We start from the raw sequence: 144179 nt of genomic DNA, 5'->3' as shown, positions 1-144179 counted from the left end.
AGATCCAATATTTCATTAGAACAATACTATTTACTTTTAAAAGTAACTATTGCCTACTTCCCTAACTAACATTCCTTGCATACCGCATTAGTAGGATTTACCAACTTAGGAAGATCTCTTACTTCTTGAGTAGAACTTATCTCATGCAATCAAAATTAACATGACACATCCTCTTATGCCATAACCAACTTTCATCAATCTAAGCAATCAAAAGGCTTTTACCACCAGCATTCAAGTGAAAGATATTACCTTTGGTCTTTGTCCCTGATGCAATCTCAATTCTAGAACCACTTAAGATTATACACTTTCCATTATTGAATTGTAAGTCATATCCATTGTCAACCATCTATCCAACACTCAAAATATTATGCTTTAGATCTTCTACATACAAGACATCATTAGTATTGTGGTTACCATCATTGTTAAGTTCTGATACTAAATGTAAAGAGTTGATGCCAATAGCTAACAAGATGAGAGAGGGGGGTGAATCAAACAAACTTAATCTTCCAATAAATCAACATATTCAACCTCGATAACCTATGCTTCAACAATATAACCAAAAACTGCTAAACATGCAAACTCATAAACACATAATCATCATAACACATATAAAACCAGATTTAATGTGGAAACCCAAATAGGGAAAAACCACTGTGGTATTCCGGACCCACTAAGAAATATACTCTTCTAGAAAATGCTCGGTTAAAAGCAAATCCTGTTAAAGATTAAAAACACATTGCTAGATGTGACCCGGTTAAGGGATTTCCCTCAGATCTATTAGGATCTTCACTTTGTTAGAAGTGACCTTGTCAAAGGGTTTCAAACACTCATTTAGAATGTTACCTTGCTAGAGGGTTTACAAATAAGACTGTTAAGTCCACTCGGTTAAGAGATTTCCTATCACTTACAAAATAAATAACAGTAATATATATCTACAACTTTACATCTAAAATACTAAATCAAATTCCTATTTGCTCAAAACAATCTTGTCATAGGACTTATCTTGTCCCTTTGTTGGGCTCTCTACTCTGTCAATCAAATAGGTCTTCAAGCTTCTATGCTTGGTAATCACTATGTAGCATCCTTGTGCTTACACTTGCCCGCATACATTGTTTATTAACAATTCCTTATTTATAAACAATTGCTAACCGCTAAATCTCCTTGATCACATTTCCCATGATCAATCTTAGCTGTTAGATCTTCAAACTTGACTAGGTTCAATGTATCCTTCGATTTGAAAACATTTTACCTTGCCTAGGGACTTGCATTCCTTTCTTGGAACTTGCACAAGGTTATTGTGGTTCAATCTACGCTATAGATCTTCCTGCCAATTTTATTTTGCCATAGATCCTTAACAAACTTCATGCACGACATACCAATCATTTATACATCTCCAGCTAATCATTATCCTTCATTAAATAATGCTTTTATCCATCCAATGCACACTGTTATAACTTGGTTTCAACTCGCTAAATACTAAACTTTACTCGGTAGACATTTCGCCTTCATTAACCGATATCGATAACCTTAAGGTTCATCGACTAGGTTCTTTGCTCGGTGACATAGTATAGTATTAACCTTACAATCAACAACATATGTAGGATATCAAAACAATCTAAACATCATGATCTCATCATTGTCTAACTTGGTAATAGTTGCCCATTGAATAACTTATTCCTCCTCTTTTTCATCACATTCTTTCTGTGTCTTTTACCGACATCTTAATTCTCTTCAAATCAATATTCTCAAGATATGGCAACATCATACTGATTCAGATAATCAATTTCTTGACATCAATGACAAAATCATGTTATAAAAATAGTTATAATCCTTCTTCAGTTATATCAATAATCTTCAACAACCTTCTCAATATCCTTATTGAATATCAACAATCTTTCTTTCTACTAAAATGCCAATAATCTCCCCCTTTGGCATTGATGGCAAAACCAACAATTAAATGGTAATACCAACAAGATATTCAAATTGATTCGGATTCAGATTGCTGTTAGACTTTTGCTGTTATGCTTGAGCTGTTAAAATCTTCTGAAGTCTTCTCCCTTTGTTATTAGGCTTCTAAGTTGTTGTCTTGCATTTAGTCTTCTCCCTGTTGCAGTAATCTCCCCCTATCATTAGTCTTCTGTTATTTTCATCATTCAGGGCTTTACTACTCAGTCAACCATTTAGTCTTCCAACCATTTAGTCTTCTCCCCCTTTGACAACAATGCCAAAAAGTAAAAGAACTAAATAATGATTGCTTCCTCTATGAAGTGATTTGCCTTGCTGTGTATCATCTCAGTCTCGATCAGAGCAACTTGTCTCTATTCACTATTTTTAGCACACCTTTAGAAAACCTTCTAAAGTGCATTAATCAGCATCAATCCACACATAATATTTTGTAGATTGATCGAATTGATGCTTTCACAAAACTCTGTCAGTGAGTAGAAGATAGGGGTATGACCCCTAACTTTCTTCTGAGATACTCAAAAGTGTCGCTTGGCAGTGGCTTTCTGAAGATGTCTGCTAATTGCTCCTTTGAACCGATATATTCCAGCACAACTTTCTTCTCTTGAACTTCTTCTCTAAGATAATGATACTTTATAGATATATGCTTTGTCTTAGAGTGCATTACCGAATTCTTTGAAATGTTAATGGCACTAGTATTATCATAGAATATAGTTACTGGCTCGGTAACTTTCTCATTTATACCTTCCAACAGTTGTTTGATCCATGCTATATTGGTACAATTCAATGCTGCTGCAACATATTCAGCTTCTGCTGTTGACTGTGAGATACATCCTTGTTTCTTGCTAAGCCAACTCACTAGTCTTTCTCCTAAAAAGAAAGCTCCACCACTTGTGCTTTTCCTATCATCTATGTTGCCTGTCCAATCAGCATCAGTATAAACTTTTAAATCAAAATTATTCCTCTTTTCATATACTAAGCCATAATCTTTAGTGCCTCTTAGGTATCTAAAAATTCTCTTGATTTCTGTCATATAGGTTTCTTTGGGATCTACAGGAAATCTTGCAACAATACCTACTACATGTGCTATATCCGGTCTACTATGCACAACATATTGCAACTTCCCAATCATAGATTGGTAAAGTGTCTCATCAATAGATGCAAATTAATCATTCTTTGATAGTTTATAGTTAGTAGTCATAGGAGTACTTACTGGTTTAGAATCCTCCATTCTAAATTTCTTCAAGATTTCCTTTATGTACTTGGATTGAGTAATGAAAATCTCATCTTTCATTTGCAGTATCTGTAAACCTATAAAATACTTTATCTCACCAATTAGTGACATCTCAAATTCTTTGCACATTTCATCTCCAAAGTTTTTGCATAAGGAGTCATTTCCACAAAATATAATGTCATCAACAAATATGGATGAGATCAGTATTCCATTGTCCTCATCATTCTTCATGTACATGTTGCTGTTTTCACTTGTCCTTATAAAACCAATCTTTATTAAGTAAGAGTGCAGTCTCTCATACCATGCTCTAGGTGCTTGTGCCAGACCATATAAAGCTTTATTCAGTTTGCATACCTAATCTTTACTCCTGTCTTCAACAAATCCTTTAGGTTGTTCAATGTAAACTTCTTCTTCTGGTATACCACTCAAAAAAGTAGATTTAATATCCATTTGATATACCTTGAAATTTTTGAAAGTAGCATATGCCAACAATGTTCTTACTCCCTCAAGTCTAGCCATAGGTGCAAAGGTCTCACCATAATCTATTCCTTCTTCTTGAGCATAACCTTTGCAAACTAGTCTTTCTTTGTTCCGAATGACCTCACCTTTTTCATTTAGCTTGTTTCTAAAAATCCACTTTGTACTGATTACATTTTTGTCCTTTGGTCTCGGGATCAATGTCCATGTGTCATTCTTCTTGATTTGATCAATCTCTTATGTCATAGAATTTACCCAATCTTCACTGTTAAATGCCTCTTTCACTATTCTCGGTTCAAATTTAGATATCAGACATGTGTTCTGTCTCAATTTGTTCCTTGTCATCACTGAATTATCCTTATCTCCTATAATTTGACTTGATGCATGATGTCTTTTGACATATTTGGCTAATATAGGCTGGCTAGGTTTTGTATGATCTTCTTCATCACTCGGTAACTGGACATTATCTTCATTTCCTTCAGTAGCTTTCTCGGTAGGACTTCTTGGTTGAACATAAACAAATTCTTCATAATCTTTTGGTTCTTTGGAATTTCCTTCATCATTTCTTTCTACAAATTCATCAATTTTCACATTTGCACTTTCCATTGTTTTGTTAGATGATTTGATCAGACATTTAAATGCTTTACTTCTAGAAGAATAACCAAGAAATATTCCTTCTTCACTTTTCTGATCAAACTTTCCATTTCTGTCATCTTTGTGAACATAGCATCTACTTCCAAAGATTTTAAAATAACTTACATTAGGTTTCTTGTCATACCAGATCTCATATGGTGTCTTCATAGTTCCTTTCTTCAGTTGAACTCGGTTCAGGGTGTAAACTGTAGTGCTAATTGCTTCTCTCCAAAATGTTTGAGGTACCCTCTTTTCTATCATCAGGGTTCTTGCACAATCCATAATTGATTTGTTTCTTCTCTCGGCTATCCCATTTTACTGAGGTGTTCTCGGTGCAGATACTTGCCTCTTTATACCATGATCATTGCAGAATAAGTTAAATTCATCAGAAGTGAAGTCCCCTCCTCTATCAGATCTAAGACATTTCAGCTGTCTTCCTATTTCATTTTCAACTCTTGCTTTGTACCATTTAAACATTTGAAAAACTTCTGATTTTTCTTTTAAAAACATAACTAACATCATCCTTGAGTAATCATCCATAAATAATATGAAATACTTATCACTGATGCCCTCCTAAATGACACAAGGTTAGTAAATGATAAACAAGACAAGAAACTAGAAAATCGTTAGTGTTAGTCAATCAAAAACTAATCTAAAAAGACATACCAAGAGAGACACTAAAAACATGCAAGCATATTTAACTATCAAAGCAAACATGATGAGGCATCTCCAAATACCTCCTAACATGCTCTTAGTTTCTTTCTCCCTTGTTCCTCTCCTCTCCAAGTTCCAAAATAGTGTAGCTCTCAGCGGCTTTTTGCACTATGGATGCTTATGGAGGATTGAGATTATAGTATAGCTCTAAAAGTAAATAAAGAAGCTAATACTATGCTATTGATGCTAAAAATGATTGATTTTATCTAAAATAACAAGATATTAGTTATGCTATGCTAAATGCTCTCTAAAAATGCCTAAAGCTTAAATGCATACAAGTTTTCAGGATCTGGATTATGAAGGAATGGGCTCTATTTATAAGAAAAATGGAGCAATGGATGGCCAGGATTGAAAGGTTTAATCAAGGGCCAAGTTTGAAAGTTGGGGATCCATGTGCACAATTTGCACCAATAAAATGGTGACAAGTGTCAACATAAGGTTGGGTTCAGAGAAGGGGTTGGAGGCATTGAATGCCTGAGAAGACTTCATGGTTATCTAGAAGGTAAGGGTTAAGTCTAAATTAGGATTACCCACTGGATTAAGAGTTAATCCAAGGATAAACCTTTGTGCAAATGATTAAGAGATAATCATGGTCAAAGCATTAAAATCTTGATGAGACCCTTGGGTTGGATGAAGGTTGAGTCAAAACAAATGTTTTAACCATGTAGGAGGGTTTGGGTTAACCATTAATGGTTATTGGAGACTTTGGGGATTAAGTGGTTGAAAGTTGGAAGCCTTCAATAGTTATCAAAGACTTTGAGGAATTAAGTGGTTGAAGGTTGAAAGCCTTTAATGGTTATCAAAGACTTTGGAGTCTTTGAGAAGTGACTCCATTTTGCTTAGGAATGTGACAATAATTAGGGGATGGATTAGGTTAATTAGGAAGGGGTTAGAAGAATCTAGAAGGGGATTAGATTTTGCAAGTGGATTTGGTGGGTGAGGGAAAATAGGATTTTATTAAAAATAAAAATTTATTTATTTCAATAAATGTGTGCAAATTGCATTTGTAGGAAAATGCAAGTGGGGGGATAATGATTTAAATAAATGTTTGATTTAATTTATTTAAAAGAGGAAAAAGGGATTTTAATTAAATAAATAGATTTTATTTATTTAATTAATTGAAATTTGATTTTAATGAATTAATTAAAATAAATTCAATAATTTATTTAATTAATAGAAGAATGTTTGGAGATGAATTAATTAAATATTAATTTAATTAATTGATGGCTAGTGTATTTTTAACCAAATAAATACAAAATATTCATTTAATAAAAATGGACAGATTTGTGTGACTACATTTGCCCCTCTTTGAGACGGTACGGTTTATCGCGTCGTTTCAAAGAAAGAAAAACTGGTATGAAGAAATGCCCCATAAAATGTAAATTTAATGGGTGGGATGCCTCTCAAGAGATGGGCCGAAATTTTTTGAAAAACCGGGCGATCTCTCGAAAAAGAATGAAAATTGGCAGGGTGTTAGAAGAGAAGAAGTGAGGCATATGGGTGAAAAATAGAAGAAGTCGGAGGAAAAATGGAGAAATGGGGGGCCCAGAAAGTTCACGGGGACCACGGCGATGAGCGGGGAGAAGTTATGGTGACGGTGAAGGGTATAAATGGAGTGAAAGGGGTGAAAACAGGATCATTTGTGACTACAACCATTTGAAAACCAGAGCTCTGATAGTGACATTTGGAGGAGCAGAGAGCAGCTACGATGCCGATTCCGACCACCGAGCATAGATTCGAGCGAGTGCGACGGTTCCAGCGCCTAGAGGACTACGGACCAGCGGTACGCAAATTCAAAAACTTAATTTTCATGCATTTTTGATAGGTTTTTAGCCGAGTCCAAGTCAAGTCAGAGTAAGAGCGCTGGAACTCTGGTTTTGGCGCTTTTGCTCCATAAACTAGCGCTATTGTGCCACAATAGCGCTATTGTTCCTTTGTTTGAGCGTTGTTGTTTTTAATTAGCACTATTGTATGCAAGTTCTAGCGCTATTGCACTTCCAGCGCTATGGAGGGCTTAATTGAGTGCTATTGATTTAAAGTAGCGCTATTGTATAGCTGTTTTAGCGTGTTTGTAGTTGTAGCGCTTTTGTATAGCTGATTGAGCACTTTTGTTAGGGTTGTAGCACTATTGTTTGGAAACTAGCGCTTTTGTTGGTATAATAGCGCTTTTGCCTTAGGATAAAGAGATGCCTCAGTTTGAATGAAGAAAATCTCCCGATGCCAATGATTGATGGATGGCGAGGTGAAGTGGGAGTTGTTTTGAACCTGATGAGACTTAGGTCATTTGTTAGGATAAATGCCTGTTGAAATCGAGGTGGCCATGATTGCTTACCTGTTGAGACCCGAAGATACTTGATTAAAGTATCTGATGATAGTCTAGGTTTAAACTTAAGAAAGTTTGAAAACAAAACAACTGATGGTGATTGATGAATGTCTATGTGCAGGAGGATTTGCGCGTGTTATAGTTACGTGAGCATCATCCGGCAACACAGGGGTTGCGAGACCGATTGACTCAGGCGGAGATAGATTGTATTCCAGCGACTGGGCTTTATGAGGTGATGCACATGCCCGTGATTCGGATGAATCATGGATTGATCACAGTATTGACAGAGCGGTGCCATAGTGAGACGTGGACCTTTCATTTGGCACAGGGGGAGATGATCGTGACCTTGGAGGACGTGTGGCGCATCCTTCGGATTCTGATTCGAGGGGAGTTGGTCACATATGATAGATCCTGGGGGACTCTTTTATGTCAGAGGATTTTTGATGATGATGTATATATTGACGATGACTCGATTGCATGGGAGGATATAGCGGCACTATATGAGCCTCTTCCAACAGTTTTGTTAGGGATTGTGGGAGGTCTTTTGTGTCCAGATAGGTGGTCACATGGTTTGGCGGTGGGATGGGGATAGGTTATTGAGATGATGATGACCGAGGGGACCCGATTTGCATGGGGGCCGTGCGTGCTGGCACACATGTATCAAGAGCTTCATGAGGTAGTGTACCGAGGGAGGGGTTCCTTAGCAGTGGGCATGACGCTGCTACACATTTGGGCATGGGAGCACCTACCAGTGACCCGACCGGTGAGCCTTAGATTCCGTGCGGTGGATCAGTCGTACATGTTTATGTACAGTGGTATGATGAGTCAGCCCCACTTGGGGAAGTTAGAGTGGTGGCAGCGGGCATTGGATGATCTGGATGCAGTGATATGGCGGCCATACTTGGAGTGTGAGCCATGGGATGATGATGCAGAGGCACTACCTTATGTGTTCATGACCCGATTCCTCATTGGGAGGACCTCATACCATGTGGAGAGACAGGTGCCTGGATGAGTGATGAGGGAGTTCGAACGGTAGCAGGGACTGCTTAGTGGATCTGGAGAGTATGCTCGAGTTATTCAGGAGTGGTATGCATGGGGTCCAGTGCTACCATATGATCAGGCACTGGTAGAGTTTCAGACACTGCAGGCGAGGCCATGGGACCTACGACCAAGGGTTGTTGATGCAGGTGTGTCAGATGAGTACACATAGTACCGAGCGGTGCACCTGATCCCATGGATATCGGATCCAGTAGAGCCGATCCCAGCGTTTGAGGATGAGAGGGGATGGGGACGAGGACGGAGGAGGGTAGGAGGTCAAGGTGATGGAGGAGGAGGAGGAGGAGATGGAGGTGATGGAGGAGGAGGAGGAGGAGGAGATGGAGGTGGCAGAGGAGGAGGTGGAGGAGGTGGAGGAGGAGGTGGGTTGGGGTTGCAGAGGTAGTGGAGAGGGAGAGGTGGACTACCTCTACAGATATCATAGGGACCATTGGTACAGAGGAGAGTTTAGCTGAGTGGGAGAGGGATGGAGAGAGAGATCCCGATGGATAGAGGAGAGAGGACTACTGGAGAGAGTGGTGCAGGGGAGGCAGCGATGGACACTAGGGAGGGAGCCACTAGAGATCTGCGGGATCACATGTTAGCTCATTTGCAAACTCAGATGGAGAGTTTAGAGGAGGAGGTAGCAGCTAGGGATGTGCAGCTATTTGCACGAGAGTCAGAGCTGACGGTGGTGCTGCGGGAGAGGGATAGTGCAGTGGAGAGATTGGCCGAGCTGCAGGAGAGGGTTCGGATCAGGGTAGGAGCACAGGTTCCTATAGGGGAGGTGATGAGGGAGATGCGGCAAGCATAGACAGAGATAGAGTACTGGTGGGGCTTATATGAGCAGGTTGTACCAGTTAGCCAGCGAGCTCTCAACTATTCGCAGATGCGGCAGGCCAGATCCGAGTGATCACAAAGGGTGCAGAGTAGTGGGGGTGTGATGGGTCCTCTATGGCAGGAGAGATCAGGGGATGCAGGAGGGAGTGGGGGTTCGATGAGGCCTCCATGGAGAGATGGATCAGGTGGTGCAGGCACCAGTGGGAGAGCAGGTGGCGCTGGTGGTGGTGATACAACATCTGGCCAGAGAGGCATTTGAGAGAGCTTTTTTGCATACATGTATTGTATCATTGTTTATGTATGGACTGTATCTTGGATGGCTCTTGGTAGCCGATTTTGTAAACTTCATTGTACTCTGATATATGAGATGATATATATGAGGAGATCCCATATTGTGATGATATGCATTTGATTATGTATGGATGTTTATGCAGGGTGATGAGTGATTGCTTAGATGGATATGTGTACATGTATGCATTTGATGAGATGTTTCTTTTATGCATGTTTTTATGATGATTTATGATGTTGGATACTAACATATGAATGCAGGTTTATATGTGTATGATATATTTGATTTTTGATGTAATGCTTTATGTATGTAATGCCATGATGATGATATATGCTTATGCTTGATGCATGAACAAGATTTTGGTGTTTCCTATTGTGATGTAATGATGAGATAACGTTAATGCAATGGTGGAATGAATGATGTTATGTATGAGTATGTATCTAGATGTGTGTATATGAATGTAATGTGGATAAACAAAATGTAAAGTACAAATGTTTATATGATAATGTTTAAATGAATGCATATGTAAAATGGATATATGAAATGGTATGAACCAATGTTTTGTAAACAAATGGATTTATGATTCTAAATGTTTAAATATGTTTTAAGTAAAAATGATAATATGAGGATACTATAACTTATGTTTTTAATAACTGCACCTTAATGCAATTAAAAACGGATAATGAAACGTAATGTGAAATGACTCCTAAAATGTGCTAATAAGATATGTTAATAAATGGATGAATGAATGCACCTTTTAACTATAAATGAATGGATGCAATGATAAAGGATAATGAAAGGATGATGGATAATTGATATGAAATGAATGCTTATTAAATGATTTTAAAACAATCAAAGACAATTTGATCTTATGAATTAATCTAATTATTGATGATTGATGCAATGATGCAAATGATTAATGAAAACTAATGTCAAACATGAACTATATGCAATATTAAGTTAAAAAAAATGACATGAATGGGCTTAATGCAAGATGCACCTAAATGCGATGATGATATGATCATGAGGAATGCAAGGTTTTTAAGACTTTGTATGATGCATTGAGGATGTATCAGAGTACTCGGTCATGATTGTATCCAAGACTAGCTTTTATGGTCACTTTTGCATGTAAAGCCTACATATGAATGAATGAATGGATGGGTGATATGCAACGGAACGCAATATATAAACAAATGAGATGAAATGACGATCCATAGTGCTCTATTTTCATCATTGAGCTTTAAAATGTTGGAAGAGAATACAAGCATCTTGACATAATGATTCAAGATGACCTGAGTATTCCTTACATGGATTTTATATAGCAAGTTAATATAAACGACTTGATATAAGGGTCAAGTCGACCAGAGTATTGCTTACGGAACAGACAAGGATTATCTCCTTTCATGCATGACTTGGATCATCCTCCTTGATCTTAGGCTGATCAGATCCTAAGACAAGTGCATACCGTACTAAGAAATAAAACCTTTATCCAATTTGGATGGGGAGGAACCAAAGAATGAGCATTGTACCTGCAAACAAACAGTATATACATAAAGAATAAGGATCCTTGGTAATGGTTCATGTCCATATGGTCGAGGTATACGTTGTAGTCAGCAAGCCGTAATGATCTATGACTACATTTGGCATAAGATCACGTAGCTTGGTGAAATTCCCTCGTAGACACCATTAGTACATGCCCCAGAACTTCATCAGAAAGAATGTGCAAATGATATAAAATAAATGCTAAAAAGATCCCGATATAGATAAACAAAGGATTGTACTCATAAATCAACCAAGTATTTGATAGCTTAACATAATTTTCTTGTCAAAGAAAACGTCATTTTGTCTTTGTTTTTGGTAAGGAAGGATGCATCCTTGTTTAAAGATAGCTTGATTATTGATGTCAATTGTTTGGTCAATTGATAAGTGGTCATTTTGTGGAGTATATCACAATGTTTGTTTTGGTGTCTTCTTGGATGAGTATGTACAAGGTGTTGCCATGTTATTGTTTTGATTTTCGATGGTTTTTTCAATGTTTTTGGACTTTTGTGGAATAGTTTTGAATGTTTTTGGATTTTGTGAGACATTTTTGAATGTTTGTTGGTATTTTGTGAGACATTTTCGAATGTTTTTGGTATTTTGATGATTTCTTGAATGAAGAACATAATGACGCATAAGATAATGTAGAATCCACTTCCATCAATAGGTTAAGAGCATTGCCCCCAGTTTTAGACCTGACTATGAAAAAGCGGGATGCAAGATGCATGGAGTACTTTCTTAATTGTAGATCAAATAACAAGCCATGGTTGGATGGATGGATGTGTGTATGTATGAATGTGATCGCAACAAGCCTGAAAGATACTGGAGCCATTGTCTTTACGAGTGGCGCCTGTTTGCCAAGTTTTCACCATCGCACTTACCCAAGGTGCCACCGGAGTGGTTGTTCACCGTTTGGATACATGATTTTTCTTTACTTTTTTTTTTTTTTGAATGTTTTTGTATTTCTTCAGAACATTTTTCTGAATTTTTTTGGTATTTTCTGGTATGTAGGGGAGCCTAATGCTCTATACACCTTAGGTATAAAACCATTTTAGGTGCATGCTGTTGATTGGATCTACAAGCGGTTCTCCTTTGGATGTAGCCAACTGATATGCCCCGGACCCGAATACAGAAGTGACAACATATGGGCCTAGCCAGTTTGATTCAAACTTGCCCTGATGTTCTCTGTTTGGTTGGTTGCGAGGATTCTCTCATAGAACAAGATCACCTATCTCAAATGTACAAGATCTAACACGGTGATTGTAGCTTTTTCTCATGCAGTGCTGATAGGCTTTGAGATGGTTGTATGCAGCTTGTCGCTTCTCATCTAGTAACTCTAAGTCCTGCAGATGGGATACTCTGTATGCTTCATCATTGATGAGATTATGCAATGAAACCCGTAAGGATGGTATCTCAACCTCAATAGGTAAGATAGCTTCAGCACCATAGACCAATGAATAAGGAGTTGCACCTGTAGGGGTTCGAATGCTAGTTCGATATGCCCATAGTGCTGGATTTAATTGAACATGCCAATCACGGCCGGCATCATTTACCGTCTTCTTTAGGATTCTTAATATGTTTTTATTGGATGCTTCGGCCTGACCATTGCCTTGTGGGTAATAGGGGGTGGAAAAGCGATGTTGAATATGAAATTTCTCACAAAGTTCGCAGACATCCTGATTTTTGAAAGGAAGACCGTTATCTGTGATGATGGACATGGGCACACCATACCGACAGATGATGTAGTTGAGGATGAATGAGGCGATCTGCTTGCCAGTGACTTGGGTAAGTGGAACAGCTTTGATCCACTTTGTGAAATATTCAGTGGCGGTAATAATGAATTTATGGCCATTGGATGAAGATGGATGAATCTTACCCACAAGGTCAAGGCCCCATTGACAAAAAGGCCATGGTGTTGTGATTGGTTGCAGTTCCTGTGCTAGTGCATGTATCAGGTCACCATGGGCTTGGCATTTCTTGCACTTTCTAACAAAGTAGTAGGAGTCTTTTTCCATAGATGACCAATAGTATCCAGCTCGCATGATCTTCTTGGCTAGTGATGGACCGCTTGCATGAGTCCCAAAAATTCCTTCATGTACCTCTTCCAAAGCCTTTGTTATCTCACCTTGTTCCAGACATCGAAGGAGAGTACCATCAAGACTACGTCGGTATAGGGTTTCGACAATAATGGTATATCGAGCAGTTTGGCGAATGAAGGTTTTACGTTGGTTATTTGATTGGTTGGGAGGAAGGGTGTGGTCGCGAAGATAGGTGTAGAACTCACCGTACCATGGGGATTCAGAACTGACAAGGCGACATATCATTTCGTATTCAGGGATATCATAAGCGGGAATCCAAAGCTGTTCTACCAAGAACTCATAGCGTGTTGAATTCTGTGGAAGATCTAGGAGAGATGTGATAGTAGCCATAGCATCAGCAGCTCGATTCTGATCTCTTGGTATCTGCTCAAAGGTGATAGTACTAAATGATGTCTTTAGATTGTCCACCATTTGCTTGTATGGCATGAGTTTATCATCTTTGGTCTGATACTCATCTGTTGCTTGTCGAATGACCAGTTGTGAGTCGCCATATACTTGCAGTTGTTGTAATTTCCATTGTATGGCTAGCCTGAGTCCTGTGATCAAGGCCTCATACTCTGCTAGGTTGTTGGTGCATGGAAATGTGAGCTTGTAAGACTTCGGGATGCTGTCACCTTGAGGCATGATAAACAGAATGCCTGCCCCCGAGCCGTGCCTAGTGTATGAACCATCAAAATATAGTTTCCATGGTTGTGCCTCTGTGATCATGAATATCTCTTCATCTGGAAAATTGGAAATGAGGGGATGATCACCTATGAGTGGTGCATCGGCCAACTGATCTGCAATAACTTGACCTTTGATTGCTTTACGGTCTACATACTCGATGTCAAATTCACTTAGAATCATCACCCATTTGGCCAAGCGACCTGTCAGTGCTGCTTTGCTGAGTAAATATTTGAGTGGATCGATCTTTGCAATGAGTTGCACCTTGTGTGTTAACAGATAGTGCCTCAGTTTAGTGGCTGCCAGGATTACTACTAGGCAAGCGCACTCAACAGGTGTGTAATTGAGTTCATAGCCCACCAGTGTACGAGAGATGTAGTAAACGACACACTCTTTTCCTTCTGCATTATGTTGTGCCAGTAGTACACCCAATGCTATACTTGTTGCTGAGATATAAAGTAACAATGGTCTACTTGGATCTGGTGGCATCAACAATGGTGGATTCATGAGATAGTCTTTAAGCATTTGAAATGCTTGCTAGCATCTGACATCCCACTGAAAGTGGATGTTCTTGTGTAGCAGGTTTGTGAAGGGGTGACACTTATCAGCCAATTATGCAATGAATCTTTGGATGGATTGAAGCCATCCTTGTAATGTCCTTAGTTGACTGATATTCTTTGGTGGCGGCATGTCCATGATTGCCTTAACCTTTGCTGGGTCAACCTCAATACCTTTGCTTGAGACAATGTATCCTAGAAGCTTCTTAGAGGTCACTCCAAAGACACATTTCTTTGGGTTGAGTCGAACATGGTATTGTTCCAATCTATCAAAGATTTTATCTAAGATGTGGAGATGTCCTTCTCTGGTGAGTGATTTTGCTAGTAAGTCATCTACATAATCTTCCATCATGGTATGCATCATGTCATGGAAGATGGTGGTCATTGCTCTTTGATAGGTTGCTCCTACATTCTTTAGACCGAAAGGCATTACATTCTAGCAATATGTGCCCCATAGACATGTGAAGGCTGTCTTATTTTGATCTTCTAGTGTGATCTTTATCTGATTGTATCCTGAAAAGCCATCCATGAGTGAAAGCATGGCATGTCCTGCTGTCAGATCCACTATGATGTCGATATTTGGTAGGGGGAAGTCATCCTTAGGACATGCCTTATTCAGATCTCTGAAGTTTGTACAAATATGGATGCCCCCTTTTGGTTTTCTGACAGGCACAATATTGGAGATCCATTTTGCATAATCAATTGGTCTAATGAAACCAACATCCAGGAGTTTCTTGAGTTCTGTTTTGACTAGCACTGCAATCTAGGGATGCATCTTTCAAAGTTTCTACTTGATAGGTTTGGCTCCTTCTACTACGGTGAGGTGATGCATGACTAAATCCGGATCAAGACCAGGCATGTCTGCATATGACCATGCAAAGTTGATCTGACGCTTTTGGAAGAACTCTAAAAACTTAGGTTGTTCCCCTGGAGTGAGAAGAGATGCCAAATGTATGATATGAGGATTTTCAGGAGTCCCCACATTGTATTCTTTGGTTTCCTCGATGAGAATCGTTGATCATTCCTATTGTGCATTAGCAGGGAGAATGTCAAACCCTTCATCCTCAGGCGCCTCAGAGAGGTTTTCATTGTTGGATACGCTCTTTCTTTTTTCTTTTGTTGGATCAAACAGTGCCACAGTGTGGTTTTCACTGGAAGACCCATGTTTTATTGTTATATTTTTGCAGCTGAAAGGTTTGGCATCCACCCCGAAGTATGCCGCGCTATTAAGTTCAATGGCAAATCCAGCTTTGTGATCCTCGCTTGGTAGATTATCCCATAATTCCAAAAAGTCAATGATAGCCTCATCATTTTGGAAGAGGTCAAGAAATGGAGGATTTGATTGGTTCCATTCGATGAGTTCAGGGTGGATAATGGGCATTACATCATCGATCAGGTTAAGTTCATTAGAGGTATCAGTGAGGGTTAAGATAGTGGGGTGAAGGTTGTTGATGGTACTCTCCCTATCAGAATCAGGCGTAGGATGAGATGGAGGGTCTGTGGAAGATGTTTCTAGCTTAGGAACCCAAGTGGTCTTTATCTATGCTTCTCCGTAAACAAGGATGTCTTTGCGTGGTGGAGGTGGTGATGTGTCTTCCTCATCTGAAGTGTTAAGCTATACAGAATCAAATTCCCATTCATGTGAGTCGGTCTTTGAGTCACTTTCTAGCATCCGATTACTATACCACACTGGGATGTCTTTTGAGTTAAATACTGCAGGTGTGATTGGTTTATGTACCTTTGTAGTGATCGATGCGGCAGGAAGTTTGATAGGGATCATGGAATCTGATATGGGATGTATCGGCAGTGGTGACTCAGTGGCTTCTGCTAGAACTGCTGGTGCCATAGATGTTGCTGCGGGTTCTGATACAATTGTTGCTGTTAATGGTATTATTGATGGTATTACTGATTCGCTTGGTGGGATGATTGGCATTGTAGATGGTGGTGTTGGGTTTGTGAGCCTCGATGGGGCAGTGGGGATAGTGCTTGATGCTGCTTTAATGATGAAAGGTGTCCTTTTTGCCGTAGGTTGACATAGTAGTTTGTTGGGTTGTCCTTTGAATTTGAGTTTAAGAAATATTTCTTTCTCAAAGCCTAGGCCTGTATTACCTTTGGGCTTGAATTCTGGTAGCAGAGGTTCATGTCGTCCTTGTTTGCAATATCCTAAAGCACTCTGACCATCATACCCCATTCTTTGCATAATTTGGAGACCTTTGCCATACTGATCTGTAGGAAGTTTAACTTGTGGTAGATTAGTGGTGATGGGATCTTTATAGATCCATTTGGCTAGGTCCTCATCTTGTGTTTCTTCCTCTTGACTCTTTCCAAGGATGAAAGGCGTCAAAGCACATGCTGGCGTGATCAGTGGTTGCTAGAGTAACTGTGGTGGTTTACCATATGTTCTAGGGGAAATGGGCATCTGTCCCACACAAAAGAGTTGACTCAAGTTGTATTCCCCGGGACCTTCCTCTGCGACTTTCATCTTAAGCTTTTCTTGCTTGGGTATAGTGGTGTTTGAACTGGCAAGAGAGGTTGGGCTTATATATGATGTAGAGGAAATGGCTTCTCTATTATTAGGAACGGTAATCTCTGGTTGATGGCTAATATTATGGCAAAAAGCAAAGGGATTTGCATCGCCTGGGATTGTGATCTCTGCACCGTTATGTGGGAACTTGATACATTGATAGTAAGTAGATGGAACATCTTGCATGACATGTATCCAAGGTCTTCCTAATAATAGATTGTATGGAAGAGGAAGGTCCAGAACCTGGCAGATGATGTGCTTTACCACAGGGCCCACTCGGATTGGTAGTACCACAGCTCCTTTGGATGAACGCTCTGCATCGTCATAGGCTTTGATTGTGATCTTCTTGCGAGGATCCACTGATTCTATTGCATATCACAATGCTATGACCAACTGTAGTGTACAAATGTTTAGGCCTGCTCCATTATCTATCAAGACTCGCTTGATCCTGTGTTGGTTGATAAAGCCTTCAATGTGTAGCGAAGCATTATGAGGTTGTTGGAAGGAAGAGTTGTCACTTTCGGAAAAAGTGAGACAAGGTGATGACTTTAGATTTCCAACCATGGCTTGAAATTGGTCTGTATTCAGGTTTGCAGGGACTGACGCCTCTTGGAGTGTTTGATCCAAGATAGTTTTATGAGATGGCGATAGATGCAAAAGCTCTAAAATAGATATAAGCGCAGGGGTTTTGTCTAATTGTTCCACAAGATTGTACTGCTTTGGGATGGAGGTGGTGCCTTGTGGAGCTGCCTTGATGGTGACCTTGCCACGATGCGTAACAACATTGCAATTTGAGTTGGGATTTTTGAAGGTTATAGTTGCAACTTGTTCATTGGCATCATATAGGTGATTTATAGTGTATTTATACATAGCCTGCATATAATCAGTGGTATTAGTGCCTCACCGGGAAGTGGAAGGACCCCTTTGATCTTGTGATGGAAGTAGATTTTTGGACATCAGATGATCATTATTTGTTGTTTTTGGGTCATGTCCTTCAATTTCAATTTCTCCTTGGTCAATAAGATCCTGAATAAGATCTTTCAATTGGTGACAATTACTTGTCTTGTGTCCTCTTCCTTGATGGAATTCACAGTGTTCAGTATATCTCCACCATGCCGGTTTGACTTGAGGCTCATAGTTTGATAGCTTAGGTAGAGTGATCAAATTCTGAGAAATGAGTTGTCGCAATACTGTTTCAATGGGTTCCCCTAAGGGAGTGTATGTTCATTTTTGTTTTTGCTGACGAGGTCTTGGTTCATCGTGAGATGTGATGCGACCTTGATTGGAAGGAACATTTGTGTTATTCTAAGGTGGAGGATTTTATCCTACAAATCGAACCACAGGTTTTGCATTTTGGATAGTCCGAGCATCCACAACTCCATCGTTGACGATATTCTTGTTCTTGTTCCAGAAGTTTGGTTTATCACTATTGAAGCGCAGGCGAGGACCATCTTTTGGTTCATTAAATATTTTGATGAGTCCTTTCTTGATGAGTTCCCGTTCACACTTCAAACCTTTGGTGATCATATCGTTAAAAGAGTCTATGTCTTTGACATCCAGGTGAAATTCCATTTCTTTGTTTAAGTTGGAAATGAATATTTCCACTAGTTCTCGTTCAGGTAACTGAAGAGAACGTCTGCTAGACATTTGGCGCCATCATTGTAGGAATACTGAGAAGAGTTCACCTAGTTTTTGTTTGGTATTGCACAGATCAGCCATGGTGATGTCGCGTTCAATGTTATGAGAGTAATGAGCTAGGAACTTCAGGATGAGTTCCTCAAATGTTCTTATGCCACCTGATAGTCGAGAAAACCATGATGTGGTTGCTCCTCCCAAGCTTTGGGGAAAAAGGCGCATGAGGTATGTGTCTTCATATGCCACTTCAAGACAAGCGGAATGAAATTCTCGGACATGATCATGAGGGTCTCCCTTTCCTCAATATTTTTTGAATTTTGGTGTTTTGAACCCACGTGGAAAGGGTGGCATATAAAGATTCCTATCAAAAGGATAGGGATAGATGTCGTTAAGTGAAAATTGATTGGTCTTAACACCACTATGAAGTTGTTGGGCGAGATTTTCAACTTGTTGCCGCAACATCTCCATTTCATTTGGAGGAGGAGGTGGTGGGTTACCTCAAGGAATGTTATATCTGATGGGATCTCTACCTCTGTCCTCTTCATGGCAACTTTGTCTTTCTGATGCTTGTCTTAATTAGGAAAGATCAAAGTCAGAGGGGAGTTTTTCTCCTTCTTGAGTGAGTCTTAAGAAGTGAGCATCCGCATTGCTCCTAAGTATTTCATCAAATAATCTGTTAAAGAGAGGGTTATGCTATGCCCTTTCAATTGTTGCAGGAGTAGGAGTACTTGGGTTTTCGTCATCTGCATTTCCTCCAAGTGCTTCTTGAAATTCATTGAGATTGTCCTCTTCTTCTGCTTCCCTTTCTATTTCACGTTGCCTTGATTGGGATCGGGTTTGAGCCATTTTGTTTGCAAGTTTGTGTTGAAGTTGATTGAAGATGATGATGAGTTGTTGATGAAAGATTGATGATTAGTGGATTGGTGGTATGTAGATCTCTAGCACTCTAAAGTAGATGTAACTGAAAATTCCTTCTTTGAATTGCTTGCTTGTTTGATAAGTTTGGATGTGATAAGGTGTAGAGAAATCTAAGATGTGTTACAGATTTTGACTACCTAGCAATGAGAGGATTCACTCATGAACTAGTTTTAACCTGCGTAGATGTGTCTCTTAGGATGAGTTTATCCTAGATGTAGAAACAATCTAAAAAGTGATGTGATGCATTTGATTCAAGCAATATCTAAAAAGGGATCTTGGGACAAGAACCTCTTAATGTGTTGAGAGTTGGAACGGATTGATGATGAAGTGATGATGTATGAGTAAGATGATGGATGTTTTGTTTTCAACTTTCAATAAAAACTTTGTGTTACAAATGGAACAAATTCTACCTCTTCCCTTTCAGGCGTTGGTGACACTTCTCAAGTTGTGTTGTAGGTAATACAGACGTTTGGGAAAAAGTTGGGATTAATCTTTCCTCCTTGATTTTTGTGATAAGTTAGAGCTCTATATTGCATAAAAACTCTACGGTTCAATGATTCTGAATCAAATTCGTTTGTTTTGCCTTGAAGGTAAAGACGCATGCGATGCAGAAAGACTCTATGTGAGACAAAGATTTGTCTATTGATATAGAAGAATTTCCTCTTTTTGATCAAAGCCTTTGAACTTAATGGTCTTCTTTTCAAGTTGATATTCTGATGACGCTTCTTCTTTCGCAAAATATGAAGAATGGTCATAAAATTTGACTCTTTGTTGTTTGCACTTTGTTTTTGGTATTTTTTTTGGTTATTTTTGAGAAATGTTGGATGAATACTTTGTTTTTGGGATTGATTTTCTGATTTTTTCTTTGACAAGAAAACAAAGCAAGCACACAAACACAAAAATGTTTCCCCTAAAGGCACAAATGAGTATGGGTCTAGATCAACCCAATCCTTGGACTTGCATATGACCCTTCCTTTAGATTTATTTTAAGGTGAATTTTCAAAGCCTGAAGTCGGCTCAATTTGCACTAGGTCTTTAAAACAAACACACTTCAAACACTTTTTATCCCTAAGGTCAAATGGTCAGTTGTGATAAATTTAGCCCACATCTTTATATTTCTTCGATTTTGGTACTACATACCTTATGAATCCCGCTGTGGCAGGTAAGGATGTGATATACTAAGTCTTGCACGAGCATAAAAAATAGATGATCCCTATGATGGGGGAGTCACCACTTTTATCAAGCCACAAGTGACTTTTCAAAAAGCTATGTTTCTACTCAAGGAAATATGTATGGTGAGTATCTTGGGAGCAAAACCATCTATGCTCTTGCACTAAATTATATCGCAAATATCCTCAATCAATAGAACGGGTGGGCTACTACTTAAAGGTGTTTAGTCATGTTTGATGTTTTTGGACATAAGTTCATTCTGCAGTGACTCACTTAAGAGCCTTGTAATTGGTGGTGGGGCCCATTTGTCCTTTCGGCTAGTTACACTGTAGGAACAGCTATACCCAAGGCTACAGCTTTCGCTCTCACCTAATTTCTATAGCGGCTTGAAGGATTTACCGCTTGAGGTCATTCCCAAGAGTATCGATCCCTTGGCAGACCTCTCTTAAAAAGATAAAATTTGAGTGTTACTAACACTTTTCTCTTGCACCTAGGACCATGAAAGCCAAGGGAGAGGATAGTGTGTGTTAGAAGTAGGACCACTCGACTGACCTTTTGCACAAGTGTGCCAAGCATGAAAGACACTTGTTCTTTTTAATCCATCATTTCAAAATGTGGTCTAACTATTTGGAGATGTTGCTCCAATAGCCATGGTGTTCTTTTTAACTTCAAAGGCAATGTGTTTTGTAATCTAGAATTTGGAAATCCTGGTCAACTTAATGAAAAACACGTTTTGTTATTTGAAGTAAAATTTGTTTGCAAAAAGCAAAAACAAGTGGTTTGTTCTTTTTACTTGCCCAAAATTGAAGTGTGGCTTGTGATTTTTAAGTTTGATGCAAGGAAAGAAACTTTGTTTGTTGATTTTAAGCACCAAAAGGACAAATGACCCTAATTAGAAAGCAATATAATTTTGTGGTTGTCAAGTTTTTAAGCACCAAAAGACAAGTTTGTGATTTTTATGGTGAGTTGTTAACCTACACAAACAAAAACATGTTAGTAAAATCAATGTTGAAGGGGGGCTTCCACAAGCCTAAGAATTTCCATTTTTGTGATTACAAAGTGATTTTTACAACATTCTATTGCAATAGCGCTAGTCTGCATTTAAACAGAAGCGCTAGTTTACACAGAAGCGCTAAAAGAAGGGTAAAACTAGAGCATCAAAAGTGCTAAAACATCCTCAACAATGCCAGAATAAGAACCAAAGTGCTAAAATAGAGTTAAAAGTGCTGAAACTTTTACAATAGCGCTAAAAGAAAAAGTGTCGATAGCACTAAAACGGGTTCAATAGCGCCGAAGTGCGACCTGTGTGACAAATTCAATAATCAGACATGTAAGTTAAAAAAAAATGATATGTTTTTGGTGCTTGCATTCATGTCGGGTTCACCAAATGATGCCCTCCTAAATGACACAAGGTTAGTAAATGTTAAACAACACAAGAAAAAAAGAAATCGTTAGTGTTAGTCAATCAAAAACTAATCTAAAAAGGCATACCAAGAGAGACACTAAAAACATGCAAGCATATTTAACTATCAAAGCAAACATGATTAGGCATCTCCAAATACCTCCTAACATGCTCTTAGTTTCTTTCTCCCTTGTTCCTCTCCTCTCCAAGTTCCAAAATAGTGTAGCTCTCAGCAGCTTTTTGCACTATGGATGCTTATGGAGGATTGAGATTATAGTATAGCTCTAAATGTAAATAAAGAAGCTCATACTATGCTATTGATGCTAAAAATGATTGATTTTATCTAAAATAACAAGATATTAGTTATGCTATGCTAAATGCTCTCTAAAAATGCATATAGCTTAAATGCATACAAGTTTTCAGGATCTGGATTATGAAGGAATGGGCTCTATTTATAGGAAAAATGGAGCAATGGATGGCCAGGATTGAAATGTTTAATCAAGGGCCAAGTTTGAAAGTTGGGGATCCATGTGCACAATTTGCACCAATAAAATGGTGACAAGTGTCAACATAAGGTTGGGTTGAGAGAAGGGGTTGGAGGCATTGAATGCCTAAGAAGACTTCATGGTTATCTAGAAGGTAAGGGTCAAGTCCAAATTAGGATTACCCACTGGATTAAGAGTTAATCCAAGGATAAACCTTTGTGCAAATGATTAAGAGATAATCATGGTCAAAGCATTAAAGGCTTGATGAGACCCTTGGGTTGGATGAAGGTTGAGTCAAAACAAATGTTTTAACCATGTAGGAGGGTTTGGGTTAACCATTAATGGTTATTGGAGACTTTGGGGATTAAGTGGTTGAAAGTTGGAAGCCTTCAATAGTTATCAAAGACTTTGAGGAATTAAGTGGTTGAAGGTTGAAAGCCTTTAATGGTTATCAAAGACTTTGGAGTCTTTGAGAAGTGACTCCATTTTGCTTAGGAATGTGACAATAATTAGGGAATGGATTAGGTTAATTAGGAAGGGGTTAGAAGAATCTAGAAGGGGATTAGATTTTGCAAGTGGATTTGGTGGGTGAGGGAAAATAGGATTTTATTAAAAATAAAAATTCATTTATTTCAATAAATGTGTGCAAATTGCATTTGTAGGAAAATACAAGTGGGGGGATAATGATTTAAATAAATGTTTGATTTAATTTATTTAAAAGAGGAAAAAGGGATTTTAATTAAATAAATAGATTTTATTTATTTAATTAATTGGAATTTGATTTTAATGAATTAATTAAAATAAATTGAATAATTTATTTAATTAATAGAAGAATGTTTGGAGATGAATTAATTAAATATTAATTTAATTAACTGATGGCTAGTGTATTTTTAACCAAATAAATACAAAATATTCATTTAATAAAAATGGACAGATTTGTGTGACTACAATCACCATAATAACTTTGAACTTTCATGGGACCACAAAGATCAGTGTGTACTAGATCTAAAATTCCTTTAGAAGTGTAGGACTTACTTGTAAAGCTTGATCTTGTCATCTTACCCATCTGGCATGCTCGACACATAGCATTCTCAGGTTTTTCCAGACTTGATAAACCTCTTACTCAGTGCTTCTTACTTATTTTGATCAGATTATCAAAATTTACATGAAAAAACCTTTTATACCATAGCCAGGTATCATCTATCTTTGCATAAGGACACTTGTTCCAAGTTGAGTCAAGATGAAATGTATTACCTTTTGTTTGTGTCCTGGTAGTAGCTAACTTTCCGTGCTTGTCATGAACTTTGACAATTCCTTTCTGAAATTCTCTTCGGTATCATGTATTGTTTAGCTATGCTACACTCAACAAATTGTATTTCAATCCTTCAACCTAGTATACGTCATCACATTTAGCATTGTCAAGAAGTGTTATAGATCCTTTACCTTTCACCAGACATGGTGCATCATTACCAAATCTTACATAGCCTCCATCATAGTCTTCTAATTTAACAAACTTTTGTTTATCATCTGTCATGTGATGTGATCATCCACTATCTACGATCCAAGAATCATTGATATTTATGTGAGATATTAGGACTTTTTCTTCATACCTTTCTTCATTTGATCCATATTTAATAGCCACACAAACAACTTCCTCAGTATCAGTTTCATCTGATTTGTCATCATTGGATTCCTCATTAGCTACTAGACATGTCTTTCTATGTCTCCTTCTAAAGTCTCGGTGTCCTCTGTATTGGTTGTCTTTCTGCCTATTATCTCGGTATTCTCTCTTTTCACTAGATTCTTTGTCAGGGCAGTTAGAAGCCATATGTCCTATTTTATCACAATTGAAACATTTTAAAGGTAGCTTTCCTTTATACTTACCTTTTCCTCTCAGTAACCTTCTAGCTAATAATGCTTCAAACTCTTCTTGCTTCTTGATTTCCTCATACAGTTTGTGCACTTTTTCCATGTTCTTGAAAAATCTTTCACTTGCTCCATTATGATCCCCTTCAAAGTACTTACTCATTCTATCATTGTAATCATCAGATTCACCAATATGAAAAGAACTAAATGCAGATTCTACTTTATTTACCGAAGACCCACTATTATCAAAATTACTTAACTCAAATGCATGTAGCTTACCAATAGTAGCATCCAAAGAAACTAAAATTTTAGGTATAGACCTCAATTCATTGATTGCAGAGACCCGAATAGCATAAGCTAGTAGAAGGGTTCTCAACAACTTACTTGTTATATCCTTTTCTTCAATAGTTCCACCTGCTCCTTTAATTTGATTGACACATAATTATCATAACACATATAACACCAATTTTAACGTGGAAACCCAAATAGGGAAAAACCACTATGGGATTTTGGACCCACTAAGAAATATATTCTTCTAGAGTATGCTTGGTTAAAAGCAAATCGTGTTAAAGATTACAAACACATTGCTAGATGTGACCCGATTAAGGGATTTCCCTCAAATCTGTTAGGATCTTCACTTTGTTAGAAGTGACCTTGTCAAAGGGTTTCAAACACTTATTTAGAATGTTACCTTGCTAGAGGGTTTACAAATAAGACTGCTAAGTCCACTCGGTTAAGAGATTTCCTATCACTTACAAAATAAACAACAGTAATATATATCTGCAACTCTACATCTAAAATACTAAAGTAGATTCCTATTTTCTCAAAACAATCTTGTCATAGGACTTATCTTGTCTCTTTGCTAGGCTCTCTACTCTATTAATCAAACAGGTCTTCAAGCTTTTGTGCTTGGTAATCACTACGTAGCATCCCTATGCTTACACTTGCCTGCATACATTGTTTATTAACAATTCCTTATTTATAAACAATTGCTAACCGCTAAATCTCCTTGATCACATTTCCCATGATCAATCTTAGCTGTCAAATCTTCAAACTTGACCAGGTTCAATGTATCCTTCAATCTGAAAACATTTTAACTTGCCTAGGGACTTGCATTCCTTTCTTGGAACTTGCACAAGCTTATTGCGGTTCAATCTATGTTGTAGATCTTCCTACCGATTTTCCTTTGCCATAGATCCTTAACAAACTTCATGCATGACATACCAATCATTTATACATCTCTAGCTAATCATTGTCCTTCATTAAATAATGTTTTTATCCATCCAATGCACACTATTATAACTCGGTTGCAACTCGGTAAATACTAAACTTTACTTGGTAGACATTTTGCCTTCATTAACCGATATCGATAACCTTAGGGTTTACCAACTAGGTTCCTTAGGGTTTATCGACTATGTTCTTTGCTCAGTGACATAGTATAGTATTAACCTTACAATCAACAACATATGTAGGATATCAAAACAATCTAAGCATCATGATCTCATCATTGTCTAACTCGGTAATAGTTGCCCATTGAATAACCTATTCCTCCTCTTATTCATCACATTCTTTTTGTGTCTTTTACCGACATCTTAATTCTCTTCAAATCAATATTCTCAAGATATGGCAATATCATACTGAATCAGATAATCAATTTCTTGATATCAATGACAAAATAATGTTATAAAGATAGTTATCATCCTTCTTCAGTTATATCAATAATCTTCAACAACCTTCTCAATATCCTTATTGAATATCAACAATCTTTCTTTCTACTGAAATGCCAATAATATCCATTGTCAACCATCTATCCAACACTCAAAATATTATGCTTTAGATCTTCTACCAACAAGACATCATTAGTATTGTGCTTACCATCAAGAGAAATGGAACCTCTACCACGGATTATACCAGCTTTGTCATCACCAAATCTTACTACACCACCATCATATTTTTCCATAGTCATAAACTTACTCTTATTAGTTGTCATATTATGAGAGTAGCCACTATCAATAACCCATTAATATTTCTCTTCAACTTTAGCAACCAAAGATTTATCCTCATTAATGTAGTTAGCAAAATCAGTAGGCATTGGATCATCTTCTTTGATAGAAATAAATACCCATTCATCATCAATTGAATTTCCTTTCTTAGATTCATCATCTATCACACCTTCATCAACATCATAATAATATTTCTTTTGATATTTATGCTTGCGCTACTTCCTAGGAATTTTTTGTAGACACCTTGAAGCAAAATGTCCTATTTTATTACATGAAAAGCATTTAAGAGGAAAATTTCCTTCATACTTAGCATCTCCTTTAGGAAATCTCCTAACAATAAGGGCTTTAAGCTCCTCAAGTTCTCTTTCTTCTTCTTCCATCTGCTTCATCTCCTTCTCATATCTAGATACCCTTCTTGAAGAACTTTCTCCCAGATCATCTCTCTGCTTTCTCGAAATAGTAGCTTTGAATGTAGATTAAATCTTAGGAAGAGAGTCACCAAACTCACTCAATTGAAAGGTAGCAAGCTTTCCAATTATCATTTCTCTAATCACCTTAGTCGTGGTCTGAATCTCCTCAATAGCAATAGCTTTGTGCTTGTAAGTAGGAGGCAAGGATCTCAACACTTTAGCAGCAATCTATGATTCTTCCAATACTCCACTGGCACATTTGATATTGCACACAATCTCATTCACTTTATGCATAAAATATTTAATGTTCTCATCTTCACCCATCTTTAACAATTCATACTTTCCCTTCAATATCTGCAACTTGGTAATCTTCACATGATTGTCACCTTCATACAAATTTTCCAACTTCTTCCATTTCTCATGAGTAGTCTGCAAATCCACCACATTTGTAATTTTAGAGTCAATCAAGGCACTCAACAATGCTTCCTTAGCTCTAATATTGTATTTAGTTTCCTTTATCTCATCCGAAGTGGTAAGACCATTCCGAGGAATGTTATACACAATTTTAGCAAATTTCTAGTAATCTTCACCATTGCATCTCAAGTGGCACTCTATCCATCGTTTCCAAAGAGTGTAGTTTGATCCATAAAATTTCAGACTATCCTTCTAATAATTTTCCATCATGGATCACCTCAAGCGATCAAGCTTCTCCAAAGGAACCTTCTTTGATACCAATTTTTGGCAAAAAGGCAAAAAACTGAGAGTGGGGGTGGGGGGTGAATCAGTTTTCTCAAAATCTTTTCTTAAACCCAAACACAATTTCAGATCTAATAATTAATAGTGAAAGCATAAATCAACACCACATCAATAACACACATAACACCAATATTTTTAACATGGGAAGCTTAGTCAAGGAAAAACCTATAGAGGGAACCTACCCACAATATGATGATACCCTATTAGAAGTATATAAAATATTATAGTGGGGAATGCACATGCATTAGGAACTCTTCTTGGAGCTCACTACTCAAAAACAACAAAGGGAAACAACCCAAGGAAGACTCATTGTCTTACAAACACATTCAGATTACATCTGGAAGATCGTGAACTGATAGAATAACATCTCCTCATGCCTGGTTATAGTTATGGTTAAGCACATAACACATATTCTTCTCTTTCACACTTCTTCACACTTCTTTACTACTTCTGAAAGATAAAAGTATTATTCACACACACAGATACCTCTTTCACATGATTATTACATTTATTTATACATATCATCAACCTATCTTTGAAGGTTGGGTCAACAACATAACAAATTACAAAGATATAACCACACATGATACAATATTATATGCAAACCAAAACAATGTCAGCTAAGACATAGTATGGACCTAAATCAACACCTCGAACATGAAACACCACCAAGAATTATGCCTCAAAGATCTGCAACACATGACAATCATCATGTCGGCCAAGAACATAAAGAACACCACTGAACCAAGAAAGATCATCAATAATGCACACAACGATCGATGTAGACTACCAAAACAAATAGCACATGATCTAGATATATCCACAAGCATCATTAATTACTACAAAAACAATCACACCAACATAAATTACTAGAATATGCATCATCTTTATATCAAACTTCAAGAAAACTAACTGTAATGATTGTAAAATTGAAAGATTCACTTGTGAACCTCAAAATCATGAACCATCTGAATTGAGGACACACTTAAATGACCCAAACACTTTTCCAAATTTTCACACCAAGATATTGCAACATGGAGGAATGTGAAGAAAAATCCAAAACATTGATCGACACCGAACAACTAAAAAACCAACCGCAATACCGGATCACATAACTCAATCAAATCTTCATACAAACTACTAAAACTTGAGTTGAATAAACTAGACATACTTATCTCAAAACCCTTTAAACTACAACAACTCATCTGCAACACAATGGCCAAACCAACTCACTTCATCTATGTAATATTGTAACACACAGAGGAATATGTTGACATCAATGATAACACCAATGACAACACATCACTCAGTCAATCCAAACACATATTTTCACATTATCTCAAAAATTATAACATGTGTGGCTCCTTTGGACACCATATGACCAATTTTAACATACTAGTACATGACATGACCCCTTGGGACACCATATTACCCCTCAAGACACAATATGACCCCTTAGGACACCATATGACCCCTTTTAGCATCCTAGTACATGATATGACCACTTATAACACCATATGACAACTTAGGACAATATGATGTCCTAATGGGTCATATGGTGTCCTAAGGGGTCATATGGTGTTCTAACACATGTGTGGCCCCTTGGGACCCCATATGACCCTTGACAACACCCTATGACTCCTTAGGACACCATATGACCCCTCACGACACCATATCTCCACTTACCCATGTGATGTCCATATAGTGTCCTAAGGGGTCATATGGTGATCTAACATATGCGTGACCCCTTAAGGCCACATATGGCACCTTAGGACACCATATGACCCCTTAGGACAATATCATGTCCTAATGGGTCATATGGTGTCTTAAGGGGTCATATGGTGTTCACAAACATGAGTGGTCCCTTAGGACACCATATGACCTCTTTTGAAACTATATGAACCCTTAGGACATAATAAGATCCTCAGGACACCTTACGACCCCTTTAACATACTAGTACATGACATGACCCCTTATGATACCATATGACCCCTTAGGACAATATGATGTCCTAAGGGGTGATATGGCGTCCTTTGGGGTGATATGGTCTTAACACATGTGTGGCCTATTAGGACCCCATATGACCCCTAACGACACCATATGACCTCTTAAGACACCATATGCACCTTCAAGACACCATATGACCCCTTAGGGCAATTTGATATCCTAATGGGTCATATCGTGTCCTAAGGGGTCATATGGTGTCCGAAGGGCTCATATGGTCTTCTACCATATGTATGGCCCCTTAGGACCCCATATGAACCCTAATGACACCATATCTCCCCTTAGGACACCATATGACCCCTCACAACACCATATGACCCCTTAGGACCATATGATGTCCATATGGTGTCCTAAGGGGTCATATGGTGTTCTAACATATGTGTGACCTCTTAGGACCCCATATGACCCCTTAGGACACCATATGACCTCTTATGACAATATGAGGTCCTATTAGGTCATACAATGTCCTTATGGGTCATATGGTGTTCTAAGGGGTCATATGGTGTTGTGACTCATATGTGGCACCTTAGGACATCAAGATGTCCTAATGGATCATATAGTGTTCTGATTCATTTGTGGCTCCTTAGGACCACATGTGACCCCTAATGACACCATATGATCCCTTAGGATACAATATGACCCCTCAGGACACCATATGACCCCTAAAGACACCATGATGTCAATATTGTGTCCTAACAGATCATACTAACACATGTATGGTCCCATAGGACACCATATGACTACTTAGGACAATATGATGTCCTAATGGGTCAAATGGTTTCCTAAGGGGTCATATGATGGAAGAGAGATTAGAGAAAGAGAGGGTTATTTGGTGAGGGAGAGAGAGAGAGAGAGAGGGGGGGGAGAATGAGAGAGAGAGAGTTGGGGAAATAAGGGGGTAGGAGGAGAGGGGGAGAGGGAAAGTATCAACAGAGGGAGAGAAGGAGATGGAGAGAGAAGTGAAGAGAGAGATAGAGAGAGGGTAATTATGGGGAGGGGGAGAGGGAAGTATCAAGAGAGAGGGAGATTGGGGGTAATTAAGGGGGGGGGAAGAGGGGGATAATGGGAGATTGAAGCATAAACAAAGGGCTCAATTTTGGGAGAAGAGAGAATGAGAGATATTTGGGGTAAAGTTAGAGGGGGATATAGGTGTGAGATAGAGATATTAATTGGGGAAGAGAGTATTAGAGAGAGGTTTGGGTGTAATTAGGGGGTAGGAGGAGAGGGGGGATAGGAAAGTATCAACAAAGGGAGAGAGGGAGAGATGGGGTGAGAGGTTCAAAGAGGGAAGTCTAGAGAGAAAGTAATTAAGGGGAGGGGTGAGGGGGGAGAGGGAAGTATCAAGAGAGAGAGAGAGAGAGGGGGGGGAGTATCAACAAAGTAAGAGGGGGGAAAGATGGGGAGAGATCCCCCTAATTACCCTCTCTCTATATCTCTTTGCTAATACTTCCCTCTCCCCCTCCCCCTCCCCCTAATTATCCTCTATGTATCGCTCTCTTCACCTCTCTCCACATCTCTCCTTTTCTCCTTTTATTGATACTTACCCCTCTCCCTCTCTTCTTAACCACTAATTACACCCAACTCTCTCTCTCTCTCTCATTATTTCTTCCCCTCAATTACCCTCTCTCTCTTACCTCTCTCCTCCTATTCCTTTATAGATACTTCCCTCTACCCCTCTCCCCACCCCCTAATTACTCCCTCTATACCTTCCCTCACCTCTCTCCCCATCTCTCTTCTCTCTTTGTTGATACTTTACCCTCTCCCCCTCTCCTCCTACCTCCTAGTAATCCCAAACTCTCCTTCTCATTCACTCTTTGACCCAATTAGGTCCCCCCCTCTCTCTCTATTTGTCTCTTCTCATACCTCCTAATTACCTCTATCTCTTTCTCTCATACACACTTTCTCTTCCCCTGAATTACCCTCTCTTTCTCACCTCTCTCCCCCTATCTTTTTTTTGATACTTCCCTCTACACCTCTCCTCATCCCATCTGAATTTTGTTTCTAGAGATTGGAAGGAAATGTAGAGAGACTAGTCTAGATCTTAGGGAAGAGAGAGTGACATAAAGGAGGAAGTGATGAAGAGGAAGAAATATAAGTGTAGAGGTTGATAGAAGGAATGAGGGATTCAATGAGAGTTAGAGCGATAGGTCTAGAGAGAGATGTATAAATATGGACAAAAGAGAGGGAGGAAGAAACAAATAGGTGGAGTGATAGGTTTACATCTTGGGAGAGAGAGGTAGAGAAAGAAACAAAGAGAGATAACATGGTTTATAAAAATTTAATAAACTCGATAAAATTCCTAAATTTTCTATTATTAATTACTTATTTAGTATTTCAAATATTTTGAGATAATTGTTACGAAAAATTCATGAAAGAGGGAATTCATATGAAAAGTCATGAGCTTTTGATGTTTTCAAAATGAAGGATGAATTTAAATTAATCATGTATGCAGGAAAAGTAGGTCAATGAAACTCAATAAGTGAAATATTCAAAGGGCTTGTCCACACACCCATGGGACTCTTGGTGCAAGTTATGGAGCTATGAAGGATAGCTCAACTTCCCAAGGTGGGTTCCATAGTTCTCTATCTCACAAGTGTTGGCATATGTGTAGAGTATGTTGACATGATGATATTGTGTTGTCATTGATGTCAATATGCTAAAGAGAGAACCAATAATATGTTGAAGAGTGAACCGGTAATATGTTGAAGAGAACCGGTTTATTGAAGCTAAGCAACTGGCAAAGTGAACCAGTATAATGTTGTGAACCGATATATGTACAAAAGGTGAAGTGGTACGCTTATCCAAGTGAACCCGTATATGGAATGTTTTCTATCAAGGTTTAATATGGTATGACTACCGATTGGTAGTCCCAGCCTCAGGGTTTCTGGTTGAAGTGTTTCGAGGCTGTGTGATTCAATTGATGGCATTGTGTGATGAGTTAGCATTGTAATGGAGATTAGATCATGTTGCCACATCAACCTCATGCACGTGAAGGATCTTGCATGAAGGGGATTGATCCTATCTACCTCAGGAATGTGCAAAGTCCCTACAAAAGGTGAAGAACGCGTGATGGGTTGTCGCCTCTAAGAAGCGGTGAAGAACGAACGATGGAGAATGTCTTGAGATCTACTCAAGACCATTGTATTCAAATGCAAAGTGTTCAATGGTCAAGATTGAACCGACTGAATTGCTCAACCTAAATGTTTAGGGTTTAGGGTTTATGCTACCGACCTATCTATTTCCTATAAGGTCGATGTTGTGTTTCATGTTGTTGTTGGCAAATGTTGTGTGTGTATCCAAGTATAGAGACATGTGATTCTTGCCAGACCAAATAAGAGAATTGATACCTACAAAGTGTGTGTGCAGAAGGAAGGAACTAAAATGGATCTGCATTGGCCTTGAGTGCTATTACCAGATTAGTGTAATACCTATTGATCTCTAATAACTTCAACAGTTAGAAAATCCATTAACAGGGTAGCTTTAACCAGCTTGCTATAAATCCTTTAACAGGGTGACTCAAATCCATTGAGTTCATTAAATCCTCTAACATGGTAACCTTTAACAGGGTTTAACCCTTAACCAGGTATTCTAGCCATCTCTTAACCGGGTCATCCCTAACAAAATTGGTTCCTAATAGAACCTGTTGTAATAGTCTTTAACCGGACTAGGCTCCTAATAGAGTGGACTTCTAAAGAGTTCAAAAATAGCTTGTGGGTATTCATCCCCATCGTGGTTTTTCCTAGTTGGGTTTCCATGTGAAAAATATGTGTGTCATGTGTGATGCCTCTTTCATGTGATGTTTTGTTATTTCCTGTTTAGTGGTGAATCATGTTGTTCTAATAAATTATTGTATCTCTAATGATAGATTATTTGTTTATGCATAAGGATGAAGTGGAAATGAGGGAGTAGATTGTATGGAAAACTAAGTGTTGTCAGTTTATGTCTTTCACAATCTCATTATGTTTAACTGGTAGTAATCTGGTTTAGACCAGTTTAGAGTTTGTTTGTCAAGTGCACTGTTTGTAGTCAAACTGGTTCAGGAAAAGTTTTTATGTCTATACTGATTCACCCCCCCTCTCAATTATGGTTTGGTACTCACTTTTCATCATTGAGTTATCAATTGGTATCAGAGCGTCCTCTAGGTCCTCTATGTTGTAAGCTTAACCGCTTGAGGAAAAGATCCTATTGTAATGATGAAGAGGGAAGGTCCAATGTTCAATAGAGATAACTTTAAAATATGGAAGGACAAAATGAAGATATACATCAGAAGCATGGGTGCTCAACATTGGAGCTATGTTGAGAATGCTTATGTTATCCCTACTGGTAATCTCATCGATGACCAAAAGAGAGATATTCAGGAGAATGGGCAAGTCATGGAAGCCCTAATTAGTAGTTTATCTGACATTGAGTTTATTGATGTTCAGGACAAAGAGAATCCCAAAGAAGTATGGGATGCCCTTGAGAATATCTATGGCAGTGATGAGCATGTGAAATAAGCTAAGGAAGAAAACCTTAGGGGAAAGTTTGAAGACATGCAGATGGTTGAAGGAGAGACCATTCAAAAATATGGAATAAGAATCAAAACTATTTTTGGAGACATCAAGAGTGCAGGTGGTAAAATGGAAGATTCCATTGTTGTTAGCAAAGTTTTGAGATCCTTATTACCGGTCTATGCAATAAGGGTTGCAGCTATTCAGGAGTTGAGGTCTGTAGACAAGACAAAGGTATCCCTGGAATCCATCATTGCAAAGCTAACAACTTATGAGCTAAATAATTATGATGGAAGTATTCAGAAGACTAAATCAGCCTTCAGAGCATCTGCTACACCATCCAGAAAAGGCAAAGAAGCTAGTACCAGTGGTGAACCAAGATATAATAGAGAAATGGATGATAAGGAGATCTTGATGGAATTTGAATCTCTTCTGGCCAAGAGACTTCCTAAGGGAACTGATAAATACATAGGTAAGCTCCCTTTGAAATGCTTTTCTTGTAACCGGATAGGACACATTGCTGTAAACTATCCTAATGGTGATAGAAAGGACAAACTGAAAAAGACCAGGAAGTTCAATGGAGGAAACTGGAGAAACTTTTTTGTAGCAGTTGATGAAGGTGTCACTGATGAGGAATCAGAAGATGAAGAAAATGAAGATAGCGTGTTTGTAGCAGTCAAGGAAGATGTGTCAGACAAGAAGGCTCTTGTCTCCTACTTTGATAATTCCAATGAGTGGATTATTGACAGTGGCTTTTCTCACCATATGACTGGTGACCGTAGTAAGTTTCTAGCTCTGGAAGATTATGATGGTGGTGTGGTTAGTTTTGGTAATGATGGACCATGTATGGTAAAAGGTAGAGGGTCCATCTCTTTGAATGGAAAGAGCAGTGCTGACAATGTGTATTGGGTAGAAGGTCTCAGACACAACCTATTGAGTGTTGCCTAGCTGAATAAAAGTGGACTCACTCTGGAATTTAAAAATGGAGTGTGCAAATTCAAAGGAAAGAATGGTGAACTGATGGCTACTAGTATGCAGACCAATGGTAACCTATTTTAGCTAAATGCAAATGTCAGTACATCTCTTATGGATAAGTTTGATGATAGCTAGATATGGCATAAGAGACTCTACCATGTTAACTTTGATAACATTGTGAAGGCCAGTAAGATCAATGTAGTTAGAGGATTGTTGGTGCTGAGAAAACCAGAAAATCCTTTGTGCAAAGAGTGTCAACTAGGGAAAATGTCTTCCTCAACTTTCAAAAGTAAATATTTCACTGCAGACAATTTACTTGATCTTGTGCATACTGATTTGTGTGGTCTTATGAAAACTAGGAGTGTGTAGGGAGATAGGTATTTTATGGTTCTTACTGATGATTGCTCAAGAATGATGTGGGTCACATTCTTGAAGGACAAATCTAAAGCTTTTGGAAAGTTCAAAGCCTTCAGAGCACTTGTAGAAAAAGAAAGCGGTAAGAGGATTAAGTGCTTAAGAACTGATCAAGGAGGAGAATTCACTTCTGGTGAATTTAACAAATATTGTGAGGAGAATGGAATCAAGAGGCAATTGTTTGCCCCCCAGACTCCACTGCAGAATGGCCTAGCAGAAAGAAATAACTGGACTGTGGTTGAAGGGGCTAGAACTATGTTGATCCAAGGAAAGGTTGCTCACACCGTTTTGAGAGAAGCTATGAGCACTGTAGTCTACATAATGAACCAGGTACTCATCAAGAAAGGAAAGGATAATACTCCTTATGAGTACTGGACCGGTAAGAAACCAGCAGTAAGCTACTTCAGAGTGTTTGGTAGAAAATGTTATATCAAGAGTGAACATCAAAGCAAATTTGAGGCAAAATGTGATGAGGGAATAATCTTAGGATATTCCACCAAGAGTAAAGCCCTCAAATGTTTCAACAATAGGACTCAGAGAATTGTTGAAAGCATCAATGTTAGGGTTGATGAAAACTCTAAGAAACTTGATGAAACTGGCAGAGATCATGTAAGAGATGAACCAATAGTAACCTTCTCGGAACTGGTTGCAAATCAGTCGAGTACTAGTAATTGTGCTTGTACACAGGTGGATGCTGATGCTGATGAAGATGAGGATGACGAAGAAAAGAAAGAGGAATCTGTCAAGAATATACCTAGGTATGTAAAACTCAATCATGAACCAAAGTAGATCATAGGAGACAAAGATGCAGGAATTCTTACAAGAAGAAAGGTCAAATAAAACTCATGTATGATCTCTGAATTTGAGCCTAAATCATTCAAAGAGGCACATAAAGATGAAGACTGGATCAAGGCAATGGAAGAGGAACTTGATCAGATAGAAAAGAATGGTACATGGTCTTTGGTACCCAGACTGGAGCATAAGCATGTCACTGGAACCAAATGGGTCTTCAGAAATAAATTGAATGAGGATGGCACCATGGTAAGGAACAAAGCCAGACTAGTATGTAAAGGATATTCCCAAGAAGAAGGAGAAGACTATGGATAAACCTTTTCTCTAGTAGCAAGATTGGAAGGAGTTCATATGCTTCTTGCATATGCAGCTTTTAAAGGATTCAAGGTATACCTAATGGATGTAAAATCTACATTTCTAAATGGAATACTTGAAGAGGAGGTGTATATAGAGAAACCAGATGGGTTTTCCCTATCAGAAGATAGTGACATGGTGTGTATGCTACATAAAGCCTTGTATGGATTGAAGAAAGCACCTAGAGCATGGTATGAACAATTGCACTCCCATCTTGTGAAGACTAGATTTGAAAGAATAAGTGAAGATAGCAATATCTACTTGAAATCAGAAGGAGATCAGATTATGATCTATGAAGTATTTGTTGATGACATAATCTTTGGTGGAGATGACAAGATGATTCATGACTTTGTCGATGAGATGAAGAAGGAATTTGAGATGTCACTCATAGGGGAGATTAAGTTCTTCATTGGATTGCAGATTCAACAAATGAAAGATGGAATCTTTATTACTCAGTCCAAGTATGTCAAAGAGGTGTTGAAGACCTTTGGCATGGAAGACAGCAAACCGATTGGTACACCAATGGTGACCAGTTGTAAACTATCAAAAGAGGATGACTCAACATTGGTAAATGAGAAGGAATATCAATCAATGATTGGGAAGTTGCATTATGTAGTGCATAGTAGACTGGACATTGCACATCCAGTGGGTATTACCGCTCGATTTTAGAAAATCCCAAGAGAATCCCACTTGGTAGCAGTGAAGCAGATTCTTAGATATCTGAAGGGAACTATTGACTATGAATTATGGTATCCATACAATGATGATTTCAACCTAAAAGTGTTCACAGATGCTGACTGGGCTGGTAATGTGGATGACCGGAAGAGCACAACTATTGGTGCATTCTTTCTCTGTGGTAGACTGGTCTCATGGATGAGTAAAAAGAAGAGTTGTATCTCTTAGTCTATAGCAGAAGCCAAGTATGTTGTGTAATAACCCACTTAACTTAATCCAAAAACTCAACTAATTTTTTTTTAATATAAAAAATAATTGATTTCTTATTCTTAATTATTTTTCATTCAATCACATACTCAGGTACATCAATTCAAATGAGATAGGCATCCATCCAACTGGGATGGGCATCTCACCATACGGGTTAGGCATCTATCCATACAGGACTAAGCATCTAACCATACGGGTTAGGAATCTATCTATACGGGATAGGAGGTTTCATCTATCCAATCCGGAATAGGCATCTACCCAAACGGGGTAGGCATCTATTCATAAGAACAGGATATGCTCTGGCTAGAGACTTTAGACTCATCAGGACCATCCAGGTCCTAAGCCACTCTCTAAAGACTACACCCTCCTACTAGGAGTGCACCGAGGTCATTGTCCTTAGGAGTATTAAAATAATTACATAAACAAGCTTGAGTTCTGCTTCATAATTTAGCCTAAAACCTCGGGAAGTCAAGTGAATCCATACGAGATTCCTTCTAAGTATGCATTGAATTAATTTTAACCTTTCAATTATTATTTGCACCATTTGATTAAAATACCAAGGAGCTTCAAGAACAAACTACTCACCCATAACTAAATCCTAATCCCCATCCCCGAACGCTTGAGTACAAGGGACAACTCCATCCCTAGATTGCCTACATACTCATTTCGACACGAGATCAAGGCATATAGTATGTAGTTCTAGTTTCTAAACTATGGTTTAATGTAAACTGTATGGTGGGTACACAACCCTTTCTACGGTCAATGTCCCAAACAGTTTCTCTGCATTTGCTACCCACGATGGTAGCTCTATAGAAAAAAGACTCAAGATGGCCTTTTTCTTGTGGCCTAAAACAAAAAAGTCTTATTTCCTATTAAATACATCACCCTTAATCTGTTATCATCCATTGAAATCATCAAGATAAAATTAAATTTTCAAGATCTTCACACACATCTAAACCCGAATGGGGTTATCTAAAGTTTAACTGATTGGATGTAAATTCATTTAAAAATTAATCTTTTTAGATTATCGATCCAAGGGGGATTACCCACCCCTTGGATTTTAACTTCCATATGACCCTTATTACTCCCCGACGATTTATAGGGACAATGCCATAGATGTCATTGTTGCAGCTTTATTAGGCGTTAAGTGCAGTATTTCAACATGATGACATTACCCGTAAATGTGACCTAGAGGCACCATAGATACCGAACGCTTCTAGTTTTTGGTTTCAAATCCACTTATTTAGTTATCTAACTAGGAATTAACCATAAGTTCACGAAAGCTTGAATACACATTACACTTATCAATAAAAAAAACTATTACATGAAAAAAAAAAAATTTATTGCTTGAAATTGAAACTAAGATATAATTAAAAGGAAAATTTGACAAGAACGAAAAAAATAAACAAATAAACTACTTTGGGGTAACGTTCTCATGAAAAAAACTATGATAAAAGAAAAAAAAATTCTATTCTTGAACTACATACACGAAAGTTCAAATTTCTTGAAAGCTAGGATTCTCGTAGGAAACAACTTACAAAATGACTTGAATTACTAACTATTACATATTAAATATTAACTCAATACATCAAAGATACTGAATTGCTTACAAGAAGGCTAACAACCAATTTAGTACTTACTTATTCGAAGGGGGAATGATCTTGATAACCACATTACTTATGTTTGAAAAAAAAAGGGTTGGGAGAAAGACAAATTTCATGCTAATTAACCAACATGAATATGTCTCTCAAATAATGCCAATCAATCAACTTTTAATTAACAAATATGAATATGGTTCCTAAATAATTCCAATTAACCAATATACAAAAAGTTCCTAAATAATTCCAATTAACCAATATACCAAAAGTTCCCAAATAATTCCAATTAATCAATATACAAAAAAGTTCCTAAATAATTCCAATTAACCCATAAACAAAAAGTTCCTAAATAATTCTAATTAACCAATATACAAAAAGTTCCTAAATAATTCTAATTTACCAATAGAAGTTTCTAAATAATTGTAATCTCTTTTTTTTCTAGTTGTTCCTAAACCAATGCCAAATCTTTGGCAGATTATAAGGAGATAACTAACTAACCCTTTCACTTGAAGCAATTTAACCCTTGCAAATTTTTTTTCACAAATAATAACTTTCTCAATCTCAAATTATTACATGGGGGCTAAGGTTTTCTCCTAGATCTTCCTCAATTAAAATTATTGTTTAATCTTCTAAGTGATCATGGAATAGGTTTCTCAAAATCCACATTAAGGCAAGAATCCAACAATAACAATTTTTAACTCATTCCATCTTCGAAGCTAAGTTTCATTAAATGTTTACAACAAAAGATGAATACTTGATTTGAGGTTCACGAGCTAAGTCAAGTCTCATGGTAAAATGATTTCAGATTTGATAACTATCCTTGTTTTTATATAAAGTTTATGCACTTCCCAATTAATATCAATGCTTGAGATTATAACATGTAGATTATATGAAGCTTTACTATGAGATTCGCCCCTACATTTAAATGCGCCTTTTCCCTTTTACTATTCTTATGCTTCCTTAAAGTTAGAAGAAAAATTTGACTATTATTAGGTTTGACTATATTAAATCCCTTGTTTATTCTGCATCTTGGAATCCATTAAAGAACAATCCAATATCCAACCTACTACTACTCCTAAAAGATTTATATTAAAAATGAGAAGGACTATTATTTCTAGCTTCTAGCAACTTGCATGATAACATCAATTGTGTAACTTGCATGATAATCATAAATATGTACCTGGTATGATGACAATAATGTGTAACTTGCATGGAAGGAATAATTAACTTACATGATGTAACTTGCATGATAACAATAATAATGTAACTCATAGGAAGATTAAAAATGTTCATTGTCTTAAATGAGGATTAGTTAAATTAAATTTGAATCATTTGCTTGAAATAAGCAATTGACTAAGGTGCCTATCGACAAAAATAACTCTCCAAATTTATCCCCTTTAATGGTAAAAACAAAATTACAAATTTTTATATTAATAAAATTTTATTCATGAACTAGCCAACTCAATTTGCAATTAGATTTTATTTATAAATCACCCCATACAAATCAAGTTTTTGTATTACAAAACAAAATTTTATATTAATAATTCTTATTTTCACTAATAAATATGAAGTAGGATTAATGCATTGATTAGTCTTTAAAATAATAATAAATAAATAAATAAAATCAAATATATATATATATATATATATATATATATATATATATATATAATGCACTCTTTAATTATTTCTTCTTTTGAATAAAAGAAAAGTGGGGGGTTGAGGGCCCACGGGCCCTGCCACCCTTGCAACATCTGAACACAATAAAAATGCTCTAACACCATTGATTACAATTTTGATTTAAAATAAGGATTGAAGAGATGTTTATAAGTTTATTATTATTGCATATATATTTTGTATATATGATTATTTGTATATTTTTATCTGAGTTTTATTAAATTTTACATAGAGACTAAATAGACTTAAAAATAAAAATAAAAAAATAAATAACATAGATAAACAAATATATATTCACAGAGACATAAAACCCGTTTCTTGGTGTATTCTGGAAGATAAAATTATTGGCAGGGAGAGATTATTTGTTTTCTAGAGATGGTTTTTCTTTTCTTTTTCTTTTCTTTCTTTCTTTTTTTTTCCATAGGAAATAAATTTACAATAAATTTGAGGCAGATATGAATCTGTAGCAAGTTTTCTTAGAGATTATTAAAATTTCTCAATGTATTCTTGGATTAAGTTTCCAAAATAAATTGCTTCACAGAGAAGAATTCCAGAGAAAAATTAACCTATATTTTTGTGCATGTTTTGGGGAGAGAATAGTCTCAAAGGAAATCAACCACAGAGAAAAGAAAGGGTTTCAGAGAGAGGTAATTTATAATAAATAAATATTTTGTGGTAATGTTTTGAATTAAGTAAGAAAAATACATAAACAATTTCCCAGAGGTAGATTTGAAGAGAGATGAAAATGAACATTTACAAATTTCACAGAGAGATGAACTTGGATCTCCATAGATTTCAAGAGAATGGCTCTACATCATATTGAAAATAACAAGAAGGTTTGAATTAACACAAAGAAGGGATTTCTCCACAACACACACACACATAAAAAAATAGTTGTTCAATATATATTTTTTGTTCTATGCACATTTTGAGGAAAAGGAGAAGAAAATTACTCACAGAGAAAATCAAATACAAAGATTTCTCATAGATCTTTTTCCTAGATTTTTTTTAAATTGAGAAAAGAAAAAGTAAAAAGAAATCTGATTGTCTTTCTTTTCTCTAAAACATATTAAATAAATAAAAAAGAACCTGCATATGCATATTTGGAAGGAATTTTTATCAATGCAAAAAAAAAAAGATTTTTCCTTTTGATTAATCTTTCTAAATAATTAAGAGATGATTTTTCTTTGAAGCAAAATTTTCATACAATAAAATAAAGTAAAAAAAAATTAAAAAAATCTAAGAGAGATAAAATATATTTCCTTTTGAAAATACAAATTTCACACATGCAAATAAGTGAATGCAAAGAAGGGAACCTGGATTGATGAAGCTTTTTGATGTTGAAATTATCTAGCCTTCTTAGATCCTTCCTTGTAGCTTGGTGATAATTATTCAAGAGAAAACTTAATAATTCTACAATGAAATGTGACTACAAACAAAATCCTATTACCATTAACAAGAACTTCATAAATTATTTCACACCAAAATCCATGAACTCCCCTATCAAAAGTTTGACATACAATATATAGAAAGAGTGCACCATATTCCAATTTTGAGAGAATTAATTGAAATGGAGATTCTTTTCTAAAATTGGTTTTCATGCAACATTTATTGTAGACATAGTGGGAGTTACATGCAACAACATAAATTTGAAAAAAATATCTTCTAGAAACTTCCCAAATTCTCCTACGACATGTGCTAGAATAAATAATTTATAAATAAATCTTATGACCTCATATATGTATTCACTTATTAATTCTTTATTATTTAAAATTTCAATCATATTCAATTTATCTTGTCTATCTAACATTACTCATAGAATCAATAGTATCAAAAATAATAGTAGTTGTAATAATAATAATAATAATAATAATAATAATAATAATAATAATAGTAAAAATAATAATAATAATAATAATAATAATAATAATAACAAGTTAGGAAAAGACCTTGAAGTTGTGCATCATCCCGATGCACAACCTTAGAAAGAGTTTATCTATAAAGAAAGTGAAACATATTGTTGCATCTGGTTTTGTCTTCTTATGAAGCATTCTATTCGTCATAGTGATTCCATTGTAATTTGCATTAATCAACCTCATTGTTGCGCATTTGATACCCATGCTTCTTTAAATCTTTGAATGGTCCTATCATTATTTTTTGATTCCTAGGAGGATTATTTATTTGTTTATCGAACCTTGGTAGATAAGTTATCCTCCTTGTTGATCATTTCCATTATAATTTCCCTTGTTATTAATGTATCCATCCCTTCGATTTTGATTAGGAGGTGGCACCCTTCCAAATTTCTTAAACTCTCGATAATTATTTGAGTTTGCCTTGAATTCATGCTTTCTTTTTATTGAATGATTCTTATTAAAATTCTATCTTGTTGCTGCTAGGGTTTGAATCTTTCTTTCCTACTTTAGAGACTTCTCAATTATTGCATTCATTCTTATGAGTTCATGCACATGAATTTCAAATTTTATTTTGGTATTTATCCCCAAAACGAACCTCTCACTTTAACCCTCCTCATCTTTTGGTACATAGGTGCATAATTTAACAATTTGGTGAACTTATTTGAATATTGTTGAATTGTCAAGCCCCTTGTCAGAGATTATTTCACCTACCCATCTATTAATAATTGTGGTAACCTCCTTCTATGAAAAAGATCTTGTGTAATTATATCCTTGCTATACCCATTTTATTCTTTCGTTAATCCACCAACTAGCTTCTTCCTTGTTAAGTTTATAGGCACCCCCATATTTCCTTAGTTGTTTCACAAATAGTTCCTTAGTTTAAGGTACCTTTCTATTTCAGTCATTCAATCTTCAAATCCTTCACCAATTCACTTTCCTTCAAACTTAGGTTGGGTAATTTCCTTCACATCTTTAGATAGCTCCAACATATTATTTTCCCTCTTATCATCCATCTCTTTTCCTTATCATTGCCAAGATCCTCATTTTAATTAAGTCCCACTTCTCTTTTACAATGTCATTACCGATCTCATCCCTTTTCTCATTTAATACGTTGATTATAGCTTCAACTCTCATTGTTGATTCAATCCTTGTTCTTGTTGATTTCCATCATTGCTGACTTATCTTTGACTCCTTATGGTGGTATGCTTTTCTATTTCACTTTCCTTACCATCTAGGTTTTTCTTAAAATTCAAATTTATTATTCAATCAATTTATCTCTACTACTTCCAACTACTTCCAAGATACGCTCCAAGATTTCATAAGTTGAGGTGAGCTCAAGGCCTAGACTTGAACCTTCACTCGGATACCACATCTAATAACCCACTTAACTTAATCCAAAAACTCAACTGATTTTTTTCTTTAATATAAAAAAAATATTGATTTCTATTCTTACTTATTCTTATTTATTTTTTAATCAATCACATACTCAGGTACATCTATCCAAATGAGATAGGCATCCATCGAACTGTGATGGGCATCTAACCATATGGGTTAGGCATCTATCCATACAGGACTAGGGATCTAACCATATGGGTTAGGCATCTGTCTATACAGGATAGGAGGTTTCACCTATCCAATCCAGAATAGGCATCTACCCAAACAGGGTAGGCATCTATTCATAAGAATAGGATTGCTCTGGCCAGAGACTTTAGACTCATCAAGACCATCCGGGTCCTAAGCCACTCTCTAAAGACTACACCCCTACTAGGAGTGCACCGAGGTCGTCGTCCTTAGGAGTATTAAAACAATTAAATAAACAAGCTTGAAAACTACCTTGAAATTTAGCCTAAAGCCTTGCGAAGTCAAGCGAATCCATACGTGATTCCTTTTGAGTATGCATTGAATTAATTTTAACCTTTCAATTATTATTTGCACCATTTGATTAAAATACCAAGGAGCTTCAAGAACCAACTACTCACCCATAACCAAATCCTAATCCCCATCCCTGAACGCCTGAGTACAAGGGACAACTCCGTCCCTAGACTGCCTACATACTCATTTCAACATGGGATCAAGGTGTATAGTATGTAGTTATGGTTTCTAAACTATGGTTTAATGTAAATTGTATGCTGGGTACGCAACCCTTTCTAGGGTCAATGTCCTAGATAGTTTCTCTGGAGTTGCTACCCACAATGGTAGCTTTATAGCAAAAAGACTCAAGATGGCCTTTTTCTTGTGGCCTAAAACAATTAAGTCCTATTTCCTATTAAATACATCACCCTTAATCTATTATCATCCATTGAAATCATCAAGATAAAATTGAATTTTTCAGGATCTTCACACATCCAAACCCTAATGGGGTTATCTAAAGTTTAACTGATCGGATGTAAATTCATTTAAAAATTAATCTTTTTAGATTATCGATCCAAGGGAGATTACCCACGCCTTGGATTTTAACTTCCATATGACCCTTATTACTCCTCGACGATTTATAGGGATGATGCCACAGACATCATTGTTGCAGCTTTATTAGGTGTTAAGTACAGTATTTCAACATGATGACATTACTCGTAAACATGACCTAGAGGCACCATAGAACCCGAACGCTACTAGTTTTTAGTTTCAAATCCACTTATTTAGTTATCTAACTAGGAATGAACCATAAGTTCATGAAAGCTTGAATACACATTACACTTATCAATAAAAAAACTATTACATGAAAAAAAACAATTTATTGCTTGAAATTGAAACTAAGATATAATTAAAAGGAACATTTGACAAGAATGAAAAAAAAAAACAAATAAACTACTTTGGGGTAACGTTCTCATGAAAAACACTATGATAAAAGAAAAAAAAAATTCTATTCTTGAACTAAATACACGAAAGTTCAAATTTCTTGAAAGCTAGGATTCTCGTAGGAAACAACTTACAAAATGACTTGAATTACTAACTATTACATATTAAATAAGAACTCAATACATCAAAGATATTGAATTGCTTACAAGAAGGCTAACAACCAATTTAGTGCTTACTTACTCGAAGGGGGAATGATCTTGATAACCACATTACTCATGTTTTAACAAAAAAGGGTTGGGAGAGAGATGAATTTCATGCTAATTAACCAATATGAATATGTCTCTCCAATAATCCCAATCAATCAACTTTTAATTAACAAATATGAATATGGTTCCTAAATAATTCCAATTAACCAATATACAAAAAGTTCCTAAATAATTCCAATTAACCAATATACCAAAAATTCCCAAATAATTCCAATTAATCAATATACAAAAAAGTTCCTAAATAATTCCAATCAACCCATAAACAAAAAGTTCCTAAATAATTCTAATTAACCAATATACAAAAAGTTCCTAAATAATTCCAATTTACCAACAAAAGTTTCTAAATAATTGTAATCTCTTTTTTTTTTCTAGTTGTTCTTGAACCAATGCCAAATCTTTGGCAGATTATAAGGAGATAACTAACTAACCCTTTCACTTGAAGCAATTTAACCCTTGCAATTTTTTTTACAAATAATATATTTATCAATCTCAAATTATTACATGGGTGCTAATGTTTTCTCCTAGATCTTCCTCAATTAAAATTATTGTTTAATCTTCTAAGTGATCGTGGAATAGGTTTCTCAAAATCCACATTAAGGCAAGAATACAACAATAACAATTTTTAACTCATTCCATCTTTGAAGCTAAGTTTCATTAAACATTTACAACAAAAGATGAATACTTGATTTGAGGTTCACGAGCTAAGTCAAGTCTCATGGTAAAATGATTCCAGATTTGATAACTATCCTTGTTTTTATATAGATTATATGAAGCTTTACTATGAGATTTTCCCCTACATTTAAATGCAACTTCTCTCTTTTACTATTATTATGCTTCCTTAAAGTTAGAAGATAAATTTGACTATTATTAGGTTTGGCTATATTAAATCCCTTGTTTTTTCTGCATCTTGGAAGCCAATAAAGAACAATCCAATATCCAACCTACTACTACTCCTAAGAGATTTATATTAAAAATGAGGACTATTATTTCTAGCTTCTAGCAACTTGCATGATAACATCAATTGTGTAACTTGCATAATAATCATTAATATGTACCTGGTATGATGATAAGAATGTGTAACTTGCATGGAAGCAATAATTAACTTACATGATGTAACTTGCATGATAACAATAATAATGTAACTCATAGGAAGATTAAAAATCTAAGAGAGAGATAAAATATATTTCCTTTTGAAAATACAAATTTCACACATGCGAATAAGTAAATGCAAAGAAGGGAACTTGGATTGATGAAGTTTTTTGATGTTGAATCCTCTCTAGCCTTCTTAGGTCCTTCCTTGTAGCTTGGTGATAATTCTTCAATAGAAAACTTAATAATTCCACAATGAAATGTGACTGCATAAAAAATCATATTACCATTAACAAGAATTTCATAAATTATTTCACACCAAAATCTATGAACTGCCCTATCAAAAGTTTGACATACAATATATAGAACGAGTGCACCATATTCCAATTTCGAGAGAATTAATTGAAATGGAGATTCTTTTCTAAAATTGGTTTTCATGCAACATTTATTGTAGACATAGTGGGAGTTACATGCAAGAACATAAATTTAAAAAGAACTCTTCTAGAAACTTCCCAAATTCTGCTACGACATGTGCTAGAATAAATAATTTATAAATAAATCTTATGACCTCATATATGTCTTCACTTATTAATTATTTATTATTTAAAATTTCAATCATATTCAATTTATCTTGTCTATCTAACATTACTCATAGAATCAATAATATCAAAAATAATAGTAGTTGTAATAATAATAATAATAATAATAATAGTAATAATAATAATAATAATAATAGTAATAATAATAATAATAATAACAAGTTAGGAAAAGAGGGTTATGACATGTTGCAACTTTTATGAATTGCACCCAGACTATTTGGATGAAGCATGTATTGAATGGCTTCAAAGTTCCTGTATCTGAACTGGTAAGTATGTTTTGTGATAATACAAGTGCAACTAACATCTCCAAGAATCCGGTTTTACATGCTAGAACCAAGCACTTTGAAATCAAGTATCATTTCTTGAGGGAAAAGGTTTAGAACAAAGAGGTGGTATCAGAACATGTTTCCAGTAAGGAGCAGTTAGCAGACATATTCACCAAGCCTCTACCAAAGGATACTTTTACCTATTTGCGAGCTGAATTAGGGGTGTTGCCCCTTCAAGAGGTAAACTAAAGGTTTGTGCTCCACATTAGTCATATCTTACTTTGCTATATCTTTTCAGGATTGATGTGTTGAAGGATGCTGCTCCTCACGGGGAGAAGCATAGTGGAATAGGGAAGCTCATGCCTCCACTTTGGCATTGTTGTCAAAGGGGGAGAAGATGTGAAGCGGAGAAGATATCTGTGGTATTAAGGAGAAGATGTGATGCAGAAAGAGAGTTGTCTTTGTATATTTCCATCAATGCCAAAGGGGGAGATTGTTGGCATATGTGCAGAGTATATTGACATGATGATATTATGTTGTCATTGATGTCCATGTGCTAAAGAGAGAACCGATAATATGCTCAAGAGTGAACCAGTAATATGTTGAAGAGAACCGGTTTATTGAAGTTAAGCAACTAGCAAAGTGAACGGGTATAATGTTGTGAACCTATATATGTGCAAAAGGTGAAGTGATACGTTTGTCTAAGTGAACCGGTATATGAAATATTTTCTATCAAGGTTTAATATGGTATGACTACTGGTTGGTAGTCCTAGCCTCAGGGTTTCTGGTTGAAGTGTTTCGAGCCTATGTGATTCAACCAATGGTATTGTGTGATGAGTTAGCATTGTAATGGAGATCAGATCATGTTGCCATGTCAGCCTCGTGCGCATGAAGGATCTTGCATGAAGGGGATTTATCCTCTCTACCTAGGGTATGTACGAAGTCCTTGCAAATGGTGAAGAATGCATGATGGGTTATCGCCTCCAAGAAGCGGTGAAGAATGAACGATGGAGAATGTCTCGAGGTCTGTTCAAGACCATTGTATTCAAATGCGAAGTGTTCAATGGTCAAGATTGAACCAACTGAATTGCTCAACCTAAATGTTTAGGGTTTAGGGTTTATGCTACCGACCTATCTGTTTCCTATAAGGTCAATGTTGTATTTCATGTTGTTGTTGGCAAATGTTGTGTGTGTATCCTAGTGCAAAGATACATGATTCTTTCTAGACCAAATAAGAGAATTGATACCTGCAAAGTGTGTGTGCAGAAGGAAGGCACTAAAATGGATCTACATTGGCATTGAGTGTTATTACCAGATCAGTGTAATACCTGTTGATCTCTAATCACTTCAACAGTTGGAAAATCCCTTAACAGGGTAGCTTTAACTAGCTTGTTGTAAATCCTTTAACAGGGTCACTCAAAGCTATTGAGTTCATAAAATCCTCTAACAAGGTTTAACCCTTAACCGGGTATTCTAGCCATCCCTTAATCAGGTGATCCCTAACAGGATCGGTTCCTAATAGAACTTGTTGTAACAGTCTTTAACCGGACTAGGCTCCTAATAGAGCAGACTTCTAAATAGTTCAAAAATAGCTTGTGGGTATTCATCCCCACCATGGGTTTTCCCAGTTGGGTTGCCACATGAAAAATATGTGTGTCATGTGTGATGCCTCTTTCATGTGATGTTTTGTTATTTCCTGTTTAGTGGTGAATCATATTGTTCTTGTAAATTTTTGTATCTCTGATGATAGATTATCTATTTATGCATAAGGATGAAGTGGAAATGAGGGAGTAGATTGTATGGAAAGCTAAACATTGTCAGTTTATGTCTTTCATAGTCTCATTATGTTTAACCGGTAGTAATCTGGTTTAGACCAGTATTAGTGTTTGTCTGTCAAGTGCACTGTTTGCAATCAAACCGGTTCATGAAAGGTTTTTGTCTCTGTAATGATTCACCCCACCCTCTCAATACTGGTTTGGTACTCAATGTTGATCATTGAGTTATCAACAAGGTCCCTCAAGCCAATGCCTTTTCTCTCAGATCACTGAGCAAAGTGACTTAGGGATGGTGAATGCAAGAATGAGGGATGCTTTAGATTGATTTTAACATGAATGTATCCTATTTATGCATGATTCTATCAAATGAGTTAAACTAGATTATAAGATGACAAGATTAGTAACAATACTATCCCAACATGATATACTAGTTATATGATTTAAGCTAATGATAATAGAAATGCTCTAAAATGCTTATTAGATTAATTCCTATTACAAAGAGAAGCTAGATGTATGCTAAAAATGAGTGTAAGTGTGATACTAAAAGATTGAAACTATCAAAATAGAGAAATGAGGGCTCTATTTATAGGAAAAATAGGGCAATGGATGGTCAAGATTGGAGGAGTTTATCAAGGGTTAGGATTGAAAGTTATCAATCCATGTTTACAATTTCCACCAATGAAATGGTGACAATTGTCAACATAAGATTGCTTGAGAGGAGAGGTAAAAAGAATTAAATGCTTCAGATGACCTCATGGTTACCTTAGAAGGTAAGGGTTAAGGTTAGTTTAGAGTTATCCAATGGATAAAGCTTTTACCCAAGGGGTAAACTCTTGTGCAAAGGTTAAAGGAATAACCATGCTCAAAGCAATGAATGCTTGAAGAGACCCTTGGGTTAGATGAGGGTTAAGTTAGGCAAAAACTCTCTAACCATGTCACTAAGGGTTAGTTAACCATTAATGGTTTGAAGACTTTGGGGATGAATTTGTAAGAGTCCTTCCAAATTTAGGGGTATTCAACAAGTTAGCTTGTTGAAGGCATAATGACTTTAATGTTTTTTGGAAGACTTCACTCCAAATTTGAGAAGTGACCACCTCAAATTTAGGGAAAGGAGATAATTGATGGGTTTAGTTTAATTGATTAGGATTAGATAGGTTCTAGAAGAATTTAGGAAGAGGATTAGGATGCAAGTGGGAGATGTAGGAAAATGCAAGTGGATGAGGGATAATAGGATTTAATTAGAATAAATTGCTTTATTTCAATTTGGTTGCAAATTGGGGATTTAAATAAATTAGATTTATTTAATTGGGGTGAACTATTTAATTAAATGTAAATTTAATTAAAAAGTAGAGAGAAGGGATTTAATTAAATAAAATGATTTATTCAATTAAATGATATAAAGGACTTAAGTGAATTTAAATAAATAAATTGAATAATTTATTTAATTAAATAGAAGAGTGTGGATGATTTAATTAAATTAGATTTAACTAAATAGAGGAATGATAATAAAATGAACATTAAATATTCATTTAGGAATATGGTCATTTTTATACGTCTACATTTTGCCCCTCTTTGAAGTGACGTGTGTGCACATGTTGATTCAAAGAAAAATGATGCGTCGTCATGATTTGGCTATGATCAGTGTGATGTCGTGTCTAGATGTTCATGTCGTGCCCCAGATTTGATAAATGATGTTGACAATGCCCCCTTGGGAGATGAATCAAAAATTTGAAAATTTGGTTTGAGTTTTTAATTTTGACTGCATTGTTAATTTTTATCTATGTTGAATGCGATAAGTTGATTCATCTCCCGATAATGATGTTTACTAGGGTTAGAAATGAGACCACGAGTAATTTATGCAACCCTAATTTTCATTTACCCTATAAAAAGGTAAAATGTGATTTATTTTGTCTCATTTGTGCTTGTTGACTTTGGAGAAAGTGACACTTGGAGCAAAAGTCAAAATGTCGATTCCCTTTGCTTCTCATCGATTCTAGCACATTCAGAGGTATCGGAGGCCTGCCACATATGGACCACCGGTAAGTCATCATTTTTGACCCCTTTTTAATTTTTATTTTGTCATTTTTAGGCATGTTTTTGAAATTTTCCATGCAGATTTAACGGTTTAGCGCGCCGAGTAAAAATCATAGCATATATGATAAGAAGTTTAGCACATGGGGTTTGATAAACTAGGGTAGCATCCGGGTAGGTTAGGATAGCGCAGGGGTGGGTTAGGCTAGCACATTGAAATAGGGTAGCACTTTAATGCCTTTGGAAGACTTTACTCCAAACTTGAGAAGTGACCTCCTCAAATTTAGGGAAAGGAGATAATTGATGGGTTTAGGTTAATTGATTAGGATTAGATAGGTTCTAGAAGAAATTAGGAAGAGGGTTAGGATGCAAGTGGGAGATGTATGAAAATGCAAGTGGATGAGGGATAGTAGGATTTAATTAAATTAAATTGTTTTATTTCAATTTTGTTGCAAATTGGAGATTTAAATAAATTAGATTTATTTAATTGGGGTGAACTGTTTAATTAAATGTAAATTTAATTAAAAAGTAGAGAGAAGGGATTTAATTAAATAAAATGATTTATTCAATTAAATGATATAAAGGACTTAAGTGAATTTAAATAAATAAATTGAATAATTTATTTAATTAAATAGAAGAATGTGGATGATTTAATTAAATTAGATTTAACTAAATAGAGGAATGATAATAAAATGAACATTAAATATTCATTTAGGAATATGGTCATTTTTATACATCTACAAATCATAATTACTTTTTAAAACAAAATATAGAAACACTACATATTACATTTCATAGAGCTCTGAATCACGTTTCCAACTATAAAAAATCAAAATTTTGATATGAAACACAAAAGTTATGCCCAATTTACTAAAATATATATATATATATTTTTTTTTCATAACGGATATCCGATTTAAACAGATATTCGATTTAGATATACAATTTTTTTAAATGTAATTTTTCCCTCCATTTTTCACTTGGGATTGCTTTGGGATTTGTTTAGGACATGCTAAGCATAGAAAGTCAACAAAAAAATATGTTTTTGAGTTTTCCTTGGTTTTCCAGACTTCACCCTTATGGCTGATGACTTTTTTTTTTAGCCGAAATTGATAAAAATAAAAGGGTTTTTAAGGGCATTCTTAGCTTTCGTACAATATAAATTTTCCCTTATTTTGATTTTAGTAAAGAATTATTATTCATTTTCTAGTTGAATTCTGACTAAAGTCCTGATTGATAGGCTAATTGAAAAATATTTATTACTTTCAAATGGTATCACATTTTTTGAATCTAAAAGATGTGTCACATTCTATGATTCACATACTATAGGATTAAAAAAATATTGAATTTCATAGAGTTTTGACCAAGTTAAGGTGGTTAGACATGCGATTTTTTTATATTTCTGAAAAGTTGTAGTAAAAAAATTAATAATTAACTATTTACTTTAAAAAAATTATAAAAAAATGTGTCACATCCGTACATGAGTCTACTACTTATATTAAAATCTTATAAAAAAATATTATGATTTGATTGTGGTTAGGGTGGTCACACATACACCTACTTCTTATCTTTTTCCTAAAATTTCAGTACTACTGCATTGAAATTTCAAATTTTCATCAAATATATTTTTTATTTTTTTCAGAAAATAACTAGTATCTTAGAAACTACATTCAATTTTCTATACAAATCATGTTCTTACATATTTTTGAAACAATGTTCATAAGATATTCAAATTTTCACATTAAGTTGCAAAACTCTGTTTTTCTAAAATTTCATTGCCACTTAAGGGCCTATTTTGGACCACCATGATCTTGCACATACCCAGGGAGGACTTGTCATGTCCCCTATCCAAAAGAGCTCTTACTATTTATAGTAAGTCCGATTATCCAGAAATAGACAATCAAAACCTATGGATTAATTAGTAAAAATTATCCTTTATGGTTAAATAATAAAATAAGATTTAATGTTGGATTAATAAATAATATTTGAAATATTTTGGAGGAAAAGTATAGAGTGAGGAATTGGAAAGTACCATTTAGAATGTTAAGTGGCAATTGGCAGTTTTTCACAACATGGGCAAGTGGCAAATTATAACCAAGAAAGTTGGGAGGTGGAAGAAAAGTGGAGGGGATGTTACATTCTTGAAAATGAAAGAAATATTCCCTCTTGGTCATGACTTTTGAGTATGGAGGTTATTTATAAGGTTTTTTTACCATTTCACACATTATTAACTTGACATTTTCTCATTGTTTTGTTGTTATTAAGAGGTTGCCAAACCTGTGGAGAAGGAGACTGGATAATGGGAGTTTGAATATTTCGAGGAAGGCTAAGAATGGGAGTTTGAGGATTTTCCAAGTGTAATCTCATACAAAGTTTGTCATTGTGCAGATTGGTACCTATTTCATAGTTAATTTCAGAAATTTGTAATTGTTGGCATGATTGACATAAGTAATGATGCAGATGGAGAATGTTAACTGATGATGTAGATGGAGAATGTTGATTGAACTGGTAAAGTACTGTTGGTGATGACATTGTGATGAAGAGATTGAGACTGCATGATTGGATGACTTTGATCAGTTATTTATGTTGTCATTGATGCCAACTCATGTTTATTCATGACAAATGATGTTTACTTGTGTTGTATTTTGTCATCTAAGTCTTTTTGGTCTACCGAAAAGAGCTTATCGGTAATGAAAAAGGAAACTAGGAATTAGGACCTTAACCAGTAAATGAGAAAATGTTTTGATTGGATTTGGCGTTTGGTGATGATTGAGGTGTTTCAGTTTAGAATGTGAGTTTGTATCAATGTAATATGTATCTGACCGGAACCACATTATGTTTTGGCAACCAGAAGTCATGTTTATTATTTATGTTGAATTTTTGCTAGGGTTTAAGAAGGGTTTAAGGACTAGTAAAGAATTCTCTTAACTGGTAATGATTTTTGGTTTGGCAGTGATCTACATCAAGTTCAACTATTGGAGGTGATGTTGCACAACCTATGTAGAAAATTGAATTGTTGTTTTGGTGCATTTGGAGATGGAATCTCTTGGGAAACAACAAAACAGTTAGAAGAGTGTTCAAAGAGTTTGACTTTGTATTAGATCGAGTTGTTGTGATGAGTTACAATCACTCAATGCTTGATATTGTCTTGTAAAATGTTGTAATGATTTTTATGATGATCTGATATTATCCTTGATGATCTGTATTGTAAAATCTTGATGTATCTAGGGTTTTAGCTACTGACCTAGTTGTAAAAGTTATTTATGTTGGTATAGATGATGTTTTCTATGTCGATAGTTTTTGAGAAAAGTGTGAAGTCGAACCAAAGTATAAGATATCTCCCAGAGTGTTGCAGATTTGGAGCATAATTGGATCTGATCAAGCAAGCAGTTGAGTGCTATACCCAGATCATTCACTGTTGTTCCCTAACAGTTGCAGCAAACAAAATCCCTTACTGGGTAGGTCCTAACAGGACCTACATTGTAAATCCCCTAACAGGGTGACTCAAAATCTATGTTCAAAATCCTCTTGTGAGGCTGATCCTAATAGGTCAAAGCTCCTAACAGGGTTCAAAATCTAAATCCCTTAACCAAGTGACTCCTAACAGTGCATCTTTGTAATCCCCTAACAAGGCTAGGCTCGTAACAGGGCACCTTCTAAAAGAGTGCACAATTCTTGTGGGTACCAATTCCCACCATGGTTTTTCCTTATTTGGGTTTCCATGTGAAAATCCTGGTGTTCATATGGTGAATGTTTTCATGTGTTGTTATGATTTACTTTCAGTTTATGCATGGTTATTGAACACTTAATGAGAAGCATTGATATATCAATTTAGTAGATGATTATCAGTAGATACTGGTACTGACAAATGACTCTAATGTTGGTTTATGTTTGATTAGATGAATGTTTGATAAGTTTAAGTTTCAGTATTTTAAGTGGTTTTAATATTGATTCAACCCCCCTCTCACTATTAACCAGATCCTCTAAGATTAACAATTGGTATCAAAGAATTGGTCCTCTATGTGCAGAAAGCCTAACAACTTGAGGGAAAGATCCTGAAGTAAGATGATGAAGAAGGAGGGTCCTAAGTTTACCAAGGAAAACTACCAGATATGGAGTGATTGGATGAAGATCTGCATTAAAGGAATGGGTTCTCAATATTGGATTCATCTAGTAACCAGGTATGTTTCTCCTACTACCATCCTGTTGACACCAGATGAACTTAAAGAACAAGAAGAAAACATTCAGGCCTTGGAAGAAATTGTAAGTACTTTGTCTGACTTAGAATATATTGATGCTCATAGATTAGAGACTGCAAATGAAGTGTGGGAGAAATTAAAATTAATTTGTGAGGAGATGAACATGTACAAAGGGAAAAGGATGAAAGTTTAAGAGGCAAATTTGATGATATGAAAATGGTTGAAGGTGAGAACATAGCACAATATGGACCAAAAATTAAGGAATTTGTAGGTGGTATTAAGAGTGTTGGAGGTAAAATTGAAGAAGTTATTGTTGCTAGTAAGATGCTTAGAACTCTCTTACCTCAGTAATCTATTATAGTTTCTTCAATTCAAGAACTGAGATCTATTTCTAAAGATAAAGTCGCTGTTGATTCTCTTGTTGGAAAGTTGACTCCATTTGAGTTAAACAGTTTTGATAATAGTGTTTCTAAACCTTTTGAATTTGCTTTTAAGGCTTATGTAACCGATACATCTATGAGGAAAGGAAAGGACATTTGTCATAAGCATGACTGCAGGTCTAGTTATGGTGGTAGTAGAGGTGATGGTGATGAAGAAGATCATCTGATGGAACTTGAGGCATTATTGGCTAAAATATTCCCTAGAGGTAGTGACAAGTATAAATGTAAAATACCCTTGAAGTGTTTCTCTTGTAGTAAAATTAGACACATAGTTGCTAATTGTCCTTACACTGATAAGAAAGAGAAGTTCAAGAAATTAAAAGGAAAAGGCAAAAAACTTTGCTATGCTATAGTGGAAGAAGGTGTGACAGATGAAGAATCAGAAGAAGATGATAATGAGGACATAGTGTTTGTTGCTATGAAAGAAGATCTAATTGATGAAAAGGCATTGGTGTCTCGCATGGATAGAAATGATGAATGTATAATAGATAGTGGTTACTCACACCACATGACCGATGAAAAAAGTAAGTTCTTATCCCTTGAAGAGTTTGATGGAGGTGTTATAAGGTTTGGTAATAACTCTCCCTGGATGGTAAAAGGAAAAGGATCAATTTCATTAAATGAGAAGAATAATTCAGATGATGTCTTTTGGGTTGATAGATTAAAACATAATCTTTTAAGTGTTGGTCAATTAAATGATAAGGGATATCTACTTGAATTCAAAAGTGGAGTGTGTAGGATTCTTGGAAACAATGGTGAACTAATTGCTACTAGAAAGAAGACAAGAAGTAATCTTTTTCATCTAAATACTAATGTGAATAAATGTTTGGTGGCAAATATTGAAGACAGCTGGTTATGGAACAAGAGATTTTGCCATGTGAATTTTGACAATTTGATAAAGGTTAGTAAATCAAGTATTGTGAGAGGTATGCCCCAACTTTTTAAACTAGACAATATGTTATGCAAGGACTATCAGATGGGTAAGATGGCTTATGTATCTTTTCAGAGTAAGTATTTCTCCTTAGAGAATATCCTTGATTTGGTTCATACTAATCTTTGTGGTCTTATGAGGACTAAGAGCTATTATGGTGATAAGTATTTTATGATCTTTATTGATGATTTTTCCAAGATGATGTGGGTAACTTTTATGAGAGAAATGTCTGAGGCATTCAGTGAATTAAAATCATTTAAAGCTCTTGTTGAGAAAGATACCAGGAAGAATTTGAAATGTTTGAGATCTGATAGGGGAGGTGAATTTACTTCTGATGAATTTGTGAAGTTCTATGATGAAGAGGGAATTAAAAGGTAGATGTCAGCTCCTAGAACTCCATAGCATAATGGGATAGCAGAGAGAATGAATAGAACAATTTTTGAAGCTTCTAGAACCATGTTGATTGAAGGTGAAGTAACGAAAATGTTTTGGAGAGAAGCAGTTAGCACTATTGTATATACTTTGAACTGGGTACTTGTCAAGAGAGGTAATAACAAAACACCTTATGAATTTTGGCATGGAAAGACTCCTAATGTAAGTTATTTCAAAAAAATTGGGAGTAAATGTTTCATTAAACGTGATGATTTCACTAGAAAATTTGATGCAAATTGTGATGAAGGTATTTTGCTTGGTTACTCTACAAAGAGTAAAGAAATTAAATGTTATAACAAGAGAACTAAGATCATTGAGAGTGTAAATGTGAAGGTAGATGAACTCTCTGAGCAATCTGATGAGACTAGCAAATCTGAATATGAGAATGATGAAGAGAAACTTGTGTTTATAGAACTAGAAGTGCAAAAGAATGTTGAGTAGGAAAATGTAAAAATAGGTGGTCAACCGATAAATGAAGAAAGCGATGAAGAACATAAAGAACAAGACACAACACTAGAACTGATAATACCAAGATATGTCAGACTGAATCATTCTGAAGACCAAATAATTGGATATAAAATGCTAGTGTACAAACAAGAAGGAAAATTAGAGAAAATTCTTGTCTGATTTCAACTATTGAGCCTAAAACAGCGAAAGATGCATTGAAGGATGATGATTGGATTAATGCAATGAATGAAAAATTAGATCAGATAGAGAAAACCAAGACTTGGACACTTGTTCCTAGACCAACAGACAAGAATGTTTTGGCCATTTGAAGGAATTGATTATGTGTTGCATTGATGTTCTATCATTGATGTCAACACTAATTATTTTGGATGCTTTACTGGCACTCTTTTGGTCCCACTAAGTTGTGTGGTTTCTAGTTGGATTGCATTTGGCATGATCCAGTATGCTCCGGTATGATAAGGTAATGGAATTGGCCTATTCATGTTCATATTTAGTTAGTTGGTTTTGATTTGGTGATCGGATACTATCCTATTCGCTTGGAAGCTTGGTTTGTGGTTTTGGTGAGGGTTTCACCAACAGAGATTTGATGAAGATCTTTGATTATATGCATAAGTGGTGTTGGTGCAACTTTTGGTATGGATTCAAGATGCTGATGGTGATCATGTTCGAGACTTGAAGGATTGGAATTATTGCTTTAGCATGTGGACCTATATTGCATCCCAGTTGATCTAGGTTATGGACCGACTTAATGTAACATGTGGATTGGACCTCTCAATATGTTTCTAGGATGTCTTATGGGTTGGATATTATTTGTTTGGTCTAAAGATGACATGTTTCATAATTATTTAATTAGTTTATTTTCTAGTAGTTGACCTGATTGTTTATGGTTGAGGGTTTGTATATATATGATGTAAGATCTCATTGTAGATCTTATGTGAGGATTTATTGAGCAAATAATGTAATAAACATCCAGGTAGAGGATGTTGGCTTGATGATGATTGTAATGAATTCATTGCTTGTTGTCATTAATGAAACACTCTCACACACATATATGATTATATCGACTATGGGTGTAACTTCAATTGTTTACACTGCTAACTAGTATGTTAGAGGTTTATCTCTAACCGGTAATTTGTGTCAACCGGTATGTGCATAAGAGACAACCTATGGTTATACTAAGTTGGCATCAAGATGAAGATCCAGATGAAGATCAAGTGAAGATTCATGGACAACGATTCATATGTTTTATTCAAAATGGTATTTGGTTATTTCTGTGATGAGTTACCTGCACCGACTACTTGGCAGTAATTTTTGTGATGAGTTATGATCACATGTCTAGATACACTGCATCTAGGAAATTGTTTTTTGATTTCTTTGGACCCACATAAGATTTGAATGTCTATTTAAAGACTTCTTAGTGAATCATTTAAAATTAAGGGAGATATTATGAAATTGATGGTATGCATTTTTTGTTGAAGAGTGATAAGTGTTAAGATGAAGAGTGTGTTGAAGAGCAGTGTTGAATGTACTTAGAAGGATCTGATCAAGCAAGTATTGTGCTACTCAGAATAGATCAAACCTTTCTTGTTATTTTCTAACCATTACAACATAATCAAATCCCTTAATCGGGTAAGCTCTAACAAGCTTCAATGTACAAATCCTCTAACAAGGTGATCCATTAGTTTGGATTCTTAAATCCTCCAATGAGGTTACTCCTTACATGGTACTACTTTTAATAGGGTACAAGCTTCTAATCAAGATTTTGGATCTGTAACAAGATTCGCTCCTAGCAAAGCACTTTGTAGATGTTAACTGGTCAATTATCTATTACTACAGATAGTTAACTTGTGAGTTCCATCTCACCATGCTTTTTACCTATTTGGGTTTTCCATGTATAAAAACTTGTGTTATGGTGGATGATTTACTTTTTGTGAATGTTGTTATATCATTTTGGATTGCATGCATTATGTTTAAAAGCTTTTTTAAGTTCATCTACCGATTAGTGTACTAGCATTTTATTTGGTGTCATTGATTCACCCCCTGCTCTTAGTTCTTTTAAAGTCCATCAATTGGTATCAGATCCAAACTTCTTTGAAGCCTAACCACTTAGAAGGGAGCCTTGAAACTACCATGGGGGACATGAGCTACCATGAGATGGCTAGAGAGCTAGAAGCTAGCAGAAATGAACTTGAATCCCTTAGGGTCAAACTAAAAGCTTCTCAAATCAAGAGGAGAGTGATAAATGAACAACTATAAGAGATATCTGATAATAGTTCTTCAGATGAAGCCAATTATTGATGCTTTAGTAGAGGAAGTTGAAAAGTTGAATGGTGAGAAACTAAATCTAAGAAGATAGCTAGAAGGTCTCACTATCTGCATGAGTCAAGAACTGGAAGCCAGAAGAGCTGCTGAAGATCTTATTAAGGAAAGAGATCAAGAGATCACAAAGATCAAATGGGAAAAGGACACTATGCATGAGAATTTGATTGCTGAAAGAGAAGAAAAGGAGAACCTACAGCTAGATCTTGAGCTTGCATCATCTCTGAAAGAGAACCTATCTAAGCATAATGAAGATCTCATCAAACAACTTACTGAAGCCAATGAGAAATTGGATAAGTTCATCAAAAGTTCTACCATGCTGGAAGAACAAATTCAATCACAAAGAATGAAGGGTGATATCTCTGGAATTGGTTTTCACACAACTAAAAAAGGTGAATCCTCTGGTACTAAGAACAAATCTGCTCTTAAGATAAAAAAGCCTACATGTAAGAAGGTCTTTAAACTTGTCTTCTTTGTTTGCCATAAACCTGGTCACACTGCAAATGTTTGTAGAAACAAACCAAATAGAAATGTAAGTTATAATACTAATGCTAGGTATGTGTCCAAGAAATTTGAAGGTCATTGCTTCACATGTGGAATATATGGACATAGATCTGTTGAGTACAGATATGGAGAAAAGAACCCTGTGCCACACATACATCCAAGACCAAATGGTGATCAGATGAGGAACTTTGATAACTGGGTAAACCTGAATTGGAAAAGATCATACGGCAACTAATTCAGTCCATTCGTGATGGAAAAGGTAACAAATGTCATTTGGACCTTCTATAATAACTTGGGTCATGTGGCTATGAACTGTAGAAGAAGAACATGACGAAGAAATGCAGGACCTTGGAGATCATCTGGTATGGCCTGTTATCACTATATCAAACCAGGGCACTTAGCAAAATTTTGTAGATCCAGAAATAGCAAACCGGTCAACTCTTACAAGGATTAGAAAGGAAAGAAAAAAGTTGATATTGAAGAAACCAAAGAGGATATGAATTAGATTTGGAAGAAGAAAAGTGATGACTCACCTGAAGAATAAACTGTTCCTTCACCTAGTGAAGAGAACCCTACACCGGTGACTTAAGCCTTTTTAATATGGCTAAGGGGAGCTTAACAACAAAACATCTCCGGACCCCTTGTGAAAAATGAGTGGGAAAGAATTTTGAAACATTAAATTTTGGTAAATTTTTGTTAACATGTTATCAACTGGTTTTCCACTTGAGCAGTGAAATTAGGGTTTGTTACCCTAACAGGTGAGCATTTATTACAATAGGTAAAAAGGATAAAAGAAAATTTTACTTTGTCATTTTTACCTCAACTCATTTAAGAAAGAAATTTGAAGCGATTACAGAGCTGAGTAAGACTGTCTTGTTGTTAATTATCAAATTGTTTTGTGATTTGGGAAATTAAGTTGAATTGAAGGTTGCAGAAAGTTGAACTGGTGTGCACTTAGGCATTTCAACTTGTAAATGGGGCAACGTGTGCAAAACAAGGTATTTCTTTGAACATACTGTTTTGAATCTTGTATGTCTATAATGGCATCTTCTTCAAAGTCTGTAGAGAGGTTGATGATCACTTTAGAGCCTATGGAAGCTCTAAAGGTAGATAAAATTGTGTCATATAATGCATTATCGCAAGTTTTGAATGGAGTTGTCGTAAATAATGATTTGTCCAGTTATATAGACTACAAGTTACAAAATTTAGGATCTCTATACATTTACACATAGCTGAAAGCACTTTGTGATGGGAACAGTAAAATTAAGATAGTATGCTAGGGTTTTTGAAAAGGGTTTTCATAATGCCTCTTATTTTCTTGAAGATTTCAAAGAAGCACATATCAAAATAATTTTGAGTAGATTTCATGGAGAGAAAATGTACTTTTAAAGGACTCACACAATTACCAAGGAAGTCATTCATGCTACTTTGCAACTGATGAAGTACTTGAGCTAAGGAAAATTTCTAAGGATATTGTCTTTGATTTAACTGGTTCTACATCTGATAGGTGTTCTTTTTCTGTCAACAACATTAGGGACCCTGCAGTGAAATTAGCAGCAATGGTGATAGGCTACTGAGTATTTTACTCCAATAGACTTAACAATGTTCCATCTGCAGCAATCCACATAGCTCATAGAATGATTGTGGATAATGATAACTATGATATATGTGAAGCTATTAGAAGACAACTATTTTTGAATTTGAAATCTATCAAGAAGGATAGTAGTCAGAAATTCAAGTTTGGTCAGCTTTTAGTCGACCTATTCTCTTACTTTCAGAATTTTCTACCGGGGATAGGAGACATTGAGTGGTAAAGGGACTCATCAGTCTCAGTACAAATCAAGAATAGCATCAAGGTGATAAAAAATACTTTCCATGCTGCCCTAAACAAGTATTTCAGCAAGTTCCAAAAGAAAATGAGTATGAGAATAAGAATACCAGAAGACGTGGTAAAGAACTTTGAGAAGGACATAATCTTCACCGTTACCACTAACTTTTGCTTAATGCAAGCTATTGAGCCAAGAGAGGAAGAAATGGAAGATATGAGTTATGAAGTAAACTATGATCTTCTAGTTGGCTATGCTAACAGCCTATTGGCATCACCGATAGCCAAAGAGAAAAGAAAATTGGACATTGTGGTAGTCCAAAATGAAGTTGCACAAGCTGATACTGCACCTGTGAAAAGTGCAAATGGAAAGAGTAAAAAATCTAGTGAAGCATCTCCAGAAACAAAGAGTACTAGGGTTACCAGGAGTATCCTAACCAAAAAGGAACCAGAAACCAATGTATATATTAAGGAAGAGATAAAGAAGAGAGGCAGAAAATTAATTTTGCAACTAGAATCTGAGGGAACAGATTCTGATGAAGAACCAAAGAAGGTAAAGGTAGTGTCAAAGGCAACTACACCTATTGATATAGCTTCTTACAAATTGGATACCCATTTTGAGAGAACAATGAAGACACTACGGAGGAATAGGTTTGACAATGTCAAAGAACATTTTCATTCCTTCACTGAAGATGAGAAAGAGCAAGTGATTCAATAGGTAATCACTCATTTGTGTCATTACAGTAGATTTCCACATGATTTGGAAAAGGTTATTTCAATCTCTTTGTATAATATTCTTTTAGATAAATGGGAGGATGCTATAAAATTAGAAAAATAAATTATTGATGAAATATTTGTACAATATTTTCCCAATTTATCTACGGATGAAATTAGTGCTTTAATTGACCAGTACAAAGCACATTTTTCTTTTAAAGAAAGAAGATTGAAGATTCTTAATGATAAAAGGGCAATTGTTGAAACTAAGACACATCAGATAGCCTGTGGAATCAAAAGATGGAAGAACTCATCCATTCTTCTAAGAATAAGGATATAAAAGAGATAGTTGATGATGTTAATAGACTAGAAATGAATGAAGAGGAGATCATTCAACCTGATGAGGTATATCCACTCAAGAAGAAGGATGATTCCATTATTCTTGTTGATGATAATGTTTAGAACATAGTGGACCTATTTGGAGACAACACTGTACTAGATATGGAGCCCCCAACAATCATTGATGTACAAGTTACACTAGTTGAGAAACCGGCTACTCAACTAAAAGTGGACAATCCACTAGAAACAAAACAACTGGAGAAACCCCAATCTCCACTAGTCATTCAAGAAATTCAGAAGGAGAGTACTGAAAATGTTGCCAAGCAGTCACCTGAAAAGACAACAAAGAAGAATATAGAGAAAGCTATCATTAAGGTTGTATCCCCTAAATCGGCAAAGTAGAAACAACTTGAAGATGATGATGATGATTCTTTAAGTATTTCAGGACCTATTGATATGAATGCCTTGAGCACATCAGAAATGATGAAGATTTCTAATGCTATGCAATCTAGAGCACATAAGAAGAGATTGAAAGAGAAAAGGGTTGAAGCAGAGACAATTCAGAATGTAGTAGAAATTTTGTCTAGTCTACTACTAGAAACATCTATAACACATCTTTCTAGACCCATTAGCAAACTTGGTCAGTTAGTTGCAAATGCATCTGATCAAATCAAGTCACTAGAAGATGTTGCTCAATTGTATGCTGGAAAGAGCCACAAGAATAAATATGGAAACAAACTGGCAAAAAATATTGAAAGTGGAAAAACGGCTCTATCTCACAATAAAAGTCTATTGAGAAAATCTATTGAAACAGGAGGAAAGTATCTTGCCTCCACCTCCAATGTTACTTTCTTTTATTCTAACATTTCAAAATGTCAAATTGAAATAGAGAAAGAAATGGAAAGGACATGAAAGGCCTATGTCCTACTCCAGGACTCCATACATGCCTTTAACAAGTTTGTAGATGATTTTCATAATAGACTGGACAACTATGATAATGAGGAGGCAAATAGACTTCGATCTCTAAAAGAACTCAAGAGTCTACTCACATCACAAGTAGACATATTACAGAGAGCCTACTCCAATGCAGAAGCTATCCTTGCATCCCCTGAAACCTGCACATTGGAATCAATGGAAGAATTCCATTCTCAGCAAATGTCTACATTCGAGTATACTACACACATATTGGAATCATGGGAAAATTCTTTGTCACAGATGAAGAAGATCTTCAATGCTATTTTTATGAGATTAGCTAATACATGAACTTTTTAAAAAGTTATTATTATATATGTTGAACACTTTGATACAAATTTTCTATATTTATGTATATATTTTACTTTTTCAATTTGGCATTGTTGTCAAAGGGGGAGAAGAAAATGTATGTGTGTTTCTGAAAATTTTGTATTTATGCATGCATTAAGGGGGAGTATGAGTATATGTGTAAATTTGTTGTGTATGCACACTTAGCGGTATTACTATAAAAATTTCTAAGTGTTACCATCAATGGCAAATGGGGATATTGTTGGCTTGATGATGATTGTAATGAATTCATCACTTGTTGTCATTGATGAAACACTCTCACACACATATATGATTATATTGACTATCAGTGTAACTTCAATTGCTTACATTGCTAACCGACATGTTAAAGGTTTATCTCTAACCGGTACTTTGTGTTAGCCGATATGTGCATAAGAGACAACCTATGGTTATACTAAGTTGGCATCAAAATGAAGATCTAGATGGAGATCAAGCAAAGATTCATGGACAATGGTTCATATGTTTTATTCAAACTGGTATTAATTGTTCCAACCGGTATTTGGTTAAATATTTCAAACCAGGGCACTTAGCAAAATTTTGTAGATCCAACCGGTATTTGGTTAAATATTTCTGTGATGCATTACCTGCATCAACTACTTGGCAGTAATTTTTGTGATGAGTTATGATCACATGTCTAGATACACTGCATCTAGGAAATTGTGTTTTGATTTCCTTGGACCGACATAAGATTTGAATGTCTATTTAAAGACATCTTAGTGAATCATTTAAAATTAAGGGAGATATTATGAAACTGATGGTATGCATGAAGTGCGAAAGTTTTTTATGAAGAGCGATAAGTGTTAAGATGAAGAGTGTGTTGAAGAGTAGTGTTGAATGTACTTAGAAGGATCTGATTAAGCAAGTATTGTGATACTCAGAATAGATCAAACCTTTCTTGTTGTTTTATAACCATTACAACAAAATCAAATCCCTTAACCGGATAAGCTCTAACAAGCTTTAATGTACAAATCCTATAACAAGGTGATCCATTAGTTTGGATTCTTAAATCCTCCAACAAGGTTACTCCTAATAGGGTACTACCTTTAACAGGGTACAAGCTTCTAATCAAGCTTTGGGATCTCTAACAAGATTTGCTCCTAGTAGAGCACTTTGTAGACCTTAACTGGTCATTTATCTATTACTGCAGTTAGTTAACTTGTGAGTTCCATCTCACCATGGTTTTTACCTATTTGGGTTTTTCACATATAAAAACTTGTGTTATGGTGGATACTTTACTTTTTGTGAATGTTGTTATATCATTTTGGATTGCATGCATTGTTTTTAAAAGCTTTGTTAAGTTCATCTACTGGTTAGTGTTTGAAGTATCATTTTATTTGGTGTCACTGATTCACCCCCCCCCCCCCCCCCCCCCGATCTCAGTGTTTTTCAAGTCCATTAGAGGATTTGGTCAATCATTGGTGATCGAGTTGAGTTTATGTAAGAGGTTTTAGTCCTCCAGTATTGAGCTTAACCGGAACTATATTCAGGCATAGGAGATGTTATCTTTGCAGTTCATTCATTTCTATGGATTGTAGTCTATATTTCTATGTAGTCAGTGAGACTCCTTTTGTGATGAGCAGTGTGCTCTAGGGTGTTGGCCTTCTTGTAAGTGCAGGCCCATCAATTGTAATTCACATACTTACTGCTGAAGTATTATTTGACTGTGAGTAGGCTTCCCATTGTGGTTTTCCCCTTTACCGGGTTTTCCACATATAAATCTTGGTGTCATGTGGATGGTATTTATTCTCTGATTGTTGTTTATGCTTAATTGGTTTATCTGTTATTTCGATATTTCGTTTAAGCATTTTGGTATTAATGTTTTGGGTTTCGGTATTAAAGTTTTAATTACTAATGGTTCTGTTAATCCATGACAACTAATTTACCCCCCCTCTCAGTTGTCTTCTGGTTATTTGAAGTGTCTAATAGAATGTGATTGGCACTAAATGGGTCTTTAGAAATTAGTTAAATGAAGAAGGCAAGGCTATGAGGAATAAAGAAAGGTTGGTATGCAAAGGATATGCACAAGAAGAAGGAGATTATTATGGTGAAAGCTTTGCATTGGTAGTGAGATTGGAAGGAGTAAGAATGTTACTTTCTTATGCAACATTTAAAGGATTTAAGGTCTACCAGATGGATGTTAAATCAGATTTTGTTAATGGAATCCTTGAGGAAAAAGTGTACATAGAACAACTAGATGGATTTTCTTTATCTGATGATAAAGATATGGTTTTTGAGCTACATAAGGAACTATATGGATTGAAGCAGGCATCGAGAGCATGGTATGAAAGATTGCATGCACACCTGATCAAGGTAGGATTTCAACATACTAGTGAGGATAGTAACATATATCTTAAGACTGATGGAGACAAAATGATGATAGCTAAAGTATTTGAGATGATATAATCTTTGGTGGTAATGATGATTTATGTATGGCTTTTTCTCAGGAGATGAAGAAAGAATTTGAGATGTCTCTTATTGGTGAGATTAAATTTTTCATTAGGTTGCAGGTCCAACAATTGGATGGTGGAATATTTATCTGTCAGAGTAAGTATGTAAAAGAAGTGTTGAAATTTTTTGGCATGGAGGATTGTAAACTGGTTGGTACTCTAATGTTGATAGGCTACAAATTGTCTAAACAAGATGATTCACCATCTGTTGACGAGAAGGAATGCAGGTTAGTGATTGGTAAATTGCATTATGTTGTTCATAGTAGGCCTTATATTACACATGTTGTTGGACTAGTTGCTAGATTTCAAAAGGATCCCAAGGAGACTCACTTGGTAGCAGTGAAAAGGATATTCTGGTACCTAAAAGGCACAATAGATTATGGTTTATGGTATCCTTATAAAGGTGATTTTTCTTTGAATGTATTTACTGATACAGATTGGGTAGACAATGTTGATGACCAGAAAAGCACTAACGATGGAGATTTTCTTCTTGGAGGTAGATTGGTTGCTTGGACAAGTAAGAAGAAAACTTGTGTTTCACAGTCAACATCAGAGGCAGAGTATGTTGTAGCATCAATGAATTGCACGCCAGCAATCTAGATGAGACATGTGTTAAAAGGCTTTAAATTTGGTATGTCTAAACCAGTAACTATTTATTGTGACAATACTAGTGCAATTAATATTTCTAAAATTCCTATGTTACATGTAAGAACTAAGCACATAGAATTGAAATATCATTTTCTAAGGGAAAGAGTACAGGAGAATCTAGTTAGAATGGAGTATGTGACAAGAAAAGAGTAGCTAGCAGACATTTTCACTAAACCATTGCTGAAGACAACCTTTGAGTAGCTCAGAGGTAAATTAGGGGTTAAACCCCTACACAAGAAGATATAGGATGTAGGAGATGCATCAATCCAATGGACATAATGACTATTCTTCACTGTGGATTCATGAGATGTAGGCTACTCCTTAGGGGGGCTAGCTTAGATGACATATGGAGAGATGTCAAAGACAACAACAATATATTTGATGATCGATGATACATATGCACCTTTGGCATTGTTGTCAAATGGGGAGAATAAAACTATCATGGAGAAGAAAACTATTAGAAAGGGGAGAAGACATGAAGAGTCAGAACTAGCATATGAGGTGCAGCAGAGAAGAGTTGGAGAAAAGTTCGAGTTGCAGAGAAGTTCTAGAACAAAGAAGAGTAGTATGAGTTGAGTATGTTGGTAATTATGTTGGTGTTTCCATAAATTCCATAGGGGGATAATGTTGGCATGTTTGGCATAACTGATGATGCAGATGGAGAATGTTGACTAAATCAGTAAAGGACTATTGGTGATGACATTGTGATGAAGAGATTGAGATTGCATAATTGGATGACTTTGACTAGTTATTTATGTTGTTATTGATAGCAATTGATTCTTATTCAAGACAACTGATGTTTACTTGTGTTGTATTTTGTCATCTAAGTCTTTTTGGTCTGCCAGAAAGAGCTTACTGGTAATGAAATAGGAAACTGGGAATTAGGAACTTAATTGGTAAATGAAGAAATTCTTTGATTGGATCTGGCGTTTAGTGATGATTGAGTTGTTGTGATTTGGAATGTGAGTTTGTATCAATGTAATATGTATCGAATCAGAACCACATTATGTTTTTGCTAGAGAAAGTCATGTTTATGATTTTTGTTGAGTTTTTGCTAGGATTTAAGAAGGGTTTAAGAACTAGTAAAGAATTCTCTCAATCGGTAATGATTTTTGGTTTGGCGGTGATCTACATCTAGTTAAAATATTGGTGGTGACATTGCACAACCCATGTAGAAAATTGAATTGTTTTTTTGGAATGTTTGGAGATAGAATCTCTTGGGAAACAACGAAACACTTAGAAGAGTGTTCTAAGGGTTTGACTTTGTATTAGATCGAGTTGTTGTGATGAGTTACAATCACTCAATGATTGATATTGTGTAATGATTTGTATGATTATCTAATATAATCCTTGATGATCTGTAATTTAAAATCTTAATGTATCTAGGGTTTTAGTTGTCGACCTACTTGTAAAAGTTATTTATGTCGATATAGATGATGTTTGTTGTGTTGATGGTTTTTGAGAAGAGTGTGAAACTAAAAAAAAGTATGAGAGATCTGCCAGAGTTTTGTAGTTTTGGAGTATAATTGGATCTGATCAAGCAAGAAGTTAAGTGTTATACCTAGATCATTCACTATTGTTCCCTAATAGTTGCAATAGACAAAATCCTTTAAACAGGTAGGTCCTAACATGCATTAAATTGTAAATCCCCTAACAAGGTGACTCAATGTCTGAGTTCAAAATCCTCTGACAAGGTTGATCCTAACAGGTCAAAGCTCCTAACAGGGCTCATCATCTAAATCCCTTAACCAGGTGACTCCTAATAGGGTTTTCTCCTAACAGGGCATCTGATAGTTTTGGTACTTAATATAAGTACAAATCCAATAGCCAATAAGATGAGAGGGGGGGGTGAATCATACAAACTTAATCATCCATAAAAACATCAGATTCAACCTCGGTAACATATATATCAGCAATATAACCAGAAATTTTAAACATGCAAACTCAAAAGCATATGAACAATATAAACCTCATAACACCAGATTTAATGTGGAAACCCAAATAGGGAAAAACCACTATGGGATTTTGGACCCACTAAGAAATATACTCTTCTAGAGTATGCTTGGTTAAAAGAAAATCTTGTTAAAGATTACAAACACATTGCTAGATGTGACCCAGTTAAGAGATTTCCCTTAGATCTGTTAGGATCTTCACTTTGTTAGAAGTGACCTTGTTAAAGAATTTCAAACACTCAATCAGAATGTCACCTTGCTAGAGGGTTTACATATAAGACTGTTAAGTCCACTCGATTAAGAGATTTTTTGTCACTTTCACAAAATAACAGTAATAAAAATCTATCTGCAACTTCACATCTAAAATGCTAAAGCAGATTCTTATTTGTTCAATACAATCCAGACATAGAACTAATCTTGTCTATCTGCTGGGCTTCTATACTCTATTATTCTAACAGGTCTTCAAGCTTCTGTTCTCGGTAATCACTATGTAGCATCCCTATGCATACACTTGCTCGTATACATTGTTTATCAACAGTTCCCTATTTATAAACAATTAGATAACTGCTTAATCTCCTTGATCACATTTCCCATGATCAATCATAGCCATCAGATCTTCAATCTTGTCGAGGTTCAATGCATCTTTTGATCTGAAAATGTTTTACCCCACCTTGGAACTTGCATACGAGTCTTGGAACTTGTGCCAGGGTATTGTGGTTCAATCTGAGCTGTAGATCTTCATGTTGACTTTTCATTGCCTTAGATTCGTTAACAAAGTTCTTCCATGGCTTACCAATCATTTAATCTACTCCAGCTCATCAGCGTCCTTCATTAAATATCGCATGTAAAAATTTAATGCATTTTGTTATAGCTCGGTTACAACTCAGTAACAACTCGATGAATACTAAACTTCACTTGGTAGATATTCTGCCTTCATTAACCGATAGCGATAACCTTAGGGTTTACCGACAAGGTTCTTTGGTTGATAACATAGTATAGTATTAACCTTTACAATTTACAACATATGTATGATGTTAAAACAATCTAAAAAATCATGATCTCATCATTGTTTGACTCGGTAGTAGTTGCCCATTGAATACCTTATTCATCCCCTTATTCATCATATTCTTTCCTATTTCTTTTACTGACATCTTTATAATCTTCATATCATACTTCTCAAGATATGGCAACATCATACTGAATTAGAAAATCAATTTCTTGACATCAATGACAAAATAATAATATCAAGACAGTAAAACATCTTTAATCAGTTATATCCATAATCATTAACAACCTTCTCAATATCCTTATGAAATGCCAACAATCTTTCATTGTCTATTATAATCCAATATTGCCAACAACATCTTTGTAAGCTCCTAACTGGGATAGGCTCCTAACAGGGCACATTCCAAAAGAGAAGACAATTCTTATGGGTACCAATTCCCACCATGGTTTTTCCCTATTTGGGTTTCCACATGAAAATAATGGTGTTCATATGGTGAATTTTTTGATGTGATGTAATGATTTACTTTCAGTTTATGCATGGTTATTGAACACTTAATGAGAAACATTGATATATTAGTTTAGCAAATGATTATCAATAGATTCCTAGTACTAGTAAATGACTCTAATGTTGGTTTATGTTTGATTAGGTGAATGTTTGATAAGTTTAAGTTTAATTTTTCCAAGTGTTGTTAATACTTATTCACCCCCCCTCTCATTATTAACTGGATCCCCTAGGATTAACAGTAAGGGTTTTTGGTTGAGGGTTTGTGTGAGTTGTGTGGATTTGTATTTCTTAATTTTGGTGCATGCTCAAAAACATCAATGGGTTAATTTTATTTTGTTATTTCATGTTGAGATTAAACATTATATGTTGTAGATCTTTGGTTGTGAGTTGGGTTGTGTTTCCAAGCATTCTATGTTGTCAAGTAGCTCATGGATTGAGAATATTTGTGTGATTTGAACTTTTGAGTGTGTTTAAACCCTTTGCAACATTGAGACCCTGGGTATTACTATTATTTGAGCATTATATCACACATCTTGTTATTAAGAATATTTATTAATAAATAGGGGAGTTTATTTGGTAGTCGCAATAATTTATCTCAATGTTTGAGCTTTTGGATTTGGGGTTCTATTTGATGTAATTTGCAACACAAATATACTATTGATATTTGTTGTATTTAGTACAAAATGTGATGTTGTAATCCTCACCAAAATACCCTAGAGAAATAATCTAAAATCTACTAACCATTAAAATAATTTTTTTAAAAAACAAAACATTCATTACACTATATTATCATTAACATTCATCAACATAACATTAACTAATTTCATGATCACATAAAAGCACATTTATTAAACCATAAATCTATTATACACAATAAGAATAATTCTTTCTAAACATCAACATATCTCCAAATGTATTCTTGCAAACATATCCATTCCCTAGGGTATCTTAACGTTACTACTTGACATCTTGACACTTATCTATCTAGATGATCATATTCTATTATCCTCTAACCATTAATTTTTATGCATGTAGAACAACTTTAACACATATGCGTAATTCACTTGCATGATGATCTTTAATAAAAGCATCTTGGAATTCATTTAACCATTTAATCCCATAAATCTCCTAATTATTCAAATAAGAATCAATACAACTATTCTAATCTTTCCATCATTACTCTAAAGCATGCCATAATACAAATCCATCTTATACAATGCAAATACAACTCAAATACATATGACTATTCCATTTCATTTTCACATAGATCTCATAAACACCTATTACATACTGAAAATTTATTGATGGTATGATGAAAGAATAAGTATCTGGTAGAATACTAAGAGGGGGGGGTCGAATCAGTATATTGAAAAACTGATACAAAATTCCCAAATTCAAACGTAGTCACACAAAGTAAACATATCTTAGTCAAGATCAATATTCATAAGAATACTCGACATCAATCGGTTTAACTGTTATGACAAATTAACAGTAAACAACTTCAATCTTGTAAACATCAACAATGCTTAATCATAACTCAGCATATTCATCTCTCAATGCTTCTAGTTATCATGCCTTATTAAAAATTAATCAAATCAACAAATAAGATCATAACCACAAAAACAATCACCATTTGACACAAATGTTTATACGTGGAAAACCCAAATAGGTAAAAACCATGATGAGATGAGACTCACAAGGATAGCTATCTGAACTCTTCTAAAGTTCACCCTGTTAGGAGCCAAGCCTGTTAAAGCTTTACAATAAGTCCTGTTACGAACTAATTCTAGTTAGGAATCACCCGGTTAAGGGATTTACAAATATGCCTTAATGAAAAGCACAATAGCTTGTTAGGATTAACCTCACTGGAGGATTTAAGAATACAAGCTAATGGACCACCTTGTTAGAGGATTTAATGAGTAACCAAGCTTGTTAGAACTTACCCAATTAAGGGATTTCACTTATGCTGTAATTGTTAGAAAATAATAGGTTTTCTTGATCTGTATGAGTAGCACTACATTTGCTTGATTAGATCCTTTTAAGCTTCAATCGGCCTTCACTCAAAGTGTAGATCCATTCACTGGTTAGGCAACTACATACTCAATAGGTTTTTGCCAATCTTGCCAACAAACTTTACAAACAACTTCATCGACCTTAAATACAAATTAATTAGGTTGGTAACACAACAAAAACCTAATTCTCATCATCAAGATTACAAACAAGTTGGTACAATCTTGATCGTTAGAAATCATGGCAATCTCTTCACATTCTTTAAGAACATTCCAACCACTCCATAATCACCACTTCATCAGACTTTGTAACTCATCGCGCGTTGTGCATTAGATGCAATCCACTTTGCTCCTTCCCTAGACAATAACCATACATGCCAAAACAATTTGAACTTATCCACATACAATGATCACATGTGTCTCCATCATTACCACTCATCAAATAATAAACCAAGAAAGTTGATCGGTTAGGGTTTAATAACTGATAGGATTTATCAGTTAAATTGCATAGAAAGGTTTATCCCTTTACATTGGTTTACTGGTTCAACTCGCAAACTTTACATACCAATTTACATTATTTTCCACAAAGCTATTCTTACCGGTTACTAGCTAATATCAAAAACAACAATATCAACAATAACATGAATACCATTACCGGTTCAATTTACATCAATGACAACATATCATTAATGCAATCTCTATGCAAAATGCCAATAATATCCCCCTTTGGTATTGATGGCAATACAAATATCAACGCTTCTGACTGTTGCTGAGATTGGTGAATAGGAATCTTGGCTTACATTACCAAGTATTCACCTTGCTCTATCTGTCTTCAGCCTGCTATTGGTTCACCTAATCAAACACATAATTCTTCTCCTCAATCACATAATTCTTCTCCCACTTTGACAGTAATGCCAAAGTGAAATTAGAAACATTTAATTCTGCTCTCACTATGCATCAACATCATTCTACAGCTTGATTGTTAGGTCCTGGAGACAATTGAGAGGGGGGGGGTGAATCAATTGTTTAACAAATTCAAACCAAAAACAACTTAACCAACTTAATGCTTAATACCAGTAAACTAGTCTAATATGTTGGTAGACAGTTTTAATAGTTAATTTCCATACCGGTAAGGATTAATGCATGAAACAAAAAGACAAAGTCATCCACAACATATAACACCAATATTTGTAAGTGGAAACCCTATAAGGGGAAAAACCACGGTGGGAAACCTTACCCACAATCACATAATACTACTGCAGATAGTAAGTGTATACAAATGGGGTCTACACATGCAGAAAGGCGAAGCACCTAGAGCTCACTGCTCAATCACAAATAGGAGTCACACTGACTACAATTTGATGGTTAAATCCAATAAGAATGTACAACTCAAAATAGCATCTTCATATGCTGGATTCATTATCGGTGTAGTTATGATTGTCTTCACAAAAACCCTCCTTCACCTTCAAATGATGTCTGCGTGTATAGCTCTACCTATTCTCACATATATCTTCACATAATCCTTTTTCGTATTCCACATCCGATCTTACAAATAAGATCTTACATTTATACCATACCCTAAGACCAATTTTAGTAGGTCGGCCCTAAGGGATAATATAATAAAATTAATTTACAAATCAATTAATACCCGATGCAATAACTGATTCAACATGTCGGCTTAATACATTTACAACAATAATAAGTCATCTTCATAGTGTGCCATGCTGATCTGGAAAAGATAAACCTATTGGTGTAACCTGGACCTATTTGCCAGTAATAACAAATATGTAAATATGAATATGCCAATTAACAAACCTTAAAGACAAAGTGTCCAAATGATGTCTTCGAGATAATCATGTATTTTCCATATCATTCCAAGTGTTGGTGATCATTATATCCTGCCGGTGTACCAGATACTGGTGACTGTTCATAAGTCATTTGCTTGCTGGTGAATGTTGCTGATTTTCCAAAGTGCCAGAGTTGATAAGTGTTTAGTAGGTGTTGACATCAATGACAAAACCATACCAAAATACCAACAATCTCCCCCTTTGGCATTGATGGTAACACAAGATGGACAAACCATCAAAGTGCCATAACATAAATGCCAAATGCCAAAAACCAACAATCTCCAAAAAGAGATCATAACCAGAAATCAAAATACAGATATAGAGAGTAATAATCTCTCTCAAATAACAATCTCTCCCCCTAGGAGCAACATGTGTTTTCCTTGTGTTTTTCCATACCAATCTCTCCCCATTTGACATCAAATGCCAAAGTAAAAAAAATACCAACCAATTCAGTATACCAACTACTCCCCCTGAGAAGTAGCTTCCTCATCATAGCCGGAATAAGAGATTTCTCTATTAATTCTGTCGGTTGATGACAATCATCAACTTCATAAGTCTCTATCGGTGGGGGTATGACCCCAAGCTAGTCTCTAAGATATTCAAAAGTCTCTTTACGCAGAGGTTTAGTGAAGATATATGCAATCTGCTCTTTAGTATTCAAATAAACCAATTTTATTTCCTTTGCTTTAACATTTTTGCTTAGAAAATTCAGTTTGATAGAAACATGTTTGGTTTTAGAATGTAATACTAGATTCTTAGATATATCAATTTCTACAGTGTTATCACAATAGATAGTAATAGGTTCCTTTCATTTTACCTTTATGTCCTTCAACATATTTTGATTCTGTTGTTGATAAAGATGTACAACTTTGTTTCTTACTCAACCAAGAAATCAATCTGTTTCCAAGAAAAAATGCTCTACCGGTGGTGCTTTTTCTATCATCCAAATCTCCTACCCAATTTGCATCTGTAGATGCACATAATTCAAAGTTTTCATCTCTAGGATACCATAATCCAAGATCTATAGTGCCTTGTAAGTATAAGAAAATCCTTTTTACAGCCAATTCATGATTTTCTCTAGGATTACTCTGAAATCTTGAAACAATACATACTGCATTCATAATATCAGGGTTGGTTTGTGTTAAATACAGTAAACCTCCTATCATAGATTTGTATCTAGTCGGATTAACAGGTGTAGATTCATCCCTTAGTGATAATTTGTCATTTGTAGTCATTGGTGTGCTTACCGGTTTAGAGTTATCCATCCCAAATTTCTTTAGTAACTCTTTTAAGTACTTGGATTGACTAAAGAATATACCTTTATCAGTCTGAGAAATTTCCAATCCTAAAAAAAAATTTATTTCTCCAATCATAGACATTTCAAATTCTTGCTGCATTTTAATAGAAAATTCTATACATAATCCATCTTCTCCTCCAAAGATTATATCATCAACAAAAACTTCTATAACCAATATGTCATCATTAATCACTTTATAATATAAACTCTTGTCAGCATTACCTTTAGAAAAATTGATTTTCAAAAGATACTTATCCAATCTTGCATACCAAGCTCTTGGAGCTTGCTTCAATCCATACAAAGCTTTTCTTAACTTGCAAACCATATCTTTGTTATCTATCAAATAAAATCCATCAGGTTGTTCAATGTAAACTTCTTCTTCAAGATCTCCATTCAAAAATGCACATTTAATATCCATTTGATATACTTTGTAGTTCTTATGTGCTGCAAAAGCCAAAAATAATCTAACTGCCTCAATTCTAGCTACCGGTGCAAAGGTTTCATTATAATCAATTCCTTCTTTCTGAGAATATCCCTTACACACCAGTCTTGCTTTATTTCTGATTACCTTGCCATCTTCATTAAGTTTGTTTCTGAATACCCATTTGGTTCCAATTACATTTTTATCTTTAGCCCTGGGAACTAATGTCCAAGTGTTATTCTTCTCAATTTGTTCTAATTCTTCTTCCATAGCTTTAATTCAATATTTATCTTCACATGCCTCATTAATTGATGATGGTTCAATTTGATAAATCAAACATACCTCTTCATTTGCCAATCTTCCTCTTGTCATAACTCCTTTATACTTGTTTCCAATTATCTGATCTTCCAAATGATTCAGTCTTACATACCAGGGTATCTTTGTTTGCTGTTGTTCCTCAGTTACAGTGGAATTTTCAGATGATACTGGGGTAACTAGATCTTCATTTTGTACTAGTGGATTTAGTGTAGGTTCATTTGTCAAAATTTATGTTGTCGGTTTAGAGTCTATATACCTTGAAGTTCCTCCAAATTGTTCATCAATCTTCACATTTGTGCTCTCAACAATTTTCTGTTATCTTTTGTTAAAACATCTATATGCTTTACTCTTAGATGAATAACCAAGAAATATTCCTTCATCACTTCTAGGATCAAATTTCCCAATATACTCATATCTTCTAATATAACATTTACTTCCAAATATTCTGAAATATTTAAGAGTAGGAGTAATACCAAACCATAGTTCATGAGGGGCATTACCAGTTTCACCTTTGATGTGAACTTTGTTGAATGTATAGACCATTGTACTTACTGCTTCTCTCCAATATACATGTGGTAGGTTTTCTTCTAATAACATAATTCTTGCTGCATCCAAGATAGTTTTGTTTTTCCTTTCAACAACTTCATTCTGTTGTGGTGTCCGAGGTGTTGATAGCTGTCTTCTAATTCCATTTTACTTCACAGAATGCATTAAATTCCTTAGATGTAAATTCTCCTCCTTGATCTGATCTTAGACATTTGATTTTCTTACCGGTTTCATTTTCTACCATTGCTTTGAACAGTTTGAACTTTCCAAGTGCTTCTGACTTTTCTTTGAGAAAAGTAATCCAACACATTCTAGAATAGTCATCAATGATTAGCATGAAATATCTATCACCTTGTAAACTTTTAGTTCTAGCTGGACCACATAAATCAATATGGATTAAATCAAGAGCATTATTGGATTTTTCTGGAATACTTTTGAAACTAGCTCTAACTTGTTTTCCAAATTGACATTCCTTACATACTGTATTGTGAGGTTTGACAAGTTTAGGTAAATCTCTAACTGCCTTAGTAGTACTAATTTTCACCATGCAATCAAAGTTTACATGATAGAGTCTCTTATGCCATAGCCAACTTTCATCAATATGTGCAATCAAGCATGTCTTTTCACTGTTATTCAAATGAAAGATATTACCTCTAGTCTGATTACTGGTTGCAATTTCCAAACTAGTTCTATTCATGATTTTGCATTTTCCATTTTTGAATTGTAACTGAAATCCTTTCTCAACTAATTGACCAACACTCAAAAGATTATGCTTTAAACCTTCAACATAGTAGACATTGTCGGTATTATTCTTACCATCAAGAGATATTGTACCCTTACCTTTGATCAAACAATCTTTATCATCTCCAAATCTTACAAGACCTCCATTATACTCCTGAAAAGTTAGGAATTTATTCTTATCACCATTTATATGATGTGAGCATCCTGAATCAATGATCCATTCATTCTCATCTTCAACTTTAGTTGTTGAGGCTTGTTCTATCAGTTGAGCAGTAGGTGTTGGTTGATCTTCTGTTATAGCAACAAAAACCCATCCATTGTTTGCCAGATCCTCATCAAAATCATCAGTCACTCCTTCATCAGCAAGATAACAAGATTTGTCTTTATTCTTCTTAAATCTATACCTCTAATATTCAGGGTTAGGCTTGTATGTTCTTCTAGCTTCTTCTCTTAGTCTAGCATGTCTATCAGGACATCTTGAAGCCATATGACCAATCTTATTGCAGTTAAAACATTCAAAGGGTGCTTTACCTTCATACTACTTCCAACTGAACCTTTAGGCATTTTCCTTGCAAATAGTGCTTCAAGTTCTTCATTTTCTTTCCTACTTTCTTCAAGTTCTCTTGCATAAAAGGCTTTCCAATCAGATTTGTCAAATGATGGTGCAGATGATGTAGATGCTTTTCTTTATAGTAGCAACAAGACCAAATTCTTCAATTTCAAAAGCTGAAAGATTTCCAATCAATGTATCCCTAGTTACTGATGTATTAGGCATTGTTCTTAACTCATTTATAGCAATGACTTTCATTTTATATGCTGGTGGCAATCCTCTTAAAACTTTGAAACAATTTCATCCTCACTTAAGGTTCCTCCACAACATTTAATACCCAAAACAATTTCATTAACTCTTTCCATAAATGAAGAAATCCTTTCATCTTCTTCCATTTTTCAGATGTTCATAGCTGACCCAAAAGCTTTCAAGTTTTGCAATTTTGACTATGGAATCTCCTTCATTCAGTGTTTCCAAATGATCCCAAATAGCTTTAGCAATAGACCTATCTGATAGTCCCATGATTTGCTGATCTTTTAATGCGCTCAACAGTGCTTCTCTTGCTTTGGAATCATTTTCTTCATCTTTTCCCAAGGTAGGTGGATTAGGCTAACCAAGAGAAGGAGCAGTATAACCATTCTTTGTAACATCCCTAATGTCCTTTCCAATGCAATTTAAATGTGTCTCCATTCTGATCTTCCATATGCCATAGTTGGTTCCATCAAGTTTAGGATTGTCCTTCCTAAAATAATTAGTAGACATTGGATCTCCTCAAGTTGTTAAACTTCTGCAAAAGAGGACTAGGCTCTAATACCAATTGTTAGGTCCTGGAGACAACTAAGAGGGGGGGTGAATTAGCTATCTAACAAATTCAAACTAAAAACAACTTAACCAACTTAATGCTTAATACCGGTAAACCAGTCTAATATGTCGGTAGATAGTTTTAATAGTTAATTTCCATACCGATAAGGATTAATGCATGAAACAAAAAGACAAAGTCATCCACAACATATAAAACCAATATTTATATGTGGAAACCCTGTAAGGGGAAAAACCACAGTGGGAAACCTTACCCACAATAAGATGATACTGCTGTAGATAGTGAGTGTATACAAATGGGGTTTGCACATGCAGAAAGGCCAAGCGCCTAGAGCTCACTTCTCAATCACAAATAGGAGTCGCACTGACTACAATTTGATGGTTAAATCCAATAAGAATGTACTGCTCAAAATAGAATCTTCATATGCTGGATTCAATATTGGTGTAGTTCTGATTGTCTTCACAAAAACCCTCCTTCACCTTTAAATGATGTCTATGTGTATAGCTCTTCTTATTCACACATATATCTTCACACAATCCTTTTTTGCATTCCACATCCGATCTTACAAATAAGATCTTACATTTATACCATACCTTAAGACCAATTTTAGTAGGTCGGCTCTAAAGGATAATACAATAAAATTAATTTACAAATCAATTAATACCCAATGCAATAAATGATTCAACATGTCGGCTTAATGCATTTACAACAATAATAAGTCATCTTCATAGAGTGCCATGCTGATCTAGAAAAGATAAACTTGTCAGTATAACCTGGACCTATTTGCCTATAACAATAAATATGTAAATACGAATATGCCAATTAACAAACCTTAAAGACAAACTATCTAAATGATGTCTTCGATATAACCATGTATTTTCCATATCATTCCAAGTGTCGGTGATCATTATATCCTATTGGTGTACCAGATACTAGTGACTGTTCATAAGTCATTTGCTTGCCGGTGACTGTTGCTAATTTTCCAAAGTGCCAGAGTTGATAAGTGTTTAGTAGGTGTTGACATCAATGACAAAACCATACCAAAATACCAACATCCACTTCTTCATCAATCCATGTAAAATTTTGCAAGTGGTTCAGGGACTGATGTAATCAGCATCATGCTCAACTAACTGCATGAAAAGGGACAACCCCCAATTGACTTCTAAGATACTCAAAAGTGGTCTTAGCCAGAGGTTTGGTAAAGATATCTACAAGCTGCTCCTTGGTAGAAACATGCTCCAAGATAACTTCTTTACTTTGAACTTTTTCCATCAAGAAGGGATATTTCAGTTCAATGTGCTTAGTCCTTGCATGCAAAACAATATTTTTTGAAATGTTTATTGCACTTGTATTATCACACAAAATATTTATTGGTTCTAAGATTTCCATCTTCAAACCTTCCAAAATGTGCCTCATCCACATAGCTTGTGTGCAATTCATATAAGCTGCTACATACTCAGCTTTAGTAGTAGATTTTGAAGTACAACTCTGCTTTTTACTACTCCATGAAACTAGCCTTCCTCCTAGAAAGAATGCTCCACCGGTAGTACTCTTCTAGTCATCAATATTTCCTGCCCAATCAACATCTATGTATGCTTTCAAATAAAAATTTCCACCATATAGATACCATAACCCATAGTCAATAGTACCTTTCAGATATATAAAAATTCTCTCGGTTTCCATCAGATGTGCCTCCTTTGGATTCTTCTGAAATCTAGCAACAATACCAACTGCATGGGCAATATTCGGTCAACTACGAACAACATAGTGTAATTTTCCAATCATTGACCTATATTCCTTTTCATCTACAAACTTAGATGCATCTTTCTTGGATAATTTACAACCTATAACCATTGGGGTTCCAACTGGTTTACAGTCACTCATACCAAAAGTCCTAGAAACCTCTTTCACATACTTGGATTGAGTAATGAAAATACCATTCTTCATTTGCTGGATCTATAAACCTATGATAATTTTTATTTCCCCTACTAATGACATCTCAAATTCATTCTTCATTTCATCTGTAAAACAATTAGTCATGTCATCATTACCTCCAAATATAATATCATCAACAGATACTTCACTAACCAATATTTCATCTCCTTCTGACTTGAGATGAATGTTATTTTCATCACTAGTTCTAGCAAATCCTATCTTCATCAAATGAGTATGAAGCCATTCATACTATGCTTTGGGTGCCTGATTTAATCCATACAAAGCTTTATGCAATTTGCATACCATGTCTTCCTCATCTATCAATGCATAACCATCAAGCTGCTCTATATAGACCTCCTCTTCTAGTATCCCATTCAAGAATGCAGACTTAACATCCATCTGGTATACCTTGAACTTCTTATGAGCTGCAAATGCAAGTAATGTTCTGACACCTTCCAGTCTTGCTACTGGTGCAAAAGTTTCTCCATAATGTTCTCCTTCTTTTTGTGTATAGCCTTTTCATACTAATCTTGCCTTGTTGCGAACTACAACACAATCTTCATTTAACTTGTTTCTGAACACCCATTTTCTACCTATAACATTCTTGTTTATTGGTTAGGGTACTAGGTTCCAAGTGTTGTTCTTCTCAATTTGATCCAACTCCTCCTCCATATCTTTCACCCAATGATCATCACCAAATGCCTCCTTAGCACTTCTAAGTTCAAAGGTGGAGATCATGCAAGAGTTTTCTCTTATTCTCCTTCTAGTTAGTACATTGGCATCCTTATCTCCAATTATCTATTTAGGATTGTGATTCAGTCTCACATACTTAGGAATAATATGATCATTCTCTTCAGGTTCAGCTTCTTCATTATCATCTTCTTTTGAATTTATTTGTTCCGGTTGAATAAGTACATCAGGATTTGCTCTACTAGTTTCTGATTTAACAGTTTCAGGTTCCAAAAGCAAAATGTAAGGATCTTCATCCTTCTTCTCAGAACTGGTTCATTCTGAAACTTCAAGACATTCATCTACATGAACATCACTACTCTCAACATTTTTTTGTGTCCAGTTGTTGAAGCATTTATAGGCCTTACTCTTGGTGGAATAGCCAAGAAATATGCCTTCATCACTCTTAGCTTCAAACTTGCTTATGTAATCACCTCTTTTAATAAAACATTTTCTTCCAAATATCTTAAAATAGCTAACATCAAGTGATCTCCCATACCAGTATTTATAAGGGGTCTTGTCCTTACCTCTTTTCACCAGAACTCGGTTCATTGTGTAGACAGTTGTACTTATAGCTTCTTTCCAAAAAAAAATTTCTGCACCTCCTTGTATCAACATAGTCCTAGCAGCTTCAACCACTGACTAATTGTTTCTCTCTGCTATACCATTCTGTTGTGGTGTCCTTGGTGCAGAAAGCTACTGCTTGATACCATTATCATCACAATACTTAGTGAACTCCACAGAAGTGAACTCACTACCTTGATATGTTCTTATACCTTTTATCTTTTTGCCACTCTCTTTCTCAACTAAGGCTCTGAATGCCTTGAATTTACCAAAAGCTTCATTCTTATCCTTCAAGAAAGTGACCCACATCATCCTTGAACAATCATCAATGAAGATCATGAAATATTTGTCACCTTGAATGCTTCTTGCTCCTATTGGTCAACATAGATCTGTATGAACCAAATCTAACAAGTGCTCTGCTAAGAAGCACTTGCTCTTGAAAGTTGAAGAAGTCATCTTTCCTAGCTAACATTCTTTACAAATAACATTAACTGGTTTGTCTAGCTGATGCAGACCTCTTACTATCTTAGACTTGCTTACTTTAACAATATTGTCAAAATTTATATGACAAAATATCCTATGCGAAAGCCAGCTATCATCTATTTTTTCAATCAAACAGTTGCTAAATTTAGGATTGAGATGAAATAGATTATCTCTAGTCTATTTACCGGCTGCAATAAATTCACCTTTGTTGTCAAAGATTTTACACATTCCATTTCTAAACTCTAGTGGGTATCCTCTATCATTAAGTTGTGCCACACTTAAAAGATTATTCTTTAGGCCTTCAACCCAATAGACATCATAAGTAATTCTCTTCCCATTAAGAGAAATAACTCCCTTACCTTTAACCATACAAGGTGAGTCATTGCCAAATCTGACAACACTGCCATCAAATTCCTTCAAGGAAAGAAATTTATTTTGATCACCGGTCATGTGGTGAGAACATCCACTATCAATGATCCAATCATTAGAGTTTATCATTCTAGATACTAGTGTCTTCTGATATGATATTTCTTTCTTAATTGCTACTAACACAATATCTTCACTAGCATCATCATCAGATTCTTCATCAGTAATACCACTGTCAATAGCTACAAGACAATCTCTCTTGCCTTTACCCTTGTACTTCTTAAATTTGTCTCTCTTGTATTCATTTTCACCATTAGGGCAATTCCCTACTATATGACCAATCTTGTTGCATATAAAACATTTTAAAGGTATCTTACCTCTATATTTACCAGTGCCTCCAAACAGTCATTTTGCCAACAATGCTTCAAGTTCCACTAAGTTGTCTTCATCTTCAGCACCTCTGTTGGGTCTAGATTCATAGCTATGGTCAGTATCTCTACTTCTTCTCATAGATGTGTTAGAGATAAAAGCTCTGAATGTAGATCCTTATTTTTCTACACTACCATCATATCCATTTAGTTCAAAAGCAGTAAGTTTCCCAATAATAGAGTCAAGAGTTACCTTTGTCTTGTCTTGTTTTTTCCATACTCCATGTATAGTTTCAAGACCATGAACATCTACATATTTAGCATCAAATAGAGTTTTAGGACCCAAATGTAACTAAGAGGGGGGTGAATCAGTTATCTATTAATTTCAACCCAAATATAAATTAATCAAACTTGATATATAATACTGGTAAACCAAACTTTATGTTGGTTAACAAATTAACAGTTCATATTAATACTGGTGAAACTTAATGCATGAAACAAAAAGAGAAACAATATCCACAACACATAACACAAAGATTTGTATATGGAAACCCTGTAAGTGAAAAAACCACAGTGGGAAACCTTACCCATAATCAGATGATACTACTGCAGATAGTATGTGTATACAAATGGAGTTTGCACATGTAGAAAGGCCAGCTGCCTAGAGCTCACTGCTCAATCATAAGATGGGAGTCTCACTGACTACAATTGGATGATTAAATCCAATGATAATGTACTACTCAAAGTAGCATCTTCAATGCTAGATTCAGTATCAGTTAAGCTCTGATAATCTCCTTCAAAACTTCCTTGAACCTTCTCTATGGTCTGCTCATATGATCTTCAATATTCACACATACCATGTTACAATACCATAACCTTACATACCATGTCCATGCATCTCACAATTGAGATCTTACATATATACCAAAACCTAAGACCAAATGTGTAGGTCGGCTCACTAAGAATATTATAATTAAATCATTTACAAGTAAGTCAATATGTGATGCATCATGTCAGCTCAATGTAATTACAACAATGTCCAATTGATTAAATCATCTCCATAAAATGTTGTGCTAATCTAGAATAGATAATGCATGTCGGTTCATAACTTAGACCAATTTGTTGGTAACAACAAATATGTCAACCTGTTTAGACCAATAACCAGAATACCAAAAGCAAGTGTCCAAATCATGTATTTGACATAACCAAGTGATCTCCAGATGATAACAAGTCATCCTAAGTTCTGGTGAACAATATAACATGTCGGTGAACAAAATATTAGTGACTGTGCATAAGTCACTGAACTTGTCAGTGAACATGACCAAAGATCTCCAGAAGGATAAGTGTTGGTAAGTGTTGACATCAATGACAAAACTAATGCAACATATCTATAATACCAACAATCTCCCCCTTTAGCATTGATGGCAACACAAGATGGAAAAACCATCTAAGTGCCAAAGTAGAAATGCCAAAAACCAAAAACCAACAATCTCCTAAATAGATCAATACCAGAAATCAAAATACAAATGCAAAGAGCAAAAATCTCTCCCCTAATGAATAATCTCTCCCCAAAGGATAATGTTTTTTCATAGATATCTCTCCCCCTTTGACATCAAATACCAAAGCAATACAAATACTAGATACAATGAGTTCATAGAACCAATTACAAATACTAATGGTTATAACCAACTACTCCCCCTGAGAAGTAGCTCTCCTCCATCAAAGCCAAAAAAAGGTTTCTCTATAAATTCTATCAGTTTGATGCCAAGCATCAACTATCTATGTCTCTACCAGTGATAGTATAACCCCAAGGTGCTCTCTGAGATATTCAAAAGTTTCCTTAGGCAAAGGCTTAGCAAAGGCTTAGTAAAGATATCTGCAATCCACTCTTTAGTATTCACATAAACCAATCTCACTTTGTTTTCTTCAATATTCTCTTTCAAAAAATTGCATTTGATAGAAACATGTTTAGTTTTAGAGTGAAATACCAGATTCTTAGATATATCAATTGCTATAGAATTATCACAATAGATGATTATAGGTTCTTTGCATTTTACCTTTATGTCCTTCAACATTTTCAATCCATAATACTTGTGTACAATTAGTTGCTGCTGCAACATATTCTGATTCTGCTATTGATAATGATGTACAACTTTGTTTCTTGCGCAATCATGAAATCAATCTGCTACCAAGAAAGATTTCCCCACCAGTGGTTATCTTTCTATCATCTACATCTCCTACCCAATTAGCATCAGTGTACGCACATAAATCAAAATTTTCATCTTTAGGATACCATAGACCAAGATTTGTTGTACCTTGTAAATATTGGAAAATCCTTTTCATTGTTGATTCATGATTTTCTCTAGGATTGCTCTAAAATCTTGAAAGAATACACACTGCATTCATTATATCAGGTCTTGTTTGTGTCAAATACAGTAAACCTCCAATCATAGATTTTAATCTTGTTGGATTAATAAGAGCCGAATCATCCTTCAATGATAGTTTGTCAGTTGTAGTCATAGGAGTACTTACCGGTTTAGAGTTTTCCATACCAAATTTCTTTAGTAGTTCCTTCAAGTACTTTGTTTGACATATGAATATACCTTTATCAGTCTGTGAAATCTGCAATCCTAAAAATAATTTTATCTCCCCAATAATAGACATTTCAAATTCTTCCTGCATCTTATTAGAAAAGTATTTACACAATCCATCTTCTCCTCCAAAAATGATGTGATCAACAGAAACTTCAATAACGAAGATGTCTTCATTAGTCAATTTGAAATATAAGTTGTTGTCAGCCTTACCTTTAGTGTAGCCAAGCTTCAAAAGATATTTGTTCAATCTAGCATACCATGCTCTAGGAGCTTGCTTCAATCCATATAAAGCTTTCCTTAATCTGCAAACCATATATTTATCATTTGTCAATGAAAATCCATCAAATTGTTCAATGCATACTTCCTCTTCAAGATCACCATTCATAAATGTACATTTAACATCCATTTGATATACTTTATAGTTCTTGTGTGCTTCAAATGCAAGAAATAATTTGACTGCCTCAATTCTAGCTACCGGTGCAAAGGTTTCATTGTAATCAATTCCCTCTTTCTGTGAATATCCTTTACATACTAATCTTGCTTTGTTTTTGATTACCTTACCATCTTCATTAAGTTTATTTCTGAATACCCATTTAGTTCCAATTATATTTTTATCTTTAGGTTGGGAAACCAATGTCCATGTATTGTTCTTTTCAATTTATTCTAATTCATCTACCATAGCTCTAATCCAATGTTTATCTTCACATGCCTTAATAACAAATGCTGGTTCAATTTGAGAAATTAAACATACCTCTTCATTTGCTAGTCTTCCTCTTATCATAACTCCTTGATACTTATTCCCAATTATTTGACTTTCAGAGTGATTCAATCTTACATACCTAGGTGTGTTCACTTGTGGTTGTTCTTCAGTCACTATGGAATTCTTTGATGATGCCAACATGACTGGATCTACATTCTGTGGTGGTGCATTTTGTGGATGTTCATTTATGATCATCTCAACTATCGGTTCAGAATCCATAGACCTTGAATTTCCTCTAAAGTGTTAATCTATCTTCACATTTGCACTCTCAATGATTTTTTGCAATCTTTTATTAAAACATCTATATGCTTTTATCTTAGATGAATAACCAAGAAATATACCTTCATCACTTCTAGGATCAAATTTACCAATATAGTCATCTCTCCTAATGTAGCATTTTCTTTTAAATATTCTAAAGTACTTAAGAGTAGGAATATTACCAAACCATAATTCATAGGGTGTCTTACCAGTTTGACCTTTGATGTGAACTCTGTTGAAAGTGTAAACCACTGTATTCATTTCTTCTCTCCAATACACATGAGGTAGATTTTCTTCCAATATCATGCTTCTAGCTGCATCCAGAATAGTTCTATTCTTCCTTTCCACAACTCCATTTTGCTGAGGTGTTCGAGGTGCTAAGAGTTGTCTTCTAATTCCATTCACTTCACAAAATGTATTGAACTCTTTAGATGTAAATTCACCTCCTTGATCTGATCTTAAACATTTAATTTTCTTATTGGTTTCATTCTCTACAAGTGCCTTGAACAATTTCAATTTCCCAAAATCTTATGATTTCTCCCTAAGAAAAGTAACCCAACACATTCTAGAATAATAATCAATAATAAGCATAAAGTATCTATCTCCTTGTAAACTTCTTGTTCTTGTTAGACCACACAAGTCAGTATGAATTAAATCAAGAACATCATTGGATTTCATAGAAATACTCTTAAAAGTTGCTCTAACTTGCTTTCCCATTTGACATTCCTTACATACCGGATTATGAGGTTTTACAATCTTAGGTAAATCCCTTACTACCTTAGATGAACTAATCTTCATAATGCAATCAAAATTCACATGACAGAGTCTTTTATGCCATAACCAACTTTCAAAAATATGTGCAATCAAGCATGCCTTTTCATTGTTATTCAAATGAAAGATATCACCTCTAGTTTGATTACCGGTTGCAATTTCCAAACCAGTTATGTTCATGATTTTGCATTTACCATTCTTGAATTGTAACTAAAATCCCTTTTCAACTAATTGACCAACACTCAAAAGATTATGCTTCAACCCTTCAATAGAATAAACGTTGTCAGTATTGTGCTTACCATCAAAAGCTATAGTGCCTTTTCCTCTGATCAAATAAGCTTTGTCATCTCCAAATATTACTAGACCTCCACTGTATTCCTGAAAAGATAAGAATTTACTTTTATCACTAGTCATATGATGTGAACATCTAGAATCTATAATCCATTCATCCTTTTCTTCAATTTTAGCTACCAGGGCCTGCTCTACCAGTGGAACAGTAGGTGTTGGTTGATCTTCTATTATTGCAACAAAAGCCCATCCATTTGTCTCTATTCTTCTTAAATCTGTATCTCTGATATTCAAGGTTAGGCTTGTATGTTCTTTTAGCTTCTTCTCTTAATTTTCATGTCTATCAGGACATCTAGATGCCATATGACCAACTTTATTGTAGTTAAAACATTTAAATGGTGCTTTACCTTCATACTTACTTCCAATAGGACCTTTAGGAATTTTTCTTGCAAATAGTGCTTCAAGTTCTTCATTTTTCTTCCTAATATCTTCAAGTTCTCTTGCATAAAGTGCTTTCCAATCAGATTTATCAAATGATGATTATGATGTAGATGATGATGCTTTGAAGGCTAAATCTATTTTAACTATAGCAACAGGACCAAATTCCTCAAGCTCAAATTTTGAAAATTTTCCAACCAAGGTATCTCTAAATATTGATGTATTAGGCATTGTTTTGAACTCATTAATAGCAATTACTTTTATTTTGTATGCCAGTGGCAATGCTCTCAAAACTTTAGAAACAATTTCATCTTCACTTAAGGAACCTCCACAACATTGTATTCCCAAAATAATTTCATTAACCCTTTCCATAAAAGAAAAAATTATTTCATCTTCTTCCATTTTCAAATTTTCATACCTGACCTGGAAGCATTTCAGTTTTGCAATTTTGACAGTGGTATCACCTTCATTCAATGTCTCCAATTTATCCAAAATAGCTTTAGCAGTAGATCAGTTTGATAATCCCATGATTTGCTGATCTGAAAAGGTGCTCAAGAGTGCTTCTCTTGCTTTGCAATCATTCTCTTGATCCTTACCCAATGTAGGAGGATTAGGTTGACCCGGTGTAGAACCAACATAGCCAATCTATGTAACATCCCATATGTCTCTTCCAATGCAATTCAAATGTGTCTCCATTCTGATCTTCCATATACAATAGTTAGTTCCACCAAGTTTCAGACTATCCTTCATAAAAAAGTTTGTTGCCATAGAATCTCCTCAAGTTGTTAAACTTTTGCAAAAGGAGGACTAGGCTCTAATACCAATTTTAGGACCTAGAGGCAACTGAGAGGGGGGGGTGAATCGGCTGTCTATTAATTTCAACCCAAATATATTTTAATCAAACTTGATACATAATACTGGTAAACCAAACTTAATTTCGATTAACATATAACGGTTAATATTCATACCTGTGAAACTTAATGCATGAAACAGAAAGAGAAACAATATCTACAACACATAACACATAGATTTGTATGTGGAAACCCTGTAAGGGGAAAAACCATGGTGGGAAACCTTACCCACAATCAGATGATACTAATGTAGATAGTATGTGTATACAAATGGAGTCTACACATGCAAAAAGGCCAGCTGCCTAGAGCTCACTGCTCAATCACAAGATGGGAGTCTCACTGACTATAATTGGATGATTAAATCCAATGATAATATACTGCTCAAAGTAGCATCTTCAATTATGGATTCAGTACTGGTTAAGCTCTGATAATATCCTTCAAACCTTCCTTGAACCTTCTCTATGGTCTGCTCATATGATCTTCAATATTCACACATACCATGTTACAATACCATAACCTTACATCATGTCCATACATCTCACAATTGAGATCTTACATATATACCAAAACCTAAGACCAAATATTTAGGTTGGCTCACTAAGAATATTATAATTAAATCATTTACAAGTAAGTCAATATGCAATACATCATGTGGGCTCAATGTAATTACAACAATGTCCAATTGATTAAATCATCTCCATAATGTATCATGCTGATTTGGAATAGATAATGCATGTCGGTCCATAACTTAGACCAATTTTCTGATAACAACAAATATGTCAACCCGATTAGACTAATAACCAAAATACCAAAACCAAGTGTCCAAACCATGTCTTTGACATAACCAAGTGATCTCCAGATGATAACAAGTCATCCTAAGTGCTAGTGAACAATATATCCTATCAGTGAAGCAAATACCAATGACTATGCATAAGTCACTGAACTTGTCGATGAACATAACAAAATATCTCCAGAAGGATAAGTGTTGATAAGTGTTGACATCAATGACAAAACCAATGCAACATATCCATAATACCAACAGAGATAACTAATAATAGGCTCTAATGCTTGGTGATTTTCTTGTTGTTCTTTCTTCTAATCATTAGTCAGGATTCTAGTAGTTGTAATATACTTAGTTCCTATATGATCCCAATACTGACTACCAAGACTCTTAATGTAAATCTTCATTCTGTCACTCCATATTCTATAGTTATCTTTGTTGAACTTTGAACCTTCTTTCTTCATCATGATCTACAAGAACTTTTCCTCAAGTTGTTAGGCTTTTAGATTAAGAGGACCTGAGATGCTCTGATACTAATTGATGGTATGATGAAAGAATAAGTATCTGGTAGAATACTAAGAGGAGGGGGGTTGAATCCATATATTGAAAAACTGATACAAAGTTCCCAAATTCAAACTTAGTCACACAAAGTAAACATATCTCAATCAAGATCAATATTCATAAGAATACTTGACATCAACCGGTTTAACTGTTATGACAACTTAATAGTAAACAACTTCAATCTTGTAAACATCAACACTTCTCAACCATAACTCAACATATTCATCTCTCAATGCTTCTAGTTATCATGCCTTATCAGAAGTTAATCAAATCAACAAATAAGATCATAACCACAAAAACATTCACCATTTGACACAAATGTTTATATGTGGAAAACCCAAATAGGTAAAAACCATAGTGAGATGAGACTCACAAGGATAGCTATCTAAACTCTTCTAAAGTTCACCCTGTTAGGAGCCAAGCCTGTTAAAGCTTTACAATAAGTCCTGTTAAGAACTAATTCTGGTTAGGAATCACCTGGTTAAGGGATTTACAAATATGCCTTAATTAAAAGCACAATACCTTGTTAGGATTAACCTCACTGGAGGATTTAAGAATACAAGCTAATGGACCACCTTGTTAGAGGATTTAATGAGTAACCAAGCTTGTTAGAACTTAACCGGTTAAGGGATTTCACTTATGTTATAATTGTTAGAAAACAATAGGTTTTCTTGATTTGTATGAGTAGCACTACATTTGCTCGATCAAATCCTTTTAAGCTTCAATCGGCCTTCACTCAAAGTGTAGATCCATTCACTAGTTAGGCAACTATGCACTCAACAGGTTTCTGCCAATCTTACCAACAAACTTTACAAATAATTTCACCAACCTTAAATACAAATCAATGAGGTTGGTAACACAACAAAAACCTAATTCTCATCATCAAGATTATAAACATGTCGGTACAAGGATAGCTATCTGAACTCTTCTAAAGTTCACCCTGTTAGGAGCCAATCTTGTTAAACCTTTACAATAAATCATGTTAAGAACTAATTCTGGTTAGGAATCACCTGATTAAGGGATTTACAAATACGGGCCTTGATGAAAAGCACAATACCCTATTAGGAGTAACCTTGCTCGAGGATTTAAGAATCCAAGTTAATGGACCACCTTGTTAGAGGATTTAATGAGTAACCAAGCTTGTTAGAGCTTAACCGGTTAAGGGATTTCACTTCTGCTAGAATTGTTAGAAAACAATAGGTTTTCTTGATCTGTTTGAGTAGCACTACATTTGCTTGATGAGATCCTTTTAAGCTTCAATTTGCCATCACTCAAAGTGTAGATCCATTCATTGGTTAAGCAACTACACACACAACATGTTTCTATCAATCTTTCCAATAAAATTTACAAACAACTTCATCGACCTTAAATGCAAATCAATTAGGTCGATAACACAACAAAAACCTAATTCTCATTATGGAGATTACAAACAAGTTGGTACAATCTTGACCATTAGAAATCATGACAATATCTTCACATTCTTCAAGAAAATTCCAACTGCTCCATGATCACCGCTTCATCAGACTTTGAAACTCATCACACGTTGTGCATTATATGTAACCCACTTTGCTCCTTCCCTAGACAATAACCAAATGTACCAAAATATTTTGAGCTTATCCTCATACAATGATCACATGTGTCTCCATCATTACCACTCATCAAATAATAAACCAACTAACTTGATCAGTTAGTGTTTAACAGCTGATAGGGTTTACCGGTTACATTGCATAGAAAAGGTTTAACCCTTTACACCGGTTTACCAGTTCAACTCACAAACTTTACATACCCGTTTACAACATTTTCCACAAAGATCTTTTTACCGATTACTAGCCAATATCAAAAACAATAATATCAATAATAACATGAATACCATTATTGTTTCAATTGCCATCAATGACAACATATCAGTAATGCAATCTCTATGCAAAAATGCCAACAAACTTAAAATACCAACATTTTTTACATCAAGGAATTCTTCTCCCAATCACTACATCTTGTCCTATTATAATTTCCATTTCAAATACATGATAATAATTTATACAAGGACACATCATCTCTTATACATTTTTAATATATTATGACACAATGTATTCTTTTCATGAACATAGAAATTGGCTCCAAAGATAATCACATGAAGAATCCATGCATGCTACATCCATGAAGAGGAATATCCCAATGGAAGAAGGTATCAAACCACTCGACCATGTGGAACAAAATAGGAACCACCCGCCGTGCTAGGAGATGACAAAGGTTCCAATCCACACTCATGACCTGAGCTAAAACCTAACAATGAAACGATACATCATGAGTACACAAGACTCCCACATAAGAAGAAAAGCACCAAAGTACAACACATGGCTAAATCAATGCAATCAACCTCTAGAGGCAAAATAAAAAAAGCAAGGAATATGGAAAATGGACACATTTGGGGTAGAGTTTCATCACATGCTAACCTCATGTGGCATCTATCTCCACCTTGGAGTCACTCAAGAGAGATCGGGTATACTTCTCCAATGGTCTTCCTAATCTAGGATCCCAAAACCACTTCCCTGGGTCCATCCAATTGGGGAATACAATATCATATTATTTATCTTGATTAGGTTGTATTCCTAAATACCCAACCCACTTATCAATTATTATTATGTTAACACTTGCAATTAAACCATAAACTCTTCATGTGGTTCCATAGGTTTAGACCTCCTTCCTAGGTATCTAGTGCTCATGACCTAGGTCCAACACATGCAAGAGCCCACTACCTCAACAACGAACCAAGGCCATAGGGTAAATACACATCCATAAAACATAAATAAGCATCATGAAGGCTCAAAAGTGATATAAGAACATATACAACGAACTAAGCACAAACTAAAAAAAGAGTACTCATAAACCATACTCAAAGAAAGAAGCCTTCACCATATCATCATAAAGGATAAGACAAACTTGAATGAAATTCATAAAAGAGATTAAAAAAAATCAAATCCTCATCAGTTACACATAAATCATCCCACTAAAACCATACAATAAATCCCTTAATAGCAAGGCATTCTCCTTCCCACTGGAGCATCATATCACAAATGAAACACCTCAATGGTAATGCATGAATCCTCCTACTGGAGAACTAGAAACAAAATTAAGGATAAAAAAACATCAAATTCAACTCAGAGAATGTCAATACAGACAACACAAGCCCCTGGAAGGACCCTAAAATCAACCCACACAAACCTAGATGACGAAAACTTCATAAACTGCAGATTACTCAGAATGGCGCATACAAAACCCAAATTGGTGCATATGATCATTGAAGTACATATGACATGTTATGTGGCACATATGACATGTTTTGTGGTGTATATGACACAGAAAGAAAAAATGACATAAAAGAGAGATAAAATTTGAAGAAAATGCCCAGTTTGGGTCCCAAGCTCACAAAAAGGTTAAGGTTCATTCCCAAAATGTACAAGAAGGTTAAAATGACAAATAAATAGCATTCTAAATCAAAATAATAGCCTTCTATGGGATTTAAGAAAAGTTACAAGAACAATCAAACACACAAAATACACAGGAAAGTGCTCAACCTCCTCAATCTCAAAGAGAGACATAATGTAGATAGAAAGGTGACACAAAAGGAATACCAAAGATGAAATGATGACTTTCCAAGCCTCTAAGGTAAATTAAAAATCAATACAAAGCAAGACTCTTTGAAAATAACATTCATAGGTGACTGAAGGTAACACTCGACAACTCCCAAAATATCTATACAAAGAAACTCATTCCTAGAACCTAAGAGAATGATACAATCATTAAGGAAAATGAAATACACTCTCTAAACATTGAGAATGTATGGAAATACCCAAATCCAAAGTAGGAATAGACAAAGGAAAGACATAGGAAATACATTCTTGGAAGCATCATGTAAAAATTCCCAAATTGATATAATAATAAATTTCTCTTTTCAATTTCTTTACAAGATTCAAATAAATTTATAACCAATTAGAAATATCTTCAAACAGTCTTTCTAAAAACACCTTTAAAGACAATCTTTTCAAAAATAAGTTTGAAGAGAAAGAAGATCCGAGAGTTGCAATCTAGAGATCACAATCCAAACAATGAAGATTTGATGAAGAGAAATCCCAAACAACAATCTAAGCAAGTGAGCTTCAATACAATCTCCAATGCAATCCAAAACCAATTCGCAATCTAAAATCAAACTCAAATTTCTAGAAAGATTAAACTGACAACAATCACAGAGAGGCAAATAAATAGAGAAATTATTCAAAATTATGACCAAATGTCAACCAATCAAAATATTCCTACAAATAATATAATTTACCTAACTTCTATATTAAAATCCAACCAATCATATGCGATGGTAGGTAAATATATTCAAATATAATTGCTGTTAAAATAAAACTTTATTAAAAACACTTTAAATAATGATTCCTTACTTGATGTAATTAATTGAATAAATTAAATGAATAAGGCCTTAGAAATAGGACCCTTAATAGAAAACATAAAAATCAAATCACAGATTACAATAAATAATTAATAAAATCATTAAATAAAAAATCACTAATAATAATAAATAAAATAAAATAACAATAAATAAATAATATGAAATAATTGATAAATCCTCAAATAAATAAATAAATAAATGCTCAACATTAAAACAACAAATAAATAATAAATCAATAATGGATAAATCATCAAATAACAATTAAATAAATTATTCCCTTAAAATAATTCAACAACATTAATAGTCAAATTAAATAATTAAATCACCAATAAATAGATGATTGATGATTGAATATACACAATGATCAAATTAATCATTAATTCAATAAACCAATTAAATAAATCCGCATTGGTTAAATAAAATCTCTCAAGGAAATCATCATCCTAAAATAATCAAATAAATATCTATAATTCAATAATTAAACAATTAGCCAATAATCACATAAACATGGACTTAACCCACTTACGCCAAAGGGACAAACATAACACAAGGTCCTAATCTCAACTTGCATCATGGCACAAACAACAAGGTACACAACTTAGACCTAGAGTGTGTGAGGGAAACTATGTCATCTCTAACAACTTGCCATTGGGATGAAGACACACTCAAACCTGTGGAGCTAGGTGGACTCAATGTCTAGTACTTGCAAACCTACATCAAAGACCAACACAACATATATGATACATATATATAAACATACAAGTAATAGAGAATCACAATGACATATCCCACTTGTAATGAGTGATATGACATCATCTCTACTCACAAAGATAGTCATGCAATATAATATCAAAACATCCCATAGAATCATCATCATGAAATAGGGTCAGTATCCTCATAAGTCACATAATCCATGTAAACAATTATCATATGTACATCTCGATGAATCATATAAATCCATCCATCAAGGTGATACTATGCATCAACATCCATAAGAATCATCAAAAATCATATGTCATAAAATAAGTCTCGCATCCTCAATCATAAAAGTCTCTAGTCATAAAGATTCAGAATAGATAACATGAATCCACATAAAGTCCTAGTATCAAAGATACCATCTAAAATAGAAGAAGAGTCATAAATAACCATCCAAGTAACCATCATAATTCTAAATAACTCTATATGGATGCAAATCAAAGTGCAATTCTAGGAGGGACACTACATGTTAAAACCATGGAAAAAACAATAATATACATTCTACATTGGTTTCATTGAGTTCTAGTTTTGTTTGGTTGTATTTTGGAGGGTTTTCTAACATAACTGGTTTCACCATTTATGTGTATTTTGAAATATGAGTTGAAAAGAAGTTTTAGTTTTTAGATCTGATATACAGTTGAGGTATCACTTCATTTGGTTAGTGCTGGAGGATGGATAGTTACGATTGGAAAAGATACATATAGATGAAAATCCAATGAATATGTTTAAAAAGGTAGTGACAAGGGATAAGTTGAGCTCCTCTTTATCTTCAGTTGGTCTTCAAGACTAAAAACATTAAAAACACAAGAACAAGGTCTAGGGTGTTTCATTCGAGTGGGAGATATAGGGTCAATGGTGTTATGATTAGTCTCCAAGTGGTAGAATGTTAAGTTGTGGAGTTTGATGAATCTCCAAGTAGGAGATTGCTTTTGTATGGAGCCTAATCAGATTTGAAGGTTAAATTTTCTCCACTTTTATTGGCTCAGTTTCCCCCCAAATTGTTGAATGCGGGTTTGGGGGAAGCGCCCCTAAGGTTGGGTCAAGGGACAGTGACCCTTTCATATTATTTTATAAAGGCATTTGAAGTTTTTTTTAATTGGTTGACATGTTCTAACCCTAATTTTGTAACCAAGATAAGTCTTGATTAGAAGGAAAAGGGCTAGGGTTTTCTATAGAGATTTATGTAACATTTTGTAGCAGTATTGAGTTGCAAGAGTTTGTTGGTTGTAATCGGTTTGATTTGTTGGATAATAATATTGGACTCTCTATTTGGTGGGCGTAGCTTGAGTTTGGGTGAACCACATTAAAATTGTCTGTTCTTTGTTATTATTTATATTCCTCTTTTTAATATTTACATGCAATTCTCAATAGTCCCTTTTATCTAATAAAGATAAGTAAAAAATTAATACAAAATAAAATTGAAAATTATTTTAAAAATACCTATGCAATATTGCACAAGGAGGCTTTATGATATAATTGTACAAATTTTTTATTTGTTTGACCTCTTATTCAAATTACTTATCTCTTGATGATTTAACAATCGATCACTACATTTTGATATTCTTGGAATGTAATGTCACTATTTATTTTGTCAAAAAATTCTTTTAAATATATGCTTTTATGAAAAAGGTAAAGTCAATCAAACTACTTACCTTCACAATGTCCATTTTGGATGAAATCAAAGCCTAATTTAGCCATATTAATTGTTTTGAATGCAATGAAATAACCAATTTATTCCTTGGAGTACTATAAGGATTGATTAAAAAAAAAAATGCATAATTTACACGAATATAAACCTTAGTGAAAAAAGGTAAGACATAATCTCAATTTGAATTAAGTTATAGCTTATTTGTCCTCCTCTCTTTGAATTAATTTATAGATTATTTGTCCACTTCCCTTACCGTACTAGAATTTACAATAAACACAAAGTTACCCAAAAACTAGCAAGAATATGACATTAATTCAGAATAGAAATAATTTAAGAATTACAACGTTTCAGTATTTATATCTAATTGTTCAAGATGCAAAAATTAAATAAATGACTACTTAAGAATGCACTAATGAATTTAGAAAGTATTCTAAAGAAGAGCAATTACCTGAATGACTAATTCAACTATACGAATAGAAGTATCAGGTGAATTCATTGTAGACCAAGTGAACTCACTTTGATGAAGAAGATGTGATACCTAACTACCATCAATCAAAAAGTTGAAATATGTAGAGATACCATGAGATTCTATCAATCAAAGATTTGACACTCTTATTTCTAAAATAAATAAGATACCATGAGCTTTTAATAATTTTTTTAGCATTTTCAACAAAGGGACCCATGGAAGATCTCTCATATCAAGTATAATTTAGGAGAAAATTTGGAAAAGTGCATAATAAATTAGATGAACTTTTCTAATTTCAAGGTTTGTGAAAGTAGGCCCTAATAGTGGTTCTAGTTGGCAACATGTGCCTAGTAGGAAAAGGTAGAATATAGAAGAAATATTGGAAAACATGCAAAAAATAAAAAAGGGGACAAGGAGGGAGAGGAAATAAAAAATATATAATAAAGAAAAGTAACAAAAAATATTTATATATAGGATACTAACATGCAAACACTTACAGAGTAGAGCTTCCAAAGAAGAACCATGGTGCAAAGCCATGGATAGGAAAATTAACAATACTTGCCTCTGTCCAAAATAAGTTTGTTGAAGGACAACATCTTGGGATTCAAACAGTTTTTGCATCCATATTCCACTATAATAAAAGTTATTCTTGTCTGTATGCAATTAAAAACTTTTATTTTTTAAACTATGAAAGGTAGAGATGGAAATTATTTGAGCATGATAATGTTGGCAGCAAAAATGCAAGAAAACTGAGAGGGGGGTGGGGGTAAATCAATTTTCACCAAACTTAAAAAATTAACCTCAACTTTAGATCTGATTAGGAACAACAATAGAAAAGATAGACACCACATCAACAACACACATAACACATGGAGTTTTGACATGGAAAAATTGGTCAAGGGAAAAACCATAGTAGGAACCTACCCACAATATGATGATACTCTGCAGTAGTATATGTAAACATTACAATGAGGAATGCACATGCATTCAGGCACACTGCTCAAAACAACAAAGGGCAACAAACCTCGGAAGGCTCACTGCCTTACAAAGATCGGACAATAATCTAGATTACATGAACTGAAAGAATAACATCTCCAAAATGCCTAATCATAGTCTCCATTAAGCACACTGCTTGCACAACAACACTTATCTGCACTTCTCGACTACTAAAAGCTAAATTCACATGTTTGCACATACATTACTCTCATAGATCATATATACAACCATAGACATACATCATGATCATCACACTTATTTATACAAATCGTCCACCTTAACCATAAGGTTATATCAACACATAAGACCTAATTACAAAATTACACCACACAATACATAAATCTATATGTGGACCAATACAATATTGGCAAGGATATAGCATGGATCCAAATCAATTCCTCAAACATCAAACACCACTGAATATCTTGCTAAGATCATCTACAACATGCAAGAACCATCAACTCTACCAAAAGTTGTATAACATGAAGAATACCAGTGGACCAATAAAATATTCAATAACATGCACCATGATCAACGCAGACCACCAAAATACATAGAACATGGTCAAATAACTTTAGAAAGCAATGTGAATTCCATGTCAATAACTACAATGAATCAGATAACAAGAATCATCATTATTCTATCATTGGAGCTCAAGAACACAAACAAGAAACTGAAAGATATGCTTGTGAAGTTCCAAACCATGAACCACCTGAACAAAGGATACACATGAACATCCCCAACACTCTCCAAAATCCACTTAAAGAATCAATTCTAAAGCAATACAATCCAAAAATCATAACTTTGCAATACAGAACCAATAGAAAAACAAATCATCACATCGGATCACATAGCTTGACCAAATCACCTTCCAGAACACTAAAACTCATACTGAATCAACTAGAGATAAGTATCACAAAACCCATTAATCCACATAAATACATCTGCAACCAAACCAACTCTTTGCAACAAACCAATTCTCTACAACACAAGAATATGTTGACATCAATGATAATAACACATTTCAACAACAACTAATATCCAACAATGTCCCCCTTTGGCATTTATGATAACATATGAATGTGAAAAACAATCAATGAAAAGAAAGAAATCAACTCTGAGAATCTCCCCTTGAGATCATACACACGTAGCTCTCTACTTTAGATAAATAAGACAACTTTTCACATGCTTCTCTCCCCCTTTGACAACAATGCCAAAGACATATATAGATCATTATTCTCTCTCTCTCAAATAATCTCTCCCCTTTAGAAAAAAATCATAAATCTAAACAATTGAACCACACACTGACTAGTCCCCCTAAGCAGCAACACCTACTTATCAACCCACATATCAAGATAAGACTATGAAGTCCATTTGATCGATGCAACTCAATGCATCTATCTGACACCAGGAGGGGCAATCACCCCTAACTTCTCTCTTAGATATGCAAATGTATCTATAGACAAAGGATTCATGAAGATATCTGCAATTTATTCCTTTGTAGGTACATAATCCAATCTGACTTCCTTCTCATTCACCTTCTCTCTCAAGAAATGAAACTTAATTGATATATCTTTTGTCTTAGAACATGTAGCTCCAAATTCTTAGAAATATTGATGGCACTAGAATTGTCAAAGTATATAACAATAGGCTCATTATAAACAACTCTAATATCCTTTAGCATCTGCTTCATCTAAAGTACCTAAGTATAGTTGCTAGCAACAACAATGTATTCATCTTCTGTAGTAGATAAAGAAATAGCATCTTGCTTCTTGCTTTCCCAAGAAATCAACTTCTTTCCCAAAAATAATGCTCCACCGTAGTGCTCTTCCGGTCATCATCACTGCCCAATCAACATCAGTATAAGGATTTAAAGTGAAATCATCATTCTTCAGATACCATAGATGATAATCAATTGTTCCCTTCAAATATCTGAATATCCTCTTCACAATAGTAACATGACTTTTCTTAGGATCAACCTGAAATCTATAATGCCCTGCCAGGAAACCCCTAAGGGTTTAAGTTAAAAACACTCAAATAGAGTGTAAATATATATATTTTTTTATAATAATTTAGAGCGTTAATGAAAAATTACAACATTAAGATAGTTTGAAGTTATCTCAAAGTTATCTCTAGCTAGATAACACAGCGGAAGGCTAAAATGATCCTAAGGAGTTTCCCAACGCGAATACATAACCTTACACCTAACTCAACTTGCGTCATTAGATCCATTAAACTGGATATTTAAATTACGAGATAATGCATAGATCTTGATTATATATGTGTTCAATGGTTTGACATCTTATAATTTTAGGAAGCGTTCATTTACTTTGGGTGGTTAGGAGGCCATTGAGAAGTTATTTATTCATTGCACTTTAATTCATAATTACATTAAGAGGCCTCCAAAAAGGTTCATGCGTTTAATATAGTGAAGTTCATTCATTTGGGTTTAAGGTAACCACCCACAATCGATATCTTTCTTAAATATTAAAAGTATGGTTAATTAGACGAGATTCATTCATTAAGGATTAACTACAATTAATAGAGTGAGGTCCCTTCATTTGATTTCATGCATAGCCAACTAATGAGTTGTAGTTCTTATATGAAAGATAAAATGTGAGTAGCCATAGAATTCATTTGAAGTTTTGATAATGCAATAAATGGACTAATTTCATTAAGGTGGGTGTGTATTAGGTCACACGAGAGCATTCTTTAAATTAAAATATCGTTAGCTAGATGATATTCATCATTTCAAGATTGAATAATAAGATCATAGTGACATCCTTCTAGTAGGATTAAAATACAATTTTCTTATTGCATATCACTCTTTTTTTTTGTTAAATGAAGTTAATATGAGAGAGATACTTTTACTAAGATTTAATGTATAAACAACTAATCAATCATTTCCCATTTTAGTTCAATTTTAGCAATCATAAGGGATTCTTTTTTTTATAAGGGTTATAACATGGATATCTAGTTGAGTCCACACAATTATCAAATTAATCTGGTGAGGATTATTGGTTATAATTACAACATAAATAACTAAATATATTCATCCAATATAGTGGAATATAATTAACATGGCATTGCTCATTTAAGAAGATAAAAGTAATTACCTGTATGTTGATCATCCTTTAGATTCCAACTTAGAAATTATAACATTAATTCTATCTTTATTTCCCTTACTCATTTGTTCAATTTACATGCTTAATAACAAGTTAATCCAATGATGTAATCTAGCAAGATTCTTTCCACTATTACAACTTTAATTAACATATTTTAAATACTTTGCCATAATCATAATTTACAATGTTTTATAAATCTGATTTACTACATTCCTCAAGATGCCAGATTTTGTGCATTTGATTTAAATTCGTTAATTTTCCATCATACACTTATACAAGATAACAACCATACATGATAACTTAAAGAATGAAACAAAGGAAACTAAAACATCACATAACACAGGTATGATCTCGGAGTTCACCCCTAAAGGGCTACATCTTCGGGTCTGCTCAACTGCAAGACCCCTCTGGCATTTAATATAGTTAAGGTTACATATTTACATGTCTTTACAACTCTGCCCTTTAGGCGAACACATACACTATTCAACATCTACCTCAATTGATTATTACATAGTGATCCCTTTTAAAAGCGGGTCAAATTGAATCATAACAAAAAAAAAACAAACAAACCTAGATTCTATTGTTTGACGGTACCCTAACTAGGGGTTTGACCGACTTATGACCAAACACTAGCATATCAAGTCTCACTATTACCTAACCAAATTTTATTACAGCAATTTAATCTGCAAGGACATCATCCGGAAGAGGTATTCATTTTTCCATATCATTTCTATCCATTAATGTCGATCAAGTTTATGGTTTTGTTAGATTAACTTTTATTTAAAACTTCACATTAATCCATCATTAATACTTAGCCTATGTTAATAATGTGTAATACCCGAGCATGACATAATCAAAAGAAATCAATAACTATAAATGAAGTATAAATTTACCAAGTGATGGTTATCTAAATTCAAATATTATTTACTAATCCGGAATTAAATAATATAATAGAAAACTGAATTTAAAATTAGATAATATAAAAGAAAACTGAATTTAAAATTTCTTAACTAAATTTAACTCCACTCATTAATTTAACTTCACTTATTAATTTATATATAATAATAAAAAAAACCTTTTTCAAAATTAAAAAAAAAGGAGGGAAGGTCACGTGGGCCCTCCCCTTTGGCAGCCCAAGCTACCATTGGTAGCGCTGCTACCAAATGGTAGCAGGTAGCGTTGCTACCATTTGGTAGCAGTCTGCTACCTCTGGTAGCGCTGCTACCAATAGCAATGCTGCCATGGGTACCCTATTACCTTCAGCAGTGTGGGGAGGGGGGTTGGGTTATGATAAATTTTTTTTTTTTCTTATTTTTTGTTTTTTTTAATTTTTCTGTTAAATTTTCAATAACAGACACAGTCCAAACTGCCCAAAATGTGCAGTCAAGTTTTAATTTATTGAATCTATATATATATATTTTTCTAACTAATTAGAATATGTAAGTAATAAAAAAAAAAAAAAATATGAATACCTCACCAAAACACAGTCTGAAAACACAAACTTAAAGTATTTTCCAGCAACCCCATTTTTTGAAAAACAATCACAGTCACAACCATTTCTCCCTTTTTTTTTTTTTTTTTTTTTTTTTTTTTGCAGAATGTTATGGATTTCAAAAAGAAAACAAAATAGAAGAGTCTTGAAGAATAACCACCAAATCCCAAACAATGTTTGCAATCCATTTTGCACACAAAGATTCAACAAAAGTTAAGCTCTACCCATTTTTCTACAATGGAACTTACTCACAAACATCAATGGACAATCTGAAAAACTAATGTTGCAAGAAAGAAAAATACAAAACCCCCTTTTTTTTGTAACCATTTTAATCAAGCTAATGATCAGATTCTTACCTCAAAACGCATTTTGGGAAGAATATTTTTGAAGAAGAGCTCCCAAATCTGCTGCTCTAAAACTCCATCTTTGTCCAAAATCCCCAATCTCTCCTCCAAAGACCATTATGTTTCCAAAAAAAAGACCAAAAGAAAAGAACCCTCAAAAACATTTCCCAACTAGTTTAAAATGAGAAACCCTATTTTTGCCCTAATTTTCAATTTCGAATTTAGGCATTTATTTTTTTTTGAAAATAAAAGAAACATGAGAATGGAAATCATTATTTTCCATTACTCAATAAATCTAACTTGTTTTATTCTCATTAAAATTAACACGCTTCTGTTTCTTATTTAATCTGTAATTTTAATCTCTCAATATCAATTTAGGCCTACATTTATATTTCGGAACTATTGACCGGGTAAGGCATTTTGATTAATTTAATTTTCTAAAAAATCAATCTTTTTATACTATATCAACTATACAAGTAAAAAGGAAATAATTTCTTTTTAAGTAATAAAATTTACCCTTTCTCTTCCAACATGCGAAAATGATTAATTTATTTCTATTTCTCAATTGACTTTTAAATTTTTCCTTTCTAAAACGCATAACTCAATAAATTCGTTATTTTAAAATTAGCTATTAAATTAACTCGCTATAACATAATAAAGCGACATTTTTTAAATAAATGACTAATCTAATGCAAGAGTCTTATTTATTCTATTTTCTCAACTACAAATGCGTAAATGTTACAAATGCCTAAATGAGCACACTAACCCAAGTTAAATACATTAAGCTTGCTAGAATAATAATTAAAGCAATCCCTTTAAATTAACGATTACTCGTATAGAAGAAACTACCTATTTAAATTTCTATATCACTAATGTGTACATTTACTCATTAAATTGAATTTAATACTTAGGATAACAAACTCCACTTACCTCGCGCAAGGCATGCAAATCGAGGAAGTCCTCCAAATCTCTCGACACGCATCCTAATGAAAAGAAAGCCCCATGAATCCACACACGATGCTCACCTAACCATGGCTAAGGCAAGATGAGAGTTATATGACCACCAAATCCGAATTCTAAAGATGAAGGAGGCATACTCAACCTTGCAAATCCCAAAGGAGATGAACCTTGCCCTAAGCGGTGTTGTACCTGCAATCTCCTGCACCCATGAATTCATACAAGCATGCATATACATATACATATTCAATGAAGGCGTTAGCTCAAGATTTATCACAAGGGTTAGGAACAATTACATTTACACAAGAATCGATGCAAAAGCACAATAATAAGTATGCACCGTTATTTATATTATCTAAACTACACATTGCATCACGGTTAACCTACCATTCAAGAATGCCACATAGGAAGTCAATCAAGGTCAAACGAGTTTTTACAAGTCCGACTAGGGTATGGGCATTACAAAATCTTTCAACAAGACATACAACATTCATAATGTTAGGTCTAGGCTGAGTCAAATATATAAATTCACCAATCATAGATCTATAGAAGGTCTTGTTATCCTTCAAAGATTCATCATCTTTTGTCATCTTGTATCCAGTCACCATAGGAGTTCCAACAAGTTTGGAATCATCTAACCCAAACTTATTCAACAATTCCTTCACATAATTTGCTTGAGATATGAAAATGCCTTTGTCAATCTACATAATTTGCAATCTTAGAAATAATTTCATCTCACCTATCATAGACATCTCAAGTTCTTTTCGCATATCATCAGCAAATTTCTTACTCAAATAATCATCTTCTCCAAAAATAATATCATCAACGAAGACTTCAAAAATAAAAATATTACCATTATCAATCTTGAAGTACAAATTACTATCAATAGTACCTTTATTAAATCCCAACTTCATCAAATACTTGTCCAATCTAGCATACCAAGATCTAGGGGCTTGTTTAAGCCCATACAATGCTTTCTTCAGTCTGCATACCATGTCTTCTTCATCTGTTAATGAAAATACATCTAGTTGCTCAATGTAGACTTCCTCTTCCAATTCACCATTCAAAAAGGTTGACTTCACATCCATCTGATATACTTTTAATTTCTTATGAGCATCATATGCAAGAAACAGTCTAACAACTTCAACTCTAGCTACCGAAGTAAAAGTTTCCCCAAAATGAATACCTTCCATTTGTGAATATCCCTTACACACCAGTCTTGTTTTGTTTCTAACAACTTCTCCATATTCATTTAGCTTATTCTGAAATACCCATTTAGTAGCAATTACACTCTTATCCTTAAGTCTCAAAACAAGTTCCCATGTTTTACTCTTTTCAATCCAATCTAACTCTTCTTCCATATCTTTTACCCAATTTTCATCTTTACAGGCTTCAACAACATTTTTAGGCTCAATTTTGAAAATAAAACATGTCTATTTAGCAAAGAATCTTCTCCTAGTCTTCACACCTTTATTTTTATCACCAATAATTGGATTCTCTGAATGATTTAATCTTACATACCTAGGGGTCTTTTGATTATTCTGGTTTTTGAATCTTTTGAACTTCTTCACTGCCAACAACATTTGGATTTACTATCTCTTCCATATCACTCTACTTTATAGTCAGAGTTTGCACTTGCTTTGAAGTAACATCCTGAACATTAGATTCATATCTGCATGCTCTGATTTTCTTTTCAGGGCTATCATTAACTTTCACATTCTCACTTTCCACTAGTTTTCTTAGTCTCTTATTGTAACATTGGTAGGCATTGGTCTTAATAGAATATCTCAAAAAGATTCTATCATTACATCTTGCATCAAATTTTCCTATATCCTCATCTCTTTTGACATAACATTTACTTTGAAAGATTCTAAAATATCTAACTATACGAACATGACCAAACCATAACTCATAAGGAGTCTTACTAGAATCACCTTTTATATGCACTCGGTTGAATGTGTATATAGTAGTGCTAACAACTTCTCTCCAATAGATATGTAAAACATTCCCTTCAATCATCATAGTTCTAGTAGCATCCAAATCAATTTTGTTCTTCCTTTCAACAACTCCATTCTTCTAAGGGATTCACAAAGCAGATAACTGTCTCGTAATTCCATGCTCTTTTCAAAAGGAATTAAACTTACTGGAGCTGAATTATCCTCCTCTGTCAAACCTTAGACACTTCATCTTGAATCCTATCTCTGTCTCCATTCTAGATTTGAATATTTAGAATTTCTCTAGTGCTTTAGATTTCTCCCTTAGAAAAGTGACCCATATCATCTTAGAATAGTCATCAATCAGCAACATAAAGTATCTCTCTCCCTACAAGTTTCTCATCCTAGACAGTCCACATAAATTAGTATGCACAAGATCTAATAGCCCATTAAAAATATATAGTTTTCTCTGATAACTTAATGATGAATAAATAGTACCAAACTGGTACTGAGAGGGGGGGTGAATCAGTATAGGCAAAAACTCAACCTTAAATCGGTTTGTCAACTAACACTTATGCACTAACAGACAAATAGCAGCACCAGTCCTTCAACAAAGTTCAACTGGCAAAAGCTAGTGTAACTAAGACGAGCAAAGACCGGTTGACACTTATCTTCTCATATAATCTAAATCTTCATTCCCATTTCACTCTAATGCATGGACAGGCAATCTACCATCAAAGATGTACATATTATAGAAAGATCAACATGCATCACAACTTAATCAGAAAACAATCATAACATCACACATGACACACATATTTTTCATGTGGAAACCCAACTGGGAAAAACCACGGTGGAAATGAATACCCACAAGCTTGTTTTTGAACTCTTTGGAAGTCTGTTCTGTTAGGAGCCTTGTCCAGTTAAAGATAGATACAATAGGTTCTATTAAGAACCAATCCTGTTAGGGATCACTCGGTTAAGGGATGGCTACAATACCCAGTTAAGAGTTAAACCCTGTTAAGGGTACCTTGTTAGAGGATTTCAAGAACTCAAGGGTTAAAACCTATTAAGGGTACCTTGTTAGAGGATTTAAAGAACTCAATAGCTAAAGGATATCAATGACTCAGTAGCTTCAAGTTACCTTGTTAGAGGATTTTCAACAAGCCGGTGAAGGCTACCCTGTTAGGGGATTTCACAACAGTTGAAGTAGTTAAAGATCAACAAGTATATCAATGACCTGATAATAGCACTCAATGCCGATGCAGATCCACTTAATCTCCTCTTCACCTTCTGCACTTACACTCTACAGATATGACTTCTCTCCTCTAGTTTGACAAGAATCACGTATCTCTTCTCTTAGATACACACACAATTTTTGCCAACAAACTCTGAAAGAATCACAACATTGACCTTATAGGACAATAGACAGGGCAATATTATAAACCCTAAACCCTAGACCTGTTAGGTTAAGGAATTCAAATAGTTCAATCCTGATTGTTGATCATACTGTATTGAATGCAACAATCTTGATCCAATCTCAAGATATTCTCCATCGTTCATTTTCCACCGATTTCATGGCGGCTGATAACCCATCACACATTATCACCGTTTATAGACTTCGCACATTCTCGAGGTAGATAGGAACACTCTTCTTTATGCAAGATCCTTCACGCATACAAGGCTTATGTGGCAACATTATCTGTTATTCGTTATCATGCTAACTTTATCACATAAAGATCACCAATTGAGTTACATAGGCTTAAGGTACTCCAACCGAAAATCCTGAAGTGGAAACTACCTACCAACCGGTAGTCATACAATGCTTCCATGTGCTGGTTCCCATGCCTACATGTCAGTTCACCTTGACATGCCAGTTCACCTTGAACAAATATACCGCTTTACTTTGCCATATATACCGATTCTCACATATGTCGGTTCTCTCTTCATATCACATATTGACATCAATGACAACATACAATATCATTATGTCCTCATACTAGTTCACATAATGCCAACATTCTCTTGAATAGAATTCTTGTTTGCTTTCCCAATTGACATTCTTTGCACACTGAATTAGTAGGCTTCACTATCTTAGGAAAATCTCTAACAACTTGAGTAGAAATTATCTTAATCATGTAGTCAAAACTAACATGACACATCCTTCTATTCCACAACCAACTCTCATCAATATGAGCAATCAAAAAACTTTTCTCACCAACATTCAGATGAAAGACATCACCTTTATTTTTAGTTCTTGATGCGATTTATATACTGGAGCTATTCAAGATCTTACATTTCCCATTCTTGAATTGTAAATCGTATCCCTTATCAACCATCTATCCATCACTCAAAATATTATTCTTCAAACCTTCAACATATAAAACATCATCACTATTATGCCTACCATCACGAGAAATAGAACCTCTACCATGGATTACACAAGCTTTGTTGTCTCCAAATCTCACTACACTGCAAGATACTTCTCCATATTCACAAATTTACCTTTATCACCTGTCATGTGATGTGAACAACCATTTTCAATAACCCATTCATCTTTCTCATCAATTTTGGTAGCCAAAGCTTTCTCTTCAATAGTACATCTTATAGAATTAACAGATATAGGATCATCTTTCTTGATAGCAATGAGCACAAATTCATCTTTTGAATTCTCTTTCTCAGACTCATCATCTGCCACACCTTCATCAACAACATAATAAATTTTTTTCTGATATCTATACTTGCCATTAGGCTTCCAAGTCTTATCATAATTTGACACTCTTTCTACTCTTTTAGGACAAGTAGAAGCAAAATGACCTATCTTATTGCATGAAACATATTTCAAAGGAAACTTCCCTTCATACTTCCATCTTACTTAAGCAATCTTCTGGCAATAGGTTAGTCAAACTCTTCTAGTTCTCTTTCTTGTTCTTCCATCTCTCTCATTTCTCTTTCATATCTAAAAACCCTAGTTGAACTTTCTCCCAGATCATACTTCTGATTCCTGGATATGGTATCTTTAAATGCAGTCTTAGTTTTTCCATGTGATTCACCAAGTTTGCTCAATTCAAAAGAAACAAGCTTACCGACCAGCATATCTCTTGTCATAGTTGCCATAGTCTTGATTTCATCAATAGCGGAAACTTTGTGTTTATAAGTAGGAGGAAAATATCTCAACACTTTAGCCATAATCTCATCAGTCTTCAAGGACTCCATTGGCACACCTAATGTTCAACACAAGATCATTCACTTTAGCCATAAAAGATGAAATATTATCATCTTCTCCCATTCTTAGCAACTCATACTTTCCTTTCAAGCTCTATAATTTAGTAACTTTCACATGTTTATCTCCTTCATACAAGGTTTCTAGCTTCTCCCATATCTCATGTGTAGTCTGCAATCTCATCACATCATTCATCTCTGCATCAGTTAGGGCACTCAACAATGCTTCTTTATCTCTTATATTATGTTCAACATCCTTGATCTCATCCGCTATAACAAGTTCATTTTAAGGAACAATGTATGCATTCTTTGTGATCTTCCAATAATCTTCTCCAAGACAATTCAAGTGAACTTCTATCAAGTTCTTCCATATAGAGTAATTAGTTCCATCAAATCTCAAAATCTCCTTCTTGAAAACAACAACTACCATCTGAGATGTCCTCAAGCAGTCAAGCTCCTTCTAGAGAATCTATCTCTAATACCAATTGTTGGTAGCAAAAATGTAGGGATACTAAGAGGAGGCTGGGTGAATCAGTTTTCACCGAACTTAAAAAAATTAACCTCAACTTTAGATCTGATCAAGAATAACAATAGAAAAGATAGACACCACACCAACAACACACACATGGATTTTTAATGTGGAAAACCTGATCAAGGGAAAAACCATGGTGGGAACCTATGCACAATATGATGATACTCTGCAGTAACATGTGTAAATATTACAATGAGGAATGCACATGCTTTCAGGCACACTGCCTAGAGATCACTGCTCAGAAACAACAAAGGGAAAACCCTGGGAAGGCTCACTACCTTACAAAGATTAGACAACAATCTAGATTACATGAACTAAAATAATATAATCTCCAAAATGCCTGATCATAGTTCTAGTTAAGCACACTGTCTACACAATAACATTTTTCTGCACTTCTCCACTACCGAAAGATAAATTTGCTTGTTCATACATACATTACTCTCATAGATCATAGATACAACCATAGACATACATCTTACATGACCACAACACTTATTTAGGTTTATGGTGAAAATGGAATAATAATATCGAAAGACTAAAATAGATTCAACCACGAAACCCTAGCCTAACAAAAACAAAGATCCATCATAACATATGAAGATTACCTAAGACAATGCAAATATCACATGTCCAATAGGTTTTTGATCTCCATTCTTCCCATCTCCATTGATCTTTCTTGGTATATTTGCTCTCAGATTTTATGTGTGCACAAGAGCTCAACAAAGAACGGAAGTGTGGTTGCAAGTAGGCTTGATCACATATGAAAGTTTGAAAGCGTAGTTGGGGGTTGATAATGAAGGAAGCATCTCCTTATATAGAAGACACTATAAGAAATGGAGGGATAAGATGAAGAGGTGTAAAAGATAAATGGCCGGCTAAGATTAGTGGGTAGGTATAGAAAATAAGAAAATAATGAGAGGGTAGGTAGAATAGGAATTAAGAGATGAATGACATGTGTCATGGGTAGAAAAGGATAATGAATTAATTAAATAAATAAAGATTTATTTGATTAATAGAGGAAGTGGGATCAATTAAATAAATAAAAGTATTTATTTAAATGAGAAATAAAGCTAGAAGAGGATAAATGAATTAATTAATTAAATAAAGATTTATTTAATTAATAGAAGAATTAGGCTAAAATAATTAAATAAATAAAAATATTTCTTTAATTAGATAGGACAATTTTAGGTGTCTACATTTTGCCCCTCTTTGAGACAATGCAACTTATCACGTTGTTTCAAAGAAGATAAGATGAACTGATACAAAGTTTCCCCAACATGGGAATGATATGCCCCTTCGAGAGATTGGATGAAAATGTCTGGAAAGATCACAGACAATATTTCGATAAGAAAGAAAGGCTAGAAAGGACTGAAAAGATAGGATAGGATGACAGAGTCATGGGATAAAGAAAACTAACTCGGGAGACTAGGGCTAGGGTAGTCTATAAGATAGACTACAAAGGAAAACATCTTCGAAGGTGACTATCATCTCACCCATCGATAAATCAAATGTACATGTCTCTGAGTGCCATCTCTCAGCTAATGCAGTCAGCAATCCCATGTTCGCCTGAAACTCAAGCACATACAAAATATATCACAAGCCAATAGCCTGAATGGTTGCTCTATCCTCAAGAGTCAATTCTGGTCATAAACTCTGAGTCGAAGGGAATCTCTCCCATGACTCCAGCATTGGTAGGTCCTTCTGCAGTGAAGAAAATCAACTATGTCAATCCTAATGGTACTCCCTGTTCATCACAAAGTGCTTCTTTTTATCTTAGTGCTTATATCTATCATATGGCACTCTATCCTAGTGGTAGTCCCTATTCATCATAAAGTGTTGCTTCCTATCTTAGTGGTACTCCCTGTTCATCACAAAGTGCTACTTTTTATCCTAGTGGTACTCCTTGTTCATCACAAAGTGTTTCTTTGATCCTATCTTTTAGGGAACCTACTTGATTGTATCCTCTTGAGTAGCTTATCCAATTGACAATGTATGTTCTATCACAAAATTGTCAATTTCAGCCTTATCCAATTGGCAATGTACGTTCTATCATAGAATTGTCAATTTCTTTGGTACTCCCTATTCATCACAAAGTGGCTCAATCTATCCTATTCTAGGGCCTCTTCTTGATTGTATCATCTTGAGTAGTTTCTTGATTGGCAACGTATGTTCTATCACAGAATTGTCAATCCTAGCCCTATCTGTTATCCTAGTCCTCCCTAGAGGACCTACTTGAATGTATCCTCTCAGCAGCTTATCCAATCAACAATGTATGTTTATCATAGAATTGCCGATTCAACCTTGAAGACATAAATGTGCATTCATGATGCAAACATGCTTGCATACTTCACAAACGTGTGTGTCCTGCATAAACGGACTGAAATACATAGACGCACTCGCATCTGACGTGAACACTACTAAAATCATAGATGCGCCTGGCACAAACATAGACACACCTATCCTGCCCAAACACACCTAGCACGAATGCAAATGCACCTTACTATATTCCCCCCTGCTTGACATTTTTCTAGACCTACCTAGAGTGCATCTTTTGCACTACCTAGCATGCATTTATGACAACAATTAATGCAACAAGATACAAGGAGGTTTTGTGGTACTTACCGGCTCTCCTACATCTATTGGCCTTTGATATCAGCAAACATAATCGAATCTGTGCACCAATGCCATCACTATTGATTGCTGACTGCTCTCTCTGTGCACTTTGATCTCTTGGATGTGTGGATGACAATGAGTATGTTTTCCCTCGTAGTCTATCTTATAGAATACCCTACCCTAGTCTCCCAAATCATTCTTCTTTATCGTGTGACTCTGTCACCCTATCCTATCTTGTTAGTCCTTTCTAGCCTTTCTAGATAGCTAGGCTCAGGAGACAGAGGATGGATATTGAGCGGGAGAGGGATCAGACTATTTAGCGCTATACAGAGGCTAAGACAACACTAAGGGCAGGATACACCTATGTTCTATGGGTAGGGGAGGAGATAGCCTACTAGAGAGACCTGTACTATGGAGTAGTACCACTAGATTAGTGGTCTAGGAGCTTCAAAAGACCATCACGGATGATGACGACCAGTGGAGGGAGAGATAGGAGAGAGGCGTCTAGTTGTGGGGTTATGAGTCCTCCACCACCACCAGATAGAGGGGATAGGAGAGATGATCCTGGGGCAAGTTCTTCCAGGGTTCAGACTTCATCGAGGCTAGTTGGCTCTGAGGGAGGGAGTTCATCATAGCCTTAGAGGGCTCCCTATGTATCAATTTTGTACTATTTTGTATGATAATCTAGACACCTTCGGGTGATTGTAGCCATATGTATTTTTAAATCATTATATCATGACACTTATGATTTTTTATATATATATATGAGATGATTCATCTTTGCGGCAGCTATATGCATGTGTACCTATGTGATGCTTCTATATGTTTTATGCATGATGCTTATGATATGAATGCAAATATGTATATGATGAAATGCAATATTTTTGTTCTTTTATGTTTTATATGTTATGCAAATGCAAATGTGAATGTATGAAATGCAGATGAATATGATAATGCAAATGATTATTTACATGATGAGAATGTAAAATTTGCTAACATGTGTTGTGTGCAAGATGTGATGCAATTGTGATATCTATATGTATGTATGAAATGCTAATATGTGGTAATGTAGGTGAAAAACTATATGAGATGCAGATATTTTTGGCATGTCATTATACTCAGTCATGTGCTAGTAGGCTACATGAACTCAGGAAGGACGATGGAGGTCATTCAAGAAAGGGGGATGAAAGATAGAAGATATGAAAGTGAAAGAGCTTCTTGTGTGTTATCATCATTGAGCTTTACTATGGCAAGTAGGTTATGACAATCCAGGTATATGTTTGACCTGGAAAGTCATTGTACCCGTTTGCATGGAGATCAGATAGTTGCAAACAAGGAATGCCCCAGTTAACACTAGAATCATAGTATCCTCATATCCTTGGACAAGTCATAGCATTACTGAGAGACAATCCATAGACAACAAAGAAAAATAGGTGACAATACTCTATCCTCACCTTCCTAGTCAGAGACATCCTGGAGATAAAATCTCTAGTTAGAGACATCTTGGAAAAGCTAACAGACATGTCACCAAAAGATAAAATCAAAAGAAAATCAAGACTCCACACCAACATCCACTATAGTCCTCAAGTTTAGGGTATTTACACGAAGTTGTGGTACCAAAAAGGTGCCACACTTTTTAAAAAAATGAAAAATGCTCATAAGGCATGCCCCTTATGAGCATTTAAAACTTAAAAAAAACCCATGTTCGTATTTTGGATGCATTTTGCATTCCCAAACCCACATTTTGGCAATTTGGGGTGCCAATTTCTTGCGCTTGCCCTTTGTAAAATCTTGATATTGGGCACTAAGTTGTCCATCTGTCATCAAAAGGCCACCACGCCATCGAAGAGCTCAAAGGGGTATATATTTTTGTTTTCTTATTGTCATTTTTTTATTAATTTGAAGATTAAACTAGGTTTACTGATTTAAATTTATTTTCATTATCAGGAAATGAGATTAGACAAGAAAATGTTGAAAACACTCAATCACCTCCTCATGAAGACCATATTGAAGAAGAAGCACATCAAGAACCTCCTACAATCCCTAGACATCCCATAGGTACACAAGAAAACCTATTAGGTCAAATATAAAATAGCCAAAAAGAGCTTGAATTTTTAATCACAAGGCTAAAAGATCCCACTCGAACAAACTCCCATAGGACAAACCTTGCTAGTTCTTTGCAATCTATTGTATCTCACATACAATCTGTGAGTGGGCAAATAAATTTTTGGTCTAGTAAGAAGGAAGAACACAAGCAATTTTATGCTGACAAATTATCATATGCGGCAGTGAAGAAAAAGAAAATTAATAAATTTGACTTGTGTGCTCTTTTTACGGACCCCCGAATGAATCAACCTTTACACCCTGGATGTAGGAGATTCCCTATTCATTGGTGTCATCATGAAGGGATTAAGAACAATTTTTGGGATAGGTGGTGGATGGTATTTGATCAGCCCCCATGCAATAATCATGAGGTACCCCAATATTTTTTGAGAAAATTATACTGTGAGTTTGTCCTTAATGAGATCCCAAACTATTTTGATTTTCTAGATTTCCAAGGTAGAGGTGGGGGTTCCTCACATAATAGAGAGGGTGCATAGCATGACCCAAATCTCCCACCAAGACCCTTGGCTAGACCTATGGTGTAGCATGTTATTATTCCTTCCATTGTGAAGGAGAGTATTGAGGTCAAAACTCTAGACTCCATTAGCTCACTCACTTAGACCCTTATACAGTATGCTAGGCCTGTAGTAGAGGGTGATGCGAGTGATGATGGTGATTCTTCTAGGCATCAAGTTCCAAATCATTTTTGTCGATCTTGTGGTTCTCTTTTCACTTATGATCCTAATAGTTCTGAGAATGCATGTGCATGAGTGGAGTTTGCTACAAAGAACATTGTCATGATAGAATCCTTGCTGAACAAAACATTTGGCATTGATACCCATGTGAATTTCATTAAAAGTTCATTTCATTATTTTTATTAAATCTTATATGTAAATTTAAGAATATATCTAAATTACTAAATTATTATGATAAAAAATTAGGGTCAAAGTGTTCACAATACTAGCAACATTCCTACAACACCCTTTTTCATGACTTCGTCGACTCCACAGGTATACAACGAGTGAAGAATTATAATTATTATATGTAGATAATTAGATCTTATGTGAATGATTTTCTAATTACTCATTTTGGATGTCAAATAGTTTGATGCTAGAGGTTCAACATCAACACCTCGCAGTGTATTTCATCGACAATTTTTCACCTAGGTAAACAATTTATCTTTAATGTTGTTATTAAATAATATAGATAGTTTTGGCGATTAATCAATATATTTTGTTTAATTTTCAGATATTGACATCAGAGACTCCTCCTGCTATCTGTGTGTCAATGGAGTGTGGTGTTGCTACAGTAGTAGCAAGTTCAAGTGCTTTAACATAAGTATGAGACATATTTGTAAATTTAGTAAATTTAGCATTACATTTGTTATCTTAATAATATGTTATTGAAAATTTTAATGACACTTGTATTTAGTTTAATTTATATTTTTATGCTTACAGGAGGGGCTTGTCACTCCAGATCATTAACGTGCACCTATTGTGGATGAACATCATGATTATTTGTATGCGGTAAGTGACTATTCTATTATATGTCATTCTAAAATTCAATTTTTGTATATGCTAACATCATTCTTTTCATTGTATCAAGTGGAGTTACAAAAAAGTATGGAGAGGAGGTCGAGTGGATGTACTCGAAAGACACCTGCATCATATACATCTCCATCCCCTCGACAAGAAAAGATATCTCATGATCTGTTTCCTTCCCCTAGAGGGAAATGAATAGAATAGGGTCCTATGTTGTATGCCTATATGGCAATTTTGAACATATGTTTTGTATTACGAATATGTGACATTCTATGTCCATATGGCTTTTGGCAAGCTCCTATTTGACTTTATTGGAAACCATGTTGTATTCCTATACGGCAATTTTGAACATATGTTTTGTATTATAGATATGTGACATTCTATGTCCATATGGCTTTTGGCAAGCCCCTATTTGACTTTATTGGATATCATGTTGCATGCCTTTATAGCAATTTTGAACATATGTTTTGTTTTATGAATACGTGAAATTCTATGTCCATATGGCTTTTGGCAAGCCTATTTGTTTGTATTGGATATATTTGATAGTTTTAACGGTATACAATGTTGCATGGATTTGTAGCTTTTTGGTTAATACAAATCCTTTATCATGGTTATCCATAATTGGAGTACAAATGATTAAATGAATAATTGCACAAAGTTTATTGTTACTTAAGCTTTGAACCTAAATATGTGTTTGTAATCCAAGACACAAGCTTATGGAGATGAACACAAATTCAATAGTTATAGTTGCAATAAGACTATATAAAGGAAACATGGAACGAACCAAAATTAGACAATGTAAGATACCATTGTACCAATACCCATTCTAAAAAAATTGCATAGCCCATTAACTTCTATTCATCTAATGCATGCACTTAAGCGATTTCACTACTAGGGTGTGGCCTGCAATGATAGAGTGATATGGAGATCAAAAATAAGGTATTCCTAGCGTAAACCTGACCACCGTGATGCGTATGAGCTGATGGTTTGGTGTTGCAATGAGCGGATTGAAAGATGGGGCATTGTGCAACTTTTCATTGAACTCATCTGATGCTTTTTGTAACAACTGAGAAAGTGTCACCACAAGCAACTGGATCCAAGTTTACCAAAACTAAGAGAGACTTTTTTAGAGTGCCATAACACGACCCCATAGGACTAGATGGCTCATTCTTATGATTAACAGGCGTCGAGAAACACGATGCCTAATATTGACAACTTTGAGCAACTTGAGCACTTAGGCGATTTCAATGCCAGGGTGTGGCCCACAATGATCAGGCTAGTTGGAGAGAAAAAAGAAGGCATTCCTAGCATATAACCAACCACCCTGAAGCATACAAGCTGATGGTTCAATGCTGTGATGAGAAAATTGAAAGATGGGGCATTGTGCAACTTTACATTGAACTCATCTGATGCTTTTTGTCGCAACTGAGAAAGCGTCGCCATGAGCAACTCAATCTAAGTCTATCAAAACTGAGAGAGGCTTTTTTAGAGTGCCATAGCATGACCCTATAGGATCAGAAAGCTCATTTTTATGATTAATGGGCACCAAGAAATGTGATGCCAAATATTGACAATTTTGAGCAACTTGAGCACTTAGGCGATTTCCCTGTTAGGGTGTGGTCCGCAATGATTGGGCAAGTTGGAGAGAAAAAAGAAGGCATTCCTATCATAAACCCAGCCACCCTAGTGCGTCTGAGCTAACGGTTCGGTGCCATGACGAGCGGATTGAAAGATGGGGCATTGTGCAACTTTTCATTGAACTCTTTTGATGATTTTTGTCGCAACCGAGAAAGTGTCAACACGAGCAACTGGATTTGATTCTACCAAAACCAAGAGAGGATTTTTAGAGTGCTATAACACCATCATGTAGGATTAGATGAATCATTCTTATGATTAATGGGCACCAAGAAACGTGATGCCAAACATTGACAACTTTGAGTAACTTGACCACTTAGGCAATTTCGCTGCTATGGTTTGGCCCACAATGATTGGGTGAGTTGGAGAGAAAAAAGAAGGCATTCCTAGTGTACAACCAACCACCTGATGTGTATGAGCTGACGGTTTGATGCCGCGACAAGCGGATTGAAATATGGGGCATTGTGCAACTTTTCTTTGAACTCATCTGACATTTTTTGTCACAACTGAGAAAGCGTCACCACGACCAACTGGATCCAAGTCTACCAAAACCAAGAGAGGATTTTTTAGAGATCCAAAACTTGAACCCATAGGATCAGATGGCTTGTTCTTATGATTAATGGGCATCAAGAAATATGATGTCAAATATTGATAGCTTTGAGCAACTTGAGCACTTAGGTGATTTCGCTGCTAGGGTGTGGCCTGCAACGATCGGATGAGTTGGAGAGAAAAAAGAAGGAAATCTTAACATAAACCTAGGAACCCCAATGTGTACAACCTGATGATTTGGTGCTGCGACAAGTGGATTGAAAGATGGGGTATTGTGAAACGTTTCATTGAACTCATCTGATGCTTTTTCTCGCAACCAAGAAAGCATCACCATGAGCAACTGGATCTGAGACTACCGAAACTGAGAGAGGACTTTTTAGAGTGCCATAACATGACCCTGTAGGATTAGACAACTCATTCTTATGATTAACAGGCACTGAGAAACGAGATGCCGAATATTGACAGCTTTTAGCAACTTGAGCACTTAAGCGATTTTGCTACCAAGGTGTAGCCCGCAATGATCGAGCGAGTTGGAGAGAAAAAAGAAGGAATTCCTAGTGTAAACCCAACCACCCCAACATGTGCAAGCTGATGGTTTGGTGCTGCGATAAGCAGATTCAAAGATGGGGCATTGTGTAACTTTTAGTTGAACTTATCTAAATGCTTTTTGTCGCAACTGAGAAAGCATAGCCATGAGAAACTCGATTTGATTCTATGAAAACCAAGAGAGGATTTTTTAGAGTGCCATAACATGACCCCGTAGGATTAGATAGCTTGTTCTTATGATTAATGAGCGTTGTGAAATGCTATGCTAAATATTGACAACTTTGAGCAACTTGAGCACTTAGGTGATTTCGCTGCCAAGGTGTGGCCCGCAACGATCGGGCAAGTTGGAGAGAAAAAAGAAGGCATTCCTAGTGTTAACCTAGGCACCTCGACGCGTATGAGCTAATGGTTTGGTGCTGCGATGAGTGGATTGAAAGATGGGGCATTGTGCAACTTTTCATTGAATTCATCTGACGCTTTTTGTCACAACTAAGAAAGCATCACCATGTGCAACTGGATCTAAGTCTACAAAAACCATGAGAGAATTTTTTAGAGTTCTATAACATGACCTTGTAGGATCAGATGACTCATTCTTATGATTAACAGGTGCCAAGAAACGTGATGCTAAATATTGACAACTTTGAGCAACTTGAGCACTTAGGCAATTTCACTGCCAGGGTGTGGCCCACAACGATCGAGCGAGTTGGAGAGAAAAAAGAAGGCATTCCTAGCATAAAACCAGCCACCCCAATGCGTATGAGCTAAGGGTTTGGTGCCATGATGAGTAGATTGAAAGATGGGGCATTGTGCAACTTTTCATTGAACTCATCTGACGCTTTTTTTTGCAACCGAGAAAGCATCATCACGAGCAACTAGATCTGAGCCTACCAAAATTGAGAGAGGCTTTTTTAGAGTGCCATAACATGACCCTGTAGGATTAGACAACTCATTCCTATGATTAACAGGTGCCAAGAAATGTGATGCCGAATATTGACAACTTTGAGCAACTTAAGCACTTAGGTGATTTCACTCCGAGGGTGTGGTCCGCAACGATCGGGAAAGTTGGAGAGAAAAAAGAAGGCATTCCTAGCATAAACCCAGGAACCCTGACATGTACAAACTGATGGTTTGGTGCCGCGATGAGTGGATTGAAATATGGGGCATTGTGCAACTTTTCATTAAACTCATCTGATGTTTTTTTGTCACAACTGAGAAAGCGTCGCCACGAGCAACTAGATCTGAGTCTACCAAAACTGAGAGAGGATTTTTTAGAGTGCCATAACATGACCCCATAGGATCAGATGACTTGTTTTCATGATTAATGGGCACTGAGAAATGTGATGTCGAATATTGACAACTTTGAGCAACATGAGCACTTAGGCAATTTCGCTGCCAAGGTGTGGCCCGCAATGATTGGGCAAGTTGGAGAGAAAAAAGAAGGATTTCCTAGCCTAAACTTGGGCACACTGATGCATATGAGCTGACGGTTTGGTGCTATGACGAGCAGATTGAAAGATGGGGCATTGTGCAACTTTTCATTGAACTCATCTGACTCTTTTTGTTGCAACTGAGAAAGCATCACCACGAGCAACTGGATCTGATTCTACTGAAACCAAGAGAGGATTTTTTAGAGTGCCATAGCATGACCTCATAGGATCATACAAATCATTCTTATGAATAACGGACACCGAGAAACATGATGCCGAATATTGACTACTTTGAGCAACTTGAGCACTTAGGCGATTTCACTGCCAGGGTGTGGCCCACAACTATCGAGCAAGTTGGAGAGAAAAAAGAAGGCATTCCTAGCATAAAACTAGCCACCCCAACATGTACGAGTTGACGGTTTAGTGCTGCAATGAGCAGATTGAAAGATGGGGCATTGTGCAACTTTTCATTGAACCCATTTGACACTTTTTGTCGCAACCGAGAAAGTGTCGCCATGAGCAATTGGATCCTAGTCTACCTAAACTGAGAGAGGAATTTTTAGAGTGCCATAGCAAGATCCCATAGGATCAGACAAATCATTCTTACATGTCACTAACATCAAGAAAAATGATGCTGAATTTTGACAATTTTTCACACTTTGAGTGACTGACAACAAATGAGCAATTTTTACATCTTTTACCATATTAGCCTAAAACTTCACGAAATGATCCCATGTGATCTCTAATGGTCCAAAATAACATTATTTACATAAAATCACACAAAACAAGATAAAACCATTTTTTTATATTACAATTCCTCAAGTAGTCAAAAATACAAGCCATGTACATATATCCAAATAAGATTGATATTACAATTTTTTACATTTACATTTAATCCAATGAACCATTTGGATCTGCTCTACTCTTTATCATGTGTAGTATGGCCTCATGGTCAGACTCATGAACCTTCCATAGGTTCTTGTTTAGTGGTCTACCCCCATATCTAATCAAATGAACATTTAGAGCTATAACAAGGTTAGAATAATGAAGAATCTTCCTATGTGTCTCGAAGTCCTCGAACAACCACAAGTTAGACTTCTTCACTAGGTACCTTCTAAGCCATGTACTAGTAACAACTATTGATCCTATGGGGTACTTAATATTTTCTCTATCTACCACAGAGCCATCCAATTTCTTTTTTGCATCCACACAACAACACAGGTAATAATCTATTCCTTATTCATTGTCTTTAGCTACAATAACTACATAAACATGTCCTGTAATGATAAAGTGAGAAGAATTTAGCAAACAACTAAGGTAAAATATTAAAGTACAAAAAATTGCATGTGGATAATTTACCTGGTTGGACTAAATCTGACACATGGTCAAAGTCAACTGATGCTTCCATCTGTGTTAGTTGTAGTGCACTCGGAGGTCGATATGTCTCAAGTGGGATTAGAGGCCTCATACACCATTCGTCCACCCACTCCTTTGACTCACACTCATTATAGGTACCATATCTACATGAAGAACAATAACATGCCATCTGTCACATATGGATAGTCCATGAACTTGCATTAGAGCTTTTGAACGAGTGTAGCTCACTCAATCCTGTCAATGTACAACAATCTTCTAATTTTGCAATGTTAGTATCATCTACCAACCAAAAAAATCTGCGAACTAAAGACTTACCTTGATTACCTAGACCAATTGTACCATTGCACCATTGAACAATTGATTTTGCATCTTTCAAGTTTGCATTCCATTTGTACTTTAACTCTTCTCGTGCTAAAGCTCTTTTAATACATGCTCCTACACCATCATGCTCCTCTTTTCCATGCCCAACCTCAAAGAAATTCCACATATGTTGAATAGTAGTCAACTTATGCATCCTACGCAACCAATAAAACATCCAAGAGTTCCTAAAATTGTGATGCACAATTATCTGACCATATGATATGTTGATGAAATGATATGCCTTGGCTAGCCAAATCATCACAGAATATCTGAAAACAACCTTGCACAAACTTTGTAGAGTGTGAGCGATCATCATTGATGTAAAAATGATGCTCCCTCAATATCTTCCTATCCTCTTCCATACTATCATGTGCATGAATGAATGCTATATGCACAAATATAGAAACTTTTGTGGAGTTATAATATTGTGATTGCACCTCATTTTGTGGTTGTAGTGTGTAGTTCTCTGCAAAGTCAACAATTGAAATGATATGAAGTGGAAATGTGTTCTTGCATAACTTAAATTGTGAGTCCAACCAATGAGCTTGATGGTTATACCTTGCATACTCATGCACTATATTCTCATGAAAGATGCCCATAAACTGATACACTGGAATCTTCTCACTAACCAATTCACACCTTTTTGCTTCTTTTCCATCTTTTAGCATGTAGGCCACTGTCTTATATTTTCCAAATTCTACTAATTCATTACAAATTTATTGTCCAATATCAATATGTTGAAAAATTTGTAAATGTGGCAATCCACCACAATAAACACATGTGCCATCCTTGAAGCAACACTTATTGTAATATACTTGACCATCTACTCTTTCACATAAGATGCTAGATATGAATTCCCTTGAAGATGTTGGTGGACCATTTATGTTGCATTCCTGCAAAACATTGTTAGCATGAAAATCTATATATATGTGTTGATAAACATCATAATGGTTAGAAAATTAAATATGTACTCTACAACAACAAGTTGTGCATGTGTGATTTATTTTGACATAGAAAGGATTTACTATTTCAAAGAATCTTTAACTAATTTTAATTTGAGGATACATACATTGAAACTGTTGGCATTTTTTATGTTTATGTTGTGATTGTCATTGATGGACACACACTTGCATTGAGATCCCCTTTATATGTATGAGTTAGAGCACAACCGGTATTTGTTCCAACTGGTATATTGTATTATAGTCTTTAGACTATTGGTGTTTTGCAGAATGTGTTTCCTGGTTTGAAGCGGCATGTTGACCCCAAGCGGTTTGTAGATCCCAAGTGGTATGAGGGACTAAAGCGGCATAACACATTTTTACCAGTCTTCATTTTTGTCAAACCGACAACCGGTATTTTGTATGAACCAGTAATACTCTATGATGAGTTACCATCCACCGATTGTTTGACGGTGCTGACACTTTAGCGGTGCTTTTTGTGTCATGTTACCAAGTATGTCCAGGTTCATTGAACCTAGGAAATTGTAAAGTAATCCTATTGGACTGATATGAAATCAAATTCCTTTATAAGGACATCATGTCTAGGGTTTTAGATTGTTGATGTGGATATAGCAAAAGTTTATGTTCTTGCTAGGGTTTAAGGTGGTTGAGGAGTTGGAGAGAATATGAATGTGTATAAGATTGAAATAATGTTGGAGTGCATTAAGAACGAGCTATCAAGGATCTAACCGAGTAGTCTGTGCTATTAGCTAGATCAAACACTTGTTGATTACTCACATCTTTGACAAGTCTATAGCCCTTAACCGGGTAGGCCCAAAAGCCTTTTGTAAATCCTCTAACAAGGTGGTTCACATTTGTGGATAAAAAATCCTCTAGCAAGGTAGTCTTTAATCGGACTTATCTCCTAACAGAGATTGAGATTCCTAATAGGATCTGTTCTGGTAAAGAACATTATAAGACCTTAACCGGTCTGGTTCCTATTCTGTAGATAGTTACTTGTGAGTTCCATCTCACTGTGGTTTTTCCCATTTGGGTTTCCATGTCAAAATCTCATGTGTTATGGTGTTTGTGCTTTTGTGGGTGATAGCATTATTTGCTATTTGGTTTGCATGTGTGCTAACTGGTTTGTCTGCTAAACTATTTTACCGGTTTACTGTCAGTCTTGTAAAGTGTTTAAGAGAAAAGATTGATGAATACTAATTCACCCCCCCTCTTAGTATTCATCAATTGGTATCAGAGCCTACCTTTCTATAAGTTTAACCACTTGGAAAGAGATATGGGGGAATACTCTATAAGGGAACTTACTCATCGACTCACTCAGTCTGAGCAAGCCTATGATAATCTTATGGTCAAATACAAGGCATCTCAAGCAAAAAGGAGAGAACATGCAGAAAAGATGATGGAGCTATCTGAAAATGGTTCTTCAGATGAAGCAAACATGGAAGCCATAATTGCAAAAGTAAATAAGTTGAATGAATCAAACTCCAACCTGAGAAAGGAATTGGAAGGACTGACTATCCGGATGTGTCAAGAGCTTGAGAACCAAAGGAAAGATGAAGATCTAGTGAAAGAAAGAGATCATGAGATCTCCAAGCTAAAACAAGAGATCAGTGCCCTAACTGCTCAACTCCATGCAAGCAAAGTGGAAAAGGAAGACATGCAAGGAGAATTGAACATTGCCATCTCTAAGAATGAAAACCTGTTGGAAACAAATGCTGCTATTTCCAAAGAAATCTTTGAGTCAAAGGAAATACTTGCTAAGTTCAACAAGAGTACTATCAAGCTAGAGCAAAAGCTTGAATCTGCCAAACCGATCAAGAATACCAATGGACTTGGTTATTCCAATCATGAGGAAGGTGAGACCTCTGGTACAAGTGCTAGAATATCAAAGAAACAACAGACATTAAAGGATAAAGGTAAGCAAAAGTTTAAACCTGTTTGCTTCAACTGTCTTAAAGAAGGACATACTGCAAATGTGTGTAGGAGTAAGGCTTATAACAATTTTCCTTATTTCCTAAATGATAAGCCTAGATCCTTTAGATTCAATGGTAACTATTAGGCATGCAACAAGTATGGGCATAGAGCATCTGAATGTAGGTCACCCCCTCTTAGTATTCATCAATTGGTATTAAAGCCTACCTTTCTATAAGTTTAACCACTTGGAAAGAGATATGGGGGAATACTCTATAAGGGAACTTACTCATCGACTCACTCAGTTTGAGCAAGCCTATGATGATCTTATGGTCAAATACAAGGCATCTCAAGCAAAAAAGAGAGAACATGCAGAAAAGCTAATGGAGCTATCTGAAAATAGTTTTTCACATGAAATAGACATGGAAGCCCTAATTGCAGAAGTAAATAAGTTGAATGAATCAAACTCCAACCTGAGAAAGGAATTGGAAGGACTGACTATCCGGATGTGTCAAGAGCTTGAGAATCAGAGGAAAGCTGAAGATCTGGTGAAAGAAAGAGATCATGAGATCTCCAAGCTGAAACAAGAGATCAGTACCCTAACTGCTCAACTCCATGCAAGCAAAGTGGAAAAGGAAGACATGCAAGGAGAACTAAACATTGCCATCTTTGAGAATGAAAACCTATTGGAAACAAATGCTGCTATTTTCAAAGAACTCTCTGAGTCAAAGGAAATACTTGCTAAGTTCAACAAGAGTACTATCAAGCTAGAGCAAAATCTTGAATCTACCAAACCAGTCAAGAATACCAATGGACTTGGTTATTTCGGTCATGAGGAAGGTGTGACCTCTGGTACAAATGATGGAATATCAAAGAAACAACCAACATCAAAGGATAAAGGTAAGCAAAAGTTTAAACCTAGTTTCTTCAACTATCTTAAAGAAGGACATACTGCAAATGTGTGTAGGTGTAAGGCTTACAACAATTTTCCTTATTTCCTAAATGATAAGCCTAGATCCTTTAGATTCAATGGTAACTATTATGCATGCAACAAGTATGGGCATAGAGCATCTGAATGTAGGTCAGTTATGAACAACATTGATAGATATCCTCAGAGGACCCAAGGAGCTGGTCCTGAACCTTTTGTGAACCAGAATCACAACCAGTTTAATGCCTTCAATCATCAACAAAGAAGAAGTGGCTATCAAGTAGCAACTAGATGGAGAGAAAACTATATAGTCTATCATGGTCATCGTCACACTACTGCAACATGAAGAAGGAAGAATGGAAACATGAACAGTGGACCTTGGAGAGCACCTGGATTGGTCTGCTATCACTGCAACAAACCGGGTCACATTGCTAGATTCTGTAGACCAAGAAAGGACATATCTAATGATATACCAGGCACTCTAAAAGGAAACATTGATGTTGACACTGTTCAAGAAGACATGAACAAAACCTAGAAGAAGAAACCAGTGGTGTTACAAGAGGAACCAGTTTCTGCACCTAGTGTGGAAATCATGGAACCGACAAACTAAGCTTTCGAAAAGCTTAGGGGGAACAAATGGTGAAATGTTTTGAACCCCTGATTTACACGGATAAAAGACCTTAATCAGTATGTGATACCTATCATTTGGTAGAACAGAAATGGTAAAAAGGCAAATTAGGGTTTACGCCCTAATGGAGGAGCATTAATGATGGTAGGTGAGGAATATGCTTAAAAGAATTTTTCAAATCATTTTTCACTATCAGTTTTTGAGAAAAGAAAAGTTTTTCAAAGAGCAGAGTGACAAAAAGGTGATTTGAGCTGAGATTTTGAGAAATTGAGAAACCATGAAGGAGATTCAAATTCAAACTGCAAACGGTCAAGTGGAGAACACAAAGCAATGATTCAACAACCGACAAAGTGTGAAGTGAAGGAGAATCTGCAAGCCCTAAATTCATGTGTTTCAAAAGGTATTTCTCAAGTTCTTAAAATTTCTATCATGGCTTCCACATCTCATACCAGTTCTAGTGCATCTGTCGAGTTTGCAAGTTTTATTCAATGAAAGTCTAAGTATAATACCGTATCACAAGTTCCAGTTGGTGTGATAGTAGAAGAGGGAATTTCTGACCACATAGATTGCAAGATTGAAGACCTAGGGTCTCTTGCTATCCACTCCCAGTTAGTTTTATTTTGTGGAAAGGATAAGAAGATCAAACTAGAGTATAATATTTTGGACAAGAAGAAGCTCCACAATTTTGTTTACTTCTTGGAGGATTTCATAGAGGATCATATAAGGATAATTCTGAGCAGAGTCCATGGTGACAAGATGTACCTAGAGAGAACACATGATATCATGCCATAGGCAATTCATGCAGTCACTGGTTTCTACAACATAGGTGAAGTGCCAGCCCTAAGGATGGTAAGCAAAACTAAAATGTCCAAGCTCACCGGTTCAATGAGCAACTCACGAGGCATGATAGTCAATTCTATCAAGGATGATTTGGTTAAGTATGCCTGCATGGTGATAGGATACCAGACATTCTCTTCCAATAGAATTAACTCTATATCTATTGCATCAGTAAATGCCGCTTACCGGATGATAAAGGAGGATGCATCATTTGACCTATGCACCAGTATACAAAGACAACTCCTATTGAATCTGAAGTCGATCAAACAGGACAATGCACTAAGGTTCAAGTTTGGACAACTATTGGTTGGGTTGTTCTTCTATTTCTAAGGCTACTTTCGAGGAGTAGGAGATGTCCAGTGGTCTGCTAACCAACTGGTGACCAAGCAAATCAAGGAAAGCATTCAAGCAATGCGAACCGATTAGCCTGATGTTCTAAACAAGTATTTTGATGAGTTCAAATGGAAAATGAGCCAAAGAATGAGGATATCAGGTGGCATCATCAAGAAATATGAAGACGATATCTATTTCACCATCCAAGTGGATAAATGCATAATGGAGGTTGTTGAGCCCAGACAAGAAGAAGTGGAGCCAATGGGCTATGAGGTGATGTACGATATGTTGGAAGGGTATGCCTCTACCCTTATTACCTCACCTCTTGATCCTAAGGCAAAGAGGACCAGAACCTATCTGGAAAGGGTTACACCAATTGGGGAACCCTCTACAAAGAAAGGAAAAGAACCTGCAGTGAAGAAGGCAAAGGCAATGCCTGCAACATCAGCACCAGTTACTGCTGCAACTCCAAAAGTGACCAAGCGGTCACCAGCCAAGAAGAAACTGGAAGCAGCACCAGCTAAAGTGTTTGAGAGAAAGAGGAAGACAAGGAATACCTCTCCAGACTTAGAAGAAACTATGTCTGAGGAAAAGCCAAAAAAACACATCAAGAAAAGAGAAAGACAAAGAATGAACTGACATCATCTACACCGGTAAATATAGATATCTCTTCCTATAAACCTTTGACACATTGTCAAAGAATAATAAAGAATATTAGGAGAAAAGTGCTACATGACTTAATTGAGTGTTTTGATGACTTTAATGTTGATGAAAAGGAAGTGGTTGAAAAGGAAATAATTCAGTATTTATGTGTCAATGACTGGTCACCCTCAGAGATTAAACCTTAGACATCGGATTCTTTATATAAGTTATTAGATAATGGATGGTGCATTGCCATAGAGAAGGAACAAGAAATTAGGGAGAAAGTTTTTGCACAGTACTTTCCCGACCTGTCAAATTCTAAATTATTTGATGTTATTGACCAAAATAAAGGACTCTTCTTCACTAGAAGAAGAAGACTCTAGCTGTTAGAAGGTAGAGTTGATGATGTCGAAAAAGACACTCATCAGTATATGAGAACTGTTGTCCAGTCTCACAAAGCACATCTAGCCAACCAGCAAGCTGAAAAAGAACCAGTTATATCCAAACCGGATGAAGTATTTGATGATGAAGGAAATCCGGTTGTTGAACCGATTGACACCATTGATTTTGATGCTCTAGACATAGAGGATGTTACTCAAGAAACACCATCTGAGGAAACAAGATAGTAGCAATAGGCTAAATAGGTTGATAAGCAAGCCGAGGATAGATAGGAAGCGATAAAGGAAGTGACAAAGGAAGAGGCTGAGCAGAGGAAAAAGGATGAAGAGGAGAAGAAGAAGAAGGATGAAGAAGAGAAAAAGAAGTAAGAAGATGAAAAGGAAAAGAAAGAAGAGGAAGACAAGGAAGAGGAGAAGAGGAAGGAAGTAGAGAAGAAGAAGAAGGAAGAGGAAGAAAAAGAAGAGGAAAAGAGGAGAGAAGCAAAGAAAAGGAAGAAGAGGAGGAAAAAGAAGAGGAGAAAAGGAAAGAAGCAGAGAAGCAAAAAGTAGAGGAGATAAGGAAGTGGAGAAGAGGAGAGAAGTGGAGAAGAAGAAAGCGGAAGAGGACAAGGTAGGAGAAGTGGAGAAGAGCACCTAGATGGAGACTCCAAAGGCAACCGGGAGTCAAGCCAAACCAGTTGATCTCACCAATCCTATCGATCTCCAGTCTACAAGTGAAATGGAGCTAATGCAGAGCATCAAGGTTGCTCAAGAGTGCCTTGAAATTATTCAAAGGAAGAAGGAGCAGGATGTAATTCAAGCGGTTGTGGACACTCTTACCGGTTTGATATCTGGTACAAATCTTCCCAATATCGATTCATCACTAGCTAAACTTAAGCTCCTATGCATAGTAGTGGATGATCAGGTGCAAAGCCTAGAAGAGGCAGTAGAGGCAAATGTCAACAAGGAGCATCAAAAAGCTCTTAATATAGCTCTGGTGAAGAAATTGAATGAGCTCTGGTCTGAACTGAAGAAAGAACAAAAGGATATAAGGGATGCTCTCGATGAGGGGAATTTGCTACTCAGCAAGATCTGCCAACCCCATCTATTCTATGATGATGTGCTAGCTTAGAAGCAAAAGCTTCAAATGGACTTGCAGTCCTACATGAGCACATTCAAGCCACCTTATGATTCCTTTACAACTTATGGGCAAACCATTCACTAGTTTCACATCTAGTCAACAAAAATGGAGCAAGAGATCAGCACCTGGTCTAGAGATTTGTAGGAGCTACAACTGGTTCTACTTCCACAATTGCAAATTCTTCAGAAGTGCTATCTAAACCTAGATGCCTTAATAGTGACACAGGAGATGAGCACAATCGATGCCATGGAAGAATAAGTCTCCCAGATGTAGACAAAGAAAGAAGTAGTCACCTCCCTACTTGAGTCTTAGTCTTTATGGATGAAATAATTCTTGCAGGACTTTAAATTTGTTTTTGACAAGTATTATTCCTTATTGTCATAAACTTTTATTATTTTAAAATCAAATGAAAATAGGGTTGTTTGGCTATACTTTGTCATTGTTGGCAAAGGGGGAGAAGAATTCTATTTGAGAGAAGTATTTGGTAATCAAAATTTTGATATATGCTCTGAATATCTCAATGTTTATACTCTTTATGGAAAATTGTTATACATTGTATTGCCAAAGGGATAGTGTATATGCTTAGGGGGAGCAATTTTTCTAATGGCATGATTTTGTTGTAAAACACTTAGATGTCAAAATTTTATTTTCCTAAGTGTTACCATCAATGCCAAAGGGAGAGATTGTTGGCATTTTTTATGTTTATGTTGTGATTGTTATTGATGGACACACACTTGCATTGAGATCCCCTTTATATGCATGAGTTAGAGCACAACCGGTATTTGTTCCAACCGGTATGTTGTATTATAGTCTTTAGACTATTGGTGTTTTGCAGAATGTGTTTCCTAGTCTGAAGCGGCATGTTGACCCCAAGCGGTTCGTAGATCCCAAGTGGTACGAGGGACTAAAGTGGCATAACACATTTTTACTAGTCTTCATTTTTGTCAAGCCGACAACCGACATTTTGTATGAACTAGTAATACTCTGTGATGAGTTACCAACTGACATTTTGTGATGAGTTACCATCCACCGATTGTTTGATGGCACCGACACTTTAACGGTGCTTTTTGTGTCATGTTACCAAGTATGTCTAGGTTCACTGAACCTAGGAAATTGTAATGTAATCCTATTGGACCAACATGAAATCAGATTCCTTTACAAGGACATCATGTCTAGGGTTTTAGGTTGTTGATGTGGCTATAGCGAAATTTTATGTTGTTGCTAGGGTTTAATGTGGTTGAGGAGTTGGAGAGAATATGAATGTGTAGAAGGTTGAAGTAATGCTAGAGTGCATTAAGAACAAGATATCAAGGATCTAACCGAGTAGTCTATGCTATTAGCTAGATCAAACACTTGTTGATTACTCACATCTTTGACAAGTCTGTAGCCCTTAACCGAGTAGGCCCAAAAGCCTTTTATAAATCCTCCAACAAGGTGGTTCATATCTGTGGATCTAAAATCCTCTAGCAAGGTAGTCTTTAATCAGACTTATCTCCTAATAGAGATTGAGATTCCTAATAGGATCTGTTCTAGTAAAGAACATTGTAAGACCTTAACCGGTCTGACCTTAATCGGTCTTGTTCCTATTCTGCAAATAGTTACTTGTGAGTTCCATCTCACCGTGGTTTTTCCCATTTGGGTTTCCACGTCAAAATCTCATGTGTTATGGTGTTTTTGATTTTGTGGGTGAATGCATTATTTGCTATTTGGTTTGCATGTGTGCTAACTGGTTTGTTTGCTAAACTATTTTACTAGTTTATTGTCAGTCTTGTAAAGTGTTTAAGTGCAAATATTTTTGGCATACTAATTCACCCCCCCCTCTTAGTATTCATCAAAAACTTCACAAAAAATTGTGTTTGAGTCATATCCAAAAAATGTTTCGGATGTGGATCATGGATTTTATTACCATTCCTCCTTCTTACAACATCTCTTTGATTTGGAGAGACCCTTGTGTTATTCTTCCAAAAATCTTCAATTAGGGATCTCAATCTACCAGAAAATGCCCATAACTCATTGTTATATGGATTCTTTGCTCTTTGTCACCTTCCCATAGCTCTCATTAGAGTTTGTCTACTTATCTTCAATTGTTTACTTGTCTTTCTAAAAAGGTGAGATTTCTTAGTTTGAGTGCTTACGATTATTGATGTAATGATACATCATGTGGCATTCCTATCTTTTGTGCGTGAGTTAGAATAAACAGTATCATATGCATTCATCAAATTCTTCACAATAGATTTGTCACTTGATTCAATCGATGTTCTTAGCCCAAGAATCTTCATTATGGGCCTAAATTTCAGATTTCTCATCATTTTAATAAATAGTTGACATCTTCCTGTCTCATTTAAAGGCTCAAAAAATATTTTCAATATCCGATTAGCATGTCTTTGACAAGTACGCTTCAGAATCTTGTCAACCATTGGTTTAAAAACATTAGCATCAATATCAATCAAATACTTAGGCTTTCTATGCAAAACTCTAGGAGGTGTTCTCAAACTTTGAGTTACCTCAAGATTAGGAATGTCAACAACATTAGGGATAGGTGGCATACCTTCAACCAGAGATGAAAATGATGACATACCTTGAAATTGAGGTGTACAAGATGGTGTAGCTCCAATACTTGATGTCAGTCATGAAGTACTTGCAACGTCAAATGTCATAGAGGGAGTTCATTCAATATGAGATGTTGTAGACACCAACGGTGTGCCAATAAGAGATGGTGTGCCTTCAACTTGAGATGTAAGAGATGGGGTGCCTTCAACTTGAATTGTGGTAGATATGCTCTCAACCTCAAGATTCAACTATCTCATTCCACGAAGGTTTTGCATCCATTGCCTTTGTGTGGATAATTTTGTCTCTCTCTTAGATTGGATGGATATTTCATGTTCCTCTTCAATTGGCACCTCTTCTTCTATGATATTCAATTTCCTTTCTTCATGAAGTTGCTTCATTCTTTCCCTTTTTTTTACATTCTTAGCTTCACGCTCTTCCAGTGTTACATTTTTTGGTTAGTTCCCCGATATGATGATGATTTCTACATGTACATGCACATAGAAGAGAATAAAGTGAATTCATAAAGAGATTTCAAGAGACGTAAGGGGCAGTCCTAACGGATCTATGACTATCCTAATTGTATACACCTAAAATGGTCTGAAGATAATTAATTAAATAAGAAATTATTTAATTAATCTCCCTTCCCAATTTAATTAAATTCACTAAGAAATTTGATTAAATTTCCCCTTTCATCTACTTATTAATAAATCTAAGGATTTATTTAATAGGTTTATTTCATCCCCTTTAATTAACTAATTCCCCCCATCAAATTCATTTCTTCTAAATCCTTTAATTAATTAAAACAAATCAATTATGAGTTGTTGAGATTAATTAGCCTTTTCATATTATTAGAATTTTTAAATTCAAATTCTCCTAACTTCTACCACTCCTAAACCTAACCACTCCTAAAATTAACCCATTCTACCTACCACCATGTCCCCTTTCATCCAACATCTTCTAGAACCTTGTGACACTTGTCACTAAGTGTTCCCTTTCATCCTACTCCTTCTAGAAGCCTCTTGACACTTGTCACCATAGAGATGATAGATGTTCCCTTTAATTCAACCCCCTTTGCCATCCTCCTCCAATTTAACTAGTGATATCTTTAGATCAATCTTGACCATTGATTCTTGCCACCTCACTCCTAGCCTTGGGAAATCCTATAAATAGACATTATTTTGGAGCTCAAAGGGTCCCAATTTCATATGATTTTTGCTTATCATTTGCATTCAAGCATTATTACTATAGGCATCTAGTTTATAGCTTATCATTTCAAGCATTCTTATCATGTTCAAATCTTAGCTTAATTGCATCTTCATTCTAGCCTATTTTCTAGAATTATCATGAAATTATGTAGCTTAATCATGCTATTCTTGCTAGATCATGCATTTTCTTCATTCAAATCCTCCATCTAAGTGTATTCAAGTCACTAGAATTTGCATAATAAGATCTGAGAGCAAAATTCATACTCGCATTTACTAGGAGGCAATAAGTCGATTAGCTCTGGTTTTGTCTTTCATTGTTTCAATTTGCTAACCATGCTTGTAATGATTTATTGAGTGCATTGTGTTTGCAGGTACAGGTACACTTCACAGAGCATGACATTTTGGTGCCCACCGTGGGGCTGGAATCATCACTTTTGGCCTCTTAATCTTCAACAAACTTCATCTCTATCTGGATCTGGTTCAGATATTCATACGAGTTGCCTTTTCAAATCGTACAAACATCCTTTCAGTCGAGGATGATAGCTCATCCTAACTCATACTAGGTATAATTATGTGTCATATGAGCTTTTATGTTGCAAATTCTTTATTCGTGCTTGGTCTAAAGATGTGTCGTACGAGTCTATTTCTTGCAAATTCTTTGCTCATACTAGGCTGATCCTGTGTTGTATGAGCCTGTTTTGGATATTGTACGAAATCTAAAGTTTTGTCGTACTAACTAGAAATCTGTGTCGTATGAGTCTTTGGCTTTGTGATTTTTAATAGACTGTATTTTAGGGTTTTTCTAATTTTAAATCCAATGATTTTCTAATGCTAACCCTATTCTATTTATGAGATTTTTGTAGCCTAACTCTTTTCTATAGGATGATTTATGAAGATACACTTGTCAAAGACATAATTCAAAACATAATCATGACTACTAATGGGTTTATTGTAGGTTGCCTATGAATTCAACTAAACTTGGTGTATTCATTTAAATTTCTAGGCACACTTGATTTTGGGCTAAAAATGAACAACCATGTATTTCATGTCTTTGATGATAGGTGAGTATGCTCTCACCTTTCTTAGGTGATCAGAAAGCTAGACTCATCCTTTTACTTTCATTAGTACATCTCTTTAGCAGGCGTACCCTCCCGAGGAGTTATTAACTCTTAGCCCTTAAGGCCGGTGAGAGGGCAACAACCTAAGTGGGAATGGCTAACGCCAAGTAATCCAACCCACTATAAAATAAATGAGTTTTTGATGATAATCAAAGCAACGATAGTGCTCAGGAATAACTCTCCTCTATACCTTTGGGTATATCAAACCTTGGTTTTCAAGGTTGGGAGACCTCTTAATTGAGTTTATACCCTGATGCGCCAAACAGATCCCTTACTAGTGCCGGTTAAAATAGAAGCTACCCGATTCACCTCCGAAAGGGTGATAATCTTTGTGCAAGAGAGATAGTAACTCTCCCAAGACACTTTCCATATCATACCCCCATTAGCATTTGGATTCAAATAATACAACATTGAGAATCCATTGCATGAGACTCAGTGGCCATATTCTAATTAGCTATTGGGTGTGTACCTAAGTCAGCAAGCAAAGGTTTTCATTCTTAGCCAACTTCCTTAGGGTTTATCTTGATTGGAGTCATTTATCACATCATGTGTTTGCTATGTATTCATCCCTAAATGAGAAAATCAGACATCTAAAAACTGGGAAACATCGGCAAAACATCATCAGAATTCAAAGATCAAAATCAACAAAACAAACACTTTTTACCATTCTTTGCAACCTATCGTATGAGCTTTAATTCTCTGTAGCATGAGTCATAGTCTCTGTCAGACAAGTTAACTTGCATAAAATCATATTTCATACTATCTGCTATCCTGTGTCGTATGAGTCATCTATTTTGTCATATGATCTATAATCCCAAGTCGTATGAGTTGCTACTGTTTATATGAAAAACTCTGTTTTGTTGTGTTGGCTCTGTATCTTGTGTCATCCTAAGCTAAATCTTATGTCGTACAAAACTACATCTGTCAGTCCAGAGTTGTGTCCTGCATACCTATTTCAGATTTATTATTTCTGCCTAATCAATTTGCAGTAAGCATAAACACTAGTTATCTGTCAATCCATGCTTAGATTGTCTACTTGCTTCACTTGGTCAAGTTATCATCCATTAAAATTAGACTCTAGAAGATAAACACCCCAAGATTTTCAAAGTTTTCACCCCCAAGAAGTTCAAGATCTAAACATCTCAAAGTGCATTATCACCCTCTTTGGTAAACTGATCACTCAAACATAGTTTCTCATTAGGATCAATCATCCTTTATCATGAAACTGAAACATTTTGTCAGGATAATCTTGTTCCACATTTTAGGATATATCATTCCTACTGGACTTGGTTCTTATCAAATCATCACCATTGCACTCCTAAACCAAAGATTGAAAAACTTGCAAACTTTTAAATACTTGAATTCTCTTTTAGTGTCATATTGCCTTGAAATTGACTATTGATCCCTTACCCAAAACAACCTTTTGGACAATCAAATCCTAAGAAAAATAACATATGTGTATGCCCATTCTAACTAGAGCTCAGAAATGAAGGATTGCAGAGACTGAAATTGAAACATTGGAAACAATCAAAGAACATATAATCATGGAACACAAAGATGAAATACACGTTGAAGGAGAAATTAACAGAACAAAACATTAGAGACATCAAGAAAGATCCATAATTTGACAAATTTATGTAGAGACTATTGGAGGAAAAGAAAGAAAAATACTTTCTAATGCTAGCCAAATCTAGTGCTACACTTCCCCAAGATTTTGATGTGAATAAATTGACACAAAAGAAAAGTGACCCTCCTCCTCCTAATAACGAACAATATGAGGACATCTTTGGTCTCAGTGTGAATGACCCATCAATTCCCAATACCACCAGAACTAATGAAGAAACCAACATACCTAGAAGAGATGAAGTAGAAATCTTGAATAGTATTCAATTCAATAAGGACACAAGAAGAGCTAGAGATGAAACAAGAAGAGATCCCAATCCTCCTAGAATTCAAAATCATGGTCATGCAAGAAAAAATCATATTGATAATCCTATCATGACTCTCACACAACAACTAAAAGCAATGCAAACACAAATCCAAGAGATGCAAAGAGGAAATGTTAGAAGATACTCATTTCAAGAAATCTATCCTTATCCTTTTGACAGGAATCTAAACATGATACCATTTCCTATAGATTTGGAAACTCCTAGATATGAAAAATATGATGGAATCACTGACCCTCAAGATCATATATGAGAATTTTGCACAATGAGTATGGAGTTTGCAAATGAGGATACCTAATTAATGAGACTATTTCTGAAAAGCTTAACTAGACTAGCTATGGAATCTTTCTCCAAACTTACACTGGGAATCAGATCATTTTTAGAGTTGGTGGATAAGTTTGTTTCACAATACTCCTACAACATACAACATGAAGTAACAATGATAGACCTATATAACACTAAACAAAAATGTGGAGAACCCTTCATGACATTCTTACAACGATGGACATGCCTAGCATCGCGGTATCCTCGTTTAGTGCTAGAGTATGAAAAAATGGACATATTCATTGACAAATTAAATGATCAAATGAGTTATTACTTAAAAATGCAAGGAAATCAAAACTTTGGAAAAATGGTTGATAATGGAATCAGAATGGAAGAAGCCATGATAAAGAAGCGTGAGTTGAAAATATACAAAGAAGGAATCCATCCTCCTAACAACAACAATAACAACAATCACAATGAAAAACCAAAGTTTTGGAATAGAAATCAAAATGTCGTCAATGATGGAATAGTATATAACAACAATGTGAAACCAATGCAACCAGTTTTCAATTTATCTACTCACTCAGCAGCAGCACAACAAAACAACAATCACCAAAGAGCAACTATCAAAACTTTCTTTCGAAGACAATTCACAAACATTGGTGAACCCCTTGGATCAGCACTAAAGACACTTCTCGCAAACAAATTGATCACTTTACCAGAAGAAAGGAACTATGAATGTCAAATCAAACCACCTTGGTGGAACAATAATCAGTATTGCAATTTACATCGAACCAAAGGACATCTCACATATAATTGTCAAAAGTTGAAACATGTCATACAAGACTTAATTGATAATAGTGTAATAACTATAGATGGACATACAACAATTGAATCTCATACCACCTTAAAAACTCCACTTCCAAACCATGAGAAAGGTGAGTCATCAACAACAAACAATGGTAAGGGTAAAGCAAAGGTAAACTATGCTCATACATATGACAATATGGTGAATGTGATTGTAGTTAAATAAAAACAAAATCAAGAACATGCTCAGGCTATCACAAGAAGCAAAGCTAAAGTTGTTTTGTCAGGTCCTACAACAAACACATCATCCACTACAACAAAACAATACAATCTAGTGGAACAATTGTAGAAAACACCTACCCAAATATCAAGCTTGGAACTTTTAAAACTTTCACCTGCAGACAAGGAGATTCTTGAACGAGCATTAGTAGATACAACCGTATCCAAAGATCTTGATATTGATCAATTCCAAACTATGGTGGGACAACTCACAACCCCTCATTGCTTATCATTCACTAACAAAGATGACATGTCCTTGCAACATCCTCATAGTGCTCCATTTCATATTGAAGTCCTTATTCACAAAACCCAAGTAAAGCGTGTTCTAATAGACGGTGGAGCTAGCCTAAATATTTGCTCATTAAATCTTGTTCATGCCTTAGGATATTTAGAAGATGCAGTTGATGTATGGAAAAGGATCACTATAAAAGCCTATGATGAAGAAGAACGTTCCTCCAAGGGAATTGTGATACTACCAATTAGAGTGGGACCTCTACAAAAAGACACAGCATGGCAAGTTCTAGACTTGGACCTATCATATAATGTGCTCCTAGGGAGACCATGGATACATGACTTACAATTTGTGCCATCAACCTATCATCAATGTGTAAAATTTCCCTACGAAGGACAAGAAATCACAATATCTGCAGATGCAAATCCATTCCAGTATTGCAGCAATCTAAAAATGGGTCAAGAAGTAATTGTTCCACATAATAGGGAGGTAACATCTTCTAGCACAAAATCCAAGGAAAAATCATTCGCCTCTATTCTATCAAGTATGGAAAAACAAATGCAGCTAAGAGATCAAGGAAACAAAGAATACTCAATATCACAATTACCACTTTCTCCTAAATCCTTGGGAAAACTATCAAGTGCTAAACAATGACCAACTATGAAACATCTTCTGATATTTGATGGAGCATTCATTAGTGGTGGAACCTTATCAGAGGAAATAGAAGACAAAGATGTATTGCAATGACTATACAAAGATGAAGAAGTTCAATAAAAGGTCAACAATGTCAAAAAACCTACGGAAAAATATGGAAAAGGATTCAACATTCTTTGAAGGATGGGATACACTGGGACAGGCCCTATAGGAAAAATAAAGGAAGGTATCTCATAACCTATTCAGCCTCATACTCAGCAGACTATAGACAAAGCATGCTTAGGGTATGGACAAGTCACTATACTAGAAGACACATCTTTTAGTCAACAACAAGAGAAATATGAAAATAGACAAGAAAAAATAGCTAAGCAACAAACAAATACAAAATGGCAAAAGAAACAAGCTTCAAATTAACAAGAGAAAAAAACTGAAAATATCTCTCAAGCAGCATTAAATCTCAATCAAAACAAGAAAGAAGCTAATATAAGTTCAGGATAACTCATAGAAAAGTTGAAAAAACTCAATCTCAATCCTGAAGAGGTTGAATATGAAAGAAGGAAAAGTATAGCCAAAAACTGAAAGAAATGCTATATGACCAAATCTAGAGACTACAAGATGCAAGTGATACAGATTCTAATAAATGGGAATGGGATTCCTATCACTCTGAAGAATCAGTTGAAGAAAAATCCTTTGAAGGAGATATAGAAGTTGATATAGTTCACATGTATGCAGGACAAATGTTAGGAACTAGTTCACTTGAATTAGAATCACATTCAGTTAACTTGGACTTAACCAAGGACAATTAGGAACTTCTTACATGATATCATTCTAATGAGAGTACCATTTTAGACATCGACACACATATTGAAAACTTTGATACCTCCATCATGACCCTTGAAACCCTTGAAACATCCCACCCTGAAGATCCATTACCTCTAATCCACCCCAAACTTATTGATTGGGAAGATGAAGGACATACTGTCATTGATACATTTCCAAATGACCATGCCATATCTGTATATCTTAATACAATCGAACCTATAACAACTCTCACCAAGAGTTTCAGAAACGCATCTTCCAATCAAGTGGGTGCCAAATCTCCTAGTCGCAAAAGTGAAAATAAAGAAAAGAATATCAGGTCTAATGCTAAAAACCATTTCTTGGCAACATTAGACTAGGAATCAGTTCTGGGAGGACCCTTGGCTTTTGGAGCTCCCTTTAAATGAAAACCCTGAGTGGAATAGATATAAGAACCAATGCAAGGAAAGATTTGGAACCAAGGTGGAGGATTATTAGAAAGATGGATAGTGGAAAGACTTATCTCAAGTGGATCAGTCTTTGGGTAGTTTGAACAAAGTCATGAACTCAATGGTGAGGATTGAAGAAGAAGACCAGTTAATTTTGAAACTCACAGCTAGTGGTACTTTTACTATGGCATCTCTTTATCACCAATAGTACAATAACATGGAAAGTCCTTGCTGGGCTAAAGCATGGGTGAAAGGTCTTACCCCCAAGATCAACATTTTCTTTTGGATAGCCCTTCAAGACAAAATTCTTACTACAAAGAATATCAGAAAAAGAGGTATCAGCATGCCAAGTTTCTGTACTCTCTCTAAGCAGAATGAGGAGACAATAAATCATATGCTCTTTCATTTCCCCTTCTCAGCTGATGTTTGGGGAAGTTGTCTGGATCAATTCAATATCAATTGGAGCTTCCCCAACTCGATTCAAGAGATTTTCAAGTCATGGCATCATCCTTCAAAAAATATAACCACTACCTTATTATGGAGAATTGCTTTACCTCATATGTGCTGGGGTATATGGAAAGAGAGAAATGATAGAATTTTTAGAGAAAAGAATACTAAGGCCAACATTGTGTTTGAAAAAATAAGAAGTATAGTGGAAAATATGAATATTATAGGTGGTATTGATAGTCCTAACACTAAGGAGGATCAATTTATCTATAAAAAATGGAGATTAAAAGCTCAAGAGAGCATCTAGAGTAATCCTAGAGAGGGAGTGATATGGATCAGCCCACCTAGGGGATGGATGAAAATCAATTTTGATGGGGCCTCTAAGGGAAACCCAGGGGTTGTAGGATGTGGAGTGGTCCTAAGGGATGAATGGGGAATATGTAAAATCATAAAATGTATTCCTATAGGAAACTAGACCAATCATGTTACCAAAGCCATGGCGGCTTATCATGGGATTATCCTTGCCAAAGAAGCCAATTGCACTAAAGTTTGGTGTGAAGGAGACTCCTTAAACATTATCAATTGTTTAAATATGAAATTCCTGTCGTGATGGTTGATTAGTAATGCTATTAAAGCTACTAGGAAAATCAATGAAGAGTTTGAAATGTGTGTTTTTACACATGTTTACAGGGAGGCCAACTCTTGTGCTGATTGGGCAGCCAACCTAGCTTGCCAATCGGGAGACATCATTACTAGTTATGGTGAAATGGAGATTTCAAGTGAAATGAAATCCTTGCTCAATCAGGACTGAAGCTATACAAGGCTATTAGGGTTCCCACAGATACCAAGAGAGGGGGGTGAATCAATATTTGACTGGTATTCAAATTTTCTTAAGATAAAACATGCAGAACATAAAGTAGTAGTGTACTGGTATGCAAGAATTAATGTAATAAACAAAATCAAAAACATCCACATGAAAAGAACATCATAACACAAGATGTTTAACGAGGAAACCAGGTGTGGGAAAAACCTCGGTGGGATTTGTGACCCACAATATTCACTTACTGGCCAATAAGAGAATATTACTTACAATAGGGGCCTACACATGCAGCAAGGCCAATTGCCTAGAGCTCACTGCTCAATGAGAAGTCACACTGACATACAATAAGGATTATACTAATCCAATGACTTGTACTACTCTGCAATAGCATCTCCAATGCCAGATTCAGTACCGATTCTTGCTCTGATCTTTACATATACCCTTAACCTATATTTTGCACATTAGGTCTGCCTAATAATTTTTCTTTTTGTTTGCTTCCTTACTTACACTTTAAAATGTCTGCAATGATCTCTTTTATATACAAGAGTCATTTTACAATTTTCCAAGTCGGCTTGCAATAATAATCAAAATATTACATATCAAAAATCCTATCGGCCTTTGTGCCGATATACATCTTTTCTTCTATGTCGGTGCCAGTGCTGGTGTAGAGTGATCTTGTTGATGTTGGTGCACTATCTTGCTTGAATAATGCTTTGCCGGTATGGTGTCATGTCGGTGCCATAGGATTGCAAGGTTGCCATCAATGACAAAACCTTCAATCACACATAATGTCTCATTGGAGTGTCCATATGCCAACAATCTCCCCCTTTGGAATTGATGGCAACACTCATGAGAAATTTCAAAAAGGTGTCCAAAAATGTGTAGACCAAAAAAATTTACCAAAAATATGAGGGGCTCC

Source organism: Cryptomeria japonica, chromosome 10 (assembly GCF_030272615.1).
Source record: "Cryptomeria japonica chromosome 10, Sugi_1.0, whole genome shotgun sequence".
In the NCBI taxonomy this organism is placed as follows: Eukaryota; Viridiplantae; Streptophyta; class Pinopsida; order Cupressales; family Cupressaceae; genus Cryptomeria; species Cryptomeria japonica.
This window is presented reverse-complemented; position numbering follows the sequence as displayed.